Source organism: Paramisgurnus dabryanus, chromosome 6, assembly GCF_030506205.2.
Source record: "Paramisgurnus dabryanus chromosome 6, PD_genome_1.1, whole genome shotgun sequence".
NCBI classification, from domain to species: Eukaryota; Metazoa; Chordata; class Actinopteri; order Cypriniformes; family Cobitidae; genus Paramisgurnus; species Paramisgurnus dabryanus.
The window spans coordinates 29,450,602-29,551,640 of NC_133342.1; the positions used below are offsets into that span (position 1 = coordinate 29,450,602).

Consider the following 101,039-nt stretch of genomic DNA (forward strand, 5'->3'; position numbering starts at 1 on the left):
TTATATTTAATTTTTGTGTAATATAAACTGTATCTCAAAATGATCTGCAGCATCTGGGTTACTGTGTGTTATTAGTTTTGAGTAGATGTTATCTCAGAAAAACAAGCCTGCGAATGTCACAAATGGCCAATCAGAATCAAGCATTTCAATAAGGCGTGTAATAACTCTAAAAACAAACGGTGCTATATAGCACCAAAAGTGGTTCTTTGCTCGTAATCATAGAAGAACCGTTTTTAGTGCCATATAGCACCGGTGAAGCACCAGTGAAGCACCTGTGTAGAACCATATAGTGCTATGTAGAACCATATGTGGTGCTATATGGCCCCTATTTGGTTCTACACAGGTGCTTCACTGGTGCTTCACCGGTGCTATATGGCACTAAAAACGGTTCTTCTATGATTACGAGCAAAGAACCACTTTTGGTGCTATATAGCACCGTTTGTTTTTAGAGTGTTCTTTAAACATTGGATTAAAATAGGTCTATCCAAATTTCTTATATTCTCAAGAGGAATAGCAATGTTCTAGTTTTATGATTTTATTTTTTAGCTTCTGGTACCATCTCCACAATTCAATTGTTTCTTCCACTTTTGGTCTGAGTTTGATCACTCACACGTCCACCAAACAGCTGTGGTTGATTAAACAGGGGGAGACTAACGGTTGGGAAAATGCTACTGTGTTAATTGGTAATCGTCTACAAGGAGTGAAGGTAATCCACTGGCCTACTAAATTACTTTAATTTGGATGTGAATTAGTTTTAATTAAGTTTAGATTTTTTCACTGACTTTTGCATCTACTACCCTTCGTAGCCCCCCCCCCCCCCCCCCCCTTTTTTTGTATATTAACAAATTCTCATTCCACCTCAAAAACAGATCGCATTTTATGTAGAGCCTGCCTTTATTGGAAATCAGGATATCATGCTGGATGACATCACACTGATAGACTGTGCAGAGGCAGATGTTCCTGCAGGTTCAGATGAGCTCAGCTGTGATTTTGAGAAAGACACCTGTGCCTGGTACGATGACCAGTCAGCTAAACTCACATGGCAGAGGGCAAATGGAAAAAAGCCTGATCAGGGACCTGGACATGATCACACCACTGGATCTGGTAGATTGACACAGCGCTTAGTCAAATAATGTTGAAACACTACAGAATGATTGAATATCTTTAAATCCATAGATTATGAATATTGCATTGCATGCTTTATCCTTCTCTGTTATATAATTAAACATTATATATGCACAGGTGTTGGTCATATATAATCAAAAAGTTGATAAATATAATCAAAAAGTTGATTTATTTCACTAATTCCATTCAAAAAGTGAAACTTGTATATTATATTCATTCATTACACACATACTGATGTATTTCAAATGTTTATTTCTTATAATTTTGATAACTATAACTGACAACTTAGGAAAATCCCAAATTCAGTATCTCAGAAAATGTGAATATTACTTAAGATCAATACAAAGAAAGAATTTTTAGAAATCTTGGCAAACTGAAAAGTATGAACATGAAAGTATGAGCATGTACAGCACTAAATACTTAGTTGGGGGTCCTTTTGCCTGAATTACTGCAACAATGCAGCGTGGCATGGAGTCGATCAGTCTGTGGCACTGCTCAGGTGTTATGAGAGCCCAGGTTGCTCTGATAGTGGCCTTCAGCTCTTCTGTATTGTTGGGTCTGGCATAGACCCCTCGCATCTTCCTCTTCACAATACCCCATAGATTTTCTCTGGGGTTAAGGTCAGGCGAGTTTGCTGGCCAATTAAGAACAGGGATACCATGGTCCTTAGACCAGGTACTGGTAGTTTTGGCATTGTGTGCAGGTTCCAATTCCTGTTGGAAAATTAAATCTGCATTTCCATAAAGTTGGTCAGCAGCAGGAAGCATGAAGTGCTTCAAAAGTTCCTGGTATACGTCTGTGTTGACCTTGGACCTCAGAAAACACAGTGGACCAACACCAGCAGATGACATGGCACCCCAAACCATCACAGACTGTGGAAACTTTACATTGGACCTCAAGCAAAGTGGATTGTGTGCCTCTGCTCTATTCCTCCAGTCTCTGAGACCTTGATTTCCAAAGGAAATGCAAAATGTACTTTCATCAGAGAACATAACTTTGGAGCACTCAGCAGCAGTCCAGTCCGAGACACTTCTGACGCTGTCTGTTGTTCAAGAGTGACTTGACACAAGGAATGCGACAGCTAAAACCCATGTCTTGCATACTGTACGTCTGTGCGTAGTGGTTCTTGAAGCACTGACTCCAGCTGCAGTCTGAATATCCCCCAGTTTTTTTTATAAGTTTTGTTTCACAATCCTCTCCAGGGTGCAGTTATCCCTATTGCTTGTACACTTTTTTCTACCACATACTTTCCTTCCCTTCGCCTGATTGTGTAGCCTACAGAACTAGACTGAGAGACCATTTAAAGGCCTTTGCATGTGTTTTGAGTAAATTAGTTGATTACAGTGTGGCACCTTTTCACAATATTCACATTTTCTGATATACTGGATTTGGGATATTCCTTAGTTGCAGTTATAGTTATCAAAATGAAAAGAAATAAACACTTTTTGAATGGAATTAGTGAAATAAATAAACTTTTTGATGATATTCTAATTATGTGACCATCACCTGTGTGTGTTTATATGTATAATTATGGGTCTCATTGTATAGACGGTTTCAGCAGTAACAACATAAACAAGCGGCTGTCGCGGTCCGCACGTAACTTCCGGTAAACTCCGCTAAGAATAAATAACAACAAAGTACTTTAAACCTAATTTATTTATATAACAAGCAAAAAAACAACACACAGATTACCTAGGACACCAAAACGTGATTTTCGACGAGGCATTTGTTCAAGAGATCAGTTTAGCAACTAGTCAGACCATTAAAAAAACGAAACCGGAAGTAAGGTTCGGATCCCGCAGTGTATCACGTGCATCAGATGAAACCGTCTATAAGCATACATACATATAATAATGTGCAAATGTAAATTTTCACAAACAAATTATGGTTCAAAATATTTCACACTAAAATATCTTCTAAATGTACAAAAAATAAAATAACAACTTAATACCGCATATAACCAATAATCAAATACTATAATTTTACTGTATATAATAGTATAATATCATTTGATATATAATATTTATGTATCTTTTCTATATTTTTTAATTATAAATGTGTCTGTTTATTGCCTTAATGTAAAGGTGATGCACAGTAAATGTAAAGTCCAAAAGTCAATCACTTAATTATCGCATCCCATACTTCTTATTTACCAATGCCTGTCACACCGTACACACAGCACACCATGCTTCCTCTATCGACAACAAAACCTCCCAAATCAAAAAAGCAGAGCAAAACAGAACTTTACTGATAACAAATATTTTTTAGCCCTTTTGCTTTAGTGACATACTTCTCTAATATTTTCTCTGTATATGTGCTCCATTGTAGAAAGGTGTATAATTTAGGTGTGTATTTTGCAAATTACTAATCTCATGTATATGGTAGCTCATTCAGAACACTCCAAACCCACCAACATAAGAATTACAACATGCGTGTACACGCCTTGTGAATTAGACGGAAAGTTTTTGTGAGGAGTACAAAAGTGAACATAAATACGACAAATTTGCACAATTATTAGCGAATGAGACCCATTATATATAATGTATTTAGTTAAAAAGTGTATTTACATTCAGTTTAGAGTAAAGTATTTTCTCTCTGCCAGGCTATTATATGTTTATAACATCGAACTCTAAACCACCTGAGACAGCCCGACTGGTCAGCTTTCCACAGAAGTCCAAGTGTGTCAGCTTCTGGTATCTAATGTATGGTGCAAACATTGGTAAGCATGAAACATAAGAGACTTGAACCAGTTTGTAGCATATAATAGTAATAGTTTTGTATGATGCAATTAGTAGAGAGTAAACTAGATCTTCTGCTATGTTCTGCTCTCCATGAAATGTGGCCCTGGCACATAAGACTAGCCAGAGTGTCATAAAATTATTTTATTGAATTAAATAAATAAATATAAATAAATGTAAAAAAAGTTAAACAAATAAACTTTCCATTGATGTATGGTTTGTTAGGACAATATTTGGCCAAGATACAACTATTTGAAAATCGGGGATCTAAGAAATCTAACTACTGAAAAAATTACCTTTAGAATTAAGTTCTTTGCAACACATATTACCAAATAAATCTTTGACACATTTACGCTAGGAGATGTACTAAACATCTTCATGGAACATGATCTTTACTTAATATCCTAAACATGTATAATTTTTACACAATTTTTGGCTAATGCTATAAATATACCCATGCTACTTACTGGTTTTGTGGTCCAGGGCCACAATGGTTGGCATTTATTAGTTTGGATGGATTTTGATCAGTTTTCAGTATTTTCTTAATTCTTGTCTGCACAACATAGGCAGCCGATTCATTATTTTGAACAAGCTACCATTTTGTTGCTCTTCTGTGTTGTGGTAACATTAATTAAAGATTTAAATGCTCAAAATAGTTTGGAATAGGCTGGACACAGGGCCGCATTGCATTTATTCCAGCAAAATAAAAGGCTGACAACTTGCACTTTGTAATTATTATGATTGTGTGAATGTAGGCTGTAATTCTTGTGGATGAAGGGCCCCATAAGAGGTTAAGCCTAGGGGCCCCTTACAGTGTTAATGCATTTTTGAAGTTCAAAATAGATATGTGATCTTATTCCAAAAGTTAAAGGTCTGTGCTGAGAGATTAAACAAACACAACTGCGAATGTCATTGAAGGGTCTCTCAGATTCATTACTAAGCAATCCGATGGAGAGCATTCTCTTATATGGATGAGAACTGGGACTCAAGGCAACAAATGGCGTTTCGTGGACCTTAGCTTTGCAGATATTGATGAACCAATTCAGGTAGTGAATGGCATTTTAATAGCTGGATGAATTTGTGTGCGCAAATGTATGTTCTCATGCATTGCATCTTATAGTTTATGTTTGAAGGGACCCTGGAAGGCACCAAAGGCTACATTGCAATAGATGACGTGCAAGTGTCAAGCAGTGTAAATGGGTCCTGTCCAGCTGAACGAGAGTGCACTTTTCAGGGTTCTCTCTGCGGCTTTCAGTCTGATCCCACAACAGATTTTACCTGGATAAGAACCAAAGGAGAATTGGTCACTGGCACCCCCAGCCCTCCAGTGGACCACACGCTGGGAACTGACAAAGGTCAGAATACTGTAACAGTGACCATCCTCTTTCTTAATTAATCTTCAAGGTAAATCACAGCATTGCAAACTTTGAAATTATGCAAAGAGTGTTTTGAAAAGAGATAAATACAAAAGTGCAAGGTATGTAATATCTTTTATGACCCAATGAGCCTATTCATCCTTATCACATAATTAAACAGAAACAATAGTACTATAGGACAATAGGGCGCTTTCTCGCACAGGGACCAGGACTAGGCCTTATACAGGTATTAGGACATTTAAGTCGTTTTTACAAACAAACCTTACAAAAAAACAATACTGTGGTGTGCATCTTGTGCAACAAAAATATATGTGTTTAGATATGTCAGTTCAAATGAAGGCAGCTCATACGTTTTAGTCTGGGACTAGGAAAAGCCCTGTCTGGGAAACCGCTCCAATATATTTTAATTTTAATGTGATTTCCAATATTTCATAAGAGTGGTACGCTACACTAAAAATACATGCCAAACATGATGGTACAAGTAACAATCTGAAGGTTCATACTAAAATTACCCATAGGCTTCTACATGAGTGCACAGCTGTGGCAGTACCCCAGTGAAAAAAGAGGCAGCATGGTAACCAAAGTCCATCAGCCAACCCTTGAGCATGGGGAATGCTGGATGTTCTGGTACCACATGGATGGAAAAAACGTAGGTTCTCTAAACATCTATGTCCAGGAGCTGAACAGTACCAGATCTCAGATGCCTGTGTGGAGCATGAGTGGAGATCAGGGAGAACAGTGGAGACATGGCAGAGTATCTGTCATTAGCCCTCACAGCCCATACAAGGTAATAATTGCATAAAATATGCAATGCAAAAATATGCATTTTATATATCTGACAGTTATCATGCTCAAGCATATGCTTACATAGTCTTCCAGTTGTCTCTCAACATTAATGTGTGAAAAGGGCTCTAGTGGGATTGCAAAGACAATCAAGCTTAAAGGACAAGTTCGGTATTTTACACTTAAAGCCCTGTTTTCAGATTATTTATGATTGTTTTGACTGAAATTTGGACATACTTTATGATGCTGGCACGAGAATTTTCGGTTTCTGTTGTATCACCCCACCACCTCTACAATGGCTGTATGGGTGCACTGGAACAATCCTTCCTAAAATGCATTAAACTTTCGTTTACAAAGACGTGAAACTCACCGAGTGGTCAGGGGTGTTCACTGATATGCTCACACAAAAATCGCTGCAAAAGATGCTTTCCAACAGGTGTTTTACCATTCCTTGAAAACTTGTGGACCTATTTTTTCAAATGCCTCACACCCGTACATTCTTCCGTTGAGAGCTTGAATAATAGACAATCCAGCCCAGTTGGTGGCGATAATCCACCTTTGCCAATTGCAAGAATAGAAACAAAGTTCCCAGTGGCGGAGTTATACCGTACCTCACAGCACATCTAATACAAGTCAATGGAGTTGGACAAAAACTACGATAAAACCTGTTGGAATGCGTCTTTTGCAGCGATTTTTGTGTGAGCATATCAGTGAACACCCCTGACCACTCGGTGAGTTTCACGTCTTTGTAAACGAAAGTTTAATGCATTTTAGGAAGGATTGTTCCGGTGCACCTATACAGCAATTGTAGAGGTGGGGAGTGATACAACAATTATGTCTGTCAACATTAAAAGCCGATGCTATTGAGCTGTATTACATATTTAAAATTTAGGTATTATAGTTTTTTTTGAAAATGTGTGTTTTATGTGTCTTATTACTGTAATAGGAACAGAGTAATGTACTTTAAAGTGTTATTTATATTGTAGCTAGTCAAATTCCTATACATTTGTAATGTATTTTCTTGTTTGTATTTTAATGCCTTTTTACATCTTGGCCAGGGGACTACAGATGAAAAATAGCCTTTTGGCTAATTCTGGCTTTTTTAACAATGTTTGTACATGTGTTTTATGAAATTGCGCTGTCCCCTTTTAAAATAAACCATTAAATCAAATCAAATCAAACAAACACCCGAAAATTCTCCTGCCAGCATCATATGTCCAAATTTCAGTCAAAACCGTTCTATTTCATCATAAATAATCTGAAAACAGGGGTTTAAGTGTAAAATACCAAACTTGTCTTTAAGATGCAGGGTTCCCTGCCTCTCTATGCATGTGTTTTTTTAACATAACATTTATTATTTTAGTAATATTAGAAATCATACTAATAATACAAATTTAAGTTAAAATTTATGCATTTGGCAGATGCATGCATTTATGCAAAGTGACTTACTGTACAGTGCTTTCAAGGTATACATTTTTATCAGTATGTATGTTCACTGGGAATTACATAATTACATTATGACCTTTGCATTGCTAATGCAGTGCTGTTCCAGTTGAGTTACAGGTACAACAGGGAACAGAGCCTATGGGTAATCCTCCAATAAAATGTACTGTAACAGGACAGTTTCTGATACTTCTTTTGAAACAGGTTATATTTGAAGCAGTGTCTGGCAGTGAGCCGCAAAAAGATATTGCCATTGATGACCTTACTGTGCTCAGAGACCCTTGTCCACCAGATGGTAAGTCCTAGGCCTTTATGCTGCTTACAGTAGATGTTTATACTGTACTGTACATGCAACTCTTATTCCATCTGAATGAAACAGTACACATTATGCTTTGCAGGGTTTTGTGATTTTGAAATAGACATGTGTGGATGGGTGAATGTTTATGTCAATACCTCCAGTATTGAATGGAGCTGGACTTCTGGAATTAATGCTATTTCATTTGATCCTGAGGTGGACCACACCACAAACACTGCTATGGGTGAGTATATGTGCAGTACATAATGCTATGTTAAAGGGATAGTTCACTTTAAAATGAAAATTCTGTTATCATTTCCTCATCCTCATGTTGTTCTAAACCTGTTTGATTGATTTTTTAAACTAAAAGATATTTTGAGAAATGATGGCAAACACACAGCAGCATGTGACCATAGACTTCCATAGTAGGAAAAAAATATTTTGGAAGTATTGTGATAAATGATGAAAAAAATATTTTGATAAATAATGGTAAGCACACAGTTGACAGTACCTATTAAATTCCATCATATTTTTATTCCTACTATGGAAGTCTATGGTCACATGCTGCTGTGTGTTTACCATCATTTCTCAAAATTTCTTATTTTGTGTTCATCAGAAAAAATCAATCATACAGGTTTAGAACAACATGAGGATGAGAAAATGATGACAGAATTTTCATTTTAAAGTGAACTATCCCTTTAAGGCAAGCAGGAAATATACATGTTAACTATAAAACTGTACTCCAGACATAAACAGTAAGGGGGTGTGCACACCAAAACATTTGAACGCGGCTGAAAACCCATGGAGGAGCCGAATGCCAGCTGTGTTTTCAGCTGAGCGCTTTGATAGCTTTGATACTTGAGCTGTGAGCCAGTTGGTTGTTGTGATATTTGTCCCTGTCAACTGTCAACACTTCCTTCTCCTATAAATAAAAGTAAGAAGGCCTAAACAGCAGATTAAACTAGTAAAATCCTATTAGGATTTGTTAAAGGTCAGGGTTTTTCTGTGTTTTTGAAGCTTTGATTGTGTTTACGCGGTGCGCAATATAACATGTGTTCATGTTTCGTGTGTAAAAAGTGCAGTATTTTCACACAATTTGTTATCACTGTCCTAAAAACGGGCTGATGTATTCCTTGTTCTTTGAAGTCCCTCCTTCAGAAATATGTATCGAGTTCTGATTGTGTAGTTTGTTTAGTATGTTGTGATTCGACAGCAGCTTAGCTTAGCCAGAGCCGTTTGAGCCAAAGCTGGTGACTGACGTATTCCTGTGGGCGGAGTTTAGTCAAAAACTTTTCTTTTGACGTCATTCAACCGGGAAGTTGAGGGCTGTAGTCCAAACCGGCTGTTCGCTGTAGGCTTTGAAAGGAGACTTCTGTTAAAGAAAATATATCACCTGGCAGTAAACTTTATGTCTTATAATTTTCAAGGTATTATTTATGCTATTATAGCAACATTACACACTAACTAAAGTATATTTAGCCCATTGCCTAAATATAATTTAAAAAGATCTCTGTTTTTAAATAATTAGAAGTTACTTTCTTACATCAATCATATTGTACCTCAACCTTTCTAAGTGGCAGGGATCTTTTTTCTCTTTGCCAGGACACTACGTGGCCTTTTCTCCAAAAAGCTGGAAACAACAGTTTGGTCATATTCAGAGCGAGTTGATGCAGCCTGTCTCTGAAGGATGTTTGGAGTTCTGGTACTACATGAACATGTGGACACTTGTTGGTGAGTATCCTTGAACATACAGTAATAATAACAAGCCCTAGCCACACTTTTTAACTCTGTTTCCCACTAGTAAAGGCAAATCACCATATTTTTATTACATTTTGCAGACAAGCTCAAACTTACAGTTTATGTAAATGAATCTGGCTTACTTCGCTCTCTGTGGACTCAAACCGGTTATCAGGGGAATGTGTGGCATCAAGCCACTTTAGACTACACATCGTCTGAACAACACCAGGTGAGACTGGCAATAATGTCAGGGGGGCTTCTGAAAAATCTATTTAAATAAAACGTCTTGACTAATTTTCACAATTCTGTTATCCTTTCATTGTTTATGTCTTGTATGTTCTGTTTCATGTTCATGTCTTTTATTTTAAAAGTCTTTATTGTCATGGTTGTCTCTAGTTTTCCCATTCCCTGATGTGTCATGTTCTGATTGGTTCCCTGTCCCTATATACAGCCTCATGTTCCCATTGTCCTTTGTTAAGCTTTGTTCTAATGTGATGTTTCTACTAGAGGTTTATGTCATGCAGTGGTGAGCCGTGAGGGCCAGCAAAGCCTTTTCTGTTGGCCTAAACACTGAACCTGAATCACTGATTTATATTTTAATATATTTTTCCATATGTGTTTTAAATAAACCCATAATAGTGTATTATCTTCATCTCATAGCTTTTCTCTCTGTTCCACTGCTTCCAGTAGTTTATATTTATGATCCAATCATATTTCAGCCAGCGGCTGACCATCATGTATTATCATGGTCAAAGAAATCTGCCTAGGCCTTTAGGATTTTCAGTGCTGGCGCCTTCAGCTTAAGATCAATGGCAATGATTCATTGCATTAACCAGTCAGATTTGTATTTGGCGTCGCTGGAACCAGCTCGCTGGCCTACAATGATGTCAGCGTTTTCGCATCATTTGTTTGGATTGACGCCCAGCAGTTTCAAACATACATTGTTTTATTTGTCACGGCTATAAACAAAACTGACATGATTAATTTTGAAAACAAAAATCCAGCTGAAATCCTTGATTTCCTTCAGCATGGTGAGAGCATGTGACAGATAGGCAGCTGTACGCGTTGACTGTTTGGCGGCGGTTATTTCCTGTGTCCACTGCTTCGGTCAAACAGACATTCTCAGCCCTACAACGAACTATAACTTTTATGCCAGAAATACTACTCGACTTTCACCATAAGCCTCCACAGTGACAGAAAATGACTTTTTGTTGTACAACAGAGTTGAAAAAAAATTCTGAAGGAGCCAGAAATCTTCCCATACTATATAATCAAATTTGTTATTCCAAAAGCTTACACAAGCAGGTAAAGATATCTGATCTCTGTTAAGAACTGAGCAATTTTTTTTGTTTGATAATGATAGCCCCCCAAAATTCTTCTTAGCCCCCCTAAAAATTTTCTATGTTAGCTCTATAAGCTGAACACGTATTTGTGATTGTTTCAGGCCTCTTTAAATTTCATATGAAAAAGGCAGCAGGGAAGACTTCGGCTTTATCCCCTTTCCGACTTTCAGCACGTTCAGCCCATCTATGCAATACAGTGGAATATTCCAATAAGATGGCGGAGCTAAAAGGATGTCCAAATTTATTACACGGCTCTCTGGAATGCTTGATTCTGATGGGTCAGTTGAGACATTTGCAGGTTCGTTCTTTTCAAATAATAACCGCTCCAAAATAATAACGCATAGCCGGACTACTTGCACGAGTAAAATCGCTCCGCGCCAATAAAGATCAATAAAGATTACTGTCTGTTTGGCGCCATCTTGTGACAAACACTGGACAACCACGACAAGACACAGAGAGCTTACTGAGACTGAACTTGACAAAATAGAGCATGACAGCTACGAAGCCAAAACACAAAAAAATACAGAATGGGCATTAAAACTTCTCAAAGACTGGCTAAAAGAGAAAAAATGGAGACAAGTATGAAGCAGAGGATCTTAAATGATGTTTTATTAACAAAGTTCGGGAGGAACATGTCAAATAAAATACCTAAGTGACTTCAGCTGTTTTCAATCAGTAGTCAATGGCACCAGCCGCTTTCAATCGGTAATCAACAATACACCCAATCAGCTCGAAAGCAAGCCATATATAAATCACAGTTGAACTCACTGAAAATCCTTCGCATCTTTCAGAATCCCTCCTCCACCCCGTCTCCTCTCACTTATCAAGTTATTTCCTTAAGAGGGGGGGGGGATACTCTGATTAAGTTCATGTTCGTGTCTTTTTGGTTAAAAGACAAATACACATAAATAAACATGTTTTAAAATAGCTATCTTAATAAGTATCATAGTCAGTGGCGGCGTATGGCATAATTTCCTCCGGTCGTACAAGAAGGACATTCTCAGATAACGAATCTATAAAACCAAATGATATGTGTACATCAGTGGCGAGGCCAAAAATTTTAAACTGAATGGCCATTGAATAAATAGTATGGACCTCAATGCCTACTCTCAAATTACATAATTTTACAATATAGTGGTTCAACAGATTACTACATTAAGTTTTTTGAGTCAAGGATCGAACAATTCGGATCAGCAAAAAACAGAAATAAGGAACATAAAATCTTTTTTTTATAAAAATATAAAAATATTTTAAGTATTTAGGAACAGAAATAAAACAAAATGAATAGCAACACTTACTTCTTCATTATATCAATTAAATATAAGTAATCTTTTTAAAGCTACAGAAGTGTTTTCCTTTTGTCTTCTGTTGTTTGATTAACATAATGACACAAACATAAACCGATTTCTTGAGGGCACTGCAACTTTAAAACTGAATCTGATTTTTCACAACTGTGATTGAACTCTTTTTGAGGAAAGATGCATTTTGTTCACAAATAATCCAATTTGTTAAAGTTTAATGCATTTTATTTAGTAAGCAAATAATATTTGTAAAATGTAAATTATGTGAATATCACTTTTTAGTAAACCTTTGAAAAACCTTTGCATTACTTTTTAAATAGTTATACTTTTGATTCTTCAAAACATACTCACTTTGTAAGCTTTTACAAGAACCATTTATGCAATTTCTTTAGCAAAAAAAGAGCTTGACTTCATTTCAAATACCTTTTAAACGGGTTTCTGTATAATATTTGCTGCGTCTCATTTTGTAGTGTCTTTTTTAATAAAGTACAATTCGACTGTGATTCCATGAGGTGTAAAATACAGTCATTTCTATTTTACTTTGCTATTAGACTGTTAATGTGTTTTTATTGCTGTGACGTCATAATGATGGTATTACGAGATGTATTCATTCAGATAGGACACCACTGAAGACCTAGGTGTGAAATGCACCGACCGCCACTGATGTCATGCCATGCTTTTGTGTTTGTTCTTGTTTTTTGTTAATAAACTGGTTCTCAACTCGCTTGCCTCTCAATGGAATATGTTATACTTATTAATTTTTGTTTAATCATTTTTTATAATAATGTGCAAAACTGATATACATTTATTGTATCCTACTGTATGTGTAGCCTACATGATTTTCACATTGAGAATCAATTTAGAATGGATTTTCTAATTCAGTTTCAGTCACATAAACAATCATTACCAGATGTCACCTCTCAATCCAAATGGCCTACACTTCACATTAAACCACGGGCCTGTTGAATACTTTATTCTGATTGGTTTCGAAATCTTTCACGGGTGTTGATTTTTTTTCCTGTAAAACCCACACCTAACCTTTCAAAGTCTTAAAATAACCACCAGAGCAATGTTTGTGGTAACCGTGGTATAAGTAAGGGATAATGTAGAGGCAGCCGGTAGTTATTGGGAAATAAGCCCCGACAGTGTGATCAGGACCCGACGCAAAGCGGAGGGTCTTGTATCACACTGAAGGGGCTTATTTCCCAATAACTACCGGCTGCCTCTACATTATCCCGCTTATTACACGGCTACTTGCCACATAAGAAAAAAACTGGACATGAATATGAATTTGAAACATTTTATTGGCAAATTTGTTTTAAATTAACATTTTTATCCTTCCGCGAAACTTTGCACAGATGCATAAAATGATCGTAATACCTTATTAAGATCCTCTGCTTCATACTTGTCTCCATTTTTTCTCTTTTAGCCAGTCTTTGAGAAGTTTTAATGCCCATTCTGTATTTTTTTGTGTGTTGGCTTCGTAGCTGTCATGCTCTATTTTGTCAAGTTCAGTCTCAGTAAGCTCTCTGTGTCTTGTCGTGGTTGTCCAGTGTTTGTCACAAGATGGCGCCAAACAGACAGTAATCTTTATTGATCTTTATTGGCGCGGAGCGATTTTACTCGTGCAAGTAGTCCGGCTATGCGTTATTATTTTGGAGCGGTTATTATTTGAAAAGAACGAACCTGCAAATGTCTCAACTGACCAATCAGAATCAAGCATTCCAGAGAGCCGTGTAATAAGCAGAATTATTGACTCCGTTCCTGTGAATTATTTGAAAATAATGCACATTTGCTTTGCAGTGTGCCGCATTACCACCTTGGGTGTGCATTATTTTCTAGTAATACAACAGCCCGTCGTCAATCATTCCTTACGTAATTGACTTTCTTTACTGTTTGCAGATTGTGTTTGAAGTTTACTGTCCAGAATTAGACACCGGAACTATTGCTTTAGATGATATTTACATCAGGAAGGACACAAGCTGCTCTGCACTCATCCCAACTACACCTGCACCCACAACCGAACCCACATCTCCTCCAGCCTCCTCCATGGACTGCAACTTTCAAGAGGGTAAGCACAGCACATCACATGAGTCTTTTCATGATGCTGCAAATGACTTTATGTGAAATACTGTATTAACTTCAGCCATAATGTGATATTATAATGTGACTATAATAATACAAGATGTCTGCTTGTAGGACTGTGTAACTGGGTTCAAGAGACAGAGGATGGTTTCGACTGGATCCGTCAGACGGGCGGACAGCTGAATGATCCGTGGCTTGGACCTTTATATGATCACACCTTAAAAAATGACAATGGTAAGTCTTGTTATTTTACAGATCAGATCAGTCATGTTTTGGCATTTAGCATTTTTGTTTATTTCCTTTTGTAGGGTTTTATCTTATTGCAAATATGTCTGATAATAAAAACGGTAAGGCTGCAGTTATTTCTGCTCGGACGGTTTACGATGCTGATGTCTGTGTGGGATTCTGGTACTACATGTTAGGACCAGCTGTCGGGGACTTAAATCTAATCTTTGAGAAGGTATATTCACAATGACACATACCACATGAAAAAAAAATACAGTTTTTATGAGAATGCTTTCCAAGACTGTGGTATTTTAGATCAATTTGTTTGTATGTCTCCTGTAAAGAGCAAAGAGATTTCAAAGAGAACATTTTTTGTTCTATGTGTGTGCGCTTTTGAGCGTGTGTGTCTGTGCTGCTCATTTTAGCACCTACTTGCGCTTTAAAGGTATAGCGGAAGATTTTCCCGAATTATTTAAAAGAACCGCCCCTCGATATTTTTAAAAAAATGCTCCCGAGAGGGAACGCCTGTTAAACGCATGCACGAGACAGAGAGAGAGCGTGCAGGAGCTCAGTTCTTCTCTTCGCTCTGTTTACAAGTTTCTGTCGGCATGTTTACCGTGTCTGTGCGGTTCGTGACTTCTGCCAGGGCTAGCATCGCAAATCATAGCTTACATCAACTTTTACAAGCAGTGATTTTAAATGGATTTCTCCAAATAGCATGACAAAATGTACCTTTCCAGTAGAAACTTCGCGTGGGAAGCCCAACCTGTCCTTTTAGCTCACGCCAGCGTGTGAAATAGTCTCCCATAAACATCTGGTCTTGTTTGTTTATTTATAGTCCTTTCTCTTCTTGTCATACAATTCGTAGACACTTTTTCTCTTGCGACCCTCAGACATTTTGAAAAAAATACAGTGAGAACGGGACCTTCAATGAATGGTTGAAACCGTAGCACAACACACATACACGTGAAAGTGCGCATGTGCAGAAAGCGAACGTAGAGGCGAGCACGTGCGACGGTTATACGTCAACATATAATCAGAATGATTGACATCTGGGATGACCAATAACAGTGGTGATTCACCCGAAAACGAAAATCTTCCGCTATACCTTTAATTGTTTAAAATCACTTGAATGTCAACATGTGCAAGATTTACAAATGATAAGCTTTTATAAACATACTTTTTTATACATTTGTAAATTAATTAATCCACAAATCATAAGCATGCCAAACTGTTTAGTCTGGTCTGTACGAATCATGGATCAACTGCAATTAATTTAACCTATAACATACTGCATGTGACCCTGTCTGTGAAATTCAGTCTTATAATGTATGAGATTAGGAGAATCAAAGTTTGATGACAATCATTGATTTGACATTGATTTCAATCTTTGATATGACCTTCCTCAGTTAATATTAAAGATATCAAGGTTATATTTTCACAGAATAGTCTTTACATTATGCAGCATGTAGAACCAGTAAATCAGAAAAAGTTTTTAAAGACTGGGTCAAATATTATTACACGGAAATAACAGCATTAGTTTTATCAATTACAGAAAACAATGGAAACTATTGCATGGACAAGAGGAGGCACTCAGAACTCAGAGTGGTTGAATGCTCAAGTCTCCATAAGTGCTCCAGATATTCAGAAAGTAAGAGATGCTCCATAAACATGTTTGAATAAATATTTATAGATCTACTGTACAAGTACTCATGTTTTACAGGTGAAGTTTTCAGTGAACAGTATCGTAGAAGGCAAAGGATTCATAGCTATTGATGACCTCAGAGTTACAACAGGGGCTTGTGAAGATCACAGTATGTCTGTTTTTCAGCAAAACATGCCTAGATTATGTCTTTTTTATGATTAGATATTTTCAACATTTCTATAACTCTGATCTCTCTCTCAAAGACTCATGTGGGTTTGAATCTCCATCTCTATGTGGCTTTGAGTCTGATGGTTTTGGGTGGATTCATGTAGACGGCAGCAGTGGCCATACTGACCACACATACAGAACTGAACTTGGTGAGTCCTGAAATGTTTTGCACCAAAAAATAGTGTTTGTCTATTTTAAATGTACCACAATATTTGACTGTTATTTCTGCCATACTACAGGCCATTCAATGGCTGTGCTTGGAGCTGAGCTTCACAAACAAAAGTTCACACAACTTTTGACACCAGAGTACAACCCATCTACAGAGTCTTGCTTGCAGTTCTGGTACACTTTAATCTTTTATCTTTAATATCATTCCAACTTTGTAGTAATTTTCTATTCCTATATCATTAGGCAAAAATAGTAATAATAACTTATATTTTAAAGGTTTATAGCACCTTAACTCAAAAAACTGTTACTCTATGTACCTGCTTTTCCATTACCCTTCAAATTGCAATTTGCAAATGCGCCCAATGGAAACACGGCAGTTTTGCATAAACTCCTATATCTCAGGCAATTCCCAAAAGGAACATATCGGAAAACTGCAATGAAAACAGTTTTTCGCATTCACATATCATAGGTTTCGAAATTATATAAAATATATAAGGTTTTTAGGACTATAAGATAGTCCTAGTAAATTAAATTTAAACTATTTCTGAAGTGCTTCTTTTATATATATAAACTAGAGATCGACCGATATATCTGTTTTCCGATATTTTCACAGATATTTGAGCATTTTCCGATGATCGGATATCGGTTTTGTACTATCGGATTGACCGATAAATAAGAGAATTGAGAATTGCGCGCTGGACGCATCTGAGGAGAGGAGCTCACAGCAGCAGCAACGTGCACAGCAAATATGACGGCGGAGTGACGCGACTTCATTAAAAGGACTTTGAGTATACTTACTTTGCATATGAGGCATTTATAACACATCTTATTTGTGCATTAATGTATGTTATGTTAAATAAGTTGATATATTAAAAGCAATGTATGCAGCTTGTCCAAGAATAGAGACGAACTCGCAGAGTCATGCTGATCCATAAAATCCGGTCCCAATAACGACGTAGCTTTGCATGAATAAAACAGCCATGAATTAATGCTTTGTGGAATTAAAAACGCTAAATTAAATTATTTTTTCTGTTATTTATGCTTATCATTAGCATCGTTAAATCACGTCCATATTGCTGTTCACTTACCGGGGTTGAAGGCTGAAGCACAGCCACCACTTTTAACAAGATTTACCCTAAGTTATATTAACATTTCCCAGATAGACATTATTTTGCTAAAATATCTAAATAAATGTCTGTGGATATTAATTCATTATTTATTACCTCCGCAAGCGGTCACAGTTTGATACAGTTAATGCGCGAGTAAATGCATAGATAAACAGCGCAGTCAACAGCCATTTCATAAGCTATAACAACAAAATATTAATTATTCTGACATCAAAATACCAGTTAAGAAATTCAATGATATATAAGCAGTTTTGTTTGTTACTTTCCTGAATGTATTCCAGTCAGTCATATTATGTGTAAAATCTCTTTGCTAACTGGTTGGATTGCTGAAGGCTACAGGTTGCTGGTCAAGACAATGATATTATATCTCAAAAAAGGCACTTAATCCACCTGTTCTACTCTATAAACTATGTATAACAAGCAGCCAACTCTGCTATACTTTCCTCTCTCTCCCGCTCCGTCAAAACCGCAGCGCGAACTTTGGATCAGTCAATTTCTGAGGAAATGATAGGGGTGTTTGGAATGGTCCATGTATTGGGAATATAGTTTCTACAATATTCATTAAATTAATATTATTCTTCACTCTTTCAGACCCCTCTATTTATGACTTTGTATGCAAAGAGGGAGTGATTATGATTATTATTATTATAAGGGTTTGTTCAGTTTAGTAGGGTTGTTGTAATTATGTCAAAAACAGAAGTATAACAGTAAATAAAAATTGTTTCAGCATATCGGTTATCGGGCACATAAGCATCCAAATATGTGACCCGTCACGGAAACCAGGGACAAAAGTCGGCAGCACAAGTTTCGAGAAAATGAGAAACAAAGTTTTTTTTTTCAAAATTTGTGATTTTCGTTTTATTGCAGAATCTGTTAGTTGAGATCACGAAGAAGCCTCTCCATGTTTGAGATAGCAGTTTTTGTATATTTAAAAGCGTACATTTTGCGGTTAAAATAGGCTTGTTTTTCCAGAGAATCTAGCATGCAGCGGGGGGCGTCATTGTCTGTGTGTATATTTACATACTGTATAAGCTTTTGTTTTCGCCTCCGCCCCCAAAGGGAACAGCGTGACTACTAAATAAGGATAGTTCGCCCAAAAATGAAAATAATGTAATTAATGACTCACCCTTATGTCATTCTAAACTCGGAAGACCTCCGTTCATCTTCGGAACACAGTTTAAGACGTTTTATCGTTAGATTTAGTCCGAGAGCTTTCTATCCCCTTCATTGAAAATCTATGTATGGTTTCCATGTCCAGAAATGTAATAAAACATCATCAAAGTAGTCCATGTGACATCAGTGGGTCAGTAAGATTGTGTTGATGCATCGAAAATATAGTTTGGTCCAAAAATAGCAGAATTACGACTTTATTCAGCATTGTCTTCTCTTCCGGCTCGAGCGTGAAGTCACGTGACTGTAGTGACGCGCTGCCCTGTTCCTCAGACATGTTGGCTACGTTTTTTTTTTTTTTTCAAACTTATAGCCTGCGTCTCCCCAGACTGTAAAGCTCAGGCGCACAAAACAAAAGAAAAATAAAAGAAGCTGGGGCGGAACAAATAACAGTCAGCCGCAACGTACGTCAGCCGCATCACTGACTTTATGCGGCGCCGCAGTAGGATGACGTCAAAGTACCGCGAGAGCTCTTCAAGAAATCTTATGCAGTAGTTTAATTTCGACTCGCTCTCGCGGTACTTTGACGTCATCTCTATGTCAGTTCTTGCAGCGCAGCATGAGTCCAAACACACAGAAGTTACACAGATATCGTTGTATTCTTTATATAATTGGCTACATGTTTTGTCTATCAATATTTTCCATGAAGTCATTGGCTGATGGAGGAACGAGCGAGCGATTGGTAACATCTCTAAAGGATGTCACGTTTTCGACGGCGCTGTTTGGATGATCTATTATACTACTTCCCTATTTTAAATACAAACTTTGAAGGCGGGTTCATGTGTTTAACGAAGTGTAAGCTCATATACCCTTACATGTTACGATTTAAATAGTCTTCAGATTGTATATTATATTGTATTACCAGACATTCATGCGAAATCTCATGTAAACAATCTATATTTCATGGATTATACGCATTTGTGGACAAAAATGGTCATTGGATAATCTGAAACAGACTGGATTCGACTTGTGATCCCCACAAAGGTAAAAAGAGTCATGTTTATTTTTGCGTGTTGTCATTTGGTCATAAAATACTATATATGATGCTAGAACATCTCAAAAAGGGTTTTACGGGGGGCATGGCTTAGCTAAATGAGATGTAAATGAGCCCTATTGTCTCCCCCAGCTGAAAAGAAGAGTCCCTTTCGTCTCGATTTTCTCGGTTTGAGTATTTCTGAGTTCCTATATTCAAATGGCCACAACTTCTCCAAATCTTATCAGATTTCCATGTGTTACACATCGTTGGAAAGCTTAGAAACTGCACTTTCAGAATATGTGAATAACTCAAAATGCCCAGATCCGACTTGTGTCCCTACTTTCCGTGACTGGTCACATATTTGTTATCGGCATCGGTTTAAAAAAATTAGTATCGGTCGATCTCTAAAAAAACACAGCTATTTCATATAACGCAGCAAAGTACCTCCTGCATAGAGTGAACAATTGATCAAGCAATCGATATAAACCAACATTATCGGGGAACACGCCCTTTATGTAGGAAAACAATAAATCTTAAAAATGACTTTAGCTGGATTTTCACAGAATTGGTCATATATTTTCAGTATGACATTTTGATTAAGTTTATTTTTAGGTACTGGCTGTCTGCAGGCTCAAGTGATTCACTTTCAGTACACATTCTTTTGAATGGGGAACTGGGACCAGAACTGTGGAATCTCTCTGGAGCACCATCTAAAAGTTGGGAAATAGCTGAAGTCACTGTCTCATCTCCCTCTAAATTCAGGGTGGGTTTCCCTATTCTGCAATATTTTCTTTTAAGAGTCATAGAGGGATTTCATATTGATCCTCTCCTTGTCTTTACAGTCACAATGTCACAATATTACAAAGAAAACTTCTTCACCCAAAGTTCTGCTTTTTTATGTTCTCAATTATGCAAGTTTATGATACAGTAACCGCAATACACATTTGACTAAAAACTATTGTTAATGTACAACTGCGGTCTCATAGACTGAAACGAAACTCGCTGTATACAGTAGATCAGACAAAAAGATTCATGAAAATTGATGCCACAAAAAATTAATTACATTTGAATCAAGAAACCTTTCCAGTTGTCCTTCTCAGACAGCCAAGCAGCTGTTGTATTTTGTCTTTGTAGGTCAATGGTTGCCAGAGAAAAAAAGGCAAAAAAATGTCTACTACTGTACCTGTGACAACCAAAACAACCGCCCTGCACTTATTTCTTTCATTTTATCATAGATCATGCAAAGAGGCAACAACTCATCTTAAGTTCAGAATTATGTGAGAATCACTCTACCAATAGGTTTGGCTCCGAACCAAAACTATTGGAAGAGAAATAGAGAGGTCATGCCACACACACACACCTAATTCATATTTATACAGAGAGGGGACCACATGCACAAAAAATTCACACTGACTTAGTCAGGAAAAAGAAAGAACACAGAAGTGCTGATTACTCACTATTTAATCCATGTGACAACAAATACACCTGGGCCCATTAATATGGGCGATCTGTCCAAAATAAGTCAATGTGTGGGAAGAACTAAATATTAACATATTTTTGCTTCACACATATAGGTGTCATTCAAAGCCGAGCTCAGTCCCAGACCTGAGTCATTTGTTTTGCTGGATGATATCTCGGTTAAGACTGGGGCTTGCTCTCCCAGTGGATCCTGTGACTTTGAATCAGGGCAGTGTACGTGGATGAATGTTGCTCATGGAGTTTCAGATCAACATGACTGGATGCACGTAGATGGTCACTATGAAGGTCCTCTGGTCGATTACACAACTCATACTGCAGATGGTGAGAAGCACTAGACACAATAAATTAGACTTTTTGCTATTTGAAACAAGTAAAATTATGTTGCAGCTAACAAGACACATCCAGATTCTACTTGAATAGGACAACATGTTATTGGTTGTGATGGTCTATTTGTTTTTCTCTCAGGAAAGTTTCTTTTGAGCTCATCTCAGAGGAACATGCATGGCCAAAACAGCCGATCGGTGATGATCTCAGAAAGGATCTTACAGAACACTGCCTCCTGTCTTGACTTCTGGTATCATATAAATGGAAGGTCAGAAACCCATAATTTTGCTTCTCCTAGCCTAGACCCCCCTGTGTCATTACCCCCTTTCGCACCGCTTAGTTTGGGTACTAATTTACAAAAATGATAATAGCTAGTTTAGTCCCAGAAAAGTGTGGCCCCAATACTAAAATTGCAGTTCTTGAGGTGCGAACACGCTATAAAGCGGGTAGTCCCACAAATAGTTTGGGTACTATGAAAAGGTTCCCACAGTGCAAAAGGCCCAATTGTTTGACTGTCAGATGGGAATAATGCATTTTAATGGTAATCTTTTCTATCGGCAGTGACCCTGGGACTTTAAGAGTGTTATTAGATTCAGGTGCAACCAATCAGCTATATGAAACACGGGTCACTGGAAACATTTGGAGAAATGCCTCTGTCAATGTGCCTGAGACCAAACATTTTCAGGTATGTCTACCAGTAGGGGTGTAACAGTACATCAATATGGATCGATACATCAATTTTATTTCTAAAAATCATTATTTTTTCCTACATTATCTTATTTTGACACTCTCCACATCCTCATTCCTTGACGTATTGTCCATTTCCGCCAAAGCGCTAATTTTTTTCATCTGCTAGCGTTAGCAAGTGAATGCGATGCAGAAACAAAGCGGCAAATTTTGGCACAAAATACTGAAAGACTTTGACTGTCGCCATCATATGCTTGATTTTGTGTGACATTTTGCCCATTATTATTATTTTTTCTTTATTTAAAAAAGTGTATTTATGTTAGCTTAGTTGTTAACTAGGCAAGTAATATAAAAACATTGATCGAATTGTAATCGAATCGAAGAAGTGTTTCATGCATCGGCAAAAAAAGCAATGCTGGAAGAGAAAATCGTTTTTTTATCGAAACGTAATGAACTGTCCGATTTACACCCCATCTACCAGTATTTTATACAGTGATCATACCATTTTTGTATAGTGTTTACCAGATACTGTACATAATGTAAACCTTGTATGTCAGATTCATATAGAGGCTCAAGCAGGCAAAGATGGATTTATTGCTGTTGATGACGTAAGATTGACACAGGGGCCATGTAAAGGTAAAACATACTAACCATAGTGTGTATTTGTGTTACTCACAATGCAGTACTGCAGTATTTCTACACATTTTCAGAATGATTGTTGAACTCAATACAGTAAATGATGTTTGAAGGATGTGTACTATTACTGTACTCTGACATACATTCAGATATCACTGTGGAAAGTGGAGTGTTTGCTGGGTGCAATTTTGAGGCAGACACCTGTAAATGGACAGATATTAGTATTGGGCAGTTTGTTTGGACGCGGGACCAGAACGGTACAATAACGGCCAACACTGGCCCCTCGGTGGACCACACTACAGGCACAGAGCATGGTAAAAACATATGAAGAACGTCTACAGTAATCCTTTTTCATAGTTCTAGCATATCATGTAAAAACAGAATGTTACATTGTGAGTCCTCAATGAGAGTATTATGTGCTCTTTATCAATGCCATCATAACACATTTTCATCTACTCCTGTTAGGATGGTATATGGCAGTAGAAGCCAGCCATGGTGACCACAACAGCTTTGCTGCTCTACAAAGTCCTGCCATGAAAGAGGCCAGCAATGAGTGTTTGCTTGAGTTTTACTATCATATGTTTGGGGAGGGTAAGTCTTGAGCTATAGTATTTCTAGGCAAACTACGTCAAATCATTTCTACTACCAGTGTTTCCCCTACATTTAGTTATTTGTAGTGGCTCACCTTTAAATCAAAATTGACCACCACAAATGGGTTTTTGCACTGCTTGTTTTTCACTACACCTCTCTCACATGACACGGTCTGTTCATATACCTATGGCACCAGTCGCTGCACTCCACAGTGACTCTGAAGCCTGGTTTCATGCGTCCACCATTGGTGCACGGCAAACCTGATGCCATGGCAGAGTGGGAGGACGTGCACGTGTACGCATGTACATCAAGGTGCTTTGGTCTGTGGCCGATTTACGTTTTCAGTTGTTTCCAATGGAAGCGGCGCATATTTTAAAACGGCAACACCTGTTTTTCTGCCTTCAAGCACGCAGAGTTGCAAAATAAAAAAAATTCACATTTTGGGTGAAACGCTCAGTTCGTCAATGTCACTTTTTACGCAGTCATCCAATCACAGTGGAGGAGGGGCGGGACAAATACCATAACAACCAACCAGCGCATCATTCAATGACGATGATAAACAAAATGATAAACAAAACAGAAGTGTCACAGCAGCAACCACAAGGCTTAGCTGAAGAAACACTGGCAAGCGCCCTACAGTTGGCATCCACCTGCCGTTTTCAGCTGCATTTAAATGTTTCGGTGTACACGCCCCCTAAGTGCTAGTGCCGGTGTGCACAGCATTTTTTGTAAGTTTGCATGTGGCTTTGCATCTGAAAATGACAAACTTGACCACATATTAGTTTCTATTATCCACCCATCCTCCCTGGCATATGCGCCACCACAAATAAACTAAGTCAGTGGGAAAGACTGCTACTGGAGTTTATAACATACACACATATATACATATGTATATTTTATAAAATATTTAAATATTTACATTAATAATATATGTACATATACCATTATAAATGTAAAATATAGATTTTATGTTTTGTTAGGCATTGGGGAACTGAAAGTGTTTCTGCAAGAGGGCTCGAGGAGAACGCCTTTGTGGTTTATGTCTGGTAACCAGAGAGATGAGTGGCATCGGGCAGAATTAGGTGTGGGTCGCACCCATCAAGTTTTTACTCTGCTTTTTGAGGCTACCAGGACCTACAGTGAGCTTGGGGATATTGCCATAGATGACATTGCTTTCTTGAACTGCAATCTGCCAGGTACAAATGTTACAGTATGTTTCAAGATAAACCAATTTATTTATTTCTCACAAAAAGGAATGAGAATTTTCCAGTTTCAGTGTCCACTCAAAGTCATTCAGCAATTTATTCCTTAATTTTATGAAACCCCACTCACTACAACAAACTACGTATAAAAAGCGCCTGTCAGGTAAACAACCGGTCAATAACTTCACAGTAACAGTTTATTTTAGGCTAAGTCTAATGATTTACTGAAATGTCATGCAATATTTCTTTTTAACGGTTTTAATCATTCAAATTTGGCTGGGTGGTTAACACATTTTTCTGTGGTGTGAAAAACTGAGAACACATTAAATATTGGCTTTACTTGGTATGTAGTGGGCCAAGGGATATGCCTATATTCATATATTTCCCAAATATCTCCGGCTGGGGATTAATAAGTATTGTCTAATCTTATATGTTGTTTTCTCTCATCTTTCAGGGCCGCAGGAATCTTGTAAAGATGAGATGTTCTCATGTTCTAACCGTGTGTGTGTGGAGTCAAACAGAGTGTGTGACTACAGTGATGACTGTGGTGATGGCACGGATGAGAAGCTCTGCGGTATGACTAGGTTTATTTCATCAGCCAAGATAAAACATAACGCTTTAAACTATTTAATGGATGCTGCTGACCAGAGAACTTTAAGTACATTATGCGAACTCTTAAAAACAAGGATCAGTCAGGGTTTTTAAGTTTAAGGTTGGTGCAATAGCACAGTGCTTTCCAATCCTGGTCCTCAAAGCCCCCCTCCCAGAAAGTTTTAGATGTCTCCTTATTTAAAACACCTGATTTAACTCAGCAGCTTGTTAGGGAGACATGTTTACCATTTTTGAAGGAGGCTGATGAGTTAAATTAGGTGTTTCAAATAAGGAGACCTCTAAAACTCTCTGTCAGGGGGGCCTTGAGGGCCAGGATTGGGAAGCACTGCAATAGCATATGGCAAGAATGCACTGTGAACTCTAAAATCTATAGTTACATATTTGTTGTAGAAATATGTCTTGTGTTTTATGTGGCCAGATGTAAAGGGTTATAAGCAACGCTGCAGTTTTGAGCAGGGCATGTGCTTATGGGAAAACAGTGATTTGGGATCTGGCTGGATTTTGCAAAATGGAGAACAGGCCTGGCCTAAGAATGGACCTCCAAGAGACCACACCCGCAACACTGCAGCAGGTACAGTAAGGCCAATTTCATCCCACACACAAAAGCAGTAATCCTGTGAATACAGTCAGGTGAAATAGTATCTTTAACTGCATTAATCTAAAATGTGCTAACAAACACATTTAGAAAGGTTTTTGGGTAAAAACAAGTAAATTAGTGGATGTGGGCAGGGCTTTGTTAGTATGACATCACAATAACAAGATAAACAAAACAGCTTGTCTAATGACTGCTTTGGGTTAAAAAAGGAGGAGTGGGTGGATTTATTTCATTGTGTGGTGGTTGTGTTCGCACACTGCCAACATACATTTATGCCAAGTGGATTTTGCATTATATGGGCCCTTTAATATATCTAAAGGTCATCTGAATGTATTTTAGCAGTAAACCTTATGCTTCATATTTGCCTATGCACATCCTGATTTTGCGGTCAAAAAGTGTAACCCAATCCAAAAAGCAAATCTTAAACAAAGAGAAATACAGTAATATGTTGATAAAAATAAGAAAGTGTATATTCATTTACCCTGCCTAATCCTTACATCAACACTAAACCTAACTCTAAAATCTGATTGGCAGTCAGAAATGTTGCTCTATAACCACAAAACAAGTTGTGTAAAACAAAGGTTTGTAAAATCAGGTTCACCATGTGATGAAAATTTGTTATAGGTCATTTTATTACACCTGCACATAAGCTGAGTGATGTTCAAACAGCAGAAATCATCTCCAGCACTCTGCTACCCAGCTCGGATTGCACCGTGAGTTCTTACACATGAGATGCTCAGCCTCTCTTATATGAACTGATGCCCACAAAAACATTGAAAACTACAATTTTATCATATAAAAGTCGTGCTTTGTTTATGCAGATGAGGTTTTACTACTATTGTCAAGATAACAGCACCTCGGCCAAGCTAAATGTTAGACTAAGGACACTTCGCAATGGAGATGATGACAGTATACTTTGGGAAAATGCGGTGACACAAAGCACCCGCTGGCACAGAGTCGAGGTCACCTTTACCTCCAGGGTTAAGAGTAAGGTTAGACTGACACATATCATATTTTACACCTATAAATCTCTTATTGTAAAATGTAATGAGTGCAAAGTACACTGTGAAGCATAATAAATAAATCAATATTTACAATCTAAAGATGGCTGAGTTATTTTTGACCCATAATGGGCAAAATATTGCACAGTTAAAATTGACACAATGCTGGGTTATTGAACAGTACTCCATGGTTGCGTAACATCAACCCAACATTAGGTCATTTATTACCCAGCATGTGTTCTGTTTAATATTTACCCATTATGGGTCAAAAATAACCCAGCCATTTTTAAAGTGTATTTAATCAGTTTGATTGTCTTGTTTTCCAGTAAAAAATGTTTAATATCTATTATATTTTGAATTGGATATATTTTACCCCACTGGCAAATTACTAAAGATACAAATAAAAGCATTTCCCCCACTATTGAACATCAGCCGATGATATCTTTTGTACAATCTGCACTTTTAGGATTTCATAAAATAATAATTTGAAACAAGGCGTAAAAATCAAAGTCTATCTGTATCGCCGGATGTCGTTGTAAGTAATCCAATATCGATATCTGCACAGAAATATTGTGTCGGTGCATCCCAAATATATACAGTATGCTAAGAGTATGGTGCAAGAAAAAATGATTCTCTGAAAAGTCTTAATATGTTATGAATTTTTGCTTCTTGTTATGAGGATTTTTACTAAAAAACAATACACAATTACAGACCCAAATCACCTTTATTTTCAGATTGTATTCCAGTACGTGGGCAACGGTGAGAATCATTTAGGACAAACAGCAGTGGATGACATTTCCTTCTCTATGACATGTGCTCACGATCCTGACAACACTGAGCTGCCAGACAACTCCGAACCAACCATAACACCTAAAACAACTACACCAGCAACATCAATAACCTCTGCTGCTCCTTCAACTTCACCAACAGTCAACCCTTGTAAGGTAAGAACATGCTTAGATCTAAATCTGTATTTTTGACAGAAACATCGCAAAATACTTTTTGCTAAACTATTGGTATGATTTATCAAATTTAGGAGAATGAGTTTTACTGCTGGCGGTCAGATGGTATAAAATGCATCGCAGCCACTGCCCAATGTAACTATGTGTTAGACTGCCCTCTAGGGGAAGATGAAGAAACGTGCGGTGAGTCATTTATCTTCTTGAAATCTGCTTTGCAATGAATACACTTACACATATGTTTTAATTTTTGGCATCTCTAGGTCCATGTAATTTTGAGAATGGACAGTGCCAGTGGAGTGATGTAAGTGTTGGTCCGAACAGGTGGAACAGGTTAAAGGTCACTAACAACACAGACCCGAAAACTGACCACACCACTGGAACAGGTACTGCTGTGCTACACCAATATATAAACATTTCAACATAAATAATTCATTATTCATTAAAGCTGTAACTCCTTACGTCTCTTCAGGCCACTACATGCAGCCAAATTTCTTGGAGCAGTCTAACAATGAGGCTTTGTACCAAAGCCCATCCCTGCCCATTAGCTCTGCATACTGCCAGCTTCTGTGAGTTCATTCATAATTGTGTTATTACAGATTGGTAAAACAAGACAAACTGAAATGTCAATGGCTTCATACTCCATTACCAATACTTAAAACACAGCCCCAGTGGCGGCAGCTGACTTATTTTTTCAGGGTGCACGATCCGAAGCTCGTCATGTATTTAGCCCGTGTGTGTGGCTCGTCATATCAAAATATGTGTTTGGTGCGCCATGTAAACTAATGTGCATCACACGTCATGTCAAAATGATAAAAGAGATGATAAAAGTCATGTATGATAAAGAGACACTCATGTTTGCCAGATACTCTTAATCTTATGTGTAATCAGAGTTAAGTGTTAAGTTGGTGTCTTGTGAGTATTTTGTGATTGAGAGCGACTCTTTTATCATAAACCCTTTCAATACGTGTGCAGCAGCCATGTATTTTGACATGATGCACATCATGGTTCACATGACGCAAGAACACATATTTGTAACCGCACAGTATATACAGTATACATTATATTCACAAGACATTCAGTGGTACCTAAATAATCATAAAATAAAAATATCTAAAAAATTGAAAAGCCTTTTTATCAGGCTCTTATGTTTAGATTCAGTAATTTCACTTTTATTGCAATGAAAGGTTATTAGGCAGTAATTGAAAAGCCTTATTTTCACAAATGTCTCTCAAGTCATTTAATTGGTATGTAACAATTTTGTCTTTCGCTGCAAAACCCTCTAAGTGCTTTGTCAAAAACCTCAACTTCTAAAAAAAGTAATTTCTTTAGACAAGACATAGTAAACAGTTGCAAAATCACTGAAGATGCAACTAGAAACATTGAAAATAATTAAGGTCAGAATGTAAAAATAAAGAATAACGCAGTGTTTAGCAGATTCTGCCAACAAAGCAGTATTTCGGAATGACCTGATGTCGGGTTTAAGCTGATTTGAACCAAAGGTATTTAATAAACACATACTACATGTCGAGAGCATCTGGTTAATAACATCTTCTAATTTTTATCTGAGGTGTCATTTATCGGCTTTTGCATCTGAGCTCATATCTCAAATTATTATTTTGCATCCCAACTTAGTAGCAAGTAGCCACTGTATATAACTACATCTAATCATTTGCTCTTATTTTGCCTTATTTATTCTGGAAGATGGAAAAACAATGCTGGCATAATTTCTGATTTCGTAAGCAAAATATAGCTCTTGTGAAACACAGACATACTATTTCTCAACCGTTTCACGTACCTTACACCCAATTATCCTCCCTTGTTTGCTCTCTTGTGCAATAGTTTTCACTTCTACATGGGTGGACAAGGTTCAGGCAATCTCAGCGTGCTTTTTCAGACTGAAGATGACAAGAAGCTGCTCTGGACAAAATCGAGGAGCAGTTTAACTAAGTGGCTCCCAGAGCTCTTACCATTGGGTAAACACCATCAGCCTTACAGGGTACGTCAGCATAGATGCATATATAAGAAACAAAGCATTTACTGTGTACAAACTGCATTATACTGAATAGCATGATCCTTGGATCAAACTACAGATTTATTCAGATTTTATTCTGTGTTTCATATCAGATCGTCTTTAGTAGCCAGACCTCATCTCTACCTAATACCCAGACCTTTGCTTTAGATGACATCTCCTTCCAAAACTGTGAAAAGGACTACCAAGCTCCAGGTACAGTAGAAAAGATGCTGGAAAGTCGGCCACAAAAATGTGTTTTTCCCTGAAGTGTAATATAGTGACTTTCTTTATACATGTTTGGAAAGCTTTGTTAAGAGCAAAGAGACCCTGGCCAAAATTAAGAGATAATTTCTCACGTCTTCTGTTCTCTAGACTTTATCTTGGCCACGTGTTCCTTTGAAAAGGACTTATGTGGTTGGATTCAGGGAGCCGCAGATGAGATAGACTGGGAGAGATGGAGCGGATCAACTGAGTCGTCAAAAACAGGTCCCTCGGGGGACCACACCAGTGGAAAAGGTAATTGAACAATTATTATCAGTACCAATGTCAGCTCAATCAAAACATGTGTCTTTATTTTACCTCTGTCATGCTGTGTGTTACAGGGTATTATCTGTACATCACAAGCTCAATTCACAGCAGAACAGGGGACACAGCTCAATTGAAGTCTCCTCTTTCTCCCCCAAGTGGACCTGATGGGTACTGCTTCACATTCTGGTATCACATGTTTGGAGTGAATGCGGGCTCACTTAAAGTGTCAACATATGACATTTCATCCAACCACAAAACATTGGTAAGACAAAGCATTTTAATTCACATCTTTGGTTTTATACCATATGCATATGGTACATCATAATTTTACTGCCTTTAAACATGTTTTAACCGTGTCTAAACTTGTAGATTTGGCAGAGGCAGGGGTCTCAGGGGAATGAATGGCGTATGGCCCAGAGTCACGTGAAACTACAGGAAGTTTATCAGCTATTCATTGAAGCTTCAGTTGGATTTTCTGGGCACATTGCTATAGATGATTTATTAGTTACTAAAGGTGCCTGTGCTTCCACAGGTAATAAATAACACTGCTTAATATATAGTCTATTGTTCATAACTTACTAATAATGGGAATATTAATTTTAAACTTTATAACATAAACCTCTTCCTTTTGTTACATTAATTAAATGTATGATAAATGTTGATTTCAAAATATATAAAAAAATGATAGATTTGTAAATAAGTTTATATAATAGTGTATATATGAAGAGTTTGGTTCCAAAAACCAATAAACACCATTTTTGAAAAAAAAATGAGTTACTGCCAAAATCAGTATTATATCAGGTCAGTATTTAAAAGTAAATTCTTAATTTTACGCAAAATCCAATATCCGCAGTGTTATTCTGTCATCTTTTCTCCAATGTTAAGTAAAAACGTCAAGTATAACCACACAGCAATGACAGTGTTCCTAATATGACAAAGTAAGTGTTTTGATTAATGCCATTAATGTTTATTTTTTTAATCAGTGTGCACAACTGTTCAACTAAATGAATATAAAATGGCAAAAATTAATGCAAATTTTTACATTGATTGAATAGATTTATAGAATTTTGAATTTGAAAAAAAAAAATTTAAAAAAATTAAAAAATTATTCGTTTTTATAATAAATCTTTGAAAATCAAGTTATGGATTTGAATTTTTTATGTTTTTATAACCTAAAGATGCTATGTGAAAGCTAACAGAAAATAGTGGTTTTCATCTTGTCACTTTCTTGATATAGAAAACACGTTTTTACCGAAATTTGTCAAAATGGATTTATTGCGTTTTGGAACCAAACTCTTCATATATATGCAGGTTGCAGGACATACAAAATGTGATGCTAGTCACTTCCTGTACTGTAGCTCAACAACACCAATGTTTTGGCATTACATTTAATTTAAGCATTTATGCAATTTCAACATATTTACATCATATTTTTTCAGAGGGTCTTTGCGACTTTGAAGAGGGGGATTGTGGCTGGATACAACAGACTGATGAAGACCTAGACTGGATTAGAGTGTCGGATCAAAGTCGAAAATCAAACTTCTTAAAGTCTAGACCTGTCTTTGACCATACGACCAACACGGCTACTGGACATTACTTTTATATGGATACCAAACCTCCCCATGTGCAAGGACAAAAAGCAATGATGACATCACCTCAGTTTAATGCAGGTGAGAAAGAATCTTTCTTTTCTAAATATAAACTATTACGTTTTGAGTCAGATATTACATCAAGGACATGTTTTGGCAAAAAATACTTCTCATACACATAGTGTTGGTTTTTATACCACTTGCAGATGACACCAAGTGTCTCCAACTGTGGTATTACATGGAGGGAAGTGGCACTGGGATCCTAAATGTGTATCAGCAGTTCTCAAACAAAGACCGGTCTCTGTTACTGACCCAGTCTGGAGAACAGGGAGGGCTGTGGAGGTTTGCTCAGTCCCCACTAACCCTCTCAGGGTCAGACTACAGGGTAAGTCCCAGAGTCAGCATAGCATCTGGTGTTTAATCTCATGCAGCACTGCTATACATGGGTTTCAGTCATGTGACTTTTTACGTTATGCCGCCATCTTGAGGACCTACCGAGTACCAGTAGGCTACTGACAAGCATTGGCTGGCTTGCTACGATTTACGGATTTCTTATCTTTTACTGTCTATGATTCTTATGGATACGGGAAATGGCTACGAAAGACAACATGTCGCACCTCGACTGTCATGAAAAGAAACGCGACTTTAAAAAAATATACCTTGGTTTGGGTGTGATGCCTACTCAATCCCCGATACGTTCTTCCAGCCGCTGTTCGCTGCTACCGAACTACCACTATTTTACAACACTAAGGCGGCGCGTCACAACATGAAACTTTGCTCGAAGTATCACCTGGATCTCTACTCATGAACGCGAACATTGAAAACATTGTTTGTGTACACAGAGTTTAATAAAAAGAAAGTTTTGTACAACTGATTTTGGCTGTTATGGTGTCTGCTCGTCATCCCTGCCAGACGGAAATAATCGATTTCCGAAGGGGAATGAATGAATCTCATATGAGGCTCCTTTTTCAACTAGAAGGTCGATATTTTTTTTCATTTGCGACAAAACAACGAATTATCTGTGCATTTATATGGAACTATGCTTTAGGAGCTATCCATCTTTACTCTCCTCCCTCCTTACGTTCCATTCGCAGATCGATACATCTAGACTGGGAAGATGGCGGCGAGCGGAAGCCAAATCAACCAAAGTCAGTTGTTCAAAACCTTCTTTTTAGTAAACTCTTTGTTCACAAACAATGTTCTCAATGCTCGAGTTCACGTGTAGAGACACAGGCGATACTTCGAGCAAAATATCATGTTTTGTCGAGCCTTCTTAGTGTTGTAAAAATAGCGATTTTGATGCTCACAACATATTGAAGGCATAGCTTCTAGTTCTTTTGCGACCACTTCAGGTCCTCAAAATGGCGGAAGACAAGAGAGTGACGCCAGCTGAAACCCATGTATAGGTATCCTGAGAACAGTACTATGAATCTTTTTCATGGTACTTTGGGATCATAATCTGATCGGTCTGTGCAGGGCCGTGGGAGTCAAACTCTTACCTGATCTTTTCTTTAACTTTAAAACTTTCCTTTAACTTTTTGATTAACTCTCTATTCTTATTAGGGGTGCAATAAATAAAAAATAAAAACAATCTATATGGATTGTTACATCGATTTTACTTCTAACGATCCAATGCATCGATGCCACACGTAAAAAATCGATTTAAGCTACCTTTATTTGAGCGTCCTTATTCCTTGACATAACATCCATCTACGCATTTCCCCTAAAGCGCGCATTTCTTTTTATTTTCATCTGCTAGCGTCAGCAAGTGAATGTGAAGCAGCAACAAAGCGGTTGTAGCAGTTTATTGTCCATGCAAAACGCAGTGTCCTCTCTCATGTTGATCAGTGACTTTTTTTAAGAAAAATCTCTCACGAGACCACTGCAGCACTTTTTTTGACTGTTACCCCGGATTTCCACCGACTGCGGAACGGCTGCGGATCCGTTGCGGAACGGCGGCGGAGTCAATCGGTTTCCATTCAAGTCAATGTGTGTATTTCCACTGACTGCGCTCCGAATCCGTCACAGCTCCGGCCATCCGCAGGCGTCCGGCACAAATACGCAGAGCTTCTATTTTTGACGGATGCCGGACAGCTCCGCAGGGCGGAGCCATGACTTTATCGCGTGATCATACCTGAATTCACGAGAACTCGTGTTTTTTTATTAAATCTTTGCAATACAAACATTACAAACACACACAAATAAAGTCATTAATACAGAAACAACAAATAATAGACAGGAACAGAGCCAGGGGAGTTTCAAATAAATACATTAAAGATAAAGCATATATAAATGTTTTAGCAGCCTTCTTATTTTTTGAATTTTGGATGGATTTGATGTACTGCTCTGTCTATGCGAGATCTCGTGTTGTGATCTGGGCTGGTTTGTAAAAACGTCATAATTCAACGGCATAATGGGCAGAGACAGAACTAGGTATCGCGCGATCATCACGTGAATTTGCGAGACCTCGTCACTTCAGCACGCAGCCGCTCTGCAACAAAAACGGAACTGGTGGGTATTGGCGGACGGCAGAGTGCGGAGACGTAACGCAGCGGAGCTGATCTGCAGCTGCTCCGCAGTCGGTGGAAATCCGGGGTTAGATCTGATGTTGTGACAGATCAAATGCTTAGGTTTAACAGCTTTATTTTTTAAATCAATTTATTTTTCAATTTACAATTGCCTCAATGATTCACTATTGCACATTTTGGCACAAAATACTAAAAACCTGACTTTGACTGTTGACATTATAAGCTTGATTTTATGTGACATTTTGCCTCTCATTATTCATTTTTCTTTATTTAAAAAAGTGTATTTTTTTTAGTTTGTTGTTGTAAATCTTCCAAGTGGGACAGAGATTGTGCCATTTTCAAAGAGTTTAATAAGTGTTCGTGTTATTTTGGTTGCATTTCTAAGTAAAAATGTAGCTGCTTAACAAGGCACATAATATAAAAATATCGATGAATTAATCAGATTGGATCGAATCGTAATCGCTTCAAAGAAGCGATTGATGTATCGGTAAAAATCAAATTGCTGGCGGAGAAAATCAGCTTTGTATCGAAACGTAATGAACTGTCCGATTTACACCCCTAATTCTTATAACCTTCTAATGTTATGCCACCAAAACAGAAACGATGCACAAAAAAAGTTACACATGGCACATTTAACTAATGTATTTAATTAATGTTCAAACACAATGGGCCCTATTTTAACGATCTTAGTGCATCGTCTAAAGCGCACGGCGCACGGTCTAAATGGGCGTGTCCGATGCCACTTTTGCTATTTTAACAACGGGAAAAATGGTTTGTGCGCCGAGCGCAGGGTCGAAAAGGGTTGTACATATTTTCCTAATGAGTAATGGGTGTGTTTTGGGCGTAACGTGCAGTAAACCAATGAGAGTCTCAGCTCTCATCCCCTTTAAAAGCCAGTTGCGCTGTCGCTGTGCGTAATACCTATTTAGATAACGGACCTTGTAAACTGAAGAACTAAGCGGAGGAAGAAGGCCACCAGTTTAAGAATAATGTTAAAAAAGTGTTGTTTTCATTTTTATTGAATTTTTTTATTATTAAAACCTTTGAAAGCCTTTTTCTTTTTCTTAGTCATAGAAGTACAAATATCAGGCTTTGAATTGCTGTCCTAAATGTATTAATATCTTACATAATCAATGTAATCGCATAAAATGATTAGCAAATATGCAAGAAAAGGTTTGTATTCTAAAAATACAAACAAAAGATAAAGGATTTACAAACGCGCAGAGAGCCGAAGCGTTTCAGCACTAGAACAGCGCCATATGGCTGGGATTTTTTACAAAGCATTATTTAAAATGTTTCTCATCTTACCATATCCACAGGTACAGTGTCATCATGTACAATAAATCCGTAAGATAGCATTTAAAAACGTTTAAAAATAGATGCATTTGTTTAAAGCAAAGCATTTATTTACTTACCAGACTGCAGGTGAAGCAGCTCTTTGTGCCTTCTAACTTCTCATAATAAGTCCTCATTTATGTCCAAGAGACTCAATAATAATCTTTTACATTCAATTCTTTAATCTTTCATATTTAAAAGCGTTTTTGTGCTGCTGCCATTCATGTATGTGATTAGCAAACCCGCGTTGTCGTCCCGTTTAGGCGCATATTACTAATGCGCTCTTTAAATAACAAAAAACACATTGCGCCATTGACTTTAGACTTTAGACCAGGTTTTTGTTGGTCAATGGCGTAGTCTATTTTAGTTGCCTCAAAATAGCAACGCGCCAACAATGCGCCTGAACACACCTCGTTTTTAGACCAGAACGCCCATGGGCGCAAAAGGGGGCGCAAATGCATTTGATATTTAGGGCTCTATTTTAACGATCTGAAACGCAAGTGCGAAGCGCAACGCGCAAGTGAGTTTGTGGGCGGATCTTGGGCGCTGTTGCTATTTTCCCGGCGTGAGAAATAACTATTGCGCCGGGCGCAAATCAATAAGGGGTTGGTCTGAAGTAGGTTCATTATTCATAGGTGTGGTTTGGGCGTAACGTCAAATAAACCAATCAGAACGCTAGCCAACATTCCCTTTAAACGCAAGGGCGCAAGTTCCATGGCGGGTTGCTATTATTATGACGGATTTACCAGGCGCACGCCAGGAGCGGTTCACAGCCGAGGAGACCGACGTCCTTGTACGGGGGAATCCCACGCTTGCCAGCATAAATCGGGCACGCCGTGTAACGGGAGGTGGATCTGCCTCAGGACTTGACGCCAGCAGAGGACATCGCTGCGTCCACCCTCACCGCTGAAAGGGTTTGGGGGCTTTGAAATCGGACCCAAGAAACGCAAGCAAGGTCCAACCCCAAAGTACTCTTACAAATCAAGTTCATATACATTAAGGTTTCTTATGAAAACATTTTAACTATTATTTACATAAAATAAACGTAATACAGCCACACAACAAAGTTATGAAAATATTTTAATCGTTATTTGCATGAGAATAAATAAAAACTATCACCACAATGCTCACCACTATGATTCCCCTTATCTCGTGTATTAATATTTTTAAGTGTAACTGTCACAAGCTAAGCTTGATGACAGAAAATGAAACATGGACTTGACACACATGCACACATCACTACCTGATTATGCCGGCATTTTCTATCTTTTAAATCAGAATGGAGTTGTGTAATTGTTTTTCCTATTTGAAATGAGTCTTGTATATATATTGGTTTGTTTGTTTTTGGTTGTTCAATTCAACTATACCTTTTGTTATTAGACAAAATTAGTGATGGTCGTTTTCGAAGCACTGCTTCATGAGGCTTCGAAACATTTACGAATCTTTTGTTTCGAATCAGTGGTTCGGAGCGTGTTTCAAACTGGCCCAAGTCACGTGATTTTAGCAAACGAGGCTTCATTACGTCATAACTGTTTCGAAACGTTTCGAAAATCCGACGATTCACCACTAGGTGGAGTTGATCACATGACCAGTGTCTAATATGTTTCGGTGAACTCGGGTCAGTTTTATTATAAAAGTTCATAAAACATTTATCCTTCTGACTAATTACACTGCCAATTGTCTATTTATTGTTTATAGACAGATTTAATGACAAAAATGTGCATAATTAAAAGGGTAGTTAGTTTTAATGATTTGTTTGCCCTAAATAAAGCAAAAAACACATAATTCCCTTTTAACTATGACTTAATTAAGTTAAATATTTTTTTAAACATATTTTAATAAAAATCTTGCTATTTTTTGTAAAAAAAAGTCTAAAATGTTTGGCCATATCTGCTTTACACTATTTTGACCAGCAGGGGTCGCCAGCGTGTGTGCTGTTTCGAACTGCTTCGAAAAACTGAATCAATTTTCGAAGCAATTGGTTCAATTGATTCGAAGCTTCGAAAAGCTTCGTTTCTCCCATCACTAGACAAAATAACTTCACAACTCAGTTTATTTGCAGTCAGAATTACCTTTTATTCTTGTAAGTATTTCCACCAAAACTTTGTTGTGGCTGTAGGCCTTCCAGTCTCATGCTGCACTATCAAACAGTCCATCTGATTCAAACAGGTATTTGTAGCATACCCCTAATTGGACTGAACCATTTGTAGTTTTGTCTGGGGGAGGGGGAATAGCAGCTAAACAATTATTTCCTTTTCTTTTCTTGTCTTTTCATTTCTTTTTTGTTTTGTGTGTGTATGGTTAAGTACCCATGGGTTTACACAATGTTATTTGTGATTGTTAGTGTTCTTTTATTTTTGTGTATAATGTTTTTATGTTTGATCCCTGCTTGTTCATTTGGTACAGGCCGAGGGAGGAGTTAGCCCTTATAAATAGGGTGCTATAGAGCTTATCAGGTCAGTCTTGATTTTGTAGAGGCCAAAAGTGAGACCCTGTTGCAAGTTGGACCAAATTATTTGGTGTAGCCTTCCATTGCACATCATTGCAATTTTGTTTTGTTCAGTTTGTTTGTATGTCAGTATGAGATTATGTAAATAATTTTCCTTTTTCATCATAATAAATCACCTTTTTGGGATCCACTGAACTGCTGTCCAGCTCGTTTGAGATTATTATTTTTGACCACTGGGCCCACGCTTACAGATGGTGTCAGAAGTGGGATAGCCCTGGTCATAAATAAGCTGGATTTTTTTTTTTTTTGCTCAAAGAGATGCCACCAAAACTGCGGAGTCAGCCTGAGGAGGGCACTGAGCAAGAGCAGAGACAAGGTGCAACTGGAGGTTTGCCCACTGCTGAAGCTACTTTATCTGGAGGAGATGGGGCCATCACCAGTCTTGCCCGTATGTTCGAGAGTTTTATGGAATATCAGCGAAGCCGTGATGAAAGGCAAGAGAGAGAGACGGCCCGTCGGGAACAACAATACAAAGTTCTTCAGCATCAGGTCAGCCAGATACAGCTGGACTTTGAACACACCAGAGCTGAGGTTTCCACTGCAGGGAAGCCTGCCCGAGGAATGGACCAAGAGCTACGTATTGCAAGGCTGGAAGACAACGACGACATTGAGCATTACCTCACGACCTTTGAAAGACTGGCAGAAGTTTTCAAATGGCCAAAGGAAGATTGGGCTATACGCCTTATTCCGTTGTTGACTGGGAAAGCACGGAGTGCTTTTGTCTCTATGGACCCTATGCTAACAAAGGACTATAATGCGGTCAAACAGGCAATCTTGTCTAAATATGCAATAAACCCTGAAACCTATAGACTGAGATTCCGAAGTCGTGAGACGGCATTAGAGGAAACTCCACAAGAACTTTACGTCCGCCTCAAGGATCTGTTCTGCAAATGGGTAAAGTTTGACAGTTGCAACAAGGAGGATATTATGGAGACTCTGGTGTTGGAGCAATACTTGCGAGTTCTCTACCCAGAAATAAGGACTTGGGTTAAAGAAAGGAATCCCTCCACTGCTGAAGAAGCTGCTATGCTTGTTGAGGCCTACATTGCTGCAAGAAAGGGCCCTGGCAACTACCGTTATGCAGGCATCCTACATCCTGGCAGGGGTAAGTTTGAGGGGACTGGGGTTGGTTCAAACTCTCATAGCACTACCCAAGCTAAGATCCTGAAGCCCATTCACAATAAGACTTGTATTTCTAAGGCACCACCATTAGGGCAACATTCTGACAGGCCAGATGTTGTGTGTTTTAATTGTGGAGAACGTGGTCACACTAGCCCTTTTTGCCCCTTAAAAAAGCCCAAAACCACCAGTCTATGCTGGGTGCCCCGCCCAAATCATTCCCCCTCCCATCCCCATAACCCAGAACCCACTATAACCATCTTGCTTAATGGCAAACCACTCACTGCCCTGATAGACACAGGTTGCTCCCGTACTCTGGTACAGTCTCAGTACATCCCTAGAGATATATGGAATGAGGATGAAACCATCTCCATTGTCTGTGTACATGGAGATAAAACCCGAGTTAGCCACAGCAGATGTATATATTGAGATACACAGCCAGCCTTATCTGATGAGAGTGGGGGTAGCCACCAATCTCCCCTACCCCATATTGTTGGGTCCTGATTCCCTATTTTGTCAGATCTAGTGCAGAGCAGCACTTTGTGTGGTGTAGTTACAAGAGCCCAAACCCAGCGTATAAGGCAGGATACATAAATTAATGCTTTGGATGAAATGCCCTTTTCAACTGTTGACATAGAGGTAGAGCATAAGCCCACTGACGAAGAGAGGTTAGAGCGGCGTAGGGAGGAAGTGAAGGGACTTGTTGGCAACACTGACCATGTTGAGTTAGAACTGGGGGAACCTGAACTAACCGAGGCAGATGTTACCATACCTAACAACCTAGCTAAGCTACAAAAGGAAGATACCTCTCTAGTGGAGTGTTTTAAGCAAGCTGAGAAAGAAGGGGGCCTTTTGCAAGGTTTTGGAGAAACATATGTTCTCAAGAAAGGCCTTCTCTATAGAAAGAGTAAGGAAGAAGGAACCCAGTTGGTTGTACCTAAAGCATACAGGAAGGAGGTGCTTGAGCTTGGACATACGATTCCTTGGTCTGGTCATTTAGGTTTCATGAAGACCCTAATGCGAATATCGAAGAGGTTTTATTGGCCTAAGATGTATACTGAAGTGAAAGAGTACTGCAAGTCTTGCCCTGAGTGTCAACTTACAACTAGTTATAAACCGGCATATGCACCACTGCACCCATTACCTGTCATTGATATGCCTTTTGAGCGTATTGGAGTAGATGTGGTAGGTCCACTAGAAAGAAGCCAGTCAGGGAACAGATTCATTCTTGTTATCTGTGACTATGCCACTAGGTACCCTGAGGCTTATCGTCTCAGAGAAATCACTGCTAAGCAGGTAGCAACTGCACTTCTTAGATTCTTCACTCAAGTAGGCATACCCAAGGAAGTCATAACAGATCAAGGGCCAAATTTCATGAGCCGCACCCTACACCAAGTTTATCAACTATTGGGAATTAAGAGAGTAAGAACCACCCCTTATCATCCTCAAACAGATGGCTTGGTTGAAAGGTTCAACAAAACCCTGAAAAATATGCTGAAAAAGTTTGTTTCAGAGACTGGAAAGGATTGGGACAAGTGGTTGCCATACCTGCTATTTGCATATCGAGAGGTACCTCAAGCATCAACAGGATTTTCTCCTTTTGAACTACTGTACGCTCACCCAGTCAGAGGTCCTCTTGATGTTTTACGGGAGGTCTGGGAAGCATCAGAAAAGCCAGGTCAAATAAACATTGTGTCTTATGTCCTGAAGATGAGGGAGCAGCTGGAAAAAACGACAGCTATGGCACGGAAAAACCTCCTTCAGAACCAAGCACGTCAAAAAGAATGGTATGATCAAACAGCCAGAACCCGCAGCTTTGAAGAAGGAGATGAGGTATTGTTACTTTTGCCTACTACAGAAAACAAGCTACTGGCCAAGTGGCAGGGCCCTTACCGAGTTCAAAGGAAGTTAAGCCAGGTCACCTATGAAATTTACATCCCATCTAGAAACAAGCCATTGCAGACATTTCATGTTAATTTACTAAAAAAATGGTATGCACAGCCTCCATCTACTGTTTCTCCAACTGTTACCAGTAAACCAAGTCCAGAGCAAACCTTGTTTATCCGAGCGGTCGAAGACGAAGAGGAAGTAGAGGAACAATACTTCCCAGTTCCTCGCCAATTTGCTCAATTGGATTTCAGCCATCTGCCAGAATATAAGAAACAGCAATTACTGGACCTGATACCATCTGGTCTGTTTAAAGAGACACCTGGTCTAACCAACATGGTATCACACCACATTACCCTACACAGTTCTAAACCAATTCGCCAACCTGTTTACAGAATACCAGAACGACTCCTGTCTACCTTTAAAGAGGAGTTGGAAACCATGCAGAGTATGGGGGTCATAGAGCCATCTGCCAGTGAGTGGAGTAGTCCAGTCATCTTGGTGCCCAAGAAGGATGGCAGCCTTCGTTTTTGCTTGGACTTTCGGAAGGTAAACAGCGTCAGTAAGTTTGACTCCTACCCCATGCCCAGGGTAGATGACCTTGTGGAACGACTGGGACGAGCTAAGTACATCAGCACCCTAGACCTATGTAAGGGCTATTGGCAGGTTCCGTTGACCCCAGAGAGTCAGGAAGTGACAGCCTTCCGAACACCGTTTGGACACTTCCACTTCCGGGTCCTACCTTTTGGAATCCATGGGGCACCTTCAACCTTCCAACGAATGATGGATCAACTCCTTCGAGGTACCGAGGGGTACGCAGCTGCCTATCTAGATGACATTGTCGTCTATAGCCAATCATGGGAAGAACATCTGTTTCACTTAAAGGATGTTCTAGAGAGGATAAAAAGTGCAGGCCTCACCCTTCGCTCTGACAAGTGTTTTTTGGCCAAGCGAGAAACACAGTATCTGGGATTTGTTCTGGGACATGGAGTGATTCGACCCCAAGTCAGCAAAATTGAGGCTATTAAGTCTGCTGAAAGGCCAAAGACCAAGAAACAAGTGCGGTCCTTCCTTGGCCTTAGTGGGTGGTATAGAAGGTTTATACCAAATTTTTCTGCACAAGCTGCTGCACTGACCACTCTCACCAAAAATGACAAACCAAACAAGGTAGTGTGGACTGATGAATGTGAACTTGCTTTTCAGGGCTTAAAAGACTCACTCTGCAAGGAGCCAATACTGCAGAGTCCTGATTTTGAACAGACTTTTACTGTCCAAACCGATGCTTCCGAGCATGGCATTGGAGCTGTTTTGTTACAGGGGAAGTCAGGACAACTAAGACCGGTGGCTTACATTAGTAGGAAACTCCTTCCCCGTGAGTCTAGGTACTCTACGGTGGAGAAGGAGTGTTTGGCTATCAAATGGGCCCTGGACTCCCTACGTTATTATTTGCTGGGCCGGAAATTTAGACTAGAAACTGATCATCGGGCTTTGTCCTGGTTGGGTCAAATGAGAGACACTAATTCTAGAATTACCAGATGGTTTTTAGCAATTCAACCGTTTGATTTTGACGTCCTTTATAGATCAGGCACCCAAAATTGTACTGCGGACTACCTCTCACGGACACCTCATGAGGTGTCTGGAGAAAGGGGGGGAAATGTCACAAGCTAAGCTTGATGACAGAAAATGAAACATGGACTTGACACACATGCACACATCACTACCTGATTATGCCGGCATTTTCTATCTTTTAAATCAGAATGGAGTTGTGTAATTGTTTTTCCTATTTGAAATGAGTCTTGTATATATATTGGTTTGTTTGTTTTTGGTTGTTCAATTCAACTATACCTTTTGTTATTAGACAAAATAACTTCACAACTCAGTTTATTTGCAGTGAGAATTACCTTTTATTCTTGTAAGTATTTCCACCAAAACTTTGTTGTGGCTGTAGGCCTTCCAGTCTCATGCTGCACTATCAAACAGTCCATCTGATTCAAACAGGTATTTGTAGCATACCCCTAATTGGACTGAACCATTTGTAGTTTTGTCTGGGGGAGGGGGAATAGCAGCTAAACAATTATTTCCTTTTCTTTTCTTGTCTTTTCATTTCTTTTTTGTTTTGTGTGTGTATGGTTAAGTACCCATGGGTTTACATAATGTTATTTGTGATTGTTAGTGTTCTTTTATTTTTGTGTATAATGTTTTTATGTTTGATCCCTGCTTGTTCATTTGGTACAGGCCGAGGGAGGAGTTAGCCCTTATAAATAGGGTGCTATAGAGCTTATCAGGTCAGTCTTGATTTTGTAGAGGCCAAAAGTGAGACCCTGTTGCAAGTTGGACCAAATTATTTGGTGTAGCCTTCCATTGCACATCATTGCAATTTTGTTTTGTTCAGTTTGTTTGTATGTCAATATGAGATTATGTAAATAATTTTCCTTTTTCATCATAATAAATCACCTTTTTGGGATCCACTGAACTGCTGTCCAGCTCGTTTGAGATTATTATTTTTGACCACTGGGCCCACGCTTACAGTAACAATTTATGATTTGCAAAAATAACTGTTGCATCTGTGTAGATTAGATAAGCAAAGTGTATGCGCGTTGTGCACGCTATACATTATGGTCAAGCATGCGCCCTTAAAATAGCATAATGAACCACGCGCAACGCGCCACTGACTTTAGACTAGTTTTTTTTGGTTAGTAGCGCAATTGTTTTTTGAAACTGCAAAATAGCATAAGAGATGGTTTGCGCCGCAACACGCCTCCTTTTTGCGCTGAACCGCCCAGGGAGCGCAAGTTCATTCCCTAGTTTGCTGACGTGCATCTGTGGAGGGAAAAACCCTGCTGTGCGCCAGCGCAAAATACGAATGATACATGCGTCACTGACAAAGTCAATTGCGCTGGGTGCAAGATAGGGCCCATAAACAACGTGGTTGATCTAAACGTGAAAATTATAATTGCGCAGGGTGGAAACTAGCAAAAGACACTTGCGTCGCGCATTGCGCTGCATTGCGCCGGGTGTAAGATAGAGCCCAATATCTTATTGCATAGTGTTACTTGTTTACTGCAAAAAGTTGATTTTCTGTCCTGAATGCATAAATGCATTGCATTATATCACAGTATAACCATACACTTAACACAGATAATCACAAAATTATTGTAATTTGACCAAGATATTGATTTTATACCACTAATATCCATCCTATTATAATCACACATTATTTAAAAAAGACAACCTCAAAACTCACATAGTCACACATATTCATAGACAAAAGCTGTCACTTGCAGTCATGGATCAACAGTCTGCATGAATCTGCTCTCTAAACTACAATTAGCACCCTAATGGTATTGAAGGAGTGTCCTCACTAATACAACTGTCATTTCAGATTATGGTGGAGGGGATTACAGGCCAAAGTGAACAGGGAACCATAGCGTTCGATGATGTGCAGGTTACTAACTACCCGTGCACTCCTTCAGGACAATGTGATTTTGAGGCAAACTTTTGCAGCTGGATCAATCTGTTAGAGGTGAATGACGCAGACTGGCTGAGAGTCCAAGCAAGCACTGTAAAGCACACAGGCCCCAGTGTGGACCACACCAGCAACTCCTCCACAGGTGAGCTGCAAGAGCTTCATTTATGCTGTTGTACTGAATATCTGAATATCACTTTTGTCAGTAAACACAAACAAAACTGGAGTGATACAAATCTCTGTATGGCTATACTAAATTTTAGCAGTCTGGAAGTGTGTGGCTAATCAAATGATTTAAAAATCACTATAAATGATAAGCTCAGATGCAAAAGACGCTAAATGCAACCTCTGTCAAAAATGAGATAATAATATCCCAGCCTCAGGCCATTCACAATTACCGCATTGTGGGCAGAATCCATTAATAGTCAATATTTCTGATATTCTGTTGTTTAATAAAGGTATTAAAGAATCTGCATGAATTGATGTGCTTGTGTGTTTAGGTTATTACCTTTATATGGACAGCTCTGTGGGTCAGTGGGGAGACACTGCCATGATTCTTAGTGAGATTTTCACCCCTGACAGCTGGGGGCACTGTTTCACATTCTGGTATCATCTGCATGGAAACAACGTTGGGACACTTAATTTGTACATGAATAACAGGTACAGGACAATGATGAAAAGCACCTTAATGCATACTGTATGTGTATATGCCGATAACATTTCATTGAGGCTTTTTGTCACAGAACCATTCATAACAGTGGAAATATGTTAGGTGAGGAAGTATGGACGGAGTCAGGAGATCAAGGAGATGTTTGGAGGACAAGCAACGTATATGTGAAACACAAAGAGCCTTTCTGGGTACCAAAGTCTGAATAGTTGCATGTGGGATTCACAAGATCAAAGTGAAGATCATATGAATGTCAAATTCACTCAAAAACATAAAATGTGTGTTTAACACTGACTCTTTCCACAGTTTATATTTCAATTCATGAAGGGAGCAGGTTCGAAAGGAAGTGTAGCTATTGATGATGTTCACATTATCCCCGGTCCTTGTGACTCAGACCCCACCACTGCACCTTCACGCCATACTGATGGTAAGCATTACTTTCATTGATGTCAAGATCTCGTCTTTTGGTAAATAAATCAAAATATTGCAGTGGGCGGTATATCGGCCGATATTTAAATTTGTATAATTATTATTATTTTCCGCATCGGATACCGCTTTTTAATTAGACTATACATTTTTCGGTTCCTTACATTTTATAAGCTTATTCCTAATGAAAAGACACACAGATGTTATGTCAATGCTGGACAGAAAGTAAAATAATCACTTTTAATGTGACAATAGGATGCTGGCGTGAAGCAAAATCTTATTCAAACACTACAGTGAGGAGTCAGTATGGAAGGTATTTTTGGACTTTTTTAAATTAATTAATTAAATTATAAAATAATTAATTAAATTATAAAATAAAAAATAAAATCGCAAAATATGTCCAAAATTTGAAAATGAAATGCTAAAATAAAAACTAAAACATTATATTAAATTATTTCATTTTCATTTTTAACGTGATGAAGCATCATTCCGGCCAAATTGAAAAATTAAATTAAATTGATGATTTGACATTTCATTTTCAATATAATCTTGAGTCAAGACAGACAATATTAAAATAAAAAGGCAAGCTTGAAAAGGAATCTGTAAATAATTTTTTTTAAAGGCTTTTTATTCATGCCCAAGCAATAATAGGGACAAAATTAAAATGTAAAGTTCATTTTTTATTCTATGTTCTGTTTTTCTTTTTCATTTTCATTTTCATTTTCGTCTTCACTTTTATTTTTAACTTGTATGCAAATTCAATGTTAATCAGTGGGTGGGGTTTACTTGCTAAAAAAAAATGGGATTGGCTGAAGTGTTGCCAACTCAGCGACTGTGTTGCTTCCCAACTTAGCGACCTTATTGCTACATCTAGCGACAATTAGACCCATTTAGACAAACTTAGCGACTGTTTGGATGAATCTTAGCTTCATATCTGTACATATAGGCTACTGTGTCGCTTGTACCGGCCCACGAGTGCTGGGTGGCGCTGTCACGGTGAAATGTGCGCCTGGCTTCTACCCTCTGTGCATTTTCTGAGCAGTGAACAATTTAGACGGTACGAACTGACGTGGATGAGATTCGCATGCATTGTTTACATTTCAAACAATAAAAGTGTCTGGTCCGCTGTTATGTATGTGTGTATTTTCACACATCTGATGCAGTTGTCACAGGTAGGGGTGGACCCAGATGTAAATAAGGTCACGCCCCTTTTCTCCACCTCGAGGAGATTCCCAAAGCCACCCCAATGACCAGACACACAAGGTAAGCATAAATTAAAATGTACTTTATTTAATTTAATTAAAAATGATAAATAGGGGAGGGAAAAAGGGGGAACTTAAAATAACGGCCACTCCAGGCTCTCCTCCTTCATCACCAACTGAGTCTTTACACAGTTCATTCTCCTGACGTTCACTCTCGTTCTCCCTTCCTTTGCAGGCAGCTTGGACACCATAGCACAGTTAGTGCAACTTGGATACTTCTCACCCCTCTGTTTACAGCTCGGGTATATGTGACTGTCCACAGTTCGTTCTACTGACGTTCACTCTCGTTCTCTCTTCCTTTACAGGCAGACACAATAACATAGTTAGTGCAACTTGGATACGTCTCACCTCTCTGCTGTTTATAGCTCAGGGCATGTATGACTGTTCACAGTTCGTTCTACTGACGTTCACTCTCGTTCTCTCTTCCTTTACAGGCAGCTTGGACACAATAACACAGTTAGTGCAACTTGGATACTTCTCACCTCTCTGCTGTTTACAGCTCGGGGCATGGATGACTGTTCACAAACTGCTTCGTTTACTTCCTCCTTGGTTACTCCAAGCGTGTCACAATCTCCATTGTTTTCTTCTACCCACAGGGTTTCCTCTTACAGTAGTATCCACAAAGCGTCCTCGTGGTGCAGTGCTCCTTTAAATACCACAGCTCCGTCCTTTTCGCCTCTCTTGGCTGCCGCACTCTTTCCTCTTGCTATAAGCACTCCGTGGATCAACGGCGCCCTCCGGCTCCTCCAAGGACGGAGCGTGTGAATTTTTCTCTGCCCTCGGCCGCAAATGGAGCTTGTGCCCAAAAACGATTCTCCTCCTTGTGTTTCAGCAGAGCCCTTTTATTTCAAACAGCCTCCAACCATATTTCGCTACCTTAATCTCTCTCACCTGCGGCTCGTCAAGGCCTGATTCCGTCGTCCTGGCAACCAGGAAGTAAGAAGGTCCGTCCTCATATATGGCCCGATGGGGAAACTTTCCGGCGGAACCAAAACTTCCCGAACTTTGGTTCCGCCCTTAAAAAAAGATCGTCACCTTGTGACATCCCCCCCCGCCAATCCGTTCTCGTCCCGAGAACGCGTTGTTTGGGGACCGGTAAGGGGTTGATGGGAGCTTTTTTTTTTTTTTTTTTTTTTTTTTTTAAAAAACGTGGTGGGCCATTGGGGGACCTTGGTCTCGACCCGAGGTGGACTGCCGACTACGCCAAATCTGTCACAGGTAGGGGTGGACCCAGATGTAAATAAGGTCACGCCCCTTTTCTCCACCTCGAGGAGATTCCCAAAGCCACCCCAATGACCAGACACACAAGGTAAGCATAAATTAAAATGTACTTTATTTAATTTAATTAAAAATGATAAATAGGGGAGGGAAAAAGGGGGAACTTAAAATAACGGCCACTCCAGGCTCTCCTCCTTCATCACCAACTGAGTCTTTACACAGTTCATTCTCCTGACGTTCACTCTCGTTCTCCCTTCCTTTGCAGGCAGCTTGGACACCATAGCACAGTTAGTGCAACTTGGATACTTCTCACCCCTCTGTTTACAGCTCGGGTATATGTGACTGTCCACAGTTCGTTCTACTGACGTTCACTCTCGTTCTCTCTTCCTTTACAGGCAGACACAATAACATAGTTAGTGCAACTTGGATACGTCTCACCTCTCTGCTGTTTATAGCTCAGGGCATGTATGACTGTTCACAGTTCGTTCTACTGACGTTCACTCTCGTTCTCTCTTCCTTTACAGGCAGCTTGGACACAATAACACAGTTAGTGCAACTTGGATACTTCTCACCTCTCTGCTGTTTACAGCTCGGGGCATGGATGACTGTTCACAAACTGCTTCGTTTACTTCCTCCTTGGTTACTCCAAGCGTGTCACAATCTCCATTGTTTTCTTCTACCCACAGGGTTTCCTCTTACAGTAGTATCCACAAAGCGTCCTCGTGGTGCAGTGCTCCTTTAAATACCACAGCTCCGTCCTTTTCGCCTCTCTTGGCTGCCGCACTCTTTCCTCTTGCTATAAGCACTCCGTGGATCAACGGCGCCCTCCGGCTCCTCCAAGGACGGAGCGTGTGAATTTTTCTCTGCCCTCGGCCGCAAATGGAGCTTGTGCCCAAAAACGATTCTCCTCCTTGTGTTTCAGCAGAGCCCTTTTATTTCAAACAGCCTCCAACCATATTTCGCTACCTTAATCTCTCTCACCTGCGGCTCGTCAAGGCCTGATTCCGTCGTCCTGGCAACCAGGAAGTAAGAAGGTCCGTCCTCATATATGGCCCGATGGGGAAACTTTCCGGCGGAACCAAAACTTCCCGAACTTTGGTTCCGCCCTTAAAAAAAGATCGTCACCTTGTGACACAGTGAGGCGTCAGTTTAACGAGCTGAAGACATACACCGACCAGTCACTTACTTTTATATGAACATTATCTGTTTATTCAGCCTATGTGTCTTTACAAGTATCGTATCAGGACTTGCGTCCTCTGTGAAATGCAAGTCTTTCAGGGTCTACCCTGCACTGCACTGGACACAACATACAGTTCTGACCATAGCTGAAGCAAGCACATAAGGGCTGTGACGATAACGCGTTACCACATCACCGCAGTAGCCGTTTCACATGGTACGCGGCAACCGCGAGTGTTTAGTTCTTTTTCAATAGGAGACGTGCGGAAAGCGGAAAAACGGGGGCGGTTACAGAGGGGAAGCGGAGTTGGTCCACACGCCTTGCTCGTGCACCCAAAATCCTATTCCTTCTCCGGACATGGTACTTCATGACTGCACAAAACGCTTCCAATACAAGAGAAAAGCTGAAGCCGCTCGGCGATTTTACCGCTTTTTGTGCAGCATTTAGTGCAAATATGTTTATCTTCAAAGGCACCTGTCATGAAGTACCATGTCCGGAGAAGGAACAGAATTTTGGGTGCACGGGCAAGGCGTGTGGACCAACTCCGCTTCACCTCTGTAACCGCCCACGTTTTGCCGCTTTCCGCACGTCTCCCATTGAAAAAGAACTAAACACTCGCGGTTGCCGCGTACCGTGTGAAACGACCTTGAAACGGCCATACGTGAGATGCCAGCTGCGGTGATGTCACGGCCGCAACCTTCTTAAACATATAGCGTGTCATGCACAGGTGCTCTGATTTCTTGAACGGTACCGACTCACTCCCTGGTTTTAAACCCCTGCGCGAATAACATCATCTCTGCAAGGAAATGTCAGTGCAATGCAAGTTCATGTGCACGAGCCACGCGCATTATTTCTCGTTCAAGGAGAAGCAGGCACTGTGTGTTGGTGATGATAATAATAGCATAATAATAATTTGAAACTATAATGGGCAAACATGACAACTATCGTGAAGGCAGGTGAGCGCTTACCGACAGCGCGACTCGTTATTTGGTTGAATGCTGTGTTTATATGGAGCTGCTGTAAGTGAATTTCTCCAGCTCGGGATAAAAAAGTCTTATCTTCTTGATAATGTAAATGGACAGCTGAAATTGAAAGCATTGATTGGAGTATCCATAAGTTTTGCGCAGTTATTTACGGAATGATGCAATAGGCTATTTCGTTTTTTATCCACTTTGAAAAAATCGAATTAAACATACTAATCATAATAACATTACAAACTATTTATTTTCGATATCTTTTGAGTTTAATATCAATTATGGAACCGTTTTTGTCATTGTTTTTTAACCCATTTTTTGTACAATAAATTATTCAGCGTTTCAACAAGTTTGGAGAAGTGCGTTTCTATCCACGGACAGTTAACCGAAAAACAATGTCTAAAGAAATAGGAATCAGGTTTTGCACAACTCACCAGAAACAATCTTAAACTGCATATTCTTTCTACAGCTTTTCAGGTTGTTATTCTATGAAATGTATTGTATAAAATGGGCTATAAACGGTGACATAAAAGTTCTATAATCAATAGTATATTCAACAAATATAAAAAACAAAAGTTAACATAAAGAAATACATATTATTTCATGCTGTTATTGCTAATATAATTTGTCGTTTTAATAATATATAAGATTACTGCTTTCCTGGGGTGGGTTGTTGTGCTGTAACCGCGTGATTTTGTTGCTTCTTCACCGCGGTAAAACAAAATCCTGTACGGTCACAGCCCTACTCACAAATCAGCGTAGCACATGAGGATGAAGGGTTTAAATTGGGCCGAAGCTGAGCCACGTCACAAAGGCTGAAGGTCTGTTCTGTACCAGTGTGCCCGCTGCAAAAGTAAGTGACGTGTCTGTGTATGTCCATTCTCATGAAATGCATACAAATAACACGCAGTGTGATTATCGTGCTATACATAAGCCAAATTCCAATTTTGCGAGCATATGATACGCCAATACTTTCCGGAATTTGGCATATGTATTGCACGATAATCACACTGTGCTATGTGTATGCATTTGATGAGAATGACTGACGCCTCACCGGATCAAATGTGTGAAAATACGCACATATATAACAGTGGACCAGCCCCTTTTTATTGTATGTTCCTCCTTTGACATGTAAACAATGTTCGCGAATCTCATCCACGCGTCAGCTCGTACAGTCTAATATGTTGCTGCTCAGCTCCATGTACAGAGACGCCAGACGCACATTTCACCGAGACAGCGCCACCCAGCACTCGTGGGCCGGTACATGCGACACAGTAGCTTCTCTGTACAGATGTGAAGCTAGGATTAATCCAAACAGTCGCTAAGTTTGTCTAAATGGGTCTAAAAGTCGCTAGATGTAGCAATAAAGTCGCTAAGTTGGCAAAACAGTCGCTGACTTGCAGGGCCGGCCCTGGGCATAGGCGGAATAGGCAAATGCTAAGGGCGCTGCCGACCCCTTGGGGCGTCCGTGCGCCCAAATTATTATTTTTTTAATATATGTATATAAACATTTAACTATAAATATTTAATTTTGCACAAGAAAACAGCAGTTACTGATGAATTATTAGTAGCATATAATCTCGGAAGATCGTGCTTGTTAAATAGCTCTGTGGCTATACTGCACTGAAGCGGCAGTTTAAAATATAAACCCAGAATTCAGCAAACGTCAAGGACAAGAAAACGGAAACAACAATCAGACAGAGACGCGGAATTTACATAATGTTACACAGACCATGTTTAAATTTCAATGTTTCTAGACAGAAATAGCAACTTGTTCACTTTGTTTGGTATTAATAAGCTGCGCATTGGAGTGCTGGCCGCGGTGCTGAAGACGCGCTCGGACGGAGTACTGGTGGCAGCACAGATATTTACGTGCAACCTATTGGAGACTATTCGTTATTATATAATTATTATTCGTTATTTTACTTTATTACTTCCACTTAAGAAGAGTTTTGCACTTTTATTTCAATATTTCTCTTTATATAAATACTATTTTGTACTTAAATCTATAATTTAATTATTTTACTAACCAAACTCATCTGCGCTTTCCTATAGGTTGCACGTAAGGAGAAAAGTAGCTTACTTCCCCTTGAGAAGGGTTGTGTGTTTTAAACTTTTAAAAACATATATCTCTTTACAAAAAACTTTTTTCTTCTATTTAAAAGCTATAATTTCGTTATTTTACTAACCCAACTAATGACTCCTCCACTTTCCAATAGATTGCACGTAAATATCTGTGCATATGTGCCATCACGCGCCTTCAGCACCGCCACTGTGCAGCTTATTAATACCAGACAAAGTTGGTATTTCTGTGCAGAAACATTGAAATTTAAACATGGTCCGTGTAACGTAATTTAAATCCTGCGTCTCTGTCTGATTGTTGTTTCCGTTTTCTTGTTCTTGACGTTCGCTGAATTCTGGGTTTATATTTTAAACTGCCTTTTCAGTGACAATGTCAAGACCAAATGCCTGAGTGACATTGTGTGTATGTGTGCGTGCGTGCATGCGTGTGTTTCCAAAATATTTTCAAAATTAAGAAAAACTAGACAAAGCTTTGCATTTTTTTCTGTTTAAGTTTATGAACAAAATGATTCTAAAGGGCACCAGGTGAAATCTTGCCTAGGGCAGCAAATTGGCCAGGGCCGGCCCTGCTGACTTGGCAACACTGCTTCACATATCTATGCTGCTTCAGCCAATCCCCTTTTTATGAGCAAGTAAACCCCACCCACTGATTAACATTGAATTTGCATACAAGTTGAAAACGAAAATGAAAACGAAAATGAAAAAGAAAATGAAAACCAATAAATAAAAGAGAACATAAAATTAAAACTGAACTTTATTTTAATTTTGTCCCTATTATTGCTTGGGCATGAATAAAAAGCCCTTTAAAAAAATATTTACAGATTCCTTTTCAAGCTTGCCTTTTTATTTTAATATTGTCAGTCTTGACTCAAGATTATATTGAAAATGAAATGTCAAATCGTCAATTTAATTTAATTTTTCAATTTGGCCGGAATGATGCTTCATCACGTTAAAAATGAAAATTAAATAATTTAATATAATGTTAAAATTTTTATTTTAGCATTTCATTTTCAAATTTGGGACATATTTTGCGATTTTATTTTTTATTTTATAATTTAATTAATTATTTTATAATTTAATTTATTATTTTATAATTTAATTAATTAATTTAAAAAAGACCAAAAAAACCTTCCATAAGTCAGATCCGCATATTATTTGTTAATATTTTTCAATTACTAAAAAGGTTATATTTATAAATATTATACATAGTAAATGTTTATTTAGGTTGACCAATTTTATGTTTGTAACTCTTTACTGTAATTACATTTGTGTTACATCGGCCAATAAAGCACACTGCATTCTCGATATCGGTTTCAGCCATAAAAAAACCCATATTGGTCAACCAATTGTAAAATTTGTTGCAGCCAGATGCATCTTATGTAAAAGCATTTGTTTGTTTTATTCAGCTGTAGGTATTGGTGTAGGAGTGACAGTAACGCTGTTGGTGATTTTTATTGTTGGTGCAGCTCTTTATATGTTGAATAAAACACAAAGAGCTAACAGGTATGTACTGCTGCTTATTATGTGCTAACTAAAATGACATACGTAATGAAAAAGAAGAAAAACTTTTGTCTTTACAGGGGTTTTATACTTGAAAATGATGATCTTGATAGGAACTATACACTCGATAACTGCACAGTGAGTATTTCTTGTTGCTTTTCAATATACACTAAAAACTATTCTTAATGTATTTAATGGTTTATACTGTCATTTTTGCCAGGTCTCCGGTGGCTTACATGAAATTACGCTTTCAGTGGATGGAAATGACACATCAACCATATAAACTTGTCAATCTAACATTGTTTATTTAACAAGCCCCAACTATCTGACTTTCTGTCACCTCTGTCCCTCTTATACTGGAAAACAATCTGCATTCCAGCACACCAATGCAGTTGCACAAAGTAACGTTGTCGTTAACTTGCATAAAAGTTTAAACTCAATTGTGTACTGAGTAATCTTAAAGTCCCCCTGTGGTGAGTTTAAATTGTTGTTTATATGTGGTGTATTCAATATGCTTTAAGACAAACCATGTGCAAATTCATAATCCAACAGTTAGTTTAGTTTTGCAGAGACGAACTGAAAAACGCTGTTGAAAACACTACAGTTTCCAACTTCATAAACATGTAACCAATCACATCATCACAGTAGAACGAGTGGCTCAGTAGTTTGAGTCATAGATATGTATGGATGACACATAGACTCGGTGCTGAAACGATTGAAGCACCGCTGCATCAGCTTTACTAATGTGACACAAGCGCACTGTGCTCTCACGTGCAGTGCGAATGCTCTAACCTGGTAACATCAGCACTAAATTTGTGCTGCAAATGCGCAGCCCACGTATGCATTGTGAAGCCGGACTTAGCAGCTATGTGTCTGATATTGCCAAATTTAGCATCTACGTACATATATATCTATGGTTCGAGCTGGTGCGATTGAGTGGAAGTGGGGACTTATTCGCATAGTCATAGATCCGCATAGATCAAAGAAAAAACTTTTACATATGCTACTGCGATGCGCAAAGATTTGTTTTCAAAAACAGAGGGGGACTTTAAATGTGTCTTCTTCACATTTCAATTTATATAGTAGTCTACCTTTAAATATCTAGCGGACTGAGAGTTATTCTTAAACAATAAAACTTCTGGACAAATGTACTATACTATACTATACAAGGACGAAGCAATTATCTTATTTTCTCTGTCGTGACGTATATCCGAGTGAAACGGCTTCTGAAATTAAAAAAGGTAGGGCTGGACTTGAATTCGTAAATTGAGAATTGATTGCATCATCGGAGGTTGTTATTTGCCACCCTCCCACAATACCCCGAAGTAAAGAGAGATCGTTTTGAGGAGGTGGATGAGATTTGCCCTTTGATTTAAAATTATGGGAACACGTGAATTTTTTAAAAATAATGAAGCTCACATTTAAGTCATTTGTAAAAAAAAAAATACCACAATATTTTTATAATTTCAATAGTTTTTATTTCAATTTCTTTGTGACTTTATCAGATTAATCTTGTATAAATTACAACAACAGCTCCAGATGTATCAAAGGTTTCTTATCTGTGCATCATTTTAGAAATTCTGTTATTTTGTTTGTCTGAGGTCTTCTGTTTAGTTGAAATGGATACTGGAAACCAATTCTTATATGAATGATTTGATCTTATAATGGCTCATTTTATAATAAAAACTTTATGACACTGTATATAAATACTAGAAATTATGTATTAAATCTGTATTTTATGATACCACATCTTAGAAGAGGAGGTAATCCATTGACATAGAAACATGCTGCTTTGAAACAATATGGATTTTGAAAATCACTATTAATGCATAAAGAAGTGTGATCCTGTGTGTAAATAGATTTTGACCTAGGAAGACATCTTTGCAGCTTCACCTCAACTTCACCTTTTTGCTGCTTTGGCACTTATCTAAGTTTTTTGCTAATTAATGTACATTTGTAACATAAATAAAGAGCTTTGCATGAATCTTGCCCATGTTGGTCTCATTAGACAGGCCTTATTTACTTTAAAACTGCCTGAATCCAAATCCAGAGTTTACGTTTAGTGGGGGTGTCTGACTTCTCCAAACCTAAAATCCAGAGAAACCTCTCGAGGTTGTGAGACATATCACACTCCCGTAATCCAGTCATTTCTCACAGGGACAAGTTTCCTCACGGTTAGGTCAGCCAACACTCTCTTCCTCCCTCTCAAAACCAAACACTTCCACATTATTACAAGGACAGATACGCTTTCAGTGCTCAGATTATTTAAGTATTTAATCACAATCAGTCTCTGTTGAAAAGCTCTACTGAAGTAGGCAGTTCAAGTTCATTTACGCTGTACATGGTGGTGGTGTCGAGTACCAAGTGTGCACTAACTACACGAAACATTAAGGTAAACAAATTTGTGCTACTTACTTTTAGTGAAGTAGACAGGCCTGCACATTTGCAAAAAGTTCGCCAAAACTGGACATCTTTCTTTTCACGTCGACTCGTGCCACTTTCCGAGTTGACGTCACACATAAATGTGCGCAGACTGCGCACTAAAAATTGTTATAATTCGAATGTTAATGCAGTAAAATGCTGACATATACATTACAAATTATAGATACGTTTCAACCAGAGTAATAAAATAAAACAAAAATGTAATATCTTTAAATGCGCATACAGTGCCCCCAGTATTTTGTAGTAGTAGAATGGAAAAAACTGCTGTGTGTGGGCGTAAGTGCGTGCGTGTACACAAAGGTGAAGATGCGCGTCACTTGTGAAGTTAAACATCTTACTTGGTGCCTCTCTCTCCATTTAAATGTACAAAGACGCTTTAAACATCGCTGGACATGGCACTGAAAGCTAGACCACACGTTTTCTTTGGGATTTTCGCATTTATTCAGACTACTTTCACCATTCAGGAATGGCCATCAAACGGTAAGTCATTCATGTTAATTGTTTTTAATTGTACAGTAACCTGACAGGAATAAAATAGGTTTATATGCAATAAGAGTTATTTTATTATCTCTAAATTTAGAAGTCTGCTTATTCATGTAAAAAAGTAACTTAACACTTCTTATTCTTGTGTAAGTTATTTGTAATATGAATCATTCTCGGGAAACTATTTAATAAATGTTTATAATATATGACAGAGAAAGCATTTGTGTCCCAAGTAATTTTTCGGTGATTTACTGTTTTCTAAAGTCATCTTAGATAATGTGAAGAACATTCTGTGAAAAATAACCTTAATATCTTTAATATTGACTAAGATATTGTCAAAGATTTAAATCAATTTGAAAATTGACATCAAAATTTGATCTTCAAACATCAAGCTATTGTTTTTATAAGATTATGAGACTTTAGTCTGAAGTTGACAGAGAGTCACATTTAAGTAATGCTCACTACAATGGAGGGTTTATTCACAGCAGACAGGCTATAAAACCCTGTAAAAAACATGTAACAATGTCTTATTTCACCAAAATCATGCATACCAATTTGCCCATGATTACTGTACCATGTGGTCTTTGTCAGAATTTTATAAATAAATGTGATAGACAGAGGTCATAGTTACAGTACCAGACAGACACAGTTAGTTTTTACTAAAGGATGATCCACCATTAGTAGCAGATCACATTAGTGAATATACTAGCATTTAATTACATTTATGCATTTTGCAGATGCTTTTATCCAAAACAATTTGCAGTGCATTACAAACTATATTGTACATTTGAACAGTGTATTATCTCTAGGAATCAAACTCATGACCTTCTGCGCTGCTAACACAATGCTCTACCAATTAAGCTACAGAAACCCAGTAACTTAAATAAGCAGGTCAGTGGAAAGAACTAATCTGGTTTGGATACCTAATGACTGGGAACACACAAATTCCGTCACCCCAGTCAAAACATTGCCCTGCCCTTATATTCCCCCCACATAAGCACTATGAGGAATTCTGAGCATGTTTCACCCTCTCTTGTGAAAGTAGGACTTTGGGCACACTCCTGTCATTGACAGGATGTGAAAAACTGTGTTTATTTGTTTTATGGCCTGTTTGCATCCAAAGAGTCTCACAGCTGCTAAACACATGTTATTATTGTTCATATTCCATTCTTAAATAGCTCAAGCATCTGGAAGATGTTTTCCTTAAATAAAATTAAGGAGATCCATATTGGTAATTTCAAGAAAGCAATTCACAAGTAGATTGTCAATGTTATATTTTTTATGTACAGAAACTCAACATATAAAATGGTTTGATGTGAGTGGCAGGTGACGTACTTTGCCTTTCAAGTTTATTTATCAAGTGTACTGTCAGTAACAGTATTGTAAATTGAATTCTTAATGTGAGGCATAAGCATTATAAGATATAAAAATAATAAAAGGAAAATTTAAGATTATCCTAAAATCTATTACAGTATATGGGAAAGTGGGTTGCAAGCAAGTATAGTAAAGTGTATGTAAAACTAAAGTAGGAAATGTTGTCTTAGATATAGGAAGGCCAGAGAGAGACTCCAATCAAGAGAGGTCTGTTGTCAGATGGAGGAGATGGCTGTTTTCATCCAAACCAAAGGATGAGGTCATTCAGAACCTGGAACACTATGAAGATCATGGCAGATTAAATACGGACCGCTTTCCAGACGTTCTGGCAAGAGACAGTCATGACAACTTATCAATTAAGGTGAAGAATTAGAAAACAGACCCCATCTTAAAAACACATTGTTGATTTTACACTTACTTGAATGTTCTTACTCCGATCAGAGAGATATGGATCATATCTACTACACATCCAAATTCTATGGCCCCACAGACAGTGCAAGCAAAGATTTGTGGGTAAATATTGAGCAAATGGACGTGAGGATGGTTCACAGGATTCTGTCCAACACACATCGACAAACTTCGGTACGGCCTTACAGTCAGATACAAGTTTATAAACTCTATTAGAGTAAAAATATTTATACATAAAGGAAACTTGTTGATAAGAGTTAGACTGATGGATGTTTTTGTCTTACAGAGAGTAAACCTGACATTTGATTTCCCTTTCTATGGGCATATCTTAAAGGAAATACATGTAGCTACAGGGGGTGAGTGGTATACAGAATATAAAAATGTATTTTTTATTTACGTTTAACTTTTAGGTTAAGGTCTATTTTTTGGTCTAATTTTTGTCTTTATGTATTTTCTATTTAGGTTTCATATACACAGGAAATGTTATTCACAAAATGCTAACAGCAACTCAGTACATTGCACCTCTCATGGCTAATTTTGACCTCAGCATCTCACAAAACTCAGCAGTGGTTTACTGTGATAATGGTAAGTTAAAGAGATACAGTAGTTCACCCAAAAATGTTATTACAAACCTGTGTAGATTTACTTGTTCTGCTAAACACAAAGGAAGGTATTTGTAATGAACCAAGAAAAAAAGGACCACGGACTTCTACTGTAGGAAAAAAATACTATGTAGGAAAAAAATACTATGTAAGTCAATGGTGCTCAAAAATGGTTTGGTTACAAACTCAAAATATCTTACTTTGTGTAAACAAAACAAATAAATCAATACAGGTTTGTAACATGAGGGTGAGTAAGTAATGACACATAATTTTCATTTTGGCGTTAAAACATTTTCATTTCTTTAAAAATGGCCAATATTTCTATTTCGCTAGACTGGTTTACTAAACAAATCCCTTGTATAGGCACATCTCTTGTGGTACAGTGGGATCGTGTGTATCTCCACGAAGCTACTCATCTGGGTGGCTTTACCTTCCAGGCAATTTTACACAATGATGGCAGAATCACCTTTGCATATAAAGAGGTTGTTTTATATTTAGATCACATCATACATCACATTATTGTTGTAGATAATGAAAGCTCTGACTGTGCTCTCTTACCTGCTTTTAGATTCCCATTGACATTAGTATGATTAGCTCTGTCAATCATCCTGTGAAAGTTGGCCTCTCTGATGCATTCGTGGTTCTTCATAAGATTGAACAGCTTCCTGGTGAGCAAACCTTTTCGATCAACTAAACATAATTAGTTCTTCTGCCCACTAGCACAATGTCTCTCCATAAATACAGGATAACTGTCCTTTTGTGTATCATTTATTTCAAGCTCTTATTGGTTTTCCTGTGACAGATGTTAGACGGCGAACAATATATGAATACCATCGGGTAGAGCTCCAGAAATCCAAGATCACCAACTCCACTGCTGTTGAAATGCTTCCACTACCAAGTGAGTCGCAATTGCTGAGATCAGTTGAGATGAGAAACATAATAATGTTCCATTGAAATTCTAGTTAAATGTTTAGTCAAATATGCTTTAAGACAAACACTGTGCAAATTCATCATTCAACACTATTAATGAGTATTTTCTACATAAAATTTTATTTGCGTTTGCAAAAAACATGCAACCAATCACGTCAACACATTTAAAGTTGCCATGAAACGGAAGTATTAATTGCCTTATTTTCCACGTGAAACCGGCTTCTGAAATGAAATAATGCAGGGATTTGAATTCATCCATCGAGATCTGATTTGGTCATTTGAAGTTGGTTCGTGTTGCTAATTGCTAATCGCAGCGATCTTTTCCGGGACCCCGCCCACCTGCAATACAATACAATATGACCAGGGGTGCATTTCCCAAAAGCATTGTTAGCCAACAAACATCGTAAGTTCCATCGTTACCAACATTGTTCAACGGTTTGGTGTTTCCCAAAACCATCGTTCAAACGAACATTCGCAAACTGCATCGCTAACTTGTGTCGTTGGAACGTCAGCTCTTAACCTGTCGTTAGAAGCATCGTGCCTTGTTATTATCATACAGTATGTAAACTTACGTTGATCATGCTTTTGAACAAAATAAGCAAAAAACATGTAGTACAGTCTATATCCATCATTCTAAATATATTATAATTTTATTTTACGTCTTTAAATTTGTAAACAGAATGAAAGCGCTGCATTTGAAAACTGCGCATGTGCGCAGTCCTACGAGCTTTAAGACCCTGGGGAATCTCTGGGAGGAGTGACGTATGAGGAACTTGCGCGTGAATTAAATATCTTGAAAATAAACAATAGATAATTAAATCACGATAACAAAATCAGTCTTCCCATGCAATATATGTTATTTACAGCAATAATCTGACATTAAATTGATTTGCACAGATTAATAAGTACTTCACCTCCCACGTGACATCATCAACTATGTTGTTAAACCAACATCGTTCAAACGACGAATGTGCGACAAAGTTACTATGCTTTCGGGAAACAGTCGTGACAAGGTAGTTCATTTCTCCAACTATGCATCGTACTGAGGTCGTTCAGCAAAGAGTTACGTCGTTGTTTGGGAAACGCATCCCAGAAGTAAAGAGAGATCGTTTTGAGGAGAGGAGGAGATTAGCGTTTTTGATTTGAACATGATTATTTTTTTAAATGAAGCTCACGGATAAGTCATTTGTAAAAAAATCCACAATATTCCAAAACAAATTACAGTTTTTCATTTTACTTTCATGGCGACTTTAAACGAGTGGATCAGGCAGTCCGAGCCATAGATATGTGGAACTGCCAAACATGGTGTCTACACTGAAAAAAATTATTTATTCAATTTACTCAATTTTTTAGGTAAGTGGTTGCAATCAATTTATTTAAGCTACATGTAAACAAACAAAAAAATTGAACGGCAAAACAAAACAAAAAACTTTTGTTTAAATGCAGCTTAAATAAATTGATTGCAACCACTTACCTTAAAAAAAATGATTAAATTGAATGAATCATTTTTTTTCAGTGTATGCACATATATATCTATGGTCAGAGTAATTTGAATATTCATGAGCTTTTTGTCAACTACAGGGGAACTTAGGTTCATATAAAAGCGTCTGCAACTATTTTCTAGACTGGATTTCAGGATATTTCATCGCAATTTGTGTGCAAACAAAAAGTACCCATGTCTTTATTATGTCTTTGTTAATATGTGTCATCGCCTGTTGTTCTTCCTGTTTTGCAAGCTTGCCTCAAGTTCTCCAGCTGTGAGATGTGTGTAACAGCTCAGATTGGCTTCAATTGTAGCTGGTGTAGTCGCCTACAAAGGTATACACTTGTATTTTTCACACTAAAGTAGGGCTGCAAAACGATTAATCACGACTAATTGTTTGCAGAAATAAAGTTTTTGTTTACATCAAATATGTGTGTTTACTGTACTGTAATAATTATCTATAGGAAAATATACACACAAACATGCACATAATTTTAAGGAAAAAAAATACATATATATATATATATTTATATATTTGTAAAAATACCACAATATTCCAAAACAAAGTAAAGTTTTTCCATTTTATATTAAAAAGCAGTTTTGCTTTTTAACTATTTTTAGTAGCTGTTATATATATACAGTATATACTATTGTCCTATAGGTGTTCCAGTGGATTTGACCAATATCGTCAGGACTGGGTTGATAGTGGATGTCTACATGAGGTGAGATATATCCTGCTTTTTTTAGTTGTCCATTTTATAATCACCCATTTTTACTGACTGTGGATGTGTTTGAAGATAAAGAATCAGAAATGTGGTCAACTGTTGGATAGAAAACCCATCATGAGAACCAGCGCTCCAGCACTGCACACAGGGGTATCAACAGTATCCACGCAGAGACTTACAACGTCCACTACAACACCAACATCAATCACATCAATTTCAAGCTCAACCTCTTCCACCAAAATAACCAGCACATCCTCGTCTTTCAAAAATCTTCCTCCTGTCATCCTCACTCATGGTACGGTATGTTTTAAGGTGCCTAGATTTGTACCAAATGTTTGTTTGATAACCACTTATGGTGATAATGCAGTTAAGTGGCACCAATCTCTTAAAATTAGGGCCAGGAAGCAGGGGGTAGAATATAATAGTGACAAAGTGGTGAGCTATTATCCAGAGCTAACAACAGCCAGTGCCATTGAAACCAACCAAAGTAACCTAGTGACCACACAGCAACCACCTAGAAAAAGCCTAAGATGTTTGAATTTTAAGGTTATCAATGTTGTTCTTCTTTCCCGTATTGTTTAGATTATCAGATGGACATTGCAGAGAAACAGAGAGAGGAGCAGATGCAGACTGGTTTGCTCACTGGCATCCTGGTCACTATGGTCCTGATGGTGGCTGCTGTGTTGTCAACTTTATACATGTACTACCATCCCACCTCCAGCGCCAGCCTATTCTTCATAGAGGTGAGCTTTAAAGCAACACTATGTAGTTTCCATGTAAAAATGACTTACAGCTCCCCTGTGTGACACTCAGACACTCTTCTGCAGGCAGGGGGAGGGGCGGGGCTGTGTTTCCTACCCTCCACCGCCACTTTCAGAGTGTGCTTGTAGCAGCTAGGAGGCTGCTCAGGTTGCAGCAACAGTACAATTTGTCCAGTTAAAAGTTTTTCTATCACTGAAATAATTTTAGAGACATTATTTAAAGGTACAAAAACTACATAGTGTTGCTTTAAGTGACTAAAACCTATCCATCTAGAGCAGTGCTTCTCAGCCTGTCCTGGAGCACCTCCAGCAGTGGACATTAGGAAAGTCTCCCTTATCGGACTAAATTTAAAGCACAATATGTACAATTGTATGCATTTAATCTAAAAATCATGAGCACTAGAGTACATTATGTTTTAATTTAGAGAATTTGCTTATCAAAAGTGTCAAGTTGATGACGAAAATTACATATTGTGCATTTAATTCAGCTATTGCACGCTATGCTGATGAGTTAAATAAGGTGTATTGGCTAGGGAAAACATTTAAACACAGGGTTGAGAGACACTGATCTGAAGAAACAATGAAAAAGAATCATTTAAATCTAATAAATACTTGTAAAAGACTTGTTGCTAGAAATATTTAGTTTAGAATTTTTTTTTCTTAATCTACAGAGAAGACGAACACAATGGCCTGCAATGAAATTTCGTCGTGGTTCAGGACATCCGTCATATGTGGATGTAGAGACCATGGAACAAGACCAAGAAGGATTTATTGTGATGGACCCTAGAGGCAGTTTCCTTGTAGACAGGAGAGAAAGCCTATTTCTTACTGACCAAAGAGAACGCTTTCTCATTATGGACCACTGCTAACATGTTTCTTAAATGGGTGGTTCAATGGTATTTCAAGCATTCTGACTTATTAACAGAGTTTTAGAGTTGTTTCCTCATGCTAAATGTAGGCAAAGTGTCAAAAAAGCAGTTGGAGTATTTCTGTCCCGAATGCACTTCGCCAGGGTTTGTACAAGTTTCGGAAAGTTTTTTTCGATTACAGGTCCAGCTGGCGTTTCAGGGGTTTATGTATCACTTCTTTAAATGGACACTTTCCCCGGAAAACCCCGCCCACCCGTCAATCAGTGGGAGACGCTAGAACTTGCAAACATCTTATCACGCGACACAGCTTTGTTAAATTTCAAAACTCAACAATGTCACGAATGAAGAAGTGTGTTTTTGGATGTAGAGAAAGAAAGTCAGCCTTATGAAAACAATGGATATAGTTTATTATCTGGGGTAGCAGCGGAGTTTTGCGTGTGTGTTTGATGTGCTGGATTTTCCCAACCGGGTCATGAGTTGCATGCGGTGAGTAAGACTTCTGTCTTATGTTGGAAATGGGTGCGTGCATATTATATAAATGACACAAACATGTAGTGAATCATAAGTTAAACAGTGTTGTATAGTGTTGCATGCCTCGTACTCGCTCCACCCGCGGTATAACTCCTCCTCCTTAATTTTTTCGTACGTTATCGGAAAGATTCGGTAAAGCTAATCTTTCTTTTATAAATCTGATTAACTAAAGACTCTTTGGAGATATACAGGATGTAATACTACTCTATAGGTACTCCAGATTAACATCAGGAATGCAGAAACAGTGTGTTACGTGAGCTTTAAACTCCACAGTTTTTTTTCAATATATTCCTCTGTTATTTAGAGGAGTTGGCCCCGAGGTGGTTGCATCATCAGACCAAAGTGTCGTATAAGCAATGCAGATAAATTAGATCGTTTTATGAATGACACCAACGAACAGGGTTGCCAGGTTTTCACAGCAAAACCCACCCAACTGCTCCTCAAAACGATCCCAAAACTAGCCCAATTGTGTTTCAAGGGGTAACATCTGTATTTTTGGCAGGGTTTATCTAAATATCACATTATTGGGGTCACTTCAACCCGCGGACACGATAAACAGCCTCCAACCACGGTATTAAAGCATCCCAGTTCCACTGGAAAGACTCGGCTACCCTGTTAACGGATTTGCAGGGCACAGTAGAAAACCTTACTATTTGTCACTGATGGGTTTCCTTTTGTTTTAGGATCTAGGACAATATTCTTGTTAGTTAACTATGTTGGTCCCCCTGTTGTGTCCTTAAAACTGTGTATATTGTAAAGACCCCATAGTACTTCCTGTTTGAAACGGCGAAACAGGAAAAATGTATTGTGTGACTGTATGCAAAAAATAATAATAAATCTGGTGCATAATACTAGACAGCATGCTTGTTGTTTGAGGTGTTAGTGAGGAACAGCTGTAGAGAAGTCTTATGGTGGTTGTTTTGAATGTTCTTCATTAAAATGTTTTGGCAGGGTGTAAGAGACGTGAATAAGTTGATCACACTTGCCGAACACACACACAAGTTACGCAACACAGCATTCCTCAATAAATATCAACAGATACACACACTAAATTAGTGCTTTAAGTAGATGTGTCTCTGATGTTGTCATTGTATCTTTGAGCTTATTATGTCTATTGATTTGTGTATTTCATTGTAGGTAGGATGCATTTCAACGAGATACAGGAAACAACTGTTCATGTCATGAATTAACTGTACAGCAATAAAGTATAACTGAAATATAATCAAACTCTAAATATGAACATTTATTATTTTACACATATACAGTACAATAACTCATTTACATTGTAAAATCTGCAGATAATATGAAATTAACACTATAGGAGAGTTTATATAATTCTGTCTGCGAATATAAAATGTCTGTTCTGTATCACTGATTCATATATCGTAGCTAACGCATTAGAATAATAAAATCCACTTTAAAAGATATATCATTGACGAAAATAACATTACTTTCAATTAAATATTATAGTTATATATTTTGTACTGTACAGTTTTTAGTCTATAGTGAGAAATTAAGTAGCCTGTTACAGATATTTCTTTGATTCACAGTTACGGTCACCACATTACTTTAGATCGCATAATTGTAATTATACATAAATAAATCTGCTAACTACTTCTAAAGAATGACAGTAGTACAGGCCATAAAGAGGTAATAAGTTTGAAGTTGTGATACTGATTGTTATCTTTGTGCTCTTATCACATGGTCAGTGTCAACGACATCACCGCATAAGCCAAACATCAGTCCATTTTTATATTTCCAACCAGAGCTTATTTTTATAGCACATACTGTATGGCCATAGCATCAAGGCACAGGTGACCAGAGGCTTTGTTGGATTATTTGTCATTTAACTCTGAAGTGATGCTTCCTGATTCTCCAATAATCCTCTTTAAGGTTCCTTATCTAAAAGTAACGGATGAAATTAGACATTTAAATACGTACCAGACGTCTGTTTTGAACAATTTAGTTTTTTTAATGTACTACTGATATTTACAGTCACTTTAAAATCTACAGTGCATCACCAAGAGCGTCATCAGTTTGTACCAGCGGGTTTCTCAACACTCTCTGTCAAAAATCCCTATTAGCTTTTACCTTGCATTGGAGGTGCTGGCAGTCGCCTCCTTAGTTTTCGGGATGAGCCAATGGTTTGTGTCTGCAACAACATTATGAGAATTATAACAACCATATGAGTGTTTGGAAAGTCCTTGTGAATAGTACACACTCGGATAAAAGGTACAAGTTGTCACTGGGGCAGTAACATTCGAAAAAGTACACTTTGTATCCAAACAAATGTGCACATTAGTACCTAAAAGGTGCACATTGGTACCTCAAAGGTACATACAGTTTCTGTACCAAAATAGTACCTTTTTTTAAAGGTATCGTCCCAGTGACAACTTTTGTACCTTTTATTCAGAGAGTGTACCTAACATATGAGGACAGCACCTTAGTTATTGTAGTCTTGACCTTGGAAAATGGATTCTGTGGAGCTACATTGAGGCCTGCATGTTTCAGGGCAGCAATTCTTGCTGCGATGTCTAAAATCTAAGAAAGAAACAGAGATCAGACAGATCATGTAAAAATGTATGAATTAAACTAATCATTTAGTTTAATTCATACATTTAAACGCATTGATTAAAGCGCACAGCGCAACGTATAAATGGGCGTGTCTGAATCTACTTCGTCGAAAAGGGTTGGTCCTTTAATGAGTAATGGGAGTATTTTGGGCATAACGGGCAAAAAACCAATTAGAGTCTCAGCTCTCATCCCTTTTAAAAGCCAGTTGCGCTGGTGCTATGTCTAATCCCTATTTATATGAGAGACTTTGTAAACTGAAAAACTAAGCGGAGGAAGAAGATCCCCAGTTTAAGATTAATGTTAAATAATTGTGTTGTTTTTCACTTGTATTGAAATTGTTATATTTTTATTAAAACCTTTAAACCCCGTTTTCTTTTAGTCATGGAAGTAAAAAAGCACGCTTTTAATTGCTTTAAATGTATGGCTATCCAATATCATCAAAAAATAATTTACAAGTATGTAAGAAAAGGTTTGTACTCTAAAAATACTTTATTTGTAACAAACAGGAGATAAAGAATTTACAAACGGCTCTCCGCACGTTTCAGCACTCGGACAGCGTCCATTTTTTTTTAAGGATTACTTAAAAATGTTTCTCATCTCACCATATCCGCAGGTACAGAGTCATCATATACACTAAATCCATGAGGTAGCATTTACAAAAACATTTAAAAACAGATGCATTTGTTTAAAGCAAAGCATTTATTTACTTACCAGGCTGCAGGTGAAGCAGCTCTTTGTGCCTTCTAACGTCTCATAATTAGTCCTCATTTATGTCCAAGAGACTCAATAATAATCTTTTACATTCAATCCTTTAATCTTTTACATTTAAAGTTTTTTTGTGCTGCTGCGCATTCATGTATGTGATAAGCAAACCCACGTTGTCGTCCCATTTAAAGGCGCATATTACTAATGCGCTCTTTAAATAACAAAAAACACATTGCGCCATTGACTTTAGATTTAAGACCAGGTTTTAGTTGGTCAATGGCGTAGTCTAAAAAAATGCCTCAAAATAGCAACGCGCCAACAATGCACGTGAACACACCATACTTTCAGACCAGAATGCCCATGGGCGCAAAAGGGGGCGCAAATGCATTTGATATTTAAACAACGTGGCGCTAAACGTGAAAATGATAATTGCACAGGGTGGAAACTAGCAAAAGACACTTGCGTAGCGCATTGTGCCGGGTGTAAGATAAAGCCCTAAATATTCAGTAAATGTGCCAAAAACCAAAAGGGCACTAGATATTGCTAAGTATAATTCATAAATCATTGAATAAGAAGTCTCAAGCATGTACTTAAAGAAACTGAAGTCATCTTATTCAAGAGCAGCATCCACACAGAACACACCTGTAGTTCAGACTGTTGCACCTGAGCTGCTGCAGAAGCCACTTGATCCTCCAGGTGAATGAGCTCTCCATCACAGGTGGATCCACTGATGCTGCGTGCACATTCCTCCAGATCCCCCAGTTCAGCTTCAAGCCCAAACACCGTACCTGCAGCCACATACACCTGCAAACAGTAAAACACCTCACTAATACATTCTAATGCAAGAGAATCTACAAATAATGAGGCTTCTTATGGGTTTAAAGGGATAGTTCACCCAAAAATAAAAATTCTGTCATCATTTTATGTTGTTCTAAACCTGTATGATTTTTTTTTATTTTGATGAAAACAAAAGAAGGTATTTTGATAAATGGTGAAAAGCTGGTATGGTAAATGAAGGTACCCATTGACTTCCATCATATTTGTGTGCTTACCGGTACATCATTTATCAAAATATCTTATTTTATAGCTAGGTTTTTGTTTAGGTTTAAAACAACATGAGGATGAGAAAATGATGACAGAATTTTCATTTTTGGGTGTACTATCCCTTTAAGTTTACCCCAAGCGTATAATTTGCTATTCAGCACACTCAGCCATCCAAGATGCAAGTAACATTGTGTCTTCAGTGGAGTAGTAACTTTTAGCTGAAACCAAGGTGTTTGGTGACTCATAAAATGCCACAAGTATCATTTCTTCAGATTCAAGCAGATACAGGCAACATAAAATGAATCCCTGTGGCTACCAATGACATTTTGAGGCCGTAAGAAGTGAAACAACATTATTTATGATAACATTATGATTGATAATCCATAGCCTCAGCCAACCATGCCTCATTAATGCTGGATTTTTACCCTTTTGCAAAAGTCACCTTAAAAGGGGACGCCACACAAAGGGTCCGGAAAATGTTATATAAAGAGATTTAAAATAGTTTTTATTACTACCTTCACCAAGTGGCTGAAAAACGGCTATATTATGAGGTTTTAACGGCCATATTCCTCCAGATTTCCCATTTTAGGGGCTCTACCCTTGTACATTTGTAGGCCACATGGATGTGATTGGAATTCACCCAACATTTCAGAAACATTAAGGGCCATTTGGATGAGGCTGTAGATTACCAGCAATAATGTTGTAAGTAAAAGATTTAGTCTGATCAATCCACTAAGGATGCACAGATATTAATTTTGTGTTGCCTAAATCAACCTGAGGGTTGGGGCCCATATGGGGGGCCTTAGCAGATTTCCAAGGGGGCCTCAAGATGACTTAAAATTATAAAAAAAATTGGACAATACAAGCATTTGCCATTTTAGAATATATGCCTGGTCATTCCAAGTTTTATTTAATTTTATGTGGAAAAAATTTGGGGCCTTCAAATATTGTTGTGGGCAACTAGGGGGCACTGAAGTGAAAAAGGTTGGGAACCACTGGCCTAAATGACAGCAGCCGTGTACGTCTTAATCTATCAGCAAGGGCCACAGTTTCAAAAAATAAATTTCATATGATCTAAGGGTGCACTGTAAAACTTTTCTGTAAATTTACAGCGAATTTCTAACAGTATTGTACTGTATTTTCAAAAAACAGTGTTAGACTGTATATTTACAAAATATTTACAGAATGTCTGTAAATGTACAGAATTGTCCTGTTTTCAGCATGCAAAATTCGTAATACAGCTGTAAAAGCATTGCATTGTGGGATTGATTTCCTTCGCGCTCAATATTTGAATGTAAGCAGAGCTAGTGCTTCGGAAGTTCGGACGCCCTTTATTTGTTAGGATTGGTTATTCATATAAACAACGACGATATGAAGACAACGCGTTCAACTTTTAATCTATAGCTGCCTGTGATGTGAAAACGTACACGGAACAATTAAAAGTTACACGACGACGCGGCAGAAATGAGAGGATTATGGATGCACCAAGAAGACGGGGAGAATACAATGTGTCTGTGATGAAGATAAACGAAGATTGACTGACTGTGCATCATTGACACGGTAAGACACTGTTGTTTTATTCGATTGCATTTCTGAACGGTTTGCACGAGTTGGCTATTTTTAGGAGCAAGTTAATAAGATCACTTGATTGTTAATGTTCTGAAAATTCATAACTGTTCTGTCAACTGTTTATTAATTGTAATTCATACAGCTGACATTTCAGCAAACATGTTTATGTAAATTGTATGGCCTTTGCTTTTAAAAAATAAAGTTTTATATTCTAAGAATTTTGTATTTGTGTATTATGTATTTAATTTCCATTTGAGACTATTGTTACTGTTACACATATAATATTAATTCCTAATTTAAAAGTGGCATATCAGTAAAATACAGAATGGGTTATAGTTCTGTAAAAATACAGTAAACGGCTGGCAACCCAGCTACCAGTATTTTACTGTAAATTTACAGTGAAAAGTTTTACAGTGTGAGTAAATTAAAGGAGTATTCCACTATAAAGATGGGGCCCATTGACTTACCATAGTATTTTATTTCCTACTATGAAAAGTCAATGGACCCCATCTTTAAAGTGGACTACTCCTTTAACAGCATTTTTCTCTGAACTATTGCTTATAGGCAGGTGCAAACAAAATTTATGACTAAAGTTGTTAATGTAATGCAGAAATGTAACTCCTCTGTACATTCTCCTCTAGTCGGCTGAGGTGTTCGTCCAGTCTTTTGGCCTCTGCTGAAGGAATACTTGTGAGGTCACCCTGGCTTCGTCCATTGCCCATCGATCCGTGAATCAGATCCTCTGTAGCGTTCAGCACTTTCAGCACTTCTGTCGTGATGCTGCGCAGTGATGCAGCTGAATACTTCTGCTCAAAACAGTAAATGTAGAAAGGCTTTATAAACAGTACTTACAGTATACTTCCCTAACAAATACCAACACAATGATTCAACAAGCAGCAGATAGAAGATGAATCAAGACAGAGAGGAAAGGAAAAGTGTCTTTTGGTCTAAATTAAAGCATACTGTCCATGAGGATACAAGTATCACCTGCTGTAGTATACTGGTGACAAAATGTATGTTTGTCTCCATGTCCAGTATGTGTGAACCCTAATAAAAAACAAAAAGGTGGAAGACGACAAAGTGAAAAGAAATAAGAAAGGAATAAGCAGGTGGAGGCGTATTAGTTGCAAGCAGGTTAAGTATTTTTTACCTTGTAGATCTCCTCTGGTGAAAGATACTGCTCCTGAACAGATGGGGCGCTATACTGAACAGAGATCTGGGTTACGAGGTCCCTCTGCTGCTCACTTTTCTCATCCAAGTCACCTTGATTGTCAGTATCCTTATTTAAGAGCCTCTCTTCTGATTTGACAATATTTATGCATTCATTGTCTTCTGTCGCCTTAGCATCTTCTCTCACACCGTCATTGATCTTACCATCCTGATTTATTTCTTTTTCCTGGACCTCCTCCGGTGATTGAGCAACAAAGGATCGCTCGCATTCCATGTTGTTTTCACTCACCTTGATCTCTTCATTATCAATCATCTCTAGTTTCTCCACCTCACTTTCCTTTCTGCCCTTACTACAGAAAGCTTCCAGCTCCTTTTTAATGGCATCCAAAGGTTTTGCTACACCATCAATGATCTTATCAAATTCCTCCTCTGGACCCTTAGTAATAACTAAGGTCTCTCTTTGCTCCTCATTTGGATCGACTGTCTGTGTATCCTCAGCTTCGCTTTGCTCACCCTCAGCCGAGCTTCTTTCTTCAGTCTGGACTTTCTTCAGTCTCTGGCTATTTGTCTTTCCAGTCCTCTCTCTTGTTATCTCATTTTGTGCGTCTGTCACTAAAAGACTTTGTTTTTGCATGTCATTGTTAATATCACCTGACATCTCAGTCTGGTTCTCGATAATGTTTCTCTTTGCTTCTGCTTTTTCAACCATCCTCTCTACATGACTTTGGGGTTTTTCGCTATTGAATTGTATCAATTTGTCTTGATTATGTGTCCTATTATCATCTGATTCCAGGATCTCAGTTCTGATTGGTTGATATGTGGCTTCCAATTCAATTCGATGCTCAGACTTGTCCAATTCATCTTCAGTGGAGGAAAGTTGTGTCTCGCTGACTTGTCTTGTTAGCTCTTTGAGTTTAGAGGTCAGATTGTCTTCCTCCATTCTCTCAGTTCGTGCAGTTTCACCTGATCTTTCTTTTGCATCAACCTCAAAATCAAACGCAAGATCTCTCATAAGGTCATTTTCTTTGGTGTTATTTTCTGAATCTCTAATTTGATGATCAAACCTGTCCAATTCATCTTCAGTGGAGGAAAGTTGTATCTCAGTGACTTCTCTAGTTAGCTCTATAAATTTGGAGGTCAGCTTGTCTTCCTCCATCCTCTCAGTTCTTATTTGTTGATATGCGACTTCAGTTTCATCTAATCTTTCTTTAGCATCAAATGTAGCATCTCCCATTGTGTTATTTTCTGGATCTCTGATTTGATGTTCCAACCTGTCCAATTCATCCTCTGTAGAGGAAAGTTGTGTCTCACTGACTTGACTGGTTAGCGCTTTCAGTTTGGAAGTCAGCTCTTGATCTAAAGATTCAACCACAGCTTGGGCTTTGTGATCATTGGGCTCCCATGGTTCAGGGGTTATTCCTCCAGAGCTCAAGATGTCAGGGGTTGCAGTATCTGAAGCATCAGCTTCTAGATCTTGATCACATAAGCCTGGGTCGTGTTTAACATACTGTCTCTTCACCAGAGCATCTGAGAGTTGTCCACTGCAATCCTGAAAAAAGCACATGAATCATAGTGTTGTTAGTACAGGGGCTTCCCCTTCTTACTGACATTTTATAATAATATTTTTTATATTATAAGAATAAAGAATTCAACAGACCCAAAGAAAGACTTTCTCCCTAACAGGTCTTTGATAAACGCTAGTGCCAATTAGATTAAGTAAAGTAGTGAGGTTCCTGCACAAAATACATACTTAAGAATTTAAATCGTGTTTCATATTGTCATCCTTACCGACGCTAACTGTCCTTTCCACTCAGCATCTTCTTTCTTATTTTTCCTCCTCCTACGTGACCTTTTGACCCTGCTGTCCTCTAGGCCATCCTCACTGCTCTCCGCCCCACCTGGATTGAAATCAACAGTGCAGGGGCGACGAGTGGATGAGGGTCGCCTCTGGTCCAGTGGCACCTTCCTTTTCTGGAAGGTCTGCAGAGATTTTTGAGACTTGGACAGAGGTCCATCCTGGTCAAGGAAGGTCTCGCTATAAGCAGTATATTGCTGGGTTTTTGAATCCAAAGGCAAGGTTGATTGACGGCTGTAAGATTCAGGATAACTCAACTGCTTGTTTGCAGACATCTTAAAACAAAGTTCCTGCAGGGCTGAGCCCCAGACCCCATCAGCTTCAGTCTCTGTTTCTGTGTCCATGTCATCATAAGCGGATACCACGGCAGAATCCCCTTCCAGGACGCTTGAGACCAGGCTCTTGCATTTGGTTAAAAGGCTTGGACGTGAAGATTGTGTGCTTTGATAAGTGATCCAGTTACCGTCAAGGCTCTGTAACACTGAAGATACACAAAACACAATTAGACATTTTAGTATAAAGTTAAAATGAGTTTAATCCTCTCTGAACATTTAATGATAGTAATTGTAACTAAAGATCACATAGGGGTGGTTTCCCAGACAGGGATTAGCTTAAACCAGGACTAGGCCTTAGTTAAATTAGAAAATATAACTAGTTTTAACAAACATGCCTTACTAAAAACATTACTTGTGTGCATTTTGAGGCAAAACAAAGGGCGCTGATGTATTGTTAGATATATCAGTGCAAGCTGTTTTCAGTTTGGACAGCTCTTGCTTTTATTTTAGTCTAGGACTATTCAAATCCCTGTCCGGGAAACCGTCCCATAATTATATTATGTCTGAAAAGGCCTTAACTGGAATTGTCCAGTCGGTCAACACTCCTCCAGCTATGCATGGCCTGATCAGTTCCTTCTTTCTTTATTTCATTTCCATCAACGGATAAGGCTGATAGCCTCGACCCAACGTTACCATGCTGCTCCACTGTCTCATCAGGCAAAAGGCAAAAAGCTGAGTGAGATCTCTAAGGGAAAATGAGATGTTTTATTAGGCTAGCATTTAAACAATAGGGCAAATAAGAGTATTACAGAACATGCAAATGCAATCATTTATGAGTGGCTGAAACAACAGACTGAAGAAGCGGCACACTAGATTTCAAGGATAACTTCTCGGACACCATCAAATACATAATATGATATCATAATAACTGTTTTTAAATAAATAACTTTTGCAGGTGAATTCAAATGCAAAATATTTTTTACATAACCTTATCTTCTGCATTCACTTGTATGAATGAAACTCAATGGGGCGTATATTGTGACCATCCCTTAATTAAAGGTGCAATGTAGGACGTTTAGAAGGATCTCTTGACAGAAATGCAATATACTATCATTATCAGTGGTGTATGTAAGACCTTAAATAATGGACTGTATTGTTTTTATTACCCTAGAAGGTTTTTATCTACGTAGGTTTATCTGTGGGTCTCCTTACATGGAAGTCGCCATCATGTTTTTACAGTAGCCCTAAATGGACAAACTGCTCTACAGAGCCCATTTTGTCCCTACCTGGCCAGGTTTCCCATCGTAAGGCTAAGTAGATCATAAAAACGATCGTACAAATCATCTTAGAATTACGGGCCGTTTCCTAAAAGCTTCGTAACTTAAGGAGCACTTGAAAATCATCGTAGATCTACGAGTGCTCTGGAGTAATGGTTCATTCATTAGTGCATCGTAAGACAACAGAGTTACAAGGTCACCTACAGGACAACCAGCAAATTGCACTCCTGCAATGACGATAATGTAATGTTTTAAATTTATTTTTATTTACTGGTTTCTTCTTTGTTTATTTGTTTAAATTACTTTAATATAATATATTTAAAATTCAAATGAGATATCAAATTTTAATGACTTAACATAAATTAATAAAGAAGGAAAACATATTTGCTACAATTTTGGTAAAAGTTGGTACTAGCAAATTGATAAATGGTTCCTACCAATTGCGGCTATAATTCATCTACAGTAAAAAAAAAAATTTGAAGGGAAATGGCATCTGATTAAAGAAACCAAATAATTATTTACGGTACAATGCAATAATCCATAATAATAAATAAACATAGATAATAAACAACAAATAATAATAATAATCTAATTAAACTATAATATAAAATGCCGAAGGCATTTTGGAGAGGGATGAGTCCTATCTAAATACAGAAAAGTATACTTTATTATGCACAAATTATTAAAACATTTAAAAAGTCATTGAACAATAATGAAAAATCTTATAAAAAAAATATTAGTGCACATCGGCTAAAGATTATTAGCCTAAACAAGCTTCTGCTACAAATTCGAGTCATTCTATTGGTGACATTTCAGCACTTGACAAATGGATAGCAACTCGTAAGTAGCACTTAAAACCCAGCTGCGAGCGATCCTTTTATGTGCATCTTTGGGAAAAGCACGTATATGAACAACGAATGTTCTTTAAGTAGCTCGTAGAAAGCGCTAAGTGTTAAGTTCAATCGTTATCGGGAAACCCAGCCCAGTACATTGTTGTCTTGGACGAAAAATGTTTGTCCTGTGCCAGCTACCATAGCTTCTCATTGCATTTCAAAATTGAGCTTGGTTGCAATTCTCAATTTCACCACAAAAAAAAACATTATTAAAGAGAAAGAAGGCCAGTGTACCCAGAGAGATGCATCGACAGCACCGTTAGTTTGATCAGGGGTGAATCTATCACCCGTCTGCATCGCAGAAAGATCCCTCCTCCGTTGGACAATCTAAGGATGTAATATTACAAAATATTAATAACAATTCAATAATTCATTGTCTTTTTGATCAAAAGTCTTGATACATTATATGGTCAAAACTATGTTGACATTTAAACACTGTGCTTTAAAACCATTAATTTCAAATTCATTAATACATTGCTGGTCATCCTGTAGCAGCTATAACAGGTTTTATTATTTTGTCGATACCTTTTAACAGCTGAGATCTAGGACTGTAATGGAGTTTGCACACTGAGTCCGAAATTTTTGCACATAAAAAACTAAATGCCTCACGTTGTGTTGATGACATTCACACACTGCTTCTTAAACTTTCGTCTGTTTTAAAAAAAATCAGATTAGATTCAATTTTCTGTTTTCCGCATCTATAGCAAGCATTTTGAGGGTTGTTTTGATAATTTAGAGCCAATGTACAAGCGACTGGTGATAAGGTACCTCATTCGTTACCTTCGGGTTACAAGCCAGACTTTCTAATCATTACGCCACCATTGCATCATTGCGGCAGGTGATTGCGAAACAGCTTGGAAAACAGGATTGTACACTGTAAAAACTTCAATAATTTAACTATTTTTATAATAAATAGAAACTCCTCAATATTCAAGAAAGTTGAAATGAGTTGTAAATTTAAGTTAATTAAATTCACTATTCATAGTGAATAGTGCTAATGTATTGAAGACTCCATTTTGTATTGTTTGCCATTGTTCCACAATGGACTAATTCATACGCATCAGACTCAGTGTGCAAGGTACAATTGGTAGGATGACAAATCAGGAAAAACACATATGAAAATTTTGGACTTCAGTGTGCCAAGATCTTATATGTTACTTACTTTCTGTACTATAGTTGTGGCCAATTCTTCTATCAGCTCTTCTCTGTGCTCTCGCAGATAATAAGCCTCGTTCTGCTTTTCCTACAAAGAAAATGTCAAATAGCTGAAACGCAGCAAGCAATTTTGCATTTAAAAGAATATCCGTGCAAACACAGCTCATATTTCTAGAATCTAGACTAAAACAAGGCAAAATCTGGGCACTGAATATTTTATCAACGTCCAACCATACCCCAAAAATAAATTAAATAAAATTAATGAATAAAAACAAACAAATTGTAATAAACGTTGACTTTGCTCACATGATGGAATATCATACACATCAAAAGTTATTTTGGCAAAAAAAATCAACAGAAGTAACCCACTTCTTGGGTTACTCGTAGCTGGACAATATAGGGTCTATAGGTAACCTAAACGATGAAATGACAACTATTGCTTGCCGGAAAAAATATATATACTGTATATACAGTACTGTGCAAAAGTTGTTTTAGCAAAGTTTGTTCATCCATATATTTTTTCAATCTTTTAAGGAACAGACAGAAAATACAGGAAATATGTACACAAAATTAAAAACAAAACAATTTTCAGAACTAAATGTCTTCTTCAGGCATCAGTCAGTATTTAGTGTGACCTCTCTTGGCACTAAAGACATCTTGAGCTTTTTTGAGGAGACTGAAGTCCTGAAGTCATTTGATTAGAATTAGAAATTAGGATTTCATTTAGTTTTAAGAGATCCTGCAGCTGCCTTCTGTTGCTCAAGTGGAAGAGGAGTTTACCCTAAATACTTGACACTTCAGCTTATACTTTTATACAGTTTTTAATACTACATACACATTTTCTGGTTGTATTCTAATAAAGAGACTGAGAAATAATTATATATGATCACTATACAATTGCAAAAACAACAAATCTAATGGTAGCATGGTGGCCTAAGACTTTTGCTGGACATATACTGTAAGCCTTATCCTGCCAAGTTCTACTCGGTACTGTGCATATTAATAAGAGTTACCTGACTGTCAGTCTGTCTCTCAGCTTTAGCAATGGCCTCATCTACGGCCTCATCTGCTACCCGCAGTGCCACACTGATAGTCTCAGCCATGCTGCGCTCTGCAGAGACACGTAATGAAATATTAGTCAGTACTACTAAAGAAATTCGTCTTATAAAATATGATGTCACACAGTGAGTAATAAACAAATAACCAATAAATAACCAATAAAATAATAGTAATAATTAGAGATGTGCCGATATATCGGCCAATAATCGGATGGTAAAGCAATGTTTACGCTTTTGGCTGATACTTTAAGCCAATAGTCATGGCAGATATATCCTGTCAATCAAAAGAGAACAGGAAAATGCAATGAATATGACCTCTGTTTATAGAAAATGTAAAGAAACATCACTAGTTTAATGTTCAATGTAAATGGAATTTACACAATGGAACATTCAGATAATTTAATTTTAAGAATTTAGTTAATGAAAGTTAATATAAACACCAAACTATCTGTATTGGCAGATATTAGTCGGAATAATCATCTATCGGTAGAAAAAATTTATATCGGTGCATCTCTAGAAAAAATAGTAGTGCAAAATAAAAAATAATGCATAATATAGTTTATGCTCATTTTTTAAATTGATTCATCATTGACAGGCATGGCAAAAATTTAATTATGAACCTTGATCACAAACCTTCACTTTGCCTGTAAAACGTTGAGTCGCTCTCATACACGCTGCTTTCATTGTAGATGCCCTCCTCCTCATACGTGCTGCCCTCTGTTGGTGTACAAAATATTACAGTACATTGGATTGATAAAAGTTTTGTCTGTTTTCACTTGAAGTTGTCTAAGTGTGATACATGCCACTAAAAAAATTGTAAAGCCACAATAGTTGAGGGTAGATACAGTACATGATGACTGAAATTGCATCTACATAACAAAAATGAATACACTTGGGTGTTTTGAACTTGAGTTGGGCTCAATCTAAAATAAGGAAGTTAAATGCAACTCTATGTCATCAAACATTTTTGTTTTGAGAATCTGAGAAATTCAACATTTCCAGCTCCGACAGATGATTTAGCACTAATGACAAGTTTTACTTAGTGACAGATATTGCCTAAGTCTCAGAGAGTTGTCAAATGACTAACCATTTGATGGATAACTACTGACATGTCCATATGACCTCCGCTTTACACAGAGCCTTTAAAGTGCTCTCATAGCAGTGGAGGTCTTTAGCCAATTCCATTATGGCTACTTTCTGCTGAAAAAGCCAATCAAAGTGATGTCATAAATCGGGCTTTTTCTATAAAATAAAGCCAAAACTAATGTCGATATGTTCCTACTGAGACGCAGCTTAGAACTTATCAACAATAATGCTTTAAGCTGATCGGTCCATTCTTACTTGTCTGATGTAAAACCATTAACAGATTATCCTGTCTAGAATTTGGGGGCGGTCATTTCGAGGCGCATTGCGGTCAAAGCTCTTTATTGTTAACCTTCACTGTAATACTTTCATTATCCTCCATAGTAAGGTATTTTCACAGAGCTGAGCATAGATGACAAACATTCAGTCATGTTAATGTGTCAAAAAACATGCATTTCTCATTAGGCATTTGTTTATGGAAAAGACTTTCTCATTCACAAACCACAGCTCAACTAAGGCTTGGCACAACTCTCACTATACTGTTGTACACACACAAGCACACACAGGCAAAGTATCTTTAAGCTGATCAGTGCAAGAGGGAAAATATCCTGCGACAGCTCTAAGGTGCATTGGTATTTTCAAAATCAGAACAGTTATGTAAAAGGGGATGGTCACTGTTTTGTAATCTGCAGTGTATTACTACTAATATTTCTAATCAAAATGATATTAAATATAAACCATAAAACATGCATACCCCTTATACGACAACATTTCAGGTGAAAATGGGTTGCAAATTGTTTATTAAAAAAAAAAAAATTCTTTAGACCATAAAACGCCCCTATTAAAACTTTTAGGCTTGAATTTGGGCAAAAATTAAAGTATTTATCTGTTAAAGGTGAATTGTGTAACTTTTAAAAGGATCTCTTGACAGAAATGCAATATAATATACATAACTATTTTATCAGTGGTGTTTATACACCACTACATGTCAGTAGTTAACCCTTACAAAATAAACTGTATTGTTTTTATTACCGTTGAATGAGACGCTTTTATCAACATAAACCATGGGTCGCCTAACATGGAAGTCGCCATCATGTTTTTACAGTAGCCCTAAACGGACAAACTGCTCAACATATCCTCTCAGACAACGACATGTTTGTCCTGTGGTGGCAACCATATGTGCTTTAAAATTGAGGGGTGAGTTGTTGGTTGCAATGCCGCTAAAATTTACACAGAACAAATCTATACATATTTACTAGACTTCCATAAACCTCTCCAAAACATTTTGGAAATTCTGATTTTGCTAATTTGGATACAGAGGCGGCAACTCTTTCTTTAAGCCTGCACTGTAAAATTTGAAAAGTTGGATCAACTTAAAATAAAAATACTTCAAAATTCAACTTAAAATTTAAAATTCAAAATTCAACTTAAAGTGAAATTTTAAGTTGAAGAAACCTTTATTTTTTGGTGTTACCAATTGAAGTATTTTTTAAGTGGATCCAACTTTTCACTTTTTACACTGTAAAAAATGCAATTTTTTTATTTACTGAACTTAAATTTGCAATTAATTTCAACTTTCCTAAATAGTGAGGAGTTGCTATAAATTGTAAAAAATAAAGTGTATGGTTATGCATGGTAAATACCATCTTGATAACAATGTTTAGATCAAGATGTGTTTTTGTGCTGTCGGTCCAAGCATCATCATCTCACAGCATTCAACCTACTTTAAACTACATTAACTTGCTTTGTGAAATGAAACTGATGCCTTATAATCTTAAATGCTATAATCTTATTTTCCTGGCACTAAGAAAAGTGGGCCTTATATGACATCTGACCACAGAGGCCAGTAAAATCATGACTGGTCCAAAACAAAATGCAAGCTCTTAAGGAAAATTCAATACAGAAACAAAACACCCACCGGGTGTGTGACATTTGAAATGAAAGAGACCTCTTACAAACAAGCTACATACGCTAAATAACTTACACTCACAATATGGCAAAATACATTACAAAATGTCAGAGGGTGAAAAGGTGTTTTATTTAAGGAAAGGTCATACATCACTCCAGATGGAGAGTACCTGTAAGCTCCGCTAGCACTCCACGCTCTGCTGCGTGTCTCCTGTAGAGATTCTTTAACACTTTGGCACTGCCAAATCTTTTAAAACGCCTTCTCACATTATTGTAAAACCACTCCAGTGACTGGATCTTTAGAAGCCTGAAAAAACATAAACAAGGACAAATATTTGCAATTATTTTTAAGTCAGAAAAATCACTATTAAATCATTAAATGTCCTAAATAATTTCTGTGATAGATATCTAGACATGACTAATGGTCCAATAATAAAATAAGGCTGCTTGGTTTGCATGTATTGTAGACTTGTTACACTATTATCCTGTCTGTCAAAGCAATAAAGCAAGAAAATCACAGACAAACAGCTTAATGTTCTTGTGTCACTGCACTGACAGCATGACTCCAACAATAGTCTGAAATCAAAGTATTGTTACAGGAACCGCCTGCTTGGAAAGTGCATTATTGTCTAGTTTATAAGAAATACTGTCAAACAAGAGATGGTGAAAAAGGGGGGTTGTACTATACAAAACTATAAAAAATACAGGGTGGCTGGGGAAAATTAACACATTAATAATTATCACTGTGTTAAGAATATTTTTATTGAAAACCTAAATGTAGGGAAATAATAGGCCTTAAGAGCACCATTGCATTGTTTTTATGCATTAAATAGTTTTCTTTGACCATAATGTACAGATAACTCTAATATTTTTGCCACCACAGCAAAGTATTTTGCTCTGAAGCACTTTATGTTGTTTACAGCAATTACTTACTTATTAACTAGACCAGAGCCACACTATACAGTACCAATACCAAACCACTGCATAGATATACCATATACAATAAACTGTATAGCATAAATTTTATAATCATGTGAAAAAATATTAAGTGTGTGTGTGCTTGTGTAATGATACAAACAAATAATAAGTTTGATAAAAATAGTTATCAAAATTATATGTATAGCTTTTGAGTTTGACTTGGATTTAACACTGGTGTTCTGTACGCATGCAAGCAAGGGGAGCAAGAGTCTTGTCTGTCAAGACTCAGTAGTAATATGACCTACAACATTCTGTAACTTAATTATGACCTTGCAAAGGCCTTTTACTGCAGTATTATCAGGTATATGTGCATTGTACATCATTATTTTGATTTCTTGAAAAGGGTCATCTAACGAAGCCTAAATTAGTGTGGTGTTTTAGGTTCTTTGCACAATGCCCCCACACACAAAGACACCCACAAACAGAGAGACACTTGCTAATCAATGCTCAAATGTTCAAGGCAGGGTGCATTGCTGTTCACCTGAGCCACCACTTATTACAAGAAAAATGCATGTACATTTTCATAAAAAAAAAAACAGATTTATACTTAAAGCCAATTCACTAAATCTGTCTTGAACACTTTTTCTGTCCTTTTAAGAATAGATTGAGTGTATAGATTCAGATTTAAGTAATGTAAAATTATTGTGTACTACCAGGAACAGAAACAAAACAGATCAATTTTTTCACAGTAATGGGAGACACCTTATATATTTTAAAAGCAGAGCAAAAATTTCTCTCTAGTGAATTTGTTTGTTTGTTTATGTGTAATTTAAAATTAAGTATATTGCACAATATAGCCATGTGGCTTTAAGAGTTATAAGTGTATACACTATATTGACCTTTTTTTAACTAATATAAATAAAATCAATTCCAGAAAGTGAATTTCATCTATTAATAAAAAAAGTATATTTACAATACATCAAACAATATACAAAAAAAACATGTATTGTACAGTATTTGTGGCAAAACACCCATCTTTTAAACAATGCCAACTTACATTTTTAAACTTGTTGTGTTTTCAATTACCTCTAGCAAGTGCATCACCTCCCTCACATCTTGTGTTTCCCACTAAAAGCCCCTGTCTAAGATATCTGTTACTAAAGCACAGCAGTTATATCTTCTAGCACTTATTAGCACTGCCCCTCTTTAAGTGATACTGACCTGCTCCTCTTGCAGGCGGAGCACAGCCAGCCCCTGTCCTTTTTATGGAAGGTACAGCAGCTCTTGCAGATGTTGTAGCGACAGTCCAGGCAGGAACGCTTGGGCTTGAGAAGGAAGGTGAAGGGCGAACAGCAACGAATGCAGCAACGTTCATTGAACCTGTGCTGCCGCGACAGCAAAAGACTTCGACTGCCCTCCTCAACCAGCGCCTCCTTCATCTCACTGGAGAGAGAGATAGAGAGCAATAAAGAGAGAGGGGGGTACAGAAATTATAAAGGACACAAGTGGGAACCCAATGTGATATAAAGTATTTGATTATGTAATGTGCTATACAACCTGATATGAATATATTGTATATGCTAATGTGTATTTGTTTTAATATAAAAATAGGTTTTATTAATCTCTATGTAAGGTTGACTGTAGTGCCTTATGAGTGGATCATGTTCACATGACATCTCTGTGTTGACATATGTGCTGCATCTGCCCTTCAAAATTTAATATCCGTCAGTATTTCTAGTTGTACAGTGGCCTCCAGGGAAGAAAGAGCAACGCTGCATCAAAATTGCTCTGACCTTTAGTGGTGAAAGACACACAATTTATGGCTAGGGTTGCAAGTGGCGCACACATTTTGTTTGGATAAGGTCCATTAGATTCATTCTACTCAATTAAACTGATGTGCATTTAGAATATGAAATCTGGTTTATTATAAACTCCAAATATACAGATAGCAAAGCTGTAACTGTTTCAATAAATAAGTGATAAATAACAAATAACACAGGACTCATAAACCATAAAATTCGTTAAAGATGTATATACGTATATTCACTAGATTTTGATCACATTTAATATGCAGATTTAGATTTTAAAATACTCTTTTTGGTTGAGGTGGTTTGCCTCCCATAACAATATGAAGGCATTGAGGAAATCTTCACTAATAAATAGAAACAGCAGCTTGGTCTGATCAGCTTCAGTGAATTCTGAGAAAAAAGAACTGAGGATAATCTCAGCAGATTAAAAACAGGCAAACGGGACAGCAAAAAGGGAAAAGAAGAAAACAAATGTTGTGTAATGATGACACGTTATGTATGCGAGAGTAGATGCTGCTTTTTACAATGATGCTGGTCTTGAGACTGTTAGCTTGGCAAACACATTTTAATAATGTATTTGCATGTGTGTCTATGTGTGTGTGTGTGCACTTTTTACAACATTGGTAAGTATAAAATCCATAAATAGTAAATAGAAAGTCCCCTGCATAACAAAAACAAAGATGTGCACTTATGCAAGTGTCTTCTGGATTTGTAGATTCTAAATGGATGCACTTTTAAAAACCTCAAGATTAAAAACAGCCTTGCACCCGTGTACCTTATCTGAGTAAGTTGCAAGGTACATTTTTAATACACTCGAGCATACTGGAGCTACGAATGAAGCCTGAAAATCAGCCACTGTGATATTCATCAGGGTTCTCTCATATGAACTCATAATTGGATACTCAGCAGGCCATTTTCACCGGTTTCTCAGAAACATGGTCTGTTGTTTACAAAGCAAGGCATTGGCAAAGAAGAGTAGAGGTGTCCTGTGCCAGTACTGTAGATGGGGATCCAAAGGAAGGTCTATGGAGTGACTAATGCCAGATAGCCAGACTGGACACAGGTGCAAAGAACAGGAGGGAACCCAAAGCCAATTACACTCGCAGACCAATAGTATTGTCAGAAAAAGCACCCATATCTACAGTACTCATATCTCCAAGCTAATGTAAATACATTACGTTTAAATTGTAATAATCTAATAAATTGCTATTTTTTCCTTTTCTATTCTATTCTATTCTATACAGTAAAAAAGTTACAAAATATCTTCATGGAACTTGATCTTTACTTATGGCGCAATTTTGCCCCATACAATGTATTTGATGGCTATTTCTACAAATATACCTGTGATTTATCACTGTTTTTGTGGTCAAGGGTCACATACTTTATGATTTAGCAATGGTTTACAAATATTCCCTATGCCAACAGTCTTAGAGAGCCTTATCTAGTGTTGTGTGATTACAGTCTTTACCAATGAACACTGAATTAATTTAAACAAAATGCAAATCAAATCAAACATCTGCATATTGCAGGAACACAATGCTGCTTTGAACTAATTTTGAGATTATAGCATATAATAGTGTTTGACAGCTTGGTTGTGATTTAGTAAAGCAGGATTAGCACAGCGTACCAGATTTTGTTTTATGGTATTGCATAGATCTCCTGTAACAAGTCAACCTAGGAATAATGTGTGTAAAAAAATTGGTGCTAAATAGTACTAGAAGCTCGTTATCATAGGGGAACCATTTTTAGTGCTATATAGCACCTATGAAGAACCATCCGGGGGTGATATAGCACTACTATAGACCCAGATATGCTTCTATATAGCACAATATGGTTCTACAGTACACAGGTGCTACACAGGTATTACATGGGTGCTCTTAAATGGTTCCCTTATGAATACGAGCCACTGAACTACTTTTAGTGCAATTAGTACTGTTTGTTTTTAGAGTGCATAGCATAAACCAATGTAGTGAAAACACCTTAACACCGGTATTTAGTGCTAATCATCCATGTGAGGAGGCCAGTGTTATCTGCACAATTATCATGAGCCTTGTTTGCGGCCAAAACAACACTGCTGCATTGTTATTTTCTTCCCGTTCCATTACACTGCATTAAGAATTTCTAAAAATAAGAGCGAGCAACAGAGAGAGAGAGAGAGAGAGAGAGAGAGAGAGAGAGAGAGAGAGAGAGAGAAAGAGCAGCCAGAGTGCTTGTTTATCATTAGAGATAAAATCTTGGTGCCAAAAAAGTCATTAACCACAATGTGTTTTTTATTTCCTAAAAGTACAAATGTGAGTAATGTGCTTTTTGTGGCATTGGCAGCGTGCAAAATAAAATAAAAAAATACAACAAAAGGAGGAAAGAGGAGAAGACATCAAACAAGATTAGACTTTGTAAATCCATTAAAAGCATTACATAAAAGGATGGGTGAGTGAATTAGTCTTATCTACAAACACTTTTAGATAGCACTAAACAATAATGCTAAAATATGTGTTAGGTAAGAACATTAAGTATGCAGCTTATTTCCTATTATGTGCTGGGAAAATCAGCAAGCAGAAAACAGGTCTTCATTTCTGGACAGCAAGGTTCTTGCTCTTATATGTGTAGACAAGTCTCGTATACTCACAACTACACAGTAAAGCACAAATATGTGTCAAAGAACAACATGATTCTGCTTTTCTTGATTTATGAAACCTCTGTATATGGGTCAGTGACAAAAACGGTTTGGCAAGATGAGAAATTCAAAAAACTTTTTAAAAAACTTTTAAAAGCACGCATCATGTTTATTTCAATGCACATAGTGTATTTATGTTAATTTTATGCAATAAAAAATTACATTTGCACCATTTTTATGAAAGTTAAGACCTTGACATGTCAAATGGTGAAACCGCCAATTGTGAATGAGAAATATTAAATATTTTATCCACCTTGATGGCATGTAAGCGTAATCATAAAAAATAATTTTAAAATATAATTTTATTAGTTTTTTCTAAATGTAAATTGGAATGCATTTTTGTAATATTTGTCCAGACATTTGCTGAAAACAGCTCTGTTTTCTAATTAATCTTTGACAAATTATGTAAAAATGTATGTAAAAAAATCATATTACACTAAACTAGATAATTATATTTTATTCCACATTTTTTATGAATATATTTATATTTTCATAAAAAAATATTAGTTACACCAATTGACACAGACCGGTTACACCACATTGACATCTTTGCAATTATCCCCCAAATATTATTTTAAAATGTAATAAAACCTGCATTTTTTAAGAAACCAGAATATTTTAGACTTGGTCCTCAAACAAGAGAATGTATGCAAGTAATCTGCAAATTTATTTTTACATTTTAACCCTTTTACATTTAATTGAACCACACAGACACAAAAGAATTAACATCACATCATTGACCCATATCTGAGCTTATAGTGGCAAAATAGTATTAGATTCCTTTAAAGCTGAAATCACATCCATGGTGGGCTCAGGGATGTGAGTCACAGCTAAAGAGGAAAGGGAGAGCCCTTCCTGTCATTTTATGTTAAAGCAGGCCAGAAAATGATGGGAACTTCCTCAAGTTCTCTACAGTAGCAATGTTTGGAATGCCATTATGCTGCCATCACATTGGATGGATTACATAGTACAGCATGCAGCAAGCATGCAACACCAAGCTCATTGGTTCAATTCTCTGCCATTCTAATGCTTGTACTGAATAAATGTATACTATGCAATGGAATAGAAATGTCCTTTAAATTCATAAATGTAATGAGACAATAAAATATATTTTTACATGAAATGCTAAATTATTTTGTGTAACATAATAACAGTACATTTACTAATAACAGGTACATTTATGTCATTTGAAATTGTAATGTTATTGTGTATAATTGTCTATACAACCAATTTGCTTTTAGGCCAAAAGCCTGTCAAAGTAATGCTACACAGGAGTGGACAAACCTGAGTCGTGTCTCCTCTGTCTTCCGCAGCTGCATGTCCCGTTGCACCACCTGTAGCACATGCTCTGCCTCATCATCCGTCAGACCGGACAAATCCAGCTTACGGCCCATTCCTCACCTCTACAGATAACAAAATACCTGTCCCGTTCAGACTTCTTGCTAAGAAAAACAGTGGAAGGACAAAAAAATAGTTTAATAACAGCAAAGGTTTGGCACTTAAGGTTTAATACTGTGTTTGAAGTAGTTCAGCAAAGCTTATTTTAATCTTTGGTTAATTAGTTCATACTTTTATACTATAAATGCCTATTTGCAGAAATGTTACTCTTTGTAGGCTACTAAATTAGACTTTAAGTTACTCTTTAATTAAATTTTACTTCATTTACTGTTTAACTTTACTCTTTGTATTGTAGTGCTGTAGAAGGGCTGAGCTTCACATCAAGCATTTCAATGTACAATTTATCATTGCCATCTTTTGCATGGGAAATAACTTGAAACGTAAACTTGTAATGCTATGAAACCTTCAGTATAAACATTGTTGCTGCAAACATATTTGTAAGTCTACCCTAAAAATAAGCACTTTCCATGTCCAACTTTAAAAACATCAAAGCTTTAGTCTCACACTGTACAAATAACAGAACCATTTAGTGATCTCAAAACTATTACTGACGGATTATAAATCAAAAACACACGTTTTGCCAATGAGGTATAACTGCTATTTAGCTTTCAGACTGAGGACAGATGGACATCTCTCAGTACAGCCTAGATGAGATGAGGAATTATTTCTCGAGAATTAATGCTAGTCAAACATACTTTTAAGGTAAGCAGCCATATTCTAACATAAGAACAAGAATAATATACTATTCGACATTAGAAAAAATAAACCTAATTGAAGGCAAGTTAAGCATTTACATTTAAAGAAACTTTGTATATGATGCACAGGACGCTGCACTTACCGTTGTGTCTTCACCACAGTCCTTTAACAGGTCTGTTTAACTAGCCAGCAGTCAAACTATCAACGTTTGGAAAAAAACTCATTTAAACCTACTGAAAGCTAGACATAAACGCGTCGTATTGCAGTGTCTTGAATGATTTTTTTTTTAAATCCTTTGAACAAGATTGTCAAACACTGTAGCACATTTGAAGAGAGTGCGCAGGAGTAACGGGACCTGTAGGCAGTGTAGCAAGTGCGCGTGCGCCTACTGTGATCTCCTGCCATTTCGGCCACGAGGCTTCAGAAAACAACCCACTGTTACAATGTCATGAACGCTTCAATTGTGTCTCAAATAAACGTTTTAAGGCGTTTTTAAAGTTTTGATAATATTAAAAATATGTTTTATGAGTTTATGTTTTAAACTATCCTATATTACGAAAATTAACCATGTTTTTTGTGGGAAAAGTGCCGTTACCATGTTTGTTTGTTTTTTTGGTGTATTGACATGGTTTTTCTACAGTAATTATGGTTTAACTCTGGTTTTTGAGGTTGTCAAAACCATTGTTATTTGTGGCAACCATACAGTAGGCCTAACCATTATTTTTTGGATTTAACTGTAAAACCATGCTTAATTTTCGTAAGGGTACTATACACACGTTAATAAGTTATATAAAATGAGTTTAACGATTTCATTTTTCTAGTTCTGTTTACATCATCGATCTCGATCTGCTAATTCAGTTTGTAAGGCATTTAAGTATTCTAGGATTTTAAGCTTGGTCACATGTAGCCTAATTCCTGTTAGTCCAGCAAACAGAACATTCCTCTAACGTTCCCATCTGTTATATTTGGTTATTTTTTAGGAACCAAATCTTGGTTAAGGAAGTACCCCAGTTTCTCTCTCAGTCCTCTGTATGTCCCACAGTCAGAGCAAATCATTTACCATAACTCAACTTTGTTAAAGTGGATAAAAATCATTACATATTTGAGCAGGGTTGTTGTTCATTTTAACTTGAAAAAAATTTGTTTTGTTTTTTTTTGTCAAAAAACATGTGTTACCGCTCTTCCTCTGGACATCTGTTTGTGATTAAATGCATGAGTATAAAGCAGATGAGTGCACTTGGACAGCAGAAAGCAGCAGGATGAGGGCCTGTGTGCAGCTAGGGCTGTTGTTTCTCAGCGTGCTCATTTCCAGTCTGTATGGAGAAGAAATTGATCAAGATAATAGCATGGAAGACCAATTAACTTTTGACATGGAGGATTTTCACCAGTTTCAGGTGAAGTACAAACTTTTCTTGCAACGTTTCTGGTAAGGTAGATTTTCTTTGGCAGTTAACTTTCCTTAAAACTATTTCAGGACTATTGGAACTGCAAGTCATGTACAAATATCGTAGGAATGTATCATTAATAAGTTAAAAATGTATAATAGCATTTTATGAAAGACTTCAGCTTGTTTTATCTCATCAGGTTGCTGAAAATGATCAGGAAAGAAATCTTCTGTCTCATGATTCTGACATCATCCCAGTGGTATGAAATGTCAAGATATTACTGAACTTAATGCATTCTGCATGTTAGAAGATTATTAATTACTAACAATGTTAAAATAAATAGGTATTTATAACCCCTTTTGTTATAAAGGTTTCTTACCTCATTTGTTAATGGTTTTGCAAAAAAAAGGTCACAAATTTGGTCCCTAACTGTCACTGAGGCATTACTCTTTCAAAAAGTAAAGAGCTTAAAAACACCTTTATATTAGTTCATATAGTACCTCAAAGATAGATATTGGTACCAAATGTACTGCCCCAGTAACAGCTAGTGACTACTTTACTGATAGTGTGTATTTCCTAAAACATTAAAAGATAAATCTAACTTTAAACATAAATCCAGTTGATAGAATTGTCAAAATTTGTGTTACATAAGATGGAGCCAGGTTTTTGAAGGGGAGAGGATGAAAATTTGGAAGGATTGGTGATGTATTATCTACTAAAAAAGGAAGTCGTAAAAAAGAAAGTCGCAAGTTATTAATTACTTTATTTTTTAAATAACACACCAAAAAATCTGTTATCCAAACCTGTAGTTTAGTGTAACCTGATTTTCTTTTTTTTAATGCATATATTGGTTTTAACCCGAACTTATCAATAAAACTCATGTTCAGAACCTCCGTGTGAAGAGGCAGGACAACGGCAAGAGACGTAAGGGAAAGAAGCCACGTCCAGAAATGGTCAATCCAGGAAAGTATTCTTTGTTAGGAGTAGGAGCACCTCCCAAGGTAACATTTGACATGGTTACATAATCTGAATTTTTTTAGTAATAAGTCTTTGCTTTACAGATGTAATTATAATTCACTATGTGTCCTTTTACAGAGTCCGGTACCATCAGCAACTGCATAGAAATATGACACTATCTTTCGTAAAGAGTGTTTCAGGCTCAGGTTTTGCTTGGAAAAAAATTATTTCCACTATTATTTCTTATTCTTTTTTCCACTGCTTTCTTTTCAAAACATATTTTGTAATATCTATGGAAAATAAGATTCCATGGATCCCAAGAGGAACCACTAAGAGGCAGTATTTACCCAGGAAGATGGTTGCTGAAGCAAGCAAGCTTTTATATAAATCAGATGTTTAATTTTTATCTGCCTGTTTTTATCTCTAAACAATAAAGCATGAGTGTAACCATTTCATTGGTGTCTTTGTGTAAAGGCAGTGCAAAAAAAGTTTTTAAATCATAACAGTTCGAAATGACTTTCTGTAAAGATTTGTCTATTATCAGGTGTGTGTAGTAGACCTTCAAGAGTAAATTGTCAAAATGGTTTCCTGGCTGTCACTTGGGCAGTACCCTTTAAAAATGTCCTAATATGTGCCATTTAGACAGACAACGTATGTATACACTGGTACCAGTATAAACCTTTGGATAATATGCACATTTGAGGTACTAGATTGCACTTATAGACCCTTTTACAGCTCACGTGATCAAATAGCCTGCGCGCGCCTATCGTCCAGCGAACAGAATGTTTCCCTAACATTCACTCTTAAGAAAGTGGTTCTATATAGTACCAAATAAGGGTTCTTCAGCTTGTAACAATAGCAGCACTTTTTTTGGTAGTATATAGAACCCTTTTTTAGATGGTTTTATATAGAACCTTGCCTTATAAAGTGCTACATAGAACCACAATGGTGCTGTAAAGAACCCTTTCATTTATCAGCAGTCAGGAGGATTATTTTTGTTTATATTTTTGTTTAGTTTTTTTATTTATTGCACTTTATAAGGTTTAACAGTTTAACTTCAAGACATCAGAAAAATACTTTTATTTTCACTTTTTCATTACATGAGGTGTCATACAATAATAAATATGTGTATTAAAATCACAATAAAAATAAATATATGAAGTATTATGCAAATATAACAAATCACTACTCAAATGAGATATGGATGTTAAATAACTGCTTGAATATTAAATAAATGAACAATAAAATTTGAAAAAGACAAAAACTCTAAATAGACAACAATTACATGAAATCATTAAAATCATGATATATGCCACATCAAAACATGCAAATGATAAATACTGAATATTAACATATTATGACATTACATTCAGATGTAAACACTTTAGCACAAACATATAGATGGCATAGAATACAAATGAATGAGATGTTAATAATAACTGTAAAAATAAAAGTCAATAGGATTGTGTCAACCTTTGTAGAAAAAAGTCCATATTTGCTTGTTGGATCATTGTACAGTACATACTCCAATACTCCATCCAATGTTCTTTGTTTTGTGGCAGTGACATTGAACATTTAGTCAGATAAGAGTAAGATAAGAGATGGTCTGCTATTGTCATGTTGATCTTGAGACGCAGGCTGTGATTCCCATCACTTTGCAGTGGTCATCATTTGGTGGACTGTATCAGGCCGAACAAGATTTGGGTCTGTCGGTCATGGGTGAAAGAATAAGACATGGAGACAAAAAGTTATTAGCCTGGAGTTTGCTTACATACTGTATGTAAAACATGATTTGACAGAAGTTTTAATGTGATTCTGCTCAAGTTTTGTTGGTAAATACGTGAATGGTTGGTGAAAGATTTATTCATAAACCACTGTTATCAAGCCAATGGCCAACCTGCAGCTTTCCAACTTTTTAGAGCTATGATCCACCTATACAACAAAACAAAAATAATAATAAGTAATTCTGCCATTACAAGTTAATGTGCCACAATAACACACACACAAAATCAAACATCTCCAAAATGTTTAAACAGTAAATAAATATTATTATTTTAATGTCCGCATTGAAAGACACATGCATACATCACCTTTAAAAACAGGATGTGTCTCTCATATCAAGCGGTCATACGCACCGCCTTCACTCCCAGCAAGATTACCTCACATACGAAAACTCTGAAATATCAATAAAAAAAACTAAACACATTTTGTACCACACTCTTTTCATAATTAGTTTAATAAACTTCATGTACAATATACATGTATATGCTTTTTAACACTTTAACAAATCATTATCCCAAGTCATTGTTAAAGCAGAGTCCCCTAAATATATCATTTAAAAAAGGATGAAGCTTACCTGTTTTAAAGGGAATGAAGCTTTTAGTATAAAGTTTACCTGTTATAAAAGAAATAATTACAATAAGAACACACAAAACTTAAATTTTCAAAATGTTTTTAACAGTAAATGATGATTATTTTACACTCTTACCTGTTTGTGTTGTTAGTGTGCAGGCGGTTCAGCAGGACTGATGATTCAGGGCTTTTACAGGTAAAAATAATCAGGAGGCAGCCTCAAAATAACTGACTAAATTTAAAATCAAGAAAGGCGGGAACTGAAGAACCCTTTTGTCAAGACAAAGAACCAAATTAGCAAAAAAATGGTTCTTCAGTAAGCTATGGTTCTATATAGAACCTTTACCATCGTTTCAGAACCTTTGAAGAACCATTTTTCTTAAGAGTGTTCCCATCTGATATATTTGGTTATTTTTTAGGAAACAAAACTTGTAAGCAACAAAAAGGTCAAAGTACTCCAGTTTCTCTCTCAGTCCTCTGTATGTCCCACAGTCAGAGCAATATTTACGATAACTCAACTTTGTTAAAGTGGATGAAAATCATTACATATTTGAGCAGGGTTGTTGTTCATTTTAACCTGAAAAAAATTTGTTTTGTTTTGTTTTTGTTTTTTTGTCAAAAAACATGTTACTGCTCCTCCTCTGAACATCTGTTTGTGATTAAATGTATGGGTATAAAGCAGATGAGTGCACTTGGACAGCAGAAAGCAGCAGGATGAGGGCCTGTGTGCAGCTAGGGCTGTTGTGTCTCAGCGTGCTCATTTCCAGTCTGTATGGAGAAGAAATTGATCAAGATAATAGCATGGGAGACCCATTAAATTTTGACATGGAGGATTTTCCTCAGTTTCAGGTGAAGTACAAACTTTTCTTGCAACGTTTCTGGTAAGGTAGATTTTCTTTGGCAGTTAACTTTCCGTAAAACTATTTCAGGACTTTTAAAAAACTGCAATAATAAGTAAAATGTAAAAATATCGTAGGCATGTATCATTAATAAGCTAAAAATGTATAATAGCATCTTATGAAAAACATACTATTGCTTGTTTTATCTCATCAGGTTGCTGAAAATGAACAGGAACAAAATCTTCTGTCTCATGATTCTGACATCTTCCCAGTGGTATGAAATTTCAAGACATTACTGAACAGATTTTACCATATAATGCACTGTCAGAATTTTTTTTTAATCCTTCTAATTCTTGATGTTTCTTCCCTCATTTGTTAATTGTTCTGCAAAAAAAAAAAAAAAAAGGTTGAAATTGAGTCTCTAACTGTCACTGGGGCAGTACCCTTTAAAAATGAAAGTGCTATTAACAACTTTATATTAGTTTATATTAGTACCTCAAAGATACGTATTGGTACCAAATGTACTGCCCCAGTAACAGCTAGTGACAAATGTTCCTGACAGTGTGTATTTCCCAAAACATTAAAAGAGAAATCTAATTTTTATCCATAAATCCAATTGATAAGATAGTTAAAAGTTGTGTTAAACAAAAGATGGAGCCAGGTTTTTGAAGGGGAGAAGATGACATTTTGGAGGGATTGGTGATACGGTATATCTTCTAAAAAAGGAAGTCGTAAAAAAATAAAGTAGCATGTTATTACCTGTATTACACTTTCTTTATTTTTAGATTATGAAGACTGTGAAATAACACTCCAAAATCTGTTATCCAAACCTTTATCAACATATCCACTAAAAGTAACAAGATTTTCCTTTTTTATAATGCATATATTGGCTTCATCAATAAAACTATCACGAACAGAACCTCCGTGTCAAGAGGAATGACAAAGGCAAGAGACGCAAGGGAAAGAAGCGACGTCCAGGAGCTTTCGGCCCTATAGCATTGATGCCGGTATTAACTATTCTCTAATCAGCTCACCCTACAGGCCATTTAACTTATAAATGATACATATATATGATGTATTTGAAGAGTTTATTTATACAGTATATATCTTTTAATCCCACTTAGCCTCCTACTCCTGTTACGAGGCAGACTGACAATACAAAGCAAAAACAGCCAGTCAACAAACGCAAAAAAAACAAACCAGGAATATTTGGTTTGTTAGGACGAGCAGCTACCCAGGTAACATTTGACATGGTTACATAATCTGAATTTTTTTACTAATAAGTCTTTGCTTTACAGATGTTAATTCACTATGTTTCCTTTTACAGAGTCCGGCATCATCAGCATAGAGATATGATACTATCTTTCGTAAAGAGTGTTTCAGGCTCAGGTTTTGCTTGGAAAAAAATAATTTCCACTATTATTTCTTATTCTTTTTTCCACTGCTTTCTTTTCAAAACATATTTTGTAATATCTATGGAAAATAAGATTCCATGTATCCCAAGAGGCACCACTAAGAGGCAGTATTTACCCAGAAAGATGGTTGCTCAAGCAAGCAAACGTATATATATATAGATGTTTAATTTGTATCTGCTTGTCTTTATATTTAAACAATAAAGCATGAGTGTTTCATATAACCATTTCATTGGTGTTTTGGTATAGAGGCTGTGAGTAGTTATATAGGACCACCTCTCGTCAAACTTTTATGACCCCCTCCCCCCACCCGTTGACAGGTCGTGTTTTATGACCCCTTGACAGATGGCGTTTTATGACCCCTTGACAGATGGCGTTTTATGACCCCATGACAGATGGTGTTTTGACAGGTTGTGTTTTATGACCCTTAACAGATGGTTTTATGACAGTTTGTGTTTTATGACTCCTTAACAGATGGTGTTTTGACAGTTTGTGTTTTATGACTTCTTTGACAGCTCGTGTTTGGCAGAGGGCGGGACCATCAATCAAAATCTGTACAAGTTGTCAACTTTAGACAGAAAGTATTTAATGGTTTTATGACGGGTCATTTAGAGTGATTGTTTTTCCTGAGTGTGTTTTATGTCAAGCGTATGCTGTTATGTTTAATGACGGCTTGTGTTTCGACATTTGCTGTTTATTGACATTTGATGTCAGCTCTCACCCTTCCTCCCTCCTTTCGCACAAGACCTGCATTCTTTCACAGGGGTGCGTGTTGTAAAGCGATTAAAGATTTCTAAAACTCAATGTTGGTAAAACAATCCCCCATTACGGTGTCAAAAAAGTAAAATGTTTATTTTAGATTTAGACAAATCATGAACAATGCTACGATTAAAACATTTGTTTGTAACATCACAAGTTATTTAATGAAATATTCCGTATACGTGTATAGTTTATGATCTGAGCCATAACCTTCGGAGCCGGCAATACTATAATCTTTAGACGAAAGTCTAAACTAAATACAATTTTAAACGATTCATGAGTTCCGTGAATCTTTTCATGACCTGCTCTATAGTTTCACGCGTATTAAAGATCCGGCGGTGTCTGACAAAGCGTCGGGTGATTGTTCATATCTGTCATTTAAAATAAAGTTAATAAATGTAATTCTGTCCACTATGGCAAAATAGGAATTTATTTTAGATTTAGGGGAATCTTTAACCATGTCTCTGATTAAAACATTTGTTTGTAACATCACAAGTTATTTAATTAAATATTCCGTATACGTGTATAGTTTAAGCAATGATCTGAGCCATAACCTTCGGAGCCGGCAATACTATAATCTTTAGACGAAAGTCTAAACTAAATACAATTTTAAACGATTCATGAGTTCCGTGAATCTTTTCATGACCTGCTCTATAGTTTCACGCGTATTAAAGATCCGGCGGTGTCTGACAAAGCGTCGGGTGATTGTTCATATCTGTCATTTAAAATAAAGTTAATAAATGTAATTCTGTCCACTATGGCAAAATAGGAATTTATTTTAGATTTAGGGGAATCTTTAACCATGTCTCTGATTAAAACATTTGTTTGTAACATCACAAGTTATTTAATTAAATATTCCGTATACGTGTATAGTTTAAGCAATGATCTGAGCCATAACCTTCGGAGCCGGCAATACTATAATCTTTAGACGAAAGTCTAAACTAAATACAATTTTAAACGATTCATGAGTTCCGTGAATCTTTTCATGACCTGCTCTATAGTTTCACGCGTATTAAAGATCCGGCGGTGTCTGACAAAGCGTCGGGTGATTGTTCATATCTGTCATTTAAAATAATGTTAATAAATGTAATTCTGTCCACTATGGCAAAATAGGATTTTATTTTAGATTTAGGGGAGTCTTTAACCAAGTCTCTGACTAAGACATGTGTATACGTGCACAGATGGTGACAGAGAAACTTATATATGACGTTAATAAACTTTTAAATGTTTTTAAGACGTATTCACCCCATTTTTGGGTTTTATTTTTAATTAAAGGCTTCTTAAAACATGTGTGAATATGTGTATATTATACAAAGAGTCTTATATTGTCTGCTCTGACAAAAATAAAGTATTTTTTAGATTTAGGGGAATTGACTGCGTGTGTCTTATAAATACAACTTGATAATACGTTTGTTTTGTAAAGAGACTTCTTTAAAGTCACACAAGAATAAAATATTTTAATTGTAACTGGTTAAACTTAAATCTGTTATTATCTATTTAACTATAAGCTGTATTTTTCTGATAAGACACAAAGTTTTTGATGCTGAACTTATGACCGTGTGTGATAGATATTTCACAGCAGGGTCGGTTTGTAATCTAGGTAGAGTCTTTTAAAACTGTAGTGGTAAAATGTAATATGGTAACTCTGTCAAAAAAAGTAAAAGGTTTATTTTAGATCATAATCTATTTATGGCAAACATTACTGTATCTAAAAGTTTTTAACAACACAATTTAATGAAATACGCAGTACGTGTATAGCAAGGAATTGTACCAAAACCCCCGTAGGTCGACATTTCTTTAGACTAAATCCTATTTATTTTAAACTATATAAAAGCTGATTCGCTTCACGAGATCTGTGAAGCATTTCAAGCAGGGGGTTCTGTTCAAGCCATTAAAGATCCGGCGGTGCCTGACAAAGCGCAGGGTGAGCGTTCATATCTGCCATTTTAAAATAATGTTAATAAATGTAATTCTGACCACTATGGCAAAATAGGATTTTATTTTAGATTTGGGACTTTCTTTAACCAAGTCTCTGATTAAAACATGTGAATGCGTGTACCAACGTTGCCAGAAAACGTACGCTGATGCGCACATATATCTGGCGTTAAGAGCCTTTTAAACGTTTTAAGACATTTCACACCCTATTTTGAGTTTAATTCATTAATGTCATCTAATATCGAAGTGTGCACATGTCTATTTACGATAAATGTAACACGGTAAACATTGCCAAAATAAAAGGGTTCTTGAACATGTTATTCCAGGGGGTGTTTTTTGTTTTGCGAATGTTCGACATATTTATTGATGTGGAAAAAGTTTGTTGTTTGGACGAACAGTTTCAGTCTCTCTCTCTCTCTCTCTCTCTCTCTCTCTCTCTCTCTCTCTCTCTCTCTCTATCACCAGTCCGCTATCAACCAGCAGACAACCCCCCAGATGTCTGGACAGAGGGAGTGTTGGTAAAATAAAAGAAACTCAGCCCCCATTGACAAAAAGTAATAGGTTTATTTTAGATTTCAGGCTTCATTACTCAGATACAGATTAAAGCATGTTATTTCTTATTCGTAATTTAAAGAAACTTAGAAGTTTTAAGACATTTCATCACACATCCTATGATGACATAAACCCTTGTGTTAGCCCTTAGAGGACAACAAAACGGGTGCAAATATTATTTATCAACGTTTGATGTTGTTATAAAACAGGTTGTCACATACATGACAACAATCATTTCTTTAAAGACAAAACATTTAACAAATTTGACATGGCCCACAGAGACGTATTGTATGATTTTGTTAAACATGGTTGTGTGTGTCCATAAACACAACAACAGTTAAGACATGGTTCTACATAACATTAAAATCACGTACATACGTTAAATAGGTAAACCATAATTTTTACTAAATAAAATAAAATAAACTATTTGAACATCTTAACCGACATTAGGTTAGGTTTAAGATGAATCAGTGTCTATAGCTTTACGAATTACATCGTAAAACCCCCCAGAGGATATGGTATGTGTGTGTGTGTGCGTGTGTGTGTGTGCAATGGATGTTATCACGTGGTGCGGACCAAACGACCAACGCTGCGGGGGTTGTGAAGCGAAGAAGGAGTTCTGTATAGATGAGAAGTTTTTCCTTCTGAACACAGAACCTTTAACAAAAACGTAACCCCGGATTAACACATCACAGAACAATTTGAACAACCGTGTCGGATTCGTACACAACAGAGGTCTGTTTTATGTTTTGCAGAAACTGTGGAAACTTTTGATGCTGCGAAGGTGTCCGAATTCGCAAAGAAACTATCAAACGCAACGCGGCGGAAACAGTGGACACGAGCCTTTTGTTGCTGAGAAGGCGATTGAACACAGAAACAAACAAGCAAGCAAAGTTGTCTACGAAACTACAGATTCTTGAAAAAGATGGCACAAAGATCATTCGAACGACTACGCAATGGCCAGATGGGGTATGTGTACGGGACCGACCTTTTTAAAGATATGCTTAAAAAGAACTACAAGCGCGAGATGTCCAATCTACTATGTACTGTGATATACAAAGAAGCCAATGTGTGCATGCCTCCAAACTATTGCGAAGCGAGCGCCGGTCGTGTAACCAGACTCAAGGAAAAAACAGATGGTGTGAAAATTATAGATGGCTCTTTCAATAACATGGTACAGACAGTTGTACAGGCCCAAGAGGAACCCCGTGTGATTATTAGAAAGGCCCTAGAGATATTTTATGAATGTGACGAGGCCGAGTTCTACATCATCAATATCATACTTATGTCGGCCTTTGTAATTGACGTATGCATTGATATCCTTGTAAAGAAACGAGAAATTAATGTGTGTGAAATCATAGAAAATGCCGTAGATTTCATGTTTGAAAAGGGTCTTGGATCATGCATGCACTATCTATGGTATCTAGATAATATCATAACGGTTAATGATGACTAAAAAACCAAACCTGTGAGCCAATGGTATATTTTACGCAAGTTTTACAGTTGTTTTTTAGTTTTACCAAAAGTTTTAATCTGATTTTATTTTTTACTCAACATTATGATTGATAAACCATGTCCGACAACAAATGTATACTTTAACAAAAACTACGTTCTAGTAGTTTCAATGTATGGTAACTGGTGGTTTTTCATCATTGATTTTGTATACTGCTTATGTTTTTGTATGTTTTGCTGTACCGGTTTCATAAAAACAAAATATACAAGGATTTTTTTGGTCTTAATGTCTGTTGCTACCATAAGATACAAACATTAGAACATTTAGACATCTTGTTCAGACAACGTGTGACATTGCTCATTCTTCATATGTTTTTGCAACACCACACAGAGAAACGTGAAAGATTAATAGAAATTACATGTGACTACATCACATGTCTTTCAGAGGCGTAAATTAAAGTCACCAATGTTAGTATGGGATGCTAAAACAGCACAGGCACAAGCTGATCCTAATTTTGATACCTGACGTCTGTCACATAGTCAAAGCTCATATACTTCATGTCTCTACGAATCCTGACAGAGTTTTAGTTTCATAT

The 101,039-nt window shown here is 37.2% G+C and overlaps 5 protein-coding genes and 1 long non-coding RNA gene across 10 annotated transcripts; 5 read left to right on the top strand and 1 right to left on the bottom strand.

Moving 5' to 3' along the window:
• The first annotated feature begins 26,513 nt into the window (after positions 1–26,513).
• Positions 26,514–27,816, top strand: LOC141282373 (uncharacterized). The gene is made up of 3 exons (XR_012336952.1): positions 26,514–26,604; positions 26,713–26,883; positions 27,627–27,816. It is a non-coding gene; the product is annotated as an uncharacterized lncRNA (long non-coding RNA).
• A 28-nt stretch (positions 27,817–27,844) lies between these two features.
• LOC141282349 (MAM domain-containing protein 2-like) lies at positions 27,845–28,538 on the top strand. The gene is made up of 4 exons (XM_073815112.1): positions 27,845–27,862; positions 27,929–28,037; positions 28,115–28,237; positions 28,324–28,538. Exons 1-4 carry the CDS (start codon positions 27,845–27,847, stop codon positions 28,422–28,424), a joined length of 351 nt encoding a protein of 116 aa, XP_073671213.1. The 3' UTR covers positions 28,425–28,538.
• A 1,168-nt stretch (positions 28,539–29,706) lies between these two features.
• On the top strand, positions 29,707–56,052 carry LOC135767185 (MAM and LDL-receptor class A domain-containing protein 1). Its single transcript, XM_065276840.2, has 14 exons — positions 29,707–29,850; positions 29,979–30,078; positions 30,238–30,381; positions 30,468–30,655; positions 30,763–30,925; positions 31,833–32,063; positions 32,189–32,367; positions 44,743–44,971; positions 45,327–45,486; positions 45,570–45,684; positions 45,800–45,920; positions 54,039–54,135; positions 54,213–54,270; positions 54,353–56,052. The coding sequence occupies exons 1-14, from the start codon at positions 29,707–29,709 to the stop codon at positions 54,413–54,415; spliced, it is 1,992 nt and encodes a 663-aa protein (XP_065132912.2). The 3' UTR covers positions 54,416–56,052.
• An 837-nt stretch (positions 56,053–56,889) lies between these two features.
• Positions 56,890–64,662, top strand: plxdc2a (plexin domain containing 2a). The gene is made up of 13 exons (XM_065275411.1): positions 56,890–57,054; positions 58,602–58,792; positions 58,873–59,013; positions 59,126–59,195; positions 59,302–59,424; positions 59,805–59,923; positions 60,010–60,109; positions 60,244–60,339; positions 62,108–62,189; positions 62,516–62,576; positions 62,652–62,874; positions 63,162–63,322; positions 64,012–64,662. The coding sequence occupies exons 1-13, from the start codon at positions 56,967–56,969 to the stop codon at positions 64,207–64,209; spliced, it is 1,653 nt and encodes a 550-aa protein (XP_065131483.1). The 5' UTR covers positions 56,890–56,966; the 3' UTR covers positions 64,210–64,662.
• A 1,306-nt stretch (positions 64,663–65,968) lies between these two features.
• Positions 65,969–89,406, bottom strand: myripa (myosin VIIA and Rab interacting protein a). Of its 3 annotated transcripts, none has more exons than XM_065276501.2 (17): positions 88,943–89,406; positions 87,991–88,144; positions 83,446–83,667; positions 81,477–81,613; positions 78,949–79,032; positions 78,271–78,368; positions 77,265–77,345; positions 76,337–76,429; positions 74,512–74,677; positions 73,591–74,138; positions 71,783–73,351; positions 71,620–71,679; positions 71,262–71,438; positions 68,662–68,823; positions 67,183–67,281; positions 66,832–66,892; positions 65,969–66,642 (listed from the first exon to the last, which is right to left on the bottom strand). In XM_065276501.2, exons 2-17 carry the CDS (start codon positions 88,098–88,100, stop codon positions 66,629–66,631), a joined length of 3,681 nt encoding a protein of 1,226 aa, XP_065132573.1. In that variant the 5' UTR covers positions 88,101–88,144; positions 88,943–89,406; the 3' UTR covers positions 65,969–66,628. The 3 variants fall into 3 exon arrangements, with proteins under 3 accessions (XP_065132573.1, XP_065132572.1, XP_065132574.1); XM_065276500.2 differs by having other exon boundaries at positions 87,991–88,148; XM_065276502.2 differs by lacking the exon at positions 71,620–71,679 and having other exon boundaries at positions 87,991–88,148; positions 88,943–89,397.
• A 626-nt stretch (positions 89,407–90,032) lies between these two features.
• LOC135766969 (uncharacterized) lies at positions 90,033–95,927 on the top strand. Of its 3 annotated transcripts, none has more exons than XM_065276504.2 (5): positions 90,033–90,194; positions 94,548–94,607; positions 95,251–95,340; positions 95,458–95,571; positions 95,661–95,927. In XM_065276504.2, exons 1-5 carry the CDS (start codon positions 90,060–90,062, stop codon positions 95,679–95,681), a joined length of 420 nt encoding a protein of 139 aa, XP_065132576.1. In that variant the 5' UTR covers positions 90,033–90,059; the 3' UTR covers positions 95,682–95,927. The 3 variants fall into 3 exon arrangements, with proteins under 3 accessions (XP_065132576.1, XP_065132577.1, XP_065132575.1); XM_065276503.1 differs by lacking the exon at positions 90,033–90,194 and adding an exon at positions 94,180–94,343 and having other exon boundaries at positions 95,661–95,920; XM_065276505.1 differs by lacking the exons at positions 94,548–94,607; positions 95,251–95,340; positions 95,458–95,571; positions 95,661–95,927 and adding exons at positions 90,385–90,444; positions 91,073–91,186; positions 91,281–91,594 and having other exon boundaries at positions 90,036–90,194.
• Positions 95,928–101,039: the final 5,112 nt, after the last annotated feature.

Coding starts and splice junctions, on each gene's coding strand:
- LOC135766969 (XM_065276504.2), top strand. CDS start 90,060: ATGAGGGCCTGTGTGCAGCTAGGGCTGTTGTTTCTCAGCGTGCTCATT. Junction 95,341..95,457: donor GCCCTATAGCATTGATGCCG/GTATTAACTATT, acceptor AATCCCACTTAG/CCTCCTACTCCTGTTACGAG. Junction 95,572..95,660: donor TAGGACGAGCAGCTACCCAG/GTAACATTTGAC, acceptor TTCCTTTTACAG/AGTCCGGCATCATCAGCATA.
- myripa (XM_065276501.2), bottom strand. CDS start 88,100: ATGGGCCGTAAGCTGGATTTGTCCGGTCTGACGGATGATGAGGCAGAG. Junction 78,369..78,948: donor GTTTTACAGGCAAAGTGAAG/GTTTGTGATCAA, acceptor GTGTCTCTGCAG/AGCGCAGCATGGCTGAGACT. Junction 74,678..76,336: donor CTGTCGATGCATCTCTCTGG/GTACACTGGCCT, acceptor ATTTTCCCTTAG/AGATCTCACTCAGCTTTTTG.
- LOC141282349 (XM_073815112.1), top strand. Junction 28,038..28,114: donor GGAAGATGAAGAAACGTGCG/GTGAGTCATTTA, acceptor TGGCATCTCTAG/GTCCATGTAATTTTGAGAAT. Junction 28,238..28,323: donor TGACCACACCACTGGAACAG/GTACTGCTGTGC, acceptor ACGTCTCTTCAG/GCCACTACATGCAGCCAAAT.
- LOC135767185 (XM_065276840.2), top strand. CDS start 29,707: ATGGGTGGACAAGGTTCAGGCAATCTCAGCGTGCTTTTTCAGACTGAA. Junction 29,851..29,978: donor AACACCATCAGCCTTACAGG/GTACGTCAGCAT, acceptor GTTTCATATCAG/ATCGTCTTTAGTAGCCAGAC. Junction 30,079..30,237: donor AAAGGACTACCAAGCTCCAG/GTACAGTAGAAA, acceptor TCTGTTCTCTAG/ACTTTATCTTGGCCACGTGT.
- plxdc2a (XM_065275411.1), top strand. CDS start 56,967: ATGGCACTGAAAGCTAGACCACACGTTTTCTTTGGGATTTTCGCATTT. Junction 62,577..62,651: donor ATAGTGGATGTCTACATGAG/GTGAGATATATC, acceptor ATGTGTTTGAAG/ATAAAGAATCAGAAATGTGG. Junction 62,875..63,161: donor TCCTGTCATCCTCACTCATG/GTACGGTATGTT, acceptor CGTATTGTTTAG/ATTATCAGATGGACATTGCA.